The sequence below is a fragment of the Acipenser ruthenus genome, chromosome 19, assembly GCF_902713425.1.
Source record: "Acipenser ruthenus chromosome 19, fAciRut3.2 maternal haplotype, whole genome shotgun sequence".
Lineage (NCBI taxonomy): Eukaryota > Metazoa > Chordata > Actinopteri > Acipenseriformes > Acipenseridae > Acipenser > Acipenser ruthenus.
Genome location: NC_081207.1, coordinates 3,431,195 through 3,550,435, shown reverse-complemented (window position 1 = coordinate 3,550,435; position 119,241 = coordinate 3,431,195). Strand labels below are relative to the sequence as shown.

At 41.0% G+C, this 119,241-nt stretch overlaps 9 protein-coding genes across 18 annotated transcripts; 2 read left to right on the top strand and 7 right to left on the bottom strand.

The window, feature by feature from the left end:
- Positions 1 to 6,623: 6,623 nt before the first annotated feature.
- Positions 6,624 to 22,335, bottom strand: st6galnac (ST6 (alpha-N-acetyl-neuraminyl-2,3-beta-galactosyl-1,3)-N-acetylgalactosaminide alpha-2,6-sialyltransferase). Its single transcript, XM_034040188.3, has 9 exons — positions 21,952 to 22,335; positions 20,263 to 20,433; positions 17,690 to 17,972; positions 14,438 to 14,606; positions 13,244 to 13,557; positions 9,141 to 9,244; positions 8,821 to 8,904; positions 8,582 to 8,681; positions 6,624 to 8,090 (listed from the first exon to the last, which is right to left on the bottom strand). The coding sequence occupies exons 2-9, from the start codon at positions 20,382 to 20,384 to the stop codon at positions 7,920 to 7,922; spliced, it is 1,347 nt and encodes a 448-aa protein (XP_033896079.1). The 5' UTR covers positions 20,385 to 20,433; positions 21,952 to 22,335; the 3' UTR covers positions 6,624 to 7,919.
- Positions 22,336 to 22,923: 588 nt separating this feature from the next.
- Positions 22,924 to 41,525, bottom strand: LOC117424730 (centrosomal protein of 131 kDa). Of its 4 annotated transcripts, none has more exons than XM_034041400.3 (27): positions 40,753 to 41,525; positions 39,082 to 39,282; positions 38,301 to 38,395; positions 36,962 to 37,070; positions 36,194 to 36,321; positions 35,867 to 35,974; positions 35,471 to 35,626; positions 34,797 to 34,917; positions 34,140 to 34,256; positions 33,877 to 34,048; positions 33,586 to 33,683; positions 33,157 to 33,336; positions 32,563 to 32,754; positions 32,063 to 32,200; positions 31,724 to 31,849; positions 31,248 to 31,364; positions 30,722 to 30,751; positions 29,676 to 29,778; positions 29,082 to 29,283; positions 28,130 to 28,237; positions 27,661 to 27,778; positions 27,350 to 27,424; positions 26,506 to 26,648; positions 25,780 to 25,957; positions 25,077 to 25,273; positions 24,595 to 24,655; positions 22,924 to 24,316 (listed from the first exon to the last, which is right to left on the bottom strand). In XM_034041400.3, the coding sequence occupies exons 2-27, from the start codon at positions 39,268 to 39,270 to the stop codon at positions 24,245 to 24,247; spliced, it is 3,333 nt and encodes a 1,110-aa protein (XP_033897291.2). In that variant the 5' UTR covers positions 39,271 to 39,282; positions 40,753 to 41,525; the 3' UTR covers positions 22,924 to 24,244. The 4 variants fall into 4 exon arrangements, with proteins under 4 accessions (XP_033897291.2, XP_033897292.2, XP_033897293.2 ...); XM_034041401.3 differs by having other exon boundaries at positions 34,797 to 34,914; XM_034041402.3 differs by lacking the exon at positions 30,722 to 30,751.
- Positions 41,526 to 48,491: 6,966 nt separating this feature from the next.
- Positions 48,492 to 61,431, bottom strand: LOC117424083 (nuclear protein localization protein 4 homolog). The gene is made up of 17 exons (XM_058992365.1): positions 61,299 to 61,431; positions 59,535 to 59,615; positions 58,470 to 58,579; positions 58,106 to 58,333; positions 57,824 to 57,872; positions 57,469 to 57,563; positions 57,145 to 57,268; positions 56,611 to 56,790; positions 56,197 to 56,283; positions 55,531 to 55,602; positions 54,959 to 55,085; positions 54,580 to 54,740; positions 53,852 to 53,923; positions 52,758 to 52,850; positions 51,476 to 51,592; positions 50,707 to 50,809; positions 48,492 to 50,239 (listed from the first exon to the last, which is right to left on the bottom strand). The coding sequence occupies exons 1-17, from the start codon at positions 61,341 to 61,343 to the stop codon at positions 50,079 to 50,081; spliced, it is 1,905 nt and encodes a 634-aa protein (XP_058848348.1). The 5' UTR covers positions 61,344 to 61,431; the 3' UTR covers positions 48,492 to 50,078.
- A 90-nt stretch (positions 61,432 to 61,521) lies between these two features.
- On the top strand, positions 61,522 to 65,843 carry tspan10 (tetraspanin 10). Of its 2 annotated transcripts, none has more exons than XM_034041517.3 (4): positions 61,522 to 61,691; positions 61,837 to 62,050; positions 62,348 to 63,099; positions 64,025 to 65,843. In XM_034041517.3, exons 2-4 carry the CDS (start codon positions 61,958 to 61,960, stop codon positions 64,338 to 64,340), a joined length of 1,161 nt encoding a protein of 386 aa, XP_033897408.1. In that variant the 5' UTR covers positions 61,522 to 61,691; positions 61,837 to 61,957; the 3' UTR covers positions 64,341 to 65,843. The 2 variants fall into 2 exon arrangements, with proteins under 2 accessions (XP_033897408.1, XP_058848349.1); XM_058992366.1 differs by having other exon boundaries at positions 61,834 to 62,050.
- A 1,200-nt stretch (positions 65,844 to 67,043) lies between these two features.
- Positions 67,044 to 71,841, bottom strand: LOC117424442 (retinal rod rhodopsin-sensitive cGMP 3',5'-cyclic phosphodiesterase subunit gamma-like). 2 transcript variants are annotated; one of them, XM_034040775.3, is made up of 4 exons: positions 71,694 to 71,841; positions 68,340 to 68,604; positions 67,738 to 67,778; positions 67,044 to 67,233 (listed from the first exon to the last, which is right to left on the bottom strand). In XM_034040775.3, exons 2-4 carry the CDS (start codon positions 68,483 to 68,485, stop codon positions 67,157 to 67,159), a joined length of 264 nt encoding a protein of 87 aa, XP_033896666.1. In that variant the 5' UTR covers positions 68,486 to 68,604; positions 71,694 to 71,841; the 3' UTR covers positions 67,044 to 67,156. The 2 variants fall into 2 exon arrangements, with proteins under 2 accessions (XP_033896666.1, XP_033896667.1); XM_034040776.3 differs by lacking the exon at positions 71,694 to 71,841 and adding an exon at positions 70,683 to 70,848.
- Positions 71,842 to 73,953: 2,112 nt separating this feature from the next.
- Positions 73,954 to 75,624, bottom strand: LOC117424361 (oxidoreductase-like domain-containing protein 1). The gene is made up of 2 exons (XM_034040618.3): positions 75,386 to 75,624; positions 73,954 to 74,761 (listed from the first exon to the last, which is right to left on the bottom strand). The coding sequence occupies exons 1-2, from the start codon at positions 75,446 to 75,448 to the stop codon at positions 74,327 to 74,329; spliced, it is 498 nt and encodes a 165-aa protein (XP_033896509.3). The 5' UTR covers positions 75,449 to 75,624; the 3' UTR covers positions 73,954 to 74,326.
- A 26-nt stretch (positions 75,625 to 75,650) lies between these two features.
- LOC131698736 (coiled-coil domain-containing protein 137-like) lies at positions 75,651 to 77,183 on the top strand. Of its 4 annotated transcripts, none has more exons than XM_058992364.1 (3): positions 75,679 to 75,858; positions 76,419 to 76,512; positions 76,616 to 77,183. In XM_058992364.1, exons 2-3 carry the CDS (start codon positions 76,464 to 76,466, stop codon positions 76,822 to 76,824), a joined length of 258 nt encoding a protein of 85 aa, XP_058848347.1. In that variant the 5' UTR covers positions 75,679 to 75,858; positions 76,419 to 76,463; the 3' UTR covers positions 76,825 to 77,183. The 4 variants fall into 4 exon arrangements, 3 of the variants coding, with proteins under 3 accessions (XP_058848345.1, XP_058848347.1, XP_058848346.1); XM_058992363.1 differs by having other exon boundaries at positions 75,679 to 75,863; XM_058992362.1 differs by lacking the exon at positions 76,419 to 76,512 and having other exon boundaries at positions 75,651 to 75,863.
- Positions 77,184 to 94,202: 17,019 nt separating this feature from the next.
- LOC117424221 (G-protein coupled receptor family C group 5 member C-like) lies at positions 94,203 to 105,057 on the bottom strand. 2 transcript variants are annotated; one of them, XM_034040391.3, is made up of 5 exons: positions 104,552 to 105,051; positions 98,512 to 99,573; positions 97,375 to 97,475; positions 96,754 to 96,882; positions 94,203 to 96,028 (listed from the first exon to the last, which is right to left on the bottom strand). In XM_034040391.3, exons 2-5 carry the CDS (start codon positions 99,554 to 99,556, stop codon positions 95,996 to 95,998), a joined length of 1,308 nt encoding a protein of 435 aa, XP_033896282.1. In that variant the 5' UTR covers positions 99,557 to 99,573; positions 104,552 to 105,051; the 3' UTR covers positions 94,203 to 95,995. The 2 variants fall into 2 exon arrangements, with proteins under 2 accessions (XP_033896282.1, XP_033896283.1); XM_034040392.3 differs by lacking the exon at positions 96,754 to 96,882 and having other exon boundaries at positions 104,552 to 105,057.
- A 2,555-nt stretch (positions 105,058 to 107,612) lies between these two features.
- Positions 107,613 to 115,712, bottom strand: LOC117424328 (probable G-protein coupled receptor 142). Its single transcript, XM_034040563.3, has 3 exons — positions 115,506 to 115,712; positions 111,366 to 111,520; positions 107,613 to 110,591 (listed from the first exon to the last, which is right to left on the bottom strand). The coding sequence occupies exons 2-3, from the start codon at positions 111,502 to 111,504 to the stop codon at positions 109,669 to 109,671; spliced, it is 1,062 nt and encodes a 353-aa protein (XP_033896454.3). The 5' UTR covers positions 111,505 to 111,520; positions 115,506 to 115,712; the 3' UTR covers positions 107,613 to 109,668.
- Positions 115,713 to 119,241: the final 3,529 nt, after the last annotated feature.

The window sequence follows — 119,241 nt, the reverse complement described above, 5'->3', positions numbered from 1 at the left end:
GCACCGTTAAATAAACAGGCATGTGCCAAGTGAATGTAAATGAAAAGAGTGTTCATGTTTCCACAGTTTATCAATCAATCAATCAATCAATCAATCAATCCTTACTTTATATAGTGCCTTTCATAGTGGATCACCATCACAAAGTGCTTTACAAGATGCAGTAACAAGAAAATCCATAATACTTTATATACCGAGACATGCATAATACATGATATACATTAAAAAAAACAATACATAATACAATACAGTGAAAAATGCATAATACATTAAATACAGTGAAATGCATAATACATGATATAGTAGCATAATACATGAAATAGTAGCAACAACACGGCAGCTAATAGCAGATATTAGGCTTAAAGAGCATGGAAAGCAAGAGAGAACAAGTGGGTCTTGAGAGTTGATTTAAAGCGAGTGACGGTGGGAGCATCACGCACCAAAGCTGGGAGAGAGTTCCAGAGTGTTGGAGCCATGAAGCTAAATGAGCGTTCTCCAAGTGTGGGGCAATTTTGCTTGGGGATAACAAGCAGGCCAGAGTCAGAGGATATAGCTGGTCAGCAGGTTGAGGAGGTAATCGGGACCTGTGTGATGAAGGACATTGTAGGTGAGCAGGAGAGTTTTGAAAATAATCCTAAACTTTACAGGTACCAGTTCAGCTGGGCAAGACGGGGGGTGATGTGTTCACGTTTTTTACATCTGGTAAGGATCCTGGCATTCTAAACTAGCTGCAGTCGGTTTATGGTGTGTGCTGGGAGACCACCATAGAGAGACTTGCAGTAGTCGAGTCGAGAAGAGACAAATGCATGACAGAGTATCTCTGCATCCAGGAGGGAAAGGTAGGGACGGACTTTGGAGATGTTTTGAAGATGGTAGAAGGAAGATTTGACCACGGAGGAGATGTGGGCATCAAAGGAGAGGTTGCTGTCAAGAAGTACACCAAGGCTTCGTACTGTGGGGGAAGGCAGCAGCAGACAGTTTCCAAGGTTCAGGGCAGCTATATTGAGATTCTTAAGTTGAGTTTTAGATCCTACTAGAAGGAGTTCAGATTTGCTAGTGTTGAGTTGAAGAATATTGGCAGACATCCAGGCCTCGATCTCTTCAATGCAAGCCGAGAGCAGGACCATGGCAGAGGGGCTTCCAGGGTCAAGTTTTATACTGTAGAAACCAGACACTGTTAGCTTACCAGTTTGTGTACATTACCATCTAAGTAGAATTTTTCCTCTCTGGAGCTTTTTTTTGTCATTCTGTCACTTTCAGTTTAAAAGCTATACTTCACTGCTAAACTACTCCCTGTGGCAGATTCAAATAAAGGGATGATGAAACTGTCAACTATATGATGCACAACACATTTAGTATTATGGGATTCAAGCCATTTGTTGCATATACTTGTCTATATTGTATAGAGTATAGTAGTGTCGCACAATGCATACAGAGTCAGGTACATACTGCACATGTGCTGTTTCTTGCATATCTATCTGGGTGGCCTCCTCTTACTTGAATTATTACTATAATGCTGTAACTTAGTTCCAGGCAGTGTGTTGTAGGAGGGGCCGGGAGCGATGCAGTATGAATGGAGAGATTGTCTTAGTCCAGTTAATACTCAGGCTTCTGTCTTTATCAAATCCAGCCCAGAGGCTGATCTCATCGCTCAGTGCTGCTTTCAGTTTTCACCCAGTGTCAGAGGAACGCCAGTAACTGGATTTCCGGTCGGCTTGTTTGTTTACAAATTGCCAGAAGGACGTTGTGATTTACAAATACCCGAATGTGTTGGGTTCTGACATCACTGCCCACTGCAAGTAGCAGTGAAACAGACTCAATAGATGTGAACACTTGCACAGAGCTGGTCTCCCAAGCACCCTTCCCGTCTCTGATCCTCATTGTTAATACTGCTTGTCATGCTTTTATTGCAGCTGGCTCCCAGCCTAGGGTTAATGATACAGATCAGAGCTCCTTAATTACAAGAACTATGGATTGTATTTGAGGCAACATTGTTATCATATTGTGACTGGCACTGACTTTTCTATTAATTTTGCTCAGTTGGGGGGAAATCTATCTATCTATCTATCTATCTATCTATCTATCTATCTATCTATCTATCTATCTATCTATCTATATATATATATATATATATATATATATATATATATATATATATAGCAAGCTATTATGTTTATTATATACATTTAAAGTGTGTGTTTTAGCCAACATAGGATGGTTATTGTTGACATGTAAGTCCAAGATGCCTCTTGCATATAATTCCAGGAGCACACTATATTTAACCTCACTACACTCAAGTGTGCGGCTCAGATCTCAAGTCACTTGTCTAAGTGCTATTCCACTGTTTTGGTCTGTCAATAATTATACCTTGATATAACCACGCCCCCATAACAGATGCACCTCCCACACAAGTTCTTGGTCTTAAAGGCAGTAGGGTACAGTCCTAAACAGTTCATGTACTTGGAATCATCCAAGGCAAATATGAGCATTTTCACATCTTTTCTTCTCCAAAGCATAGTATTCGTTAGTTACGTTCATGAAACCAAATGTTACATGTAGCAAGACTTGTCAGTGATTTTCTCTTTCAAGAATGGACTCTTTTATGGTATGTCTAAGTGGTGTAACATCTATGGAGTAAACTCAAAATACCTACATTTCTTTGATTTATCGATTGTTTCCAGTGCATTTGGGTGAAAATAAGAGAGCCCAGTCCTGGGGTTACAGCGTTTGGGTTACTCTTAAGCAAGTGGGTAATATTTACAGTTACCAATGCAAAATAACTTTTTTTGGGGGGGGGGGGATGAAGACAATATACAGCTATCTGCTGCTTTTCATATGAAATAATATATTTGAATAGACATATAGTACTCTATAGAACGTCATACAAATAATATTTATATATTTGATTATCCACACACACACACACACACACACACACACACACACATATATATATATATATATATATATATATATATATATATATATATATATATATATATATAGATAGATAGATAGATAGATAGATAGATAGATATCTGTATGCTTAGTCAGGAATGTCTCAGAAATGTTTGCAGCTGCAGCTGCTAAAACAGGAGATCAGGTGACCAAATGCAAACTTGCATAATTCTGCTGGCTGTATATTCAGAATGCCCTTTAAACAAAGGGTTGTGTGTAATTAGGGACAGCGCGTTCTAGTACTCCACGAGTTCGCTTAGCTCCATTGGTGTTTTATTGCGATACGGGCTCCGTGTCTAACTTGCAATTGTTCTCGGGAGAACATAGATCCGTCCTCTCAGTGCAGCTGCGGTCCAGAGACCAGTGTCGCATGAAGCAAACCGCGTCTACCCAGCCAACAGTGTGTAACGTTCCTGTCAACAATCCTGTATCACTCAGCCAGACAACAGTGCAACATTATTTATATCATGGGTCATTGTTTTCTGTTCTAAATAAACGGGTTTGTTTCCTAATAAAGCCTTCACTCCACCAGCAGTACCTGCACTCATTTATTTTAAAAGCTGTGTACTACACAACGACGTCAAGTAGTTCCAGCATGCCTCAATCAATGCAATCAATCAATCAATTACAGTAATGTACGTTTGTTTTTTAAACTGTTTTCTGCTCGTACTTGTTCTGCTTTTATTTTTTTTTACTTGGCTATCTCTCTAGGCGTTATTCCAGTGGTATTAATCTACAATATATCACTACCAAACACCCCATCATCAATTCAGCTGATCTAAACCCTTTTCCTGTTCAGTCTGTAGCTCCAAAATCCTACATTAAAAAAAGAAACTAAGAGCTGACTGATTAAAAACATACACATGTAATTTTCCCATGATAAATGTGAAATATATATGATATATCAAACATAAAAAAACATAGAAAACTAGAAAGTCCTTTAAGTTGGTGAAAGTCAAAGTATGCGTGGAGTTAGCCTGTAGTTACATTGTAAAAGTACTGTTAATTGGTCTAAAGTTAATTGCTTGTAGACTTAAACTGCACAGTAATAGCGATTGTATCCCTCCACCTCCTGCTACTGCTTCTTTAGCAGCATGATGGGAACACGGTGACGGCAATCTAAAATGACTGCACAGAATTTTAGAATTATTTTTTATCGTTTGCATTGTGTGGATGTGTTGCTGTGTGTGGTGAAACCAAATAATAATAATAATAATAATAATAATAATAATAATAATAATAATAATAATAATAATAATCTTGTTTTCAGTAAAAACAAAAAAAAGATATTGTTGAAAATACAGTAACGGAAATATGTTGAAACGCCAGGCTTGTTTTCCTAAGCTGCGTTGAAGTTGCTATAGAAACCCTTTTTATTTTGAGGTTCAACCTTCAGAAATAATAAGTCTACCCTGAAGAGAGAGATCTACTGTTTTTCTTTTTTTAATGCAGTGTGCTGAACACAGGCCAAAAAAAAGTCCCTGGTCCTTCAACACTGTTTGTTTCGTTAAGTATAATAATACATCATCTTTGCAGACTCATGTTGGCACTGTTTCCATGTGGGAATATGTTCCTTACGAATTATCCTGTCGGTGAGACGAGGTGAGGTTAAAAGCTGTAAAGCCACGAATGCATTGCAGTTGCATGGCTTTTTTGCATCAGCCCTCACATAACGTAGTTAACAGTTCCATTCTGTAACATAAGATGTTGCAGAGTCAGGGAGAGGGGTATTGCTGCAGAACGAAGCCTCCCACAGGGTAGCTCTCACAGGGTAGTGCTGCGTGCGCAACTCTTAATAGACGTCATCATTATACGCTACAGCCCCATCACCCGATAAGGGTGATAAATGTAGGTACTAAAATTAAGTTTATTTCATAACAATAACCTAACCCTAACCCTGAGGTTCGTGGGGTATTATGGTCACGTGGTAGGGGTGTTGAGGGTCAATGAAGCGTGCGCACGCAGCACACTGGTCAGATTAGGCTCCTGTTATGGATTTCAGGTGGTTAATATGGGCCAAGATAAAATAAATAAATAAATAAATAAATAAATAAATAAATAAATAATTAAGCATCGGTGAAGAAAGACGGGCCACGCTCTTTACCTGGTGCCCGAATTACTAGTACAACAGCGATGTGTTCGTGAATTAAAAACCACAGACAGGGACACACCACACTCAAGTGTGATTTTAAAATAATCCTGCGCCGTCTATTTCATATGTATCGCTACCTTGTTATTTAACGATCTGACTTGCAGTCCTAAAACGCCAGAGTGACATGTATAAAAGGGGTCACTTTAATACAGGTTCACTTCAACACGCACGCTGTGTTTTATATTGGCTGTATATTTTTTTTCCAAACACTTCTTCAGTATTTAGACTGCAAGAGTGAGTTAACCACTGGCTTACTATCTCTGTGCTTGAAACTGGTTTATAAGACTGGCCACAGCAAGGAAACCAGCACCCTCTAATGGTAAAACTATAAACTACCAGTGATATATACAGCAGAAAGAGGCAACAAATACATCATAATAATTGGCTTATGTTACATTTTAATTTCACTTTAAGGCCCTATTTGAAACGTTGTTTTGGTGAAGAATGATGGGCATTATTTTATGACAAAGAGGATAAAACGTTCACCAAAACTTATGTTACATTTAAAAGAATAGGCAGTTTAATGAGGTTGATGGGATTAGCTGTTATAATTTGCTACAATGGACACAAGGTGTTTGTCTTCTATTGGTATTTTTTGTATTTGAAAAGCTCCAGTAGTCTAGCCCTAAAAACTGTTTAGAAATTGTAAGCTAAAAATGTAGCTGTCCCATTGCTTGAGACTTTCTCAAGGGGGGTATTGGTATGTGTGTACTTTTGCATGCACATTTTAAACAATGCAGATATCACATCATTCAACACCTTCAAGTTTAACACTAAATATTACAATACATGTCATTTTGGCTTACTTATTATTATAGCTTTTGTTCATTAGATTTCTTTTAATTTTAAATATCTTACATTTTATTTAAGCTTGATTTCAAAACACATGCAAATCTATGGGATAATTCTGAGGTAATTTCTGTAATTGATATTTAAACTTGACAGCAAAACCACTCGAGTAAACTCTGTGTGGAGCGGTCTCCTTTGACCAAGAACACATACATTTTCACAGTTGCTTTAATGTTTGGAAAAGACCATCCGTTTCATTCAGCAGTTACTGACGTTTATTATCAAGCATTACCAAATTCTCCAGAGAAACAAAGCACAAACCACATGTGATAGCGCGATGATTGGCATTGTAAAATGCATTTACTTAATTATTTAATTATCACGTGTATAATTGATCTTGCATTAAATTCTTGTTTTTTTTTTATATACTTCAATTCAATTCGGAATTGTCCAATGCAACTCAAGATAATTCAACATGGCGTTTCTGCACAGGTACTTAATCAATTCCTGTCCAATGGTCTAATAGCAATTACACCAAGTGACCAACAGCAGTACACAGGAAGTAACAATTATACCCCAACTGTATAATTGTATGTAAAATAATAATGTGATATCTGTAGAATGTGAAATAATGTATAATGTGTATAATGTGAAATAATGTGATATCTTTTAACAATTGTAAGTCGCCCTGGATAAGAAAATAAATAAAATAATAATATACAAGTGATCAGGAAGCAACATACCATTTATTAATCTCAATTTAAAGTAAATAAAAGCAATCAAACTACCCACACATTTTTATAACAGTGGAAAGGGGGCAGGAATTAGTCTGTTTGTGCAAATCAGAAGCCTTTAAAGCCTTGGTCATCATCTCTAAATACTAGAACAAGAACGAGTTGTTTGGTATGGAAACACCAAAATGAAATTAGGTATACACACACACACACACACACACACACACACACACACACACACACACACACACACACACACATATACACACACATATACAGGCACAAATGGTTTGAGGTCTGGTTTGCGAAGGATGTTGTCTTGTGTATAACCATTGATTACACAGGGCAGAGATTTAACATATATACAAACCGGAACATCCACAATTTAACATATGTTTAGGAATATACCATATAAATATATATATATATCGAGACCCAAGAGCCACTTTTTTCTGCAATGTTAAATTTGCTTTAAAATACATTACGCAAATAAAATAAAATAAAATCACACAGATGTTTCATTACAATACAAAAATATATTGACCACAATATTATACGACTGTATTAACATATTCCTGAGGGTGTGGAATTTAGCCAGATGAAAGTGGTCATTATTGTTACCGTATATTTGCTTCCCTTTATGGTTAATTTTGGGAGTCTCCATATCTTATCAGAGTAACACAACCTCCTCATATGGTTCACAACACTCACCTGGTGTTCTCCCTAAAAGCAGTTGTCACCAGTCCTTGTTGTCACGTTATCATTTGAAAGCTCAGAGACATGTATTAAAGACACACATCATCAAGTTAGAGGCACCATGCAGGCTCTTGTACCTCATCCAATGGCCAGACAAACTATTAAAAATCCAGATAGGAGAGGACAGTGATATCAGCAGTTTCTGGGTAGTGGGATAAACTGTCTATCCACAGCCAGTGTCACCCAGTTTGCCACCCAGAGTAATTCATTTCAATGAATAGGAATGAGTTGTAATTTGTTGAATGTGCAGAAGGTAGTAGTGGCATATAGTGCAGGCTGTAGTATCCAGTATATTCCCTGCAGAATGGTGAAATGTGACGCATCAGGGAACCCTGGGAAGCTACATCCCAGCAGTTACCACAAATGGAGTATAGAGGGCGCCACCAATGCAACACATGATCATGACAGGCTGTCAGGATGCCATCTTACAAGAACCAAAATGCATTGGTGGTGCCCTATGCTGCTTTACATAACTATAACCAGACAGCTCTAAATGCCAGGCTGGTAGGGTTTAGGCACCAGACAGACCACACTCATTCCCTCATGTATAACTGAATGATGCCAGCCTCGTGGAGTTGCTGCCACAGTCTCATTTCCATCTTAAGGTCGTGGTTGATGTAGAAGATTACTTTACGGTAGATGTTGTCATAGTAATGGTCTGAGAATTTGGCGTAGTTGGAAGTCATGAAGCCATAGGCACTCACCTGAAAGAGGTGGGTTGTATATCAGTTAGAGCGAGACAGAAAGTTCATGAAGTAATACCTCATGGACCACCACATGACTCTGACACATGCTTTTAATTCTACTGTATGTTTTCATTTGCCAGGGGAAAGCATTGATATCCCCAGCAATGTGCTTCGCTTCAAGGTTAGAAACACACACCAATGTGGCACACAATAGGGTGCCAACACATTGCATAGCAGTTTCACCCATTCCAGGAATGGATCAAACAGCTATGCAAAGAGAGTCTTATTTCGATCCCTGCTTTTTAAAAAAATAAATCTATATTCTATATCTCAGTAGGAATTGGTTCCTCTGACATCATGCGGCACCAACCAAACTACAGCCAATCCTGGTTGAATGCTAACACCACCCTAGCCCTCCAAAAGTAATACCCACAGTGCATTCTGTCAACAGCCCAGTCCTGTCTGACCCCACCCACTAGCTAGCCACACCCAGTACTGCTCCCTCTCACCTGGTCACATGTGTGCACTGCAGCCAGTAACATGATAGCCCCTGTGGAGGGGCGGTAAAAATCTCTGTTTCCTGTTGATACAATACTGGCACGCAAGAACCTGCAGAACAAAAACAATAGAAATGGAATCAGTACATTTAGTAGATTTACAGTTTGGGATCATGGTTAGGGTTAGTGGTTAGGGTTAGTGGTTAGGGATAGGGTTAGGGTTAGACCCATGTTGTTCCTATCATTTTTACCTGTTCCTAATGTAACGGATAAAGTCTGGATGATACATTTTGAATTTTTCCGCTCTTACATCTTTTCCAAACTGTGTTGGTGGACTGAAGAAAGAAGACAGAAAACAAAAGTTAGAAAAGTTACACATTTACATGTGGCCACCTTAACAAGCTAGTTTGTCAATGGTAGCTGTGAGTTTGGAAATCTGATTATATTTCCTTGCCAAGGTATCATTGCTCAGGAGGTGCCTATCGCTTGCAGGAAATATATCTTAAAGCTTTAATCTCCCTGTTTTCATTCATCTGAAACAGACCATGTTTGAATATCTAAAACTCCTTACAACTTGGATTGCTCTGGCCCCTTCTCGACGGGAGTGTGTGTCACCGCTGCCTTCAGGAGGAGGTAGTCTCGATCATGGTCTGGCAGGAAGATGAATCGGGTCTCCTGTTGGGACAGTTTTATATATATATATATATATATATATATATATATATATATATATATATACAGTACTGTGCAAAAGTTTTACGCAGGTGTGAAAAAATGCTGTAAAGTAAGAATACTTTCAAAAATAGACATGTTAATAGATTATATTTATCAATTAACTAAATGCAAAGTGAGTGAACAGAAGAAAAATCTACATCAAATCAATATTTGGTGTGACCACCCTTTGCCTTCAAAACAGCATCAATTCTTCTAGGTACACTTGCACACAGTTTTTGAAGGAACTCGGCAGGTAGGTTGGCCCAAACATCTTGGAGAACTAACCACAGTTCTTCTGTGGATTTAGGCAGCCTCAGTTGCTTCTCTCTCTTCATGTAATCCCAGACAGACTCGATGATGTTGAGGTCAGGGCTCTGTGGGGGCCATACCATCACTTCCAGGTCTCCTTGTTCTTCTTTATGCTGAAGATAGTTCTTAATGACTTTCACTGTATGTTTGGGGTCGTTGTCATGCTGCAGAATAAATTTGGGGCCAATCAGATGCCTCCCTGATGGTATTGCATGATGGATAAGTATCTGCCTGTACTTCTCAGCATTGAGGAGACCATTAATTCTGACCAAATCCCCAACTCCATTTGTAGAAATGCAGCCCCAAACTTGCAAGGAACCTCCACCATGCTTCACTGTTGCCTGCAGACACTCATTTGTGTACCGCTCTCCAGCCCTTCGGCGAACAAACTGCCTTCTGCTACAGCCAAATATTTCAAATTTTGACTCATCAGTCCAGAGCACCTGCTGCCATTTTTCTGCACCCCAGTTCTTGTGTTTTCGTGCATAGTTGAGTCGCTTGGCCTTGTTTCCACGTCGGAGGTATGGCTTTTTGGCCGCAAGTCTTCCATGAAGGCCACTTCTGACCAGACTTCTCCGGACAGTAGATGGGTGTACCAGGGTCCCACTGTTTTCTGCCAATTCTGAGCTGATGGCACTGCTGGACATCTTCCGATTGCGAAGGGAACTAAGCATGATGTGTCTTTCATCTGCTGCAGTAAGTTTCCTTGGCCGACCACTGCGTCTACGGTCCTCAACGTTGCCCGTTTCTTTGTGCTTCTTCAAAAGAGCTTGGACAGCACATCTGGAAACCCCTGTCTGCCTTGAAATTTCTGCCTGGGAGAGACCTTGTTGATGCAGTATAAATACCTTGAGTCTTGTTGCTGTGCTCAGTCTTGCCATGGTGTATGACTTTTGACAGTAAACTGTCTTCAGCAACCTCACCTTGTTAGCTGAGTTTGGCTGTTCCTCACCCAGTTTTATTCCTCCTACACAGCTGTTTCTGTTTCAGTTAATGATTGTGTTTCAACCTACCTTAAGAACTATCTTCAGCATAAAGAAGAACAAGGAGACCTGGAAGTGATGGTATGGCCCCCACAGAGCCCTGACCTCAACATCATCGAGTCTGTCTGGGATTACATGAAGAGAGAGAAGCAACTGAGGCTGCCTAAATCCACAGAAGAACTGTGGTTAGTTCTCCAAGATGTTTGGGCCAACCTACCTGCCGAGTTCCTTCAAAAACTGTGTGCAAGTGTACCTAGAAGAATTGATGCTGTTTTGAAGGCAAAGGGTGGTCACACCAAATATGGATTTGATTTAGATTTTTCTTCTGTTCACTCACTTTGCATTTAGTTAATTGATAAATCTAATCTATTAACATGTCTATTTTTGAAAGCATTCTTACTTTACAGCATTTTTTCACACCTGCCTAAAACTTTTGCACAGTACTGTGTATGTATATATATATATATATATATATATATATATATATATATATATATATATATATCACGGTTTGTTATCCACAAGTTGAAAGAATATCCAAACACTCCATACTACACAGCAAAGTCATCTTCTGCTCGAATGCCAGAAGCGAGCAGAAAGGCACCTTTGCTTGGTGGCTCACCCACAGGAAGAATACAAATATAGAATTCTCTAAGTCACAAAACTACTTCTAAATTGGCACTTACTAAGTAGTGCCTACAGTGTTATAAAGTTAACACCTGGAAATGTTGCTTGTTTTACTAGATAGAAAAAATGGTGTATCAGTCACCCGTGGACATGCTGCTTTATGTCTGAAATTCAGCTGCAGTATCATTGCATGGTAATTAAAACTCAAGATCACTGTGATAGTGGCAGCAGTGTGGCATAGTGGTTCAATCCCAGGCGGGGGACACTGCTGCTGTACCCTTTAGCAAGGTATTTTACCTAGATTGCTCCAGTAAAAACCCAACTGTATAAATGGGTAATTGTATGTAAAAATAATGTGATATCTTGTAACAATTGTAAGTCGCCCTGGATAAAGGCGTCTGCGAAGAAATTAATAATAATAACTATTCACAAGTTTAAATAATTTTAGCATAACAGAGGCAGAAGCGTTAAAGGGACTAGGAGCTCTTAAAATAAACAAATCCCCTGGGCCGGATGAGATCCTCCCAATAGTACTCAAAGAAATGAAAGAAGTTATTTACAAACCGCTAACCAAGATCATGCAACAGTCTCTTGACACAGGGGTTGTACCGACAGACTGGAGAATTGCAAATGTAATACCGATCCACAAAAAGGGAGACAGAACCGAACTAGGTAACTACAGACCAATAAGCCTGACTCCTATTATATGTACACTTATGGAAACTATAATAAGTTCCAAAATGGAAAATTACCTATATGGTAACAGTATCCTGGGAGACAGTCACCATGGTTTTAGAAAGGGAGATCATGTCTAACTAAACTGCTTGATTTTTTTGAGGATGCAACATCGACAATGGATAATTGCAAAGCATATGACATGGTTTATTTAGATTTCCAGAAAGCTTTTGACAAAGTCCCGCATAAAAGATAAATTCTCAAACTGAACGCAGTAGGGATTCAAGGAAATGCATGCACATGGATTAGGGAGCGGTTAACATGTAGAAAACAGAAAGTACTGATTAGAGGAGAAACCTCAAAATGGAGCGAGGTAACCAGTGGAGTACCACAGGGACCATAGGTCCTCTGCTATTCCTAATCTACATTAATGATTTCGATTTTGGTATAGTAAGCAAACTTGTTAAATTTGCAGATGACACAAAAATAGGAGGAGTGGCAAACACTGTTGCAGCAGCAAAGGTCATTCAAAATATTCTAGACAGCATTCAGAACTGGGTAGACACATGGCAAATTACATTTAATAGAGAAAAGTGTAAGGTAATGCATGCAGGCAATAAAAATGTGCATTATAAATATCATATGGGAGATACTGAAATTGAAGAAGGAATCTATGAAAAAGACCTAGGAGTTTATGTTGACTCAGAAATGTCTTCATCTAGACAATGTGGGGAAGCTATAAAAAAGGCCAACAAGATGTTCAGATATATTGTGAAAAGTGTTGAATTTAAATCAAGAGAAGTAATGTTAAAACTTTACAATGCATTAGTAAGACCTCATCTAGAATATTGTGTTCAGTTATCGTCACCTCATTACAAAAAGAATATTGCTGCTCTAGAAAGAGTGCAAAGAAGAGCGACCAGAATTATCCCGGGTTTAAAAGGCATGTCGTATGCAGACAGGCTAAAAGAATTGAATCTATTCAGTCCTGAACAAAGAAGACTACGCGGTGATCTGATTCAAGCATTCAAAATTCTAAAAGGTATTGACAATGTCGACCCAGGGGACTTTTTCGACCTGAAAAAAGAAACAAGGACCAGGGGTCACAAATGGAGATTAGATAAAGGGGCATTCAGAATGTTGTTGAAGCTGACACCCTGGGATCCTTCAAGAAGCTCCTTGATGAGATTCTGGGATCAATAAGATCAACAACCAAACGAGCAAGATGGGCCGAATGGCCTCCTCTCGTTTGTAAACTTTCTTATGTTCTTAACTACGATTACAAAGTAGTTAGGAGCTGGTTTTGGGGCTCTGTCTGCCTCTCTGTGGCTGGGAATTTAGAAAAGTGCTGCTTCCATCTGCATACCTCAGACCTGGGGGGTCCCCTGAAACCCACTGATAAATAGGCCAGCATGGAGTTCCGCAGGGTGTTGGCGGAGAAGGTGTAAAACGAGGTCCTGCTCCCGACGTCCTTCTCGAACCCCTCAATCACAGCCCCATTTGTTCTGAAGACATAGTCATGCCGGTCGATCTCCTTTCCTTTCTGGGAGCCCTTTAGTATCCCCCCATTCCCAACCACGGCACAGCGGACACAGGCCGACCTGTTAGCCCTGCTGCCCCAGTCATCAAGCATTTCCTGGTTAGCTGTGGTGTTCAAAAGGTCCAAAGACTCCTTCAGGACTAAGGAGAGAGAGAGAGGAGAGAGATCACAGAGGGGAAAAAAGACAAAATCCTCTTGTCCTCTTGTAGTAACAACTATAGGCTGCATTGTAGCCCACCCCCGAGTCCCTTACCACAGATCCAGTCACTCAACTCTAACCACTAGGCCACACTGCCTCCTTCCCACCCCTCAGCTCTAACCACTAGGCCACAATGCCTTTCTCCAAGTATCTCAACTCTAACTTGAATTCCACACAGTCTCCCAGTACCTCAGCGCTAACCACTAGAGCACACAGCCTCCCCAGTACCTCAGCGCTAACTACTAGAGCACACAGCCTCCCCAGTACCTCAGCGCTAACCACTAGAGCACACAGCCTCCCCAGTATCTCAGCACTAACCACTAGAGCACACAGCCTCTCCAGTACCTCAGCGCTAACTACTAGAGCACACAGCCTCTCCAGTACCTCAGCGTTAACCACTAGAGCACACAGCCTCCCCAGTATCTCAGCTCTAACCACTAGAGCACACAGCCTCCCCAGTATCTCAACGCTAACCACTAGAGCACAGAGCATTCCCAGTATCTCAGCGCTAACCACTAGAGCACACAGCCTCCCCAGTATCTCAGCTCTAACCACTAGAGCACAGAGCGTTCCCAGTACCTCAGCGCTAACCACTAGAGCACACAGCCTCTCCAGTACCTCAGCTCTAACCACTAGAGCACACAGCCTCCCCAGTATCTCAGCTCTAACCACTAGAGCACACACCCTCCCCAGTATCTCAGCTCTAACCACTAGAGCACACAGCCTCCCCAGTACCTCAGCGCTAACCACTAGAGCACACAGCCTCCCCAGTATCTCAGCTCTAACCACTAGTTACTGAACCCCTGCAGCAATGCTCTTGCCATCAAAGGGGACCACACTCCATCCGTGAGCCCCGTTGTATTGTTTCAGACGGCTGTACTCCTTCTCTGTGGCATGCTTCTTCCACTGCAGGATGGGAACGGTCTCTAGGAACTTGTCTTTGAACAACGTGGATTTCAAAACCTTCTTGGGAATGTTGTCAGGGCAGTCCTAAGAAAGACAGTGAAAGAGTAAACCATTAGTGAATCAGGTTTGCCGCCCTTACACTTGTGCAGGTCACTTCAGCATTGTCTTCAGGGTCATAGCATGTCGCTTTGTCAGGTTTGCATGTACTCTTTTTATATATATATATATATATATATATATATATATATATATATATATATATATATATACTCTAAGCACACTCTTAAACTCAGGGGAGATGTTCAGGAGGGCATAAATATGTTTTGAACTCCAGTAAGTGGATCATTCGGTTTATTAAATGCTAAAAAATGGATTGAGTAGTTACAGTGGCAACTTTACAAGAGCTACAGGCTTTTATGGCCAAAACTGGTCAAAGTGTGCATGTGACAACAATATCCCAAGCACTCCACAAATCTGACCTGTATGGTAGGGTGGCAAGAAGGAAGCCATTACTCAAGAAAGCCCACCTTGAGTCCTGTTTGAAGTATGCAAAAAACACTCATTCTGTAGCCATGTGGCAAAAAGTTTTGTGGTCTGACGAAACTAAAATGGAACTTTTTGGCCTAAATGCAAAGCATGGTGTTTGACGCAAACCCAACACAGCACATCTCCCAAAGAACACTTGACTAGGATTTTACCTTGGTTTTTATAGAGTTTTTGCCTCGCTTCTTACGTCAGAAGTTTCAATTAAGTCTTAAACATTAATCAGCCTTAACAGCTCCTGTCTCTCAAGTCAACAACATTCTCAAAACACTCGGCAACTCCCTCCATAAAATTAATTAGCCATCATCCCCTAGTCCACCTCTCCTACATCTCCAAAATATGTAAGTGAACTTTTCAACTGATATTATTCTTTCTTGGTACCAGGGAGTTCCTGAACACAGCATGCATGTGAATACAGTACAGGTATACAAGATACATAGAAAGATGTGTTTAATATATAACACCTACTTTGGTGTAATTAATATATATATAATATAAAACTTGGACTCCAAAACTCCCAAACATTAAAACTTGCATGAGTTGCCAAAAAGTTATTTCCTTTAATTACCCTCCGTCTGGTACTGCAAACAAGCAAGTGTTACCAAGATTAATTATCTTCTTTTTGGCAAGCCTACTATATGCTTGACACAGACTGGTACCATTCTGCCTTGACTAAAGTTTTTACTTTAAGTACATTTTTGCACTATATTCTCTTAGTTCCAATTTCTTATAAACCTTCTGCTAACACACTTAAAAAATCACAAACCACTATTTCCTTAAATTCAATTCTAACTGTCCCTACACTTTTTGCTATTTTTATAGAGTTTGCTCTCCTTTGCTCCACATTATGTTTATTTTAGAGATCCTACCTCTTGATAAGAGAGAGGTTGCAAGCTTTCACCATGCTAGCATGATTTTCCAGTAATGAACCTTCTACACAGATTCCATCCAATTCCACTAATAACATTGTTACTGGTTACAAAGAATATTTTAAACAATAATACAGTAGACTAATAACAAGGTACATCATAGTATATTATTATAAACTAACACAAAGCATATAGTATAATACATTTATAAGAAGGGTACTTCAACATCTTAGATTCTCCCATTGATGTCAAGCAAGTCAGCCCTGCTCCAGCAGGATTCAACTTCTCTCTCTGGCTCAGCTCTGAGTGGTTCTGTGAAGGCCACAACAGGTTAAGGTAGCCATCTTTTCACATCACAGGTATGAGGGACAATAGCCTCCACTTGATTCCTGCAAAATATCTGGATACGTCTAGCAGGAATACCTTCTTCGCATTCCAGTTTACCCAAATGTGCCCATCTTACAGTATGATCAGTTTCTGCTCTCAGTGAGTTTGTCAAAGCCACCACAGGTGTGTCTTTAAAAGCCTGATACCTGCAAAAACTTAAATCTTGTTAGCAGAGCTTCCATCTCTACATTCCCATTCCCACCATTAGTGGGCAAAAACATTTTAACTGAATCTGGGTCCATCAAAGAACCGCACACCCTTGCAACCGAGGCCTTCCATGCAAAAGGATTTAATGACTTATAGCACAAAAGGGACGTGCCAGAACCGTCTGTGACAGCTTGCTGCAAAACAGCCATTAGAGCAGGATTTCACCATCCTGGTCCTGGGGACCCACTGTGTCTGCTGGTTTTCATTCCAACTGAGCTATCAGTTACTTAACTAGACCCTTAATTGAACTGGTACTTTGCTTAATTAGAACTTTTAAATTGTTTTCAGCTCTTAAAAAGTTGCAGAGTTAGGGGCTCCTGAGTGGCGTATCCGGTAAAGGTGCTCTGCGTGGAGTGCAGGATGCGCCCTATAGCCTGGACGTCGCCGGTTCGAGTCCAGGCTATTCCACTGCCAACGGTGCACAATTGGCCAAGTACCGCTTTCTCGCTGCTCCCGAGTTAGCGCAGGGTTGGTAGCGGTGAGTTGAGCATAAATACAAATTGGACATTTCAAACTGGGAGAAAAACGGGGTAAAAATTAATTGCCGACTACTAAATTATATATATATAAAAAAAGTTGCAGTTACTTATAAAATATTATAGCTAACTTGACCTCTGCAACTGTTAAGAGCTGAAAAAAAGTTAAAAGGTCTAATTAAGCAAATTATCAGTTCAATTAAGGGTTTAATTAAGTAACTGAGAACTAATTTGGAATGAAAACCAGCAGACACAATAGGACTCCAGGACCAGGATTGAGAAACCCTGCATTAGATGAAGCAGATGTTCGGCTAACAGGAAAGAAACGGAATGGTGAATTATTCAAACCAGCCTGTGAGACATGCAAGCTTTCTGTAAACTACAGGGATGGAAATAAGACCACTATTGCATAGCAGTTTCACCCAGTCCAGGTTTTACAATGAGCTTGATTAGCCACAGTGTATAGTGCATAGGTAGTAACTCAGTTAGCTCAGGTGTGTTATGTGATGGGAGCCTTATTGCCATCCCTGCACTAGTATGGTATGGAATACTCTTTAGAATGAAAACAGAACACATGCTTTTTTGCAAAACTGTAAATGTGAGATCTACATAATTAATAAAAGTTTGAGACAGATTAATAATAAACCCATTGCAAAGTATCTGCTGAATATGACGAGAGCCCTACCGATGAACGGATGTCCTCTTGTGAATACTTGTCCCCGATGAATGGCGGTTTGGTCGGTGCTGGCTTTGCCTGGGCTCTAGTAGTTAAGGGCTCAGGTTGCACATTGCTTGCAGATTTGCTTTTATCAGGATGTATGCCATTGTTTGCAAGCGGTCTGTTTGTTAAAGATTTGTCAGTGGATCTAAAAGCATACTCCCTATTTTCTCTTCCTGCCTGTGTTGTACTGCTGTGTTCCGCTTCTGGGTTTGACAAACTGCCATGTACAAACCCCACATAAATTGTCCTGAAAAGAAAAAAAAAGACTGGATTTTATCCAGGATGACTGCATGACTTTAAATAAGATAGCAGTTTAATAAAACCGCAGGTGGTAAAACAGCGAAGCAGCAAGATTAAAAGTAGGTTTTGGTTATTGTCAGGGCTGCTGAGAGCCGTCATGGGTCCTGGGGAAGGATTGGTATTTGAGCCCCATACCTTGCAATCTTAGCAGTGTCTGAGGAAGATCTTTTCCGTATTTTGATAATGGTTTTGAAGGAAACTGTCAACAATGCGTAGAGGTTTCAATATCTCAATTAAAATCTGCAGCAGGATCGTTTACTTTGTCTCAAAGTAGTTATGTTTAAGTTATTTACATTATTCACTTTTTTTTAGGTAAACATCAAATATAAGAAAGTACTTTATTTATTTCACAAAATATAATTTTTCTAACAAACTGCTGCACCATGTTGTTTTGAGCAAACTATAGATCTTAATAACAGAATAATTCATACTGTGGTATATATTGTGCAACTTTAGGGTTCTTTGAATTTTTTAAAATTCTGATTGTCTTGTCAAAGGTCTTGTGCAGGGCTAGTTGTTGTAAAACATTGTATATATTTTTTTTTAAAAATCCCCCTTCACCAGGGCCCCCCTTTGGGGCGTTAGACCCCAGGGAAATTCCCCTGTTATGGGCCTGGTTATTGTGATCACGCACCAAATCACCAAATCTAAAGAACTCAATTGTATAACTTCTTTATTATTATTTCTAGAATGAGATCTTGTAAAAGTATACTATTCTCTGCTACTCATATTGTCAACACAGGGCAACGGCTAAGTTAATTTTACACCTTTCTTCAGTCAAAATGCAGCAACACCCTAACCAGGTGATCTAAACATTAACTCTCTCGTTAAACCTTGTCAACCCTCTCTAAGTGGGAAAGTACAAACAAAATAAAAAGCAGACTCTCTTCAGTTCAAACAGTGTACACAAAACCTAACTTAGTTCATACAAATTAAAATATGTAAAATGACAATAGTTATAGTTTTTCCACAATACTGTTACAACTAATTTAAAAAAGCAGAGTGGTTACATTGGGCAAGCCAAACCCCTGTGATGATCTTGGTGGTATCACTGGGACACCATAAAACAGGGTAGGGCAAACATTTCTTTTTTACACTGCAGGCTTTCCAAGTTACATAAAGTAAAGGCTGTTGTTCAACAAAGTGGCTTCAGTGGAACGGTCAAGGTCTCTGTCGAACCTGTCCGAGAAGCCGTGCTTACTTATCAATTACAGCAAGAACTCCAACAGCATTTTACTCAGTTTTTTTTTTAAAAAAAGTAGGACTTATCAGTTACTTGCACTAATGGCTTTAAATGCATTTGCATTTAAATACTCGCAAAATTCTAAAAAACGAAGCTGTCAGTTGTAATTTCTATATAACAAAGCAAAACTGTGACAAATTAAGGACTGTCGATTTTATGAACACCTAAAGCCACTTTTCCAGTTGGCCGAATGAAGAAGAGTTTTATTAAAAACACATTCCCTGCTTTGATGTCGCAGTGTTGCCAGGCTGCGGGAGGTGCAGGGGTGAAAGGAGGTTGTTTACAAGTTGATCCGGACAGGGTCCTTCCTTCACAGGCCAGTCTCCAGGATGTGCTGCTGAATTAGGAGCCTGGAGACGGGGTAAAGTACTGTGCACATACATCACCCCACTTCTCTCTCTCTTTTGTAATGGATCTATAGTGCAACGCATGGCCCAGAGTACAGCAGGAGAAGATTACCCCCCAAACCCCGAAACAAACATTTCATGGTATTAGATAAAAGCACCATACTTTATTTTACTCATGACATATTTTGTGAGATCAAATTAAAATCCACAACAAGTAACGCAAATGCTTCGGTGATTTAATAAATTAATACATCGTTTTGCATTTTATCATGTAACTTTGTATTCAGTTATTGGTAGACAGTAGCTCACTTATGAAATGACATCTCAGAAACAGCATGCAATTTCCAAAACCATTCAACATGATAATGTATTTAAATAGGAAAAGTGTCTATTTATGAATGAGTGACTTATGAGTATCGACCACTTCATTACTATTGAACAACACATTTCAACATTTATAATAAAGCTTTCCAGAACCATTCTTCAAACAGTTCTACAAAGTCACTGAACATTCAATCCATAAAACTTGATTCACTTTTTTGTTCCAGCTTGACACTGCTTTGACAGTGTCACTGGTTTTCTAACTGCCTCAAAACACACCAAGGAAGAAAATAAATAAAATGTAAAAAAAAAAGACTAGACTGTACCTTACACTGGGTACACCCCACCGGACAGTGAACGTGAGAATGGAGTAGAAGAGAAGTGCCAGACACACCAGACACAGCAGAAAAACCCATAGCAGCTTCTTAGATAAAAAGCCCTGCTTCATCTTCTCTTCCCTCCAGAGGTAATGGTTGTTAGCAGGCAGACAGGCTGGCCTGGGGGAGGGAAGGATGTGATAGAGACAGAGAGAAGAAGATAAAACCAGTTCCTCAAACCAGAGTCCAGAGCCGTTCCCCTTCTGACAGCAATCAGATTGATCCTGATAATCAACTGATCAATGTTGCAAGGGTGTGTGCGCTGCCTGGAACTGGGTTCCCCCAGTGTGAGACAGACACTCATTTATTCATTGCCTGCGTTTTTCTTGATTGCCTTGCAATTATTAAAAAAGAACTTTGGACAGGCATCCTTATAATATCTGACCTTGTTAAGTTAACACTTGGGGGGGGGGGGGGGGAGTGCAGCTGACAATACCAGTCTAGGATCTTCTTCCAGCAATGTCTTTTATTATACAATTGAACAGTGCAGCACTGTTGCAATAGTGGAGGTGTTCAATGAAGTCACCAGGACCTGGTTTGGAATGGATGTATTCCCTATCTACATAATGTGTGAATGTTGATTGTGCATTACAATATATACTGTATAGGTTCTGTAGTGTGAATAGGGATACCCCATCTACACTACCTATATAATGCACACTCAACATGCTTTTAAGTGTGGGCTTGCCATTCACAATTACATTTTCTGATTGTATATATCTACACCTGATTGAAGGCTTTATTTGACAGTGCTGCATCAGCCAATCATACAAATGTAGGATTTCTGAACTACCTTGTTTAGGTATAGTGGTGTAATGACCAGGTGTCATCAATCAGGCCCCTGCTAGAGCTACTCTTAACTGATTGCACTGTTCATCACAGCATGAGTAAGTCGCACCTGAGGCTGTAGGTTTACTTGAAGGAGTTCTTCACACAGCTATAGTGGAGCAGCAACTTATTCAAGGCTCTGATTCCCCAAAACATTTTAAATAATAAGCTTCATCTAGGGTAGTTCTCTAATCTGATCAGGACTACTGTGTGCTTCTAACCCTGATATCTAAGCCAGGGTTTCCCAATCCTGGTCCTGGGGACCCCGTGTCTGCTGGTTTTCATTCCAACTGAGTCATCAATTACTTAATTGAACCCATAATTGAACTATTAATTAACTTAAGACATTTAATTGTTTTCAGCTTTTAAACAGTTGGGAGATTTCAAATTAACTATACGATTTTATAAGCAACTTGAAATCAGCAACTTTTTAGGAGCTGAGAATAATTAAAAAGGTCTAATTAACCACATTATTAGTTCAAGTAAGGGTTTAATTAAGTAACCGAGAACTCAGTTGGAATAAAAAACCAGAAGACACAGTGGGTCCCTGAACCAGGATTGGGAAACCCCGGTCTGAACTGTTTGAATTAATTAGAGGAAGCAAGTTTAAGTGCCGACACCTGTCATTAATTGGGCTAATTCCACATTGAAGTTGAATTAATCAAGTCTTTGTATTTTAGTTGATTATGAAAAGCTGTACAAGCTCACATTTTAGCCTGATTTTTAACTTCACACAAAAGTTCCTTGAGTGGATGCAAACTGAATAAAGATTGCAGAAGTTGAAAAGAACAGGAACACAAAACCACTTACCCGTTGTCTTTTAACACTCCACTGAAACCCTCATATGTTCCAACAATGCCAATCCATTCCCTTCCTTGGGAAAGCAGTTCTAACAGTCCGGCAGCTCATTCCATGTCATGTTCTGGGAAGAGTTTCAGGCGGCTCATACAAGTGTTATAGGCTGCCCCTCCCTTGCACATTTACAAGCCAAGTTGGAAATGTTTCAAACCATAGCATTCAGACAAAATGTATTACACTTTAGAGGGCAGTATTCTTTTGGCATCGGCTTCAAAAGTTCAAGATTTAAAGTATAATTAATTTTCCCAGTTAGAGATTAACAGATTGTGGGTTTAACTGCAGATGCTTATTTGCAGATGTTCATTTGCCTTTCTGCTTCTCTTACTTTTGCGATAACAGCGGTTGGTGACATCACTTCCTTCCAAGGCCACTGCCCGATATATTATCTTTCCCTCACAGGAAGCAACTGATGTGAAAAAGCTCTAGCATGAGAAATGAAATACTTTCAGTTTGAATAACTGAACGTATTGGTGCCCTGTTTAAAAAAATAAAATAAAAAAAAGCAGCTGTTAAACCCAGAATTAACATTTAATTGCAGGCACCAAATTACTTTTTAGTTTAAAAAACTGAAGGGTGATTGAGAATCCTTGAAAAAATGTAAGTAAACCTGAATGTCGTAGGATGTGAGATAAACATAGGCAACATGTGATCATCCTAGAGAGGGGTACAGATTGAGAGACAGTAGGGGGCTCTGTTGCAGTACAGAGGGGTACAGATTGAGGGAGAGCAGGGGGTTCTGTTGCAGTACAGAGGGGTACAGATTGAGGGAGAGCAGGGGGCTCTGTTGCAGTACAGAGGGGTACAGATTGAGGGAGAGCAGAGGGCTCTGTTGCAGTACAGAGGGGTACAGATTGAGAGAGAGTTGGGACAACAGTGAATTAAAGATATTAAAACCATATATCTGCATAAATAAAAGTACACAGCTTAAATGCATACAACTCAACTCTTTATAGATCTGCATGGGAGCTAAAAGTTACATTGAGACGCACACAGTACAAAACACACTGGTTAAATTCATGTAAAAAACAAAGTTACAAATTAAAATAAAAAAGTACAATAATAATAATAATAATAATAATAATAATAATAATAACAATAGGGTGTGTTTCGGGGACAAAAGCACTTGATGTTGATGACAGCAACTAAACACAGAGTCTGCATAGCAGTTTTCAGAAGATTCTTTGTTGTACAAAACCATCAGGAAGCTGCCCCACATACCACACCAGCAGACTCACAACCATGCGCCTTGGCATTTGTTAACCCGCAACGTCTAGTTAAATCAGGTACGCATAAGATTGGGCAGAATAAAATATAACACACACATAACATATTATGAAGTATGTTTAGTACCGGTTCAATGGCGTGCATTACTAGAGTCCTATATAGGAAAAAGACGTTCATGATAAATGCAACATAACTTTTTGGTTGTACAGTATTTAAGGGTAGTGTGTATGTGCAGTCTACATGTCTTGGATCAATAAGGAACATCTACAAGATTACAGGTTATACAGTAAAGCAGGGGGTTGTTTTGTTGAGCCATCATAAACAGCTAATATGGACTGGTTACAAGCTAGGCAGTCAGTGCTGTGGGAGGTTTCTCCTGTATTGTCACTGCTTATTAAAATAAAGCCTCCCTTCTCTTTCCTTGCCTTAATCTTTCAGAAATAATCACTTCTTTTTTCAAACCATTTTCTGTCAATTTTCTTCCTTCTATTTCCTTCTACATTCTGTTTTTACTGCACTGAACTATAAGAAGTGTGGCCTCACTTTTATGGCACTTCCTATTTTTCTACTCTCTCTCTCTCTCTCTCTCTGTCTCTCAATTCTCTTACCTTCTAGCAACATTCTACTCATCATTCTAAACTTCTCAATCTATATCTCACTCCACATTGGCTAGTCAGGCCAGGCCCTACTTCCAGAGATTCATCTGATCTGAGATGAATTCTTACTGACAAGGAGTTCATTTTATCAGATATTCTTGATCATCAGAACCTCTGGTACACTGATCTCTCTAGCAGCCCAAACATACAGCTTCTGATGGCTCTCGACCCCATGACCAGTTTCCTTTCCTGCTGTTTTAAAGGGGCTGATAATGACGGAATGGGTGCCTTGTCTTTGGGAAGTGGCTCCTGGTTTGGCATGTGGGTTCGGGGACCCCAGCCTGAGTGTCCGGTTGAGGAATGATGCCATGCCCCCCTCCTCCAGCAGGACGGTTGCTATGGAGATGCAGGCTGACTCTGTCGCCTCACTTCCCCAGCAGCTGCTTGCGCTGTTGCTCCAGTAATGCTTCCAGGTGATCTGCTCTCTTTAAGGCTGCCTGTGGGGAGAAACAGCAGGAAAATATCAGAAATTAAAGAAGTCAGTGAAGGTGCTTTAGTGGCACAATTAGACAGCAAATAATAAAAACACATTCATTAAAAATGTGCAATATTATAAAGATCCTGCATCATTAGTTTTTTCCACATTAACAAATATAGATGTCTTATTTACTCTATTCTTTGTCCTCTGTATGCTGCTGATTGTGTTTTTTGTACTAAATATGAAAGAGAAGTGAAAATCAATGTTGTGTTCCATGAGGAAGCTCAGGGTTCTCACCTCGTGTTGCTTTCGCAAGTTATTTACAGTCTCTTCTTTTTTCACTATAGCAGTTTTCACCCTGCAGGAGAAGAAGAGGGAGAGTGTTGGCAGACTAACCACACCGACACAGCACAGCAGAGCTCAGACATTGCAAGATTCAGAGGCATGACCTTATGCTTGAGCAAAATTAAAATGCTTAAAGATTAAACCATAGTTCAATATTCAACTCAGTGATTATATTTAGATTGCTGTACTCAATTCCACTTGAACTGTTTATAAAACATCCTGCCCCGTTTTTACAAGCTATTTTTTTTTTTTTTTTTTTAAAGGAGTTTCCGTTGCATTTAAATGTATTTTTCAGACACTGAAACTAATACATTAGTTATACTATGTTAGTCTTTTTAAGTGCAGATACTGCAGAACAGGTCAAACTTGACTTTTCTGCCCCGCCCCTTGTGACCTCACACCTCCTTCTCCTCTGCGATTGGCCCCGTCCTCACCTCTTGTGCACCTCAGCCAGCTCCTCCTCCTTCTCGCGGGTCACTCTCTCCAGCTCCAGTCTCTGCCGTGCTCTCGTCTCTGACATCTCCGTCTTCATGCGCCTGTTCTCCTCCTCTGTGGTTACCAGCCGGTCGGCAAACTCCTGCCGGATCACCTCTGCCAGGCTGCGTCGTTCCTCTGTCAGCCGGTCCTGAATCTGTGACAAAAACATCAGTTAGGAGTGGGACAGGGAGGGAGGCAGAGTCACAGCACTGAGTTACCGCACTGTCACAGAACTGAGTTCTCAGTACTTCACTGTATTGAATTAGCTGCCTGTCACAACCCCAGGACTGAATTCTCTATAAAATACTGGATTTCATTTTCTTGCTCTTAGATTCCCAGCCCAGTTTTCAATAATGTCTGGAATGTGCTCTCCCTCTGACTGTCCTAACCCATTCATGCATGAAATATTGAAAATAGCTGAAAAAAGTAGTTTTGGACACATAATAAATATATTATTTTTCCATTGTTTTATACGGGGGGAAAATTGCATCCCCAATGACGTCATCATTCATTTGCATCTTCCACATGTCCACATATAAAAAGACTAGATTTATTTATCCATCCCCATATGAGATTACCATGCATGAAAGGGTTAAACACCTTCAGGACAGCCAGCCCAACCCCTCATGCAATCAGACAGCGCCTCCCCCTGGTCAGTACCTGTGTCATGTCCTGCACCTCCTGCTCTTTCTGCCTGAGGAGCCCCTGCAGTCGGACGGCCTCCCCCTCTGCCTGGCTGAGCCGGCCCTTCAGCTCGCTGTGTCTCTCCTGCAGGCTCCTCTCCGAGCGCTCCATTTCCCGCAGCTCTGTCTCGTACTTCTCCCGCACGCGCTTCACCCTGGGACCAGAGAACAGCGCCAGTCTCTAACTAGAGGTGTCACCTGCTCTGTACTGTAGTATTGAATAACTTTGACCACACAATCATTAGATATTTCCATTTCCAAATTTTAAAATCAATTCTCAATTCCAATTCCTTCGAAGGAATTGGAATTGAAATTGATATTTTAGACATAATTATTGTTGCGATAGTTCAGCTCCTTTCATTTGAAGCCAATTTAATTGACTAACAGTTACTTCAATTTAAGTAATTTGTTGCCACTGTGAGAAGCTCATTTTAACAGAATACTGCTAATGGCAATTTTGTGTGATGGAATGATTAAAAAAGAATTGGAATTGAAAAATAGGAATTGACTACAGGGCAGGCAGAGCCAACACTGTTGAAATGTCACAGCATCACATTACTTTCTGAGAAGAGGACATACAGGACAACAATGCCAGGGTGGCTAAAATGGCGAGGATAGCAACTCATTAAAATGGCATGGACTCCAGAGTTAGATCACGGAATAGCAGCTGGATCACAGATTACTAATCCTGCCCCCCTCAGACCTGTTCTCGGAGGCTCTCTCGCACTCATCCCTGGCTCTGCTGGTCTCCTCCTCCAGCCTCTGAATCACCAGCTCGATCTCCTTGTCCCTCCCTCTGCGTAACTCCTCCTTCAGCTCCCGTTCCCTGCTCAGCAGCCAGGCCTCCTGAACACACACAGACAAGCCACGTCAGCCCTGGGCAGGGGCACAGCAGGGTTACAGGTGGGGTACGGGCTAGAACACCCAGCTTCCACCTCCGGGACCCAGGTTCGATTCTGACCTGGGACACCCAAGTGAATAAGATTGTGGGCATAGGTGTAGAAAGACGGGCCAGGCTTTTCAACGACAGGGCATCTGAGAGAATCTGAATGCTGCTCTTACGGATTTAAAATCAGCCCTAACTCTAGCCCAAACCCAAATCCAAATCTTAAAGCAATGGCTCATAAAGAATGTTTCATGTGTTCAAAAGAATTCAGTACAGTTTTACATTGGCCTGTCTTTCTCCGCTAAGAGAACAGCGTGGAACATCTTTCTGCAGCTAAGGACCCCCATCTACTTTACGGATTAACAACGATTAATAAAATGCTACAGAGCCACAGTCTGTCAACACACATTTGGTATATAAAAGGGTGATGGGTCGTACTTTGTCCAGCAGGTTTAAACATTGTGATGTGGGAGCAGCAATGAGTTACAGTAATCCATTTAGTAGATGATATTGCACTCTACACACATATTGAATCTTGGCTTGCTCTTGGTAGCGGTGTGTGCTTGTTACAGGATATGTTTTTAATTGTGGGTTGTGCAGCACAGGCACACCCAGCTATTGAAATACAGCAACACTGCCACCTGCTGTCAGTCAGTCATACCTCTTTCTTCATGTAGTTTTCCTCCCACGCTTGCTTCTCAATGTCTAGCCTCTCTTTCAGGGCTTTAACCTCTGCCTGGACAGAAAGTCAGACAGACAAAGGGTAACGTACTGTAACCCAGGGTACATTTTTTACAATTTTGCATATTGTCATTCCCAAGACTAACTACGACACAATTGGTCTTCTTAGAATGAATATTAAATGCCGTGGCTTTAAAATTCCTGGATACAGAGTAATCACAATGCAGGATGAAACCTGATATTATATCACCCATCAAGCAGACACACGTTTCCCACGCCAGCATGTCTTACCTGGTGCCTCCTCTCCTGCTCCTCTCTCGTCCTCTCGAACTCCTCTCTCAGCGCACGCCCCGCCACCAAGCTGTTGTCCTCAAGGTGCTTTCTCAGCTCGTCCAGTTCCATCCTCTGCCTGTGGGGGGTGATAGAGGACAATGAGCACCACCAAACTCTGGATTTCATTTTCTTACTCTCAGATCTCAAACTCACTTTCAATAATCTTGTTGTCCCTCTGCCTGTCTTAAACACACTGTCAGGACATCCAGCCCAAGCCGCCACCTCATTCAGTGCAATCAGCGGCTCCCCTGGTCAGTACCTGTGTGATGTCCTTCACCTGCTCTTTCTGCCTCAGAAGCCCCTGTTGGACGGCCTTCCCCTCTGCCTCGCTGAGCTGGCCCTTCAGCTCGTTGTGCAGCCCCTCAGACTTCACGGCTGACCAGCTCCTTCCACCACCACCCAATCTTACCACGACCTCCCTCCTCACCTGGCAGCCAGCTGGGACTCCCTCTCCTTCTCTTCAGCCACCTCGCTGTACAGTCTCCTCCTCTGCTGCTGTAGCGCCTGCTCCTCCTCCTGCAGCTGCTTCTCGTACCTGCAGGGGGCGCACCGGGGTGATAATTAACATACTGCGTGTATAGAACAGGAGATTAGATACTTTTTTGTATTCTCAACCACTTTGTGACCCCATTTGTTTGAAAAAAATAAGTTATACAGGATGTTTCTGTATTTGAACCTGTGATTACTGCTGTGTTATTTAGAACAAACAAAGGAAACACGTTAATGTGCGTAGTTGTTTAGTATAATTGTAACTATAATTGTAATTACTGCAGCATAATTGTAACTGCAATTGCAATTTAATAAAATAGCATTGCAATTGTAACTGTAATTGTAATTTAACCCTTTGCAGCCCATTTATTCAGCACGTCAGGCCAATTTATTTTCACACGCGCACCAGTTCGCTGTATTTTTCACATACCTCTTCATAGTGCATACTGATAAATAATCTCTTGATCACTCGTTTCATCACCAAACTCCTCAATAATGTGATCCAAGTCATTATTTTATTACTATAAAAAGCTCTGCAAATGTCTGTGATATTCTTTGAGCGCTGGATGCAGAAGCAGCTATCTTGTTTGTTTATGTCCGTGTTATCTTTGTGGTGCCGGGGCTGTGTGTATTGCTCAGATCCGCCCCCCCCCCCCCCTTTTTTTCCGAGATTCTCTCGGCTCCTATCGGCCTCACTCGGTCATTGAATGGTTTTCTCGGCTTTTTCCGGAGAAAAAACGACAAGAGACCTGTGTTTTATGTCTTTTGATGATGTCAGACAGGGTCCGATGTCGGACCCAAAAGGGAAAATTGTAATATAGGACCGCAAAGGGTTAATAAAATAGCATTGTAATTGTAACTAATTGTAATTGGTGTGGGTGTGGCGGTACCTCTGCCTGGCGAGCTCCCTCTCTCTCTGGCACTGCTCCTCCTTCTCTCTCTCCAGCTGCTCCCTCATCTCCTCGCTCTGCCTCACGTATCTCTGAGCCGCCCTCTCGTCTGCCTGCATCAGCTCCGCCTCGTGCACGGCTCGCAACTTCTTCAGCTCCTGCTTGTGTTTGGAGATCAGCTTCTGGATCTCCGGCTCCAGCCCTAACAGGGACACACAGTCAGTGTGGAGCGTGGGCAGACATCTGTACCTTAAACACTCAACCACCCGACAAAGAAATGTCTTTCTGAGGCTTGCTGAAAATGTCTACTAGTATAAAAAGTTCCTTTAGTTGTATTCAAGTGTGCAGGACATTGTACCTTTTCTCAGATTTTAGCAGGACATAGTGCCCACAGTGACATATAGTGGCTGTACACTGTTATTGCAGTATTAAGCATGCATGTATGTATGAATGGGCTATTTATTGCTCTCTGTTGAACTCTCTCTGTCCTCCTGCTAAAGCACAGTCTTTTTTTGCTCCAGGGCAATAGCTGCACTACTTGTACTCCCCTCTCAACTCTTCAACAGTGTGTCTTTTTCAATGTTGCTGACTAACCTTTCACTGTGATCTCTTTGATTTTCTTGGTTTTCTCGTCAATCCATTTCTCCCTGCGGATCTTCTCTGTGGCACTCATCAGCTCCTTCAGCTTCTTAATCTCCTGGTAGTGGTGGGGGCAGCAATCGGGGACACAACACATCAATACAACCAAACAGACAAACACCGAACACCGAACTTCAATCTCAGTCTGGTTAATGACGAAAATGTGGGTCATCACGAATGCGATAGAAATGGATGCAATGCTTCACAGCTGATGGGATGACAAGGCATTGACAAGCAATACAATCAGAGTCAAGATACCTATCTGAGGAATCGATTTCCAAATCCTCTATACTGTATATTGTGCATACCAGTTTCAAGCTGGAATCGGGCTGGGAGTTTAACTGGTTCAGAAGAATGTTTTTTAACAAACCTGAGTTGAGCATAATAACTCTGTAGTCTTGTTTTCAGATGTTAAAAAAAAAAAAAAAAAAAAAAAAACACTATTACAAAATGTCAGATTCCTTGTTCATATAACGGTAGTATATGATCTTAATCTCGCTGCTGTATTGGAGTTGCTATAAGGAGCTTTGAGCAGCCCTGGCCAGTCCTTTGAGTTCTGCTGCTCCGCTCTGTACAGAGACGTGTGGGATTAGCGGTCTAACTGAGAGGCCAGTCTAAATTAGGACAGGGGAAAGGAGATTAGTGCCCAAGTCAGGACGTCAAACCTCAGGAACCTTTTCTTCATTTGCAGATGCATGTGAGGACCACAGATTATTTAAAGGTGGGGTTATGGGGTTAGAAGACCCCAGAGTAAATTGTAAAATGTGGTCCCGCAAAAATAAATATTAACTTATAAGTGTTTATAAAGCATTTGTAAATGCTATGATCTAAGCAGAGCCATTTGACCACATTGCTTCTTTTGTATCATGTCCAGGTATCTTGTGTTACAATCTCAAAATGTATGGTTTACAAGACCTCCAGGTTTGACATCCCAGATTTAGCTGAAGGCTAACTCGGGAGAAGAGAGAAAGAAAGAGAAAGAGATGAAAAGAAAGAGTTACCTCACACAAGGGACCCAGAATGTGCCACACCTAGTCAGAGAGGAAACGGAGAGAAAAAACAAACAGAAATAAAAGGGAGATGAAACGAAAATGATTGGAAAGCACCACTGAGACTAGTTTTGAAAACAGACACTGCACAGTGATTATACCAGCCAGGAAACTACAGCAAAAGAAGCCAGAGAAAATGAAGCCCTCTGAATCACTCTAATGGGACGATAATTTCAAGTGTCCTCTGACTGCATGAAGAGCGTTTACTGGTGCTTAAACATTCACTTGACCCATTGATTGAGAGGAATGTATAAAGCAGTGCTTGTTTTATATGAACAAAATATGGACTAAAAAATAAAAAAAAAACATGCAAAAAGATTTGAAATACAACATGTTTTGTTTTCATGAAGTAATGCAGCCCTTTGGGCATCTTAAAACAACTGGACGTGTGTTACAGACGACAATCATTCAATGCCTGTATCCTCATGCCCGGTCTACTCTCTGCAGCATATCTTTACCCTCGATTCAAGGATCTCACCAGGTCGTGCTGCTCCTGCATGTGTGCTATCTTCTTAGTGTATTTCTGGTCGACCTGCTTTAGCTCGGACACTACCCGCTCGCAGCGGTCGCTCAGGGCCTTCTTGTCATCGATGAGCTGGGGAAAGGAACAGGGGACACATCAGCCTTCATAAGACACACTGCTGACCTCCTGGAACAGAGGGAGGTTAAACCACAACTACTGGGTCAGATCCGAGAGCTGCAGTCAGCACAGAACACAGCAACGTATTACAATGCACCCGGTAAGTGCAAAAAAATGGACCTCTCTATTAAAACATTTTTTAAATGGGATTTTAACTCTGCACACAGTGGTCCAGATCTCAAATAGCAAGTCTGGAAAAGTGGGTTCCTGACCAATGAAGGAGAGGATGGGAAGTGAGTGAGAGGGAGGAGGGGAGTATGTAACTCAGAAGTGGAGAAAGTACCTGTATGTGACTAAGGGAGTGGAGAGAGTACCTGATCTATGAAGGCCAGGTGTCTCTGGATGGTGGCCTCGTACTGATCCTTCTGCAGCTGGAAGTTGCGGTTCAGCTCCTTCTCCGTCTCCTTGATGTGGCGCACTGTCAGCTCCCGTTGCTGAGCCTGGGGAGGGGGGAGGGAGGAGGGAGGCAGGGAAGGAAGGAAGGTGTGGTTAGGACGGGTAACCAGGCAGGGCAAACTGGAGCTTCGACAGATTATTTCTCTTACAGCTGAACCTGATGTCTGTCATACGGAAGAGTAAAAACCTACTAAGCACCAAGTAAACAACGGGATGGAGCAAACCCATTCCAATTCTATCTGATTTATTCTCCTCACCAGTGCAGTCTGCAGCATGTTGATGGTGCGTCGCTTCTCCTCCAGCTCCAGTTTCATCCGCATCATGGAGCCGGTCACCTCGGCTGCCGTGGCTGAAGCCTGGTCCACCTGAGCTAGGTCCTCTTCTGACAGCAGGGCCTGGGGTGCAGACACAGGGGGAGAGGGAGCAAGGGGGAGAATGGAAGTGAGAAACAGCTTCACCCTCAACGAAACTCCCAATCCTCATCATGCTACCCCCTCCCACAGTAAACCGACCACCTACTCCTTCTCAACATGACTGAAACACCACCATGGTAAAGGTATAAAGTTGCATTGGCTCAACTCTCAAAGAGGTACAGTCACCTGATTAAAAACCACCACAAAGTGGTACCGTCCCCCCACGGTTACACTGACTAACCTAACAAACTCCCCACCACCTCCACTCAGCTGTTCCCCTCTCAGCCTGTATGGAGTGCTCTTCCCCAGCCTTCAGTAACCCCTGTACCCTGTAACTGCCTAACCTCTCTGTGTGAACCCGAGGTGACAGAGCGCGGCCTCTCCTGCTCAGACTTCTCCATCTCGTCCAGGAAGCTCATGATGCTCTGCAGCTTGGCCTCAGAGAGCAGGGCGCCCCCATCTGGCAGGGCAGGAGGCTGGTTCATCTTGCCCAGCAGCTCCAGGTTATCAGCTGTCAGGGAGTTGGAGTCCCCGTCCTGGAAGAGCAGTAGGGAGGTCAGCACAGAGCTTCAGGGAAGACAACCTCGTCCTTCAAGCTAAGCACATGGGTTGGGGAGTGTGGGATAGATCATGTTGGGCTTGATCTTTAAATAAGATTAAGCTTAGTCACCTTTTAGAGTCAGGTAATAATGTTTATTCAACAGATCTTCTCCGAATCTGTAGCTTTAGTAACAGAAAACACGCTGCCTTATAATTTTGAAATATTTTACGCAGCTGTAATTTGATGCTATATGTAAAAAAAAAAAAAATGTATTGAATGTAAAATTTTAAACATATCCAAAAGTAAAAAGTAAAATACATGTGTGACGTACTACATACAGTAAACCTCCTTTTCTTAATCTTCACAATGGCAGCCCCCAGCCTGTGCTGTGCCTCACCTCGTCGATCCAGGAGTACTTCTCTTTGCGGTAGCTCTGGGGCTCGGGCAGTCTCTCTGGATCCTCCTCTAGCAGCTTCAGGGTGTCCAGCAGCTCGTTCAGCGTGGTCTTGGACTGGGCTCTGCTCGACGGAGCTCTCTGCAGCTGCTCCTCCACACTCACGCCTCTCTGCAGCACCTCCTACACAAAACAGAGGAAGATGGGGGGTACAGGGTCAGCCACCACTCCCTCCTCAAAACAAATCCCAGCTCAGACACTGATTCACCCCAGTCACCTGAACCTCTTTCATCTTTACCCCTGCACTGTCTTTAGAACATTACATTAAGAGACAGAAGATCCATCTAAGCCAGTGACCAGTCCCTTGTCCAAATCCCGTTTTAGCCACTGAAGCACACATGACCCCTTTGTGAAGCAGGCAAGCAGTGTTACCTGGGAGCCTTGGGAGCCTCTCCCAGGGGAGTCAGTGGGGGAGCCAGACCTCAGGTTTGATATGTCGTCCAGATCAGCCGTTACATTCACACTCGAGTCTGCAAAATGAAAAACACAAAACAAAATTAAAAATAAGAACTCAAGTTTGTGTGCACAGGAAAACACCATGAGACACGAACAGGATACCAACAACTAGGAACAAAGCAAATATTTGTTGACTAGCTCTACAGTCAAGTGTGCTTACTAGAACGATCAAGCTATCAATGCACCAAACCACACCGCTGCATTCACCTGTATTCCTCCCCTTGCCTGTGTCCCTGCCTGCCGTGCTGCCCTTGCTGCTGGGAGAGGGCCTGGCAGGTTTCCTCCGGCCCACCTTGCCGCTCTGCTTCAGTGCCTCAATCTCTTGCTCTGCCATGCGCTGCGTCTCGGCTGCCCGCTGTGCCCGCTTCTGCTGGAGCTCCTGTGGACGGGGGAATGTGCCGTCAGTGCCGGGCAGCCTCTTGATTAAATCACATTTTGTTCCTGGCTATCAGAGCCTGGTCACACTGTACCTGAATAGCAGCTCTTCTGGCCTGCTGGGCTTTCTCCTCGCGTATCCTCTTCCTATCCTCCTCCTTCCTCTTCTGACCTTCCTGTGTCTTCCCCTCCTCTGCTCTCTGCTCCCTCTCCTGCACACAACACAAACAACTGCAGTGTCACTTAAGTATACAGTGTAAGAAAATGGATTATTATTATTATTATTATTATTTATTTCTTAGCAGACGCCCTTATCCAGGGCGACTTACATACAATTACCCATTTATACAGTTAGGTTTTTACTGGAGCAATCTAGGTAAAGTACCTTGCTCAAGGGTACAGCAGCAGTGTCCCCCACCTGGGATTGAACTCACAACCCTCCGGTCAAGAGTCCAGAGCCCTAACCACTACTCCACACTGCTGCCCCAATACTTCCTACCATCTTTTCCATATACAATTAAATGTACACATACAGTCTTATACACAAATACACATTGCAGTCATTTTTAACAAGCGACAGGGGGCTCACAATCCTAGCGTTTAAACATTTAAGAAATGAAACGGACTACCACCCCTACTATACATGCATTCAAAGATGAACAGAAAAGACTGAATGTCTTCATTGACATGATAAATCCAAGGATGTATCAGTCTTCTTCACTGAGGGGGCTCTGCTCGATCAGGAGTCCTACCTGTTTCTTGGTGGAGAGGAGGCGTTGGAGCGCTGCCTCGCTGGTGTGCCGTCTGTGGGCATGGCGTCTGTACCAGCGCTGGATTGTCACAGCTGCGTGGTTCACCTGCTGGATAAACCTGCTGACACACGGGGACAGACATAGAGTCAGAAACCGTCAGTACAGCATCAGCGTGGGACAGGACGAAACTGACAAACCATTGTGTGGGTAGACAGGCCAAAATGCTTCTCTACTTGAATTATTATGAGTGAGTGTTCAGGTACATCTGAATTACCCACGCAATACTGAACTAGGTCACAGCTAGAAATAGGACTCCCTAAAAATATGTACTCAGTGACACAAGACAGCTTAGACAGAATTAGACTGTACAGAACAGGTGTGGTTAATCAGGCTCATGCAATGGGAGTCCTCTTTCCATATACTCTTATATATGTGTATTACATTACAACAGGCCAAGCTGCTAAAACCAAACATTTTTTCAACCAAGTGCTCATAATAAAGTAATTAGATAAGTTTAAATAAAGTAGATGTCAAAAATCAGTTGACCATTTTAGAATTTCTCCAGTTTGCATGCATTTCTGATGGCGATAGCTGCCATCATCATCGCTGTGGGTATCTGAAATTCAATATGCTGTAAAGTGTACTGGTTCTGTTTTACACAAGCATGGCATCACCTTTCAGCCTCCTCCTCAGTCACCTCCTGCCTCCGGAGCAGGGCAGGGCTGCTGCGCGCAGCGTTGTTATTGGGAGACGAGAAGTTTTTCTGGGATTTGGTCAGGGAGCTGTTCTCCAGACTGCCCTCGTCGTTCACTGTGGCCTTCATGATGTTACTGCAGTCCGGGAGAGAGATGAGGGTTACACACAAGACACAGGGACAACAAGCTAGGTTAGTGGAAATGAGGCCAGGGTCTTATATTAATGGCAATTATTTTAAAAGCAAGTCTTTAGTTGATATGCATGTAATATTAAAAGCAGAAACAAACAAGAGTTGCGATGAATTGCATGCAGTGTATGACGGCTCATATTACAATTTACAGAGTTCTATTCACTGTGCCTGCCGTTTAACTTACTTGAGAGACGCTGGTTTCTGGTTGGAGCTCTTTGGTGTCAGAGGCTTGTCTGGACAGTTATTGTGCAGGATGGTGGTGACTGAATTTCCCACAGCTCCCTTGTTACTCCTGGGGCAGAGTAGAAAAGAATCGGATAACATTTTCTTCCACAACACTTGCCGACCCTAATAAAAGAGCACTGAACATGTGTCATATTACAGGCATGTAGTAAGAACTGTGAGGTCAGAATGCATACATCTTCCGACAGGCATCGAATTGATATACAATTCACACTCAGCTGCTGCCTTATTCATGACAAGGTTTCTAGGAGTTGGGTGGCTGACTGACCTGTTGTTGGCAGTGAAGTTGGCAGCCAGCGCTATGCCAGCCTCTCTCTTCTTCATGCCGATGGGCGAGTCGGCAGTGCGGGCAGTGCGGGCACTGCCAGGGATCAGGAAGGTCCGGGGTTGGTCATCCTGGCACAAGGGAAGCCAAACAGACAAGGTCAGTACAAGGGTCTAAGATCCAGCCAGTGCCACCTTATCAGGAAAGGGCTTATCTCATGAATATATTTCCTACCTACATTATCTAGTAAAGCATACATATTTGTAGGCAAGAGAAACTGATTCCTAAGATAAGAATCTTGGACTCACACATTCTTATCTCCGGTTGAATCGAGCCCTGAGGAACCATTAACTAGCTGGGTGAGATGAGCTGGTAATTGTATTCACAGATAAACCTCCATTACTGCAGTGCTTTGTTTCAACACAAGTTATTATTATTATTATTATTATTATTATTATTATTATTATTATTTAGCAGACGCCTTTATCCAAGGCGACTTACAGAGACTAGGGTGTGTGAACTATGCATCAGCACAATTACGTCTCACCCGAAAGACGGAGCACAAGGAGATTAAGTGACTTGCTCAGGGTCACACAAGGAGTCAGTGGCTGAGGTGGGATTTGAACCGGGGACCTCCTGGTTACAAGCCCTTTTCTTTAACCACTGGACCACACAGCCTCCACGTCAGGTGGAAACGAGACATAGCCCCCCTCCCCCCTGACCTCGGAGGTCAGGGGGGGGAGGAAATGCTCCCCGAGGGGAGCTGCTTACCAGGATGTTCCAGGAGAGGTCCGGAGAGGTCTTGCTGAGGCTGGCCAGCTTCCTCCTCCCATCCGAGCTGCTGTCAAACAAGGCCAGGAAGTCCTCGGACTGCTCCTCACTGCACCAGGACAGAGGGATGGGAAGATCAGAAAGAGCAGACTACAAAACATCACCAGACATTACAACAATGCATCATATTTGAGCCCATGGCTGTGCTTTTTCTCAACAAATCTTGTGACTTAGTACATGGTAGAAATGTGATGCCCAGAGCTGTAGCTGAGAGGGTGCAGTATGTAACTGGACTCGATTAAAATCCCAAGTTGTTCCTGTCTGACTGGGATACAAATGAAGGACTAGAATTAGGTTCATAAAGAGGTAGGCAGGTCCTTCATATAAAAAAGTGAGTGGGTGCTGACAATGCAGAATTCCTTTCTGAATATCAGCATGTGCTATCTATTCAGAGAGACTGAGGAATTACACTGTAAATCACAGCAAACACGCATACAGGCCAGCTTTACGTCTCTCAATCTAAACGAATGCAGATGCATGCTCAGTTTAATTCCTCCTACAGCATCTGGGCTGGCTACCACACTAAAAATGCCAGCTGGCCTTCTGAAAAGGAATTCACAGACACCGCTTGAATAGGCACCTTCCTCAGAGCTGAACTTTGCAAGAGAAAAATAACTTTCCCTTTTTTTTTGTCACGTGTCCTGTCCCCAAGGGGTTTGGCCCAGTGGTAACAGCTGGACAAGAAGACCCCAGCACACACTTATCTATTCAGCCTGCCTCCTTTCACAAAGTTGAACTCTAACCTCCCTCTCCAGTATTGCACAAAGGGGCTGCAGCCCAGGGCTTGCTCCCAGACAATAGCCCCCAATGAGTCTTTTATTACAGGATCACTTCACAATAGCTATTGTCCCGGGAGAGAAGCCTGCCTGAAAAACAGAGGTCTATCCTGGACCAGCTATTGCTTTTAGAAGACAACTCCAGCCTCTGGAGCCACCACATAAGTGTTACAGACTTCAGGCAACACAATAATCCTATGTCCTCTCCAATTATTTAATATGCCAAAAATAATATGCAAAACTATTCCAGAAAATAAATAAGAGTATCATTAAATCTAGCACCTACAGCAATAGTTTCATGATTTTACATGAAAACCTACAGATGCTAAAATACCAGGCAACTTTCTATGCAGGTTGCACCAAGCTAGTCAATTCTAATTCCCTGGATAATGTCTCCTACATACTGTATGACTACTAGTCTCTTGATAGTTGAAAAGCGTTTCGGAGTTAAGGTAAAAGCAGACAGGTGGACACAGAGGGGCGGAGAGGGACAGTGAATGTACCTGAAGCAGGAGTTGACTCTCTGGTTGACCTGGGTGGTGCTGTTGGATCTCCTCAGGTTCTTGATGGACCGGGAGCTGCCCAGCCCAGCTTCGCCCTGCAGAGAGACAGTGAGAACGGGTTGAGGACAAAGCACAGAGCCAACCCCTATCCTCATAGCACTATAACACACTATTCACGTTAAACAGTGTAACCTCAAATAACGTCACAAATCAAAAAATGTACACATTCTTTGTCAAAATGTATCTCTTTGACTTCAAGTTTATTACAGTTGTAGCAAGATTGAATATATTTAACCAGAGCCAAACAAATGGCTTTCAAATTGTACTTGATAAAGAATTTGAAAACGGGCTGATTTTCAAAAGGTTGTGGAAACAAAGCATTAGTGTCAGGGACACCTGGGGGAGTAGCTTGCCTATGAACTGGAGGAGGGGCCAAGGCCACATTCTGTGACTCTACTCATTTCCACTTTGTGTGCATGCTCTAACTGTGCATTCCATCACTGTGTATTGACTTGCAAACCAGACAGATTCACAACCAGGCTCTGAATTATATCCAGTCCCGAAGCTGCTTACTGTTCCCTGCTCACCGAAACTATTCCTGATGGATTTTAAGAGACTCCATTTTGCTGAACATGGGATATAAAAACGAATCAATTGTTGCTGGGGTTTGCTTTTCAACAGAGTCTCCACAAGGAGAAGCTTTGCTCTCACTCTGTTTGCTGCTTCTGAATAAAGTCCCATTTCAATACAGAATGAGGCCGTGCTTTCTTTGTCCTCTTACCAGGGTGTTGCGCTTGCTCTTGTTGTCCGCGGTGACAGAGACAGAGCGGGAGAAGTGCTTGGCAGGGGAGGCGCTGCTGGGCCGACGGGAGACAGAGAGCTGAGAGCCGGTCAAGCTGAGCTCCAGGGAGTCACCGGCACCCACTGAGGCACTGCTAGGCAGAGAGGTGGGGCTGCGGGCCATGTGCATGGTGACAGGGGCCTGGAGAGGTGGGCAACAATAAAACTATGGTCATTTGTACAGAACATTACAGGAACAAAAGCAAGAACAAGCAGTAAATCAATACTCAGCTATTCATGGTATGGAGTTGAACTATTTTAGTTTCGCCTCTTTCTGAATATTCTACTACTGTTATCCAGCATGAAATCTTTGATGCATTTTTGCATCAATTTATAAACAACCCCATCTATTTTCCTTTCTGGCTCAAGGACGTGTGCTGCTGCAACATGTGGGTTTTAAAACTAAACAGACTCCCTTCGTGCTGTGCTGCTGGAGCACAGAAGGCGGCTACACATTTTTAACTGCCTCTCTCTTCACTTCTTTAAACCAGGGAAAACTTCTACATTATTGAGAGAATGTGTTTGTCCAAGAACATGATTATGTCAAATATTATTTCAATCTCTTATTTTTTGTAAAACAAAAACGCTCCTTGAGGGGCTAATTGTCAGCTTTGCTACTAACCCTCATCGAAAAGGACGCTGCACTATGCTTACCCAATGCATTTCCTCTTTAGTTACCTAGCAACCAACACTCTCTCTCTCAGGCCTGTAAACCACAAGAACCCTCACAACACTAACAGAGTGAAACCTAAACCCAGCTCTACAACAGCTTAACAACATGCCAAGTGATGTATGGGGCAATTGACAAACAAATACAATTCCAGCTTTGGACAGAAGATAAAAAGCTTGCACAACTAGGCTCTTTAAAACAGTCTGTTTATATACTTTGGTTATGTTCAGCAGTCTGAGGTATTTGACCATGTGTGGCATTGATTTTAAAATCCCCTGATATGGGGTAGGGAGTTACGCACGACTACTACTCTGTACAGTGGATTCCAATAATCTCTGACACAATTACTACATGTTATATGAATATCTACAGTTTATGGGAGTGGGAATGGTGTCATTGACAAAGGTGTGTGGTCAGGTATCACTGCTTACACTGTGTGGTGGAAAGTGGGAACAGAGTCAGATCCACACCACATTAATATCTTAGATTAACCTGCTGGGATGGAAACAAGACTCCAATTGCATAGCAGTTAGATCCATTCCTGGTTTTGCTACGAGTTTAATAAAACACACCTGAGCTTGTTACCTATACACTGTGCTAATAAAGCTCGTGGTAAAACCTGGAATGGGTGAAACTGCTGTGCAACAGGCGTCTTATTCCCCATCCCAGAACCTGGGTACCATTCTGTACTTTGTTTTAACAGCTGTTTCTTCTTACAGAGTCTTAGTCACACCTCATTTTTCTAACTGAAGGGATTATAAGCGGCGTGCTAATAATAATAATAAATTAACCCATACTGTATCAAACACTGCATTGCCTGTGATAGTAACCCATTACAAAAGCAACCGCTTTATGGTGGGGTGGTACAGACACGATCGCATTCACATGTTTTCATTAAAGTAGATTTATAGATGTATAGACAGATAATGTAGTTCCTCTTACCTGTTGTGGAGTCTTCTTTAGATCGAACGTGGTCTGAATCTTGAAATTATTACGCAGCCTTTATATTCGTTTAAAAATACCGATTCAGGGCACAGGATGGGTTATTGATTTCAGAGTTTAACTGTACTATGAATCTTGCTCTGGCGTCTCAACTCTTAACAGTACAGTAAACAACGGGTCCTCTTTCTCCACTCGGAGGAATGGATACGCATCAAAATGTTTTTTTTTTTTTTTTTAATAATCTGCCTCACGAAAAATTACATTTACAAAAAATAAATAAATAAGGCGAAATGCAGTTTTTATTCTCCCAAAAAGCAATTTGCACAAAAACGTTATCATTTATGCTTTTTGTTCAGTTAGTATATAAAAAAAAATAAATCAACCATCCTCCTAAAATGTCCGGGCCCCACTAAGAAAACAGAAGGCACGATTTAATATAAATGTATATAAAAAATATACAATATTTTTCAAAAGTACTTACAGATTAGCACTAAATGAGACATCGAGTTACCTCATTGGAAAAGCACAAAACAGTTATGCTAAGACGACTCGCAGTACATTGACAAATGACGATTATAATGATCGATATACTTTTTTAACATATTGATCACAAATTACCATTAATCAGTCGACTTTTTCAATGCAGAACACACCTATAAACGTTTAGCAAATCCCATTCCTATCCTTTCCAGTCAGAACTGTTGAAACTGACACTATAAAGCACAACGGCTTCACTCTCTGTAGCAACCAACACAGCCCCGCCCACAGGAGATCCCCATTGGCAGCGAGAGTTACTAACACATTGTATTTCTCAGCTCGGATTGGTCAAAGCAAGAAGTTCGTTCCCAGCGGATAGGTTACATGGGCGTGGTCGGTCTAAAAGGTTGGTTGACTTGACAGAAGAGGCGGGACTACATCAGCAGCAGCATTAGCAGCACATTTAACTCAATCGGCGCTGGAGAAATACATTTTAACACACGGATTTTATCCTAAAATATATGCACTGAAAAAAACAATGGAAAACTTTACAGCTACCGTGGAAAATACTGTAGTGTATTATAGTGCTTGCTAATTTTGAAGACGTATGCATTATGTAGTCTCCCGCTTCAGCAGTATTCTTTTTATGAGAGGTAGCATCTCAAAGAGCAGAGGGAAAAGAAAAATCCTGAAGGTCTAAACTATAAAATATGTGAGCAACGCATGCCCCACAGCCAGTGTGGATTTCTCTCACAGGGCTCTAAAGAAATGTGTTGGTTCTTGCTACTTTTTCTACAGGACTGCATTCTTCAGCTGGTATTGATCAAAGCAGACCTCATGATGCAGTCTGTACATATTAATATAGGACATAATGTGCACAGCAGGGTTTGGATATCAGCTCAATTTATACCCTCATTGAGTGCCTCCAAAGCAGAGCTCTGGCAATGGGAACATTTAATAGGAAAATAGGACTATATCTGTGCTGGTACCTTACATATTTCGTTGATTATGGATTCATTTGCCAGTACTTATAAGGGCAGCTATATTTAACTGGGTATGTCTCCAAAGTAGGCGGGGCTGTAGGGTACAAACACGTCATAGCAGAATGAAGAGCCCCTCATTAAATTGGTCCATGAGTGACCCCACAAAACACATGCAATTGTAAAACAATGTAGTTGCTGAATTCTTTCTATTTTTTACATTGTCTTTTAACAAAACTTCTGTTGTTCTATGAGAGTAAGTACAATTCTTATACAGTAAAAGAAAAATATGTATGTCTGCACTTGAAAAATAAAATTGCAGATGACATTTTTGTATTGATTTTTTTATTATTACAATTATTAGCTAAGGAATGGATTGATTCTGTGTGTATGATTATTTGAAAACAGTTGTGCAAAACATATCTTAGCAAATTCAATTTGTTTTTCATTCTCCATAAAACCTCTATTGCTTCTATTCAATATTAAAACCACATTTCACTTTTGCTCACATTGTTGGAAAGGGAGTTTAATAAGTGGGGTTACAATATATTTATATTTACAATATATTTTTCAGATTGACTGACATATACTTATTATATTGATATCGGTGATGGCCATGGAACCCGTGCAGCTCCTTCTTCTCAACCTCCGATAGACCCTCCCTGTATGGGACGTGGAGCCTCTCAAAGGGGTCCAGGGGAGTCAGAGGAGGGAACAGGTTAGAGGTGTCACTTTTAAACATCTACACACTTCAGTTTCGTTTACTACAATTGTTCACTAATGTATATATAATTACATTCATTCAGGGCATTGTCTGGTTACTGTTATCATACATGTGCAGTTTACTTTGGTAAATTCTGAATTGCTTATGTAACAGGGTGGAGGCTGGGTGCGAACCGGCGATCTTGCTCACTGCAAGCGAGTGTCTTAACCACAATGCAAAAGAGTCAGGCTTGTCTGCATGCGTGGTTTAAGAGCTTTTAACCTCATCTCATTTCACCCACAGGGGACAGAATCCGTGATGGCATTGTATCACACAACACTGCCCTTCCACTTACTAAATGATTTAGACATTATGAAATCTCAAGGGTCAATAGTTTTATTACCCCTTGAACCCTCTTCCCTAGCCTTCAGTGCTGTTGTCTAGTTTTCATACTGGAATATGCAATGCAGGGAATTGGTTATATGACAAAAGCTTTCAATAATCACGTTTCCTTTCCTCAGCATAAGCTCTGACTTCCAAGCGGTGAACAGCTGCCAGACTGATGTGCTGTTCTCCAGCCTTTCACTCATTCAGAGCCTGTTACACTATAAAGGGGTATAGATTGATGGAAAGTTGGGGGCTCTGTTACAGTACAGAGGGGTACAGATTGAGGGAGAGTTGGGGGCTTTGTTACACTATAGAGGGGTACAGATTGAGGGGGAGTAGGGGGAGATGTTACACTATAGAGAGGTACAGATTGAGGGAGAGTTGGGGGCTCTGTTACAGTATAGAGGGGTAGAGATTGAGGGAGAGTAGGGGGAGATGTTACAGTACAGATTGAGGGAGAGTTGGGGACTCTGTTACAGTATAGAGGGGTAGAGATTGAGGGAGAGTAGGGGGAGATGTTACAGTACAGATTGAGGGAGAGTTGGGGGCTCTGTTACACTATAGAGGGGTAGAGATTGAGGGAGAGTAGGGGGGGACGTTACAGTGAGGTATAGTATGGGACACAGACTCAGGGGGTTGATCACCTTGCCACAGAGCTGGAGATCTTCCCATTCTCAGAGTGTCCATGAGAAGTCACTGTGGGAGCTCCTGGGATTGCACACACCTCCAGTTTATCCCTGGAGGGGATTTCCAGGTCAGGAGCAAGAAATCAAACTCCTTCAGCTCCTCCCTCCCCACACAAAAATATTACCCAGTTATAAAAGGGGGTTATGCTGCCATCTAGTGACACAATATTGTAAATGTAGCCAAAAGCTGAGGCTATGAAAAACATTATGTAAGCCTAGGTCATTACAATTTTTTTTCCAGCAGTCAGGCATAAAACATTTGGTTAAGTTAAGTTCTTGTACTGACATGGAGGAGCAATACATATGTGCGAACAAGTTAACACATTCTAATCTAGATTGACCAGCTAGTAAAGTCACGGTTTATAATAACCAGACAGTTCCTGGTTATATATGTTAATAATTATTTATAATAAGGTTAGGGTGGTCGTTTAAGTTGGGGTAATGAAATGAAAGAATGCAAATTGCCTTGGTAGTTTCTTATAACAGTTGCAATTGAAGCTAATTTATGTCTGTTTAACATAAAGTATTACAGAAAGTCTTTCTGCCACCCAGGGAAGGTCGGTCCTTTCCAGCTTGTATCCAGAGTTACATTATGTCCTCACTCAAAGTCAGGAAAGTCAGCTGTGAGAGTGTAAACGGATAAGGGGGAGCACCCCGTTCAGGCCTCTGTTTTCTTGACAGGCTTCTTCAGTCTCTGCACCACCACCCTTTTCCTGATCGTGGGGCCCTTGGGCTGTGGGTGGCGCTCCTGTCTGGGGGGCGAGGAGCCCCTCCCTGCCCTCATGTCGTCCACAAAGCCCTCGATCCCGTTGAACTTGGTGGTGAGCTCTCCCAGCCGCTCCTTAAGCGTGTTGAACTCCTTGAAGAGGTCGCCCAGGGCCTCAGACAGGGGCTGGATCCTGGGGAAACACACAGCCAGAGGAAAAACAGCTGTTCAGTGGCTAATGTGTAGCTTATGAGATGGTCTACCAAAGCAGAAACATGTTTGTGTGTAATCAACACACACAAGTACTGTATATATACTTAATATTAAAATTGTGCCTACAATACACAAGTATATACACAAGTATATACATATACTCTATATGTAGATTGCTGGATGCACGCTGGTGTCACTAGCAATCTGAAAGGAGGAGGCTTTGTGCCCCTGCACCCACACACCCAGGCAGGCAGACAGAGCGACTCACCTCCCATAGTCCGGCAGCACGGTGTGATGGTCATGAAGCAGCAAGTCTTTCACCTGCGTCATGATGGCAAACTTCCAGTTATCCAGCACCGTGGTGAGATTAGCACAGCCCTTCAGACTCAACTTGTCCGCTGCGGGGAAGCAAGCAACCATTATCCAATTCATAATGAATTATACAAATAATAATAGTAATAACAGATACTAATTAAGCCCTACCATCGACTCTGTAGTCCCATTCGGATTGCTGTCTCCTTTGTTTCACTGCGGCACACAGAGTGGCCAGGAGCAACAATGCCACAGCAGCCTTCATCTTACCACTGCAAACACACACACGGTCAGTAAGGACGGTCAGTAAGGTGAGGAGCAACAGCTTTCAAAGTGTTGCTACAACTGCTTACGTAAGGTGTGTGTATTGTTTTAATTATTGTTTTTTTTACATTTTGACCACTTTTTTAAATTTTTAAATTGCATTCCCTGCCTCAAGATGGCTACCCATGTATCCGCTTGGACCTCTCAGAACTACATTTGCCCTCATCCTCCTGCTCAGTGGTAAAACCATCTCAGTTACATATGTGAGCAGGAGGATGATGGGAATTGTAGTTCTGAGCAGTCCATGCAGGCACATGTTGAGCCATCTTGAGGTAGGGAACGCAATTAAAAGTTTAAAAAAGTGGTCAAAATGTAAAAATATTAATAATAATAATAATAATAATAATAATAATAATAATAATAATACAATACATACACCTTACGTAAACAGTTGTAGCAACACATGGGAACATGTAACACAATAAAATAAACAGGTCCCCATGTACCCTTTAAGAATAATGCACTATAATAAAGGCTATTCGAGTATAGTTTTGCAACAGTTTTGGACAGTTTTAAAGTTTTAATTTTGATGCAACACTTTAGGTAACTTAGCTGATTTCCTTGTAAGAACCCAAAGCAGTTTGACTAACTAGACCTATGTTTAACTGTAACTTTACTGCACAGTAACTAATACCAAACATGTAAAAAACATAGGCAAGCACAGTAAGGCACACGTATGGTAACATTTAAAAGGTTCTTTGAGCTGTGTATTGCACACATTTGAAAATATTTTAACTAGTGCTACGACAAATATTCTAATCTTTGACGGAAACTGCTTGAAATGTATTCAGTGGCAAAAAAGGACCATATTCATATTTGTTCAGAAAAGATTGTAACAAAAATATATCATTCAAAGCAAACCAATGCATAAATTATATCTGAAAAAATGACATTTAATGACTGTGTTTCTCTCCTTTCTTTAATCAGTAATTTGATGGGGTACCAGGGTTATTTTACTCCTGTGAGACTTTTATTGCAATATGAAAACCTTTTTTTTATCTCCAGCGAATTCAAAATTTAAAAGATTTGTTTCAATTTTGAAATTATAATCAAACATTCCTAATTTGATCGCACCTGCACTGAAAAATTGTCCACATGGGTATTCATAAAGACATAATGCTTCCAGGATATCCTGAACACATACATACATACATACATACATACATACATTACTGCTTACCTATTGAGAACACAGCGCTGAACAGAATTCCAGTTGCAGACTGCTATTCCCACTGAAGCCAAGTCTATATTGCTTTAGTTCTGGGATCTCAAACTGAGTACAAAAGCATCAGTTAGCTCCCTTATATCCACTCCCACACTGCGCTGTGCAGGAGGCACGGTGGGGGGGGGGGGGGGGGGGGGGGGGGGGGGGGGTCTGCCGGGCTTGCTCCCAACCCTGCAGCTGTCTCCACCCACACTACCCCTTCTCCTACCACCGACAGACACGAACCCGGGGGAAAATTAGAAGTTGTCATCTACAAATCAATATGAGGTGCTATTCATTTACAGTGCTACAGTATAAAAGATCTCCTATTTGCATACCAGCCTTGAATACTGTATATTGTGTGCTGAATTGTTCCCTGGGACTAAGTTAATTTAAGAATTTTTACATATGTTCCTTCAACTGGGATATTTAACCTAAATGAAAGGGAGGTGGAATATTCAGCCCCCTGTGTCAGGGGCCCTCACCAACAGTAAATTACTGCTGGACATTTGGGTGTTAGTCTACCAAGATACATTGCTCTGGAGATACAGGGCTCTTGGGGAGTCAATAAATTAACAGTACTTGTTATTTATTTTTTTTAAGGGCTCCGCTCCAGTATAACTGTTTGATGTGGCTGTGTGCCTCTGAACCAGCATTCTTTTGCACAGCTGTAATAACCTGCAGCACATCTGGGATCCACCAGCCACAGCTATTGTTGTTACCCTAGAAGCCCATATTGGAAACACCAGCTCTATATGTGTTGCTTTGAGAAACATTGTTAGGATAACAACAGATGTACCAAGAGCTGTTCCTTTTTAAATGAGTTGCTGGAAAAAATACTTTGGCGCCTGTGAGGACAGCTTCTCCAGAAAAATTTTCCATTTTGTTTGCGTGGAACTTTCCTCTGTTTGGTGTTATTATTATTTATTTCTTAGCAGACGCCCTTATCCAGGACGACTTACAATTATTACAAGATATCACATTATTTTTACATACAATTACCCATTTATACAGTTGGGTTTTTACTGGAGCAATCTAGGTAAAGTACCTTGCTCAAGGGTACAGCAGCAGTGTCCCCCACCTGGGATTGAACCCACGACCCTCTGGTCAAGAGTCCAGAGCCCTAACCACTACTCCACACTGGTGTCTATGTAACCACTGGTTGCATTCTATGCAAGGGTGATATTCTGGAAAAGGCTTGTATTGTGTTGTTAGGAACACTGTGCCAGTGCAGATTCTCAGCCTGTTTGGAACAGAACTGTTCTGGATGTGCTTAGGGAGCAATTCGGCTGGGGGCAGAAGAGGGAGATATTGGATATTGGAACTAGTGCTGTTTGTACAAGGAAACGTGGATTATAAGATTGTGTTGGAAGGTTTTGTAATAAATACTACTTAAACCCAGAACATGTTCACACGGTCTCCTTGGTTAAATCACTAGGAGACACATGGATAACAAACTCCAGTCAGAAATAAACTAAATGCATGGTTGATTTTTTCTTTCTTCCTATAATTAATTTTTTTTCACTCATTTTCCAAGAACCACATTACATTAACTAAAATAATTATGCATTGCAGTTCCAATTTTTTTTTTTTAGGGGCACTTTATAAGTGTGACTTACCAAAGTTTTGTCTACTTCAAATAATATCTGCTGCCAACATGAGCAGTTCAGACTTAACAGAGGATTTCATCAACATTCATATCTTTGTTTATAAGAACAAATGAAGCAGGGCTAACAACACATACAAATGACCGTTTCTTTGATTTTTATTATATTTGAATGGCAGGGCTGTAATTAGAATAACCCAACAACACACATCTGCAAGCCAGAGGGTAAGAAAGAGTGTCACAGAAACAAGAGATACATTTTAAGTATAGGCTGTGATCATCACGACTTGAAACCTGCTTAGTGATAAGAGCCTCACACACAACTACTGCCTCCTGGTAGCTGCTATTCAAAGCATGTTTTTAACGCCTCCAAAGGGTGTATTTATTAATTGTTAGGAATGGTGCAAACACACTTCACATGCACTGCAAATAAATTAATTTGTATCCCCACTAGCAAACCCATGGTATCAAGCTTCTTATCCTGGCCCTTTTGAAGAGATATAGGGGGAAATCTGTGTGGCATTAAACCTTTTAAATTCAAGCCAAGCTCCAGGTCATCAGAACCACAATTAGATCAGTGTAAGCAGCCAGTACAGCGGAGACATTGCGCAGCTCGAAAGAAAACATACTTTTGCTGGGAAAACCTTCAGAAAAAAACGACCATAAAGGAGGAGTTTACTTGAGCGGTGTTGATTAGTGCTATATTTCAGTGTGGGCTGAACAGAATTTACACAGCATAACTGGAGATCCAGAGAGCTATATTGGGATACAATGTCAGTAAAAACCAGTACCAGCACCACAGCCAATGATTTCAGTTTTACTGGTTTAGCACTAAACCAGAAAGAGAAACAGAGGGGGATCCTGAGAATCGAATCTAGGATAGTGCCAAATCAATAATCCATGCCGGGTGTAATAGATTATAAAAGAATCTGGGACACTGGGGATTACTAAACAGTGTCAATAATAAACAATCCCATTCCAAAAGAAATTAGCAGAGGGTCAAGGAGGAAGAGCATTCACAGGCCATTGATTTTACTAGTGAGTTGACAGTCCAGCCCAGCCCTTGTTATTTATTTTTTTTGTTGCTGGTAAGTTTCTCCACAAAGCATCACCTCTCTCTGTACTGTGTGTTCAAAGGAAATAGTACAAAGTGTATGTTTAAAATTCCATAAATAGTACTACTACAAAAAAAGCAATCTGGTTGCATTTAAATAACAGCATCATTCCTTTTACACCAAGAATGTCAGGGTTACTTTTGACTGAAGTGGCGGAGACAGGTGAGTGAGCTTGCGTCAGCAGAACAAGTTTGTTTGATCTCTGGTTTTACAGCTGCCATCCTGCAGCACAGGAGCGATCAGTCTGGGCTCCAGAGACGAGCTCTACCACAGGAGAAAGTGCTTCACTGAATTTTAGAGAAGCAATTCTTTGCCAAGCACTTTCCAATCTGACTGCCTTAATTAAGGGGATCCTCACAAACTGATATTTGGATAGTTTTTATTTGTAGTTCTATGGAGCCTCTTGCTGCTCAGTGGTAAAACTGCACAGTGACATCATTTAGAAAAAGAGAATGGGTACCAGGTGTGTGTTTTGAGATCGGTCAGGGGGTGTGAAAGTAAAAGACAGATAGGAGACACTAGTTCCTGTAACTGGTCCCAGTGCCCAGTCCAATGATGTTGCTTGTGGTCTCTTCACCCCCCTTCCCCATTCCTCCCCGTGGGGGTGTCAGGTCTAGCTGTGGGGCAGACTGCACATCTCACATTGCTCCGTGCCGGGCTGGTTCATGAAGGTGCAGTGGCGGCAGGACCACATCGAAGAGGAGGAGGTGGGGTTAGGGGGCCCTCCCATGGCACCGTAATCAGGTAACCCTGATGACTGCCCGCCAACTGTGCCTGCAATACAAGAGACAGAGACGGTGGTCAGAAACACAGCAATTAATCGCTTTCGCAAATCACTGTCTGAATATCCAGAACAAGTCATGAAGCAGTATTTCACCATGACCTACATGCAAAATATGTGGAATATATCAAAATCAGATGAGTGGTTTAATAGACAGATTGTGGTGTTGTGGTAGAGAACTATCGAACAGCTGTCCTATTCACAATTTTATCAGTTAATGGTTCGACAGCTTGAGAACACATCACACTGCAGTGTTGAAAGCTATTAAGAGAACAGTCATCATGACCTCATCATTGGGAATTGTATTAGCCAGGACAGTGTTTAAAACCTGCGGCAGTAAAAAGGCGTCCTTGTTTTCCAGCTGCAATTCCTCCCGATTTGATTATAAAACCATATCCCTAAATTCTTCTCTCTCTCCATACATAAGAGAAGTGGTAAACATGAGTTCCCTAGTACTCACTGCACAGCTGTTCGATTGTTGCCCATTGTTCTGATTTCCTCCAGGTCTGTGCTAGTTCCTCATTGGATGTCTTCACTGCATCCAGCAGGAGGCCGATACTGTCCTGAGTGCAAACAGGCAAAATGTGCGTTAGACAGACAGTCGCTTGGAGGGGTAATTAAGGAAGTTTAAAAGGTGCAGGGAAGTTGATAATCAAAGTATATTTATGCTCATTTTTAAAGGTGCAGGGTAACAGTGCTGGAGAGCGTAGAATTGGGCTTTTAGTGCAAGTTAATGAGTGTTGTTCATTTTAGTGCTCATTATGCAACACCCACCTATGAACTACCCAAAGTAAGAGAGGCTTGTCAAAGAGCCCTGTTCTCCAGACAGGCACTGGCAGCCTGGCATGTCTGCACATGCTCCATGCTGTGCTTTGCTCTCCAACATACTTAAACCAGTCGTATACACTGACAGTTTGCCAGTTAGCAGTGACGTTTAATCAGTTCCAGAGCCTGGGAGTCGGACAGATCTCACAAACCCAATCCTGACTACGTTTACACACTTTGTGCATGCAAACTCTCTCATGTTTTTAGGAAATCAAATCGTACTGTTTGTTGAGGAAAATTTTCAAAAGCAGTCGATTACTAGAATTTACTAGAACTTGTTTGCCCAATGCTAACACTTTTACAAGGTAGCCACTACTAGTGAATTTGTATAGTGTCAAAGCTATTATTGTACAGTCAGCCTACGAGCACTCTGCATCACTAAGCTGCAGGTTGTCTATACTCACTCCGAGAGGCATGACCTCGTTGGTTACCAGGAAGAGGAGGAGGTGGAAATCAGACACGATGTTGAGGAACACAGTAGATGTGTTCTGGGAAAGATACGTGGCGAGGCTGTGAAAATCCTGGGGGAAAAAAAAAACAAAAGCAGAAAAAATAGCTGGTTAAAAATATATACAAACAAGTCTAGCCTTTTAGAGCAAGAAAAAGCTGCATAACTCACAAGGGAATAAAGCCATGGGACTTAACCCTTTGCAGTCCATTTATTAAATGTGCGTCAGGCGCGTCAGGTCCAATTTATTTTCACACGCGCAGTTAATTTTAGACGCGCTGTTTAAAAGTATTTTTTTTTCACAGTCAAACAGGTTTAAAAGGCCCTGCATATCAACAAAGCACTCACTAGGCATCTCCAGCCCCGCCCTACCCGTTCGTTCGCTATTGCCTTCACATATGCTAAGAAATAAATAATAATAATAATAATAATAATAATAATAATAGTCGTACATACCGATCAATCATCTCCTGATCACTCGTTTTATCACCAAACTCCTCAATAATGCAATCCAAGTCATTATTTTATTACTATAACATCTCAAAAAAGTTCTGCAAATGTCCGTGATAGTCTCTGTGCGCTGATGCAGTATCAGACAGCTTGTTTCCTTATGACCGCCTATATGGGATGCCAGGGGCAGGTATGACTATTCATGAGATAGGCTTTTTTTTCCGGCTTGTCTCGGCTCCTGTCGCTCCCACTTGGCCATTGAATGGTTTTCTCGGCTTTTTCCGGAGAAAAAACGACTAGAAACCTGTTTTTTGCGTTTTTTTGATGATGTCGGACAGGGTCCGACAATGGACCGGATAGGAATAATTGCAATGTCGGACCAGGTCCGACAATGGACCGCAAAGGGTTAAAGGCTGTTCTCATGACTCGCATATCCTGTGCATCATATCCAGCTTCATTTAGTTGTTTTTCTATTTTTTTCCTTTTATTCACAGGTTTTTCTGTGTTGTTCTTTGGATTACAGTAAAAACACCATATGTAGATGGCTGGAGCTACCGAGTGTGGAAATATTAAAAAATAGCTCTGCAGTGAAAATACTAGTATGGATAATAATTTCCACTGCACTGACGTCATCTAATGTGTGACAAAACAGAACATGCATGTATGTATGTATGTATGTATGTATATATGTATGTATGTATGCATGCATACATACAGACACAGTAGCAAACCCATCACTAGCAATCACCCAGTTTATTTTGGCTGATTTAGTTTGCGAGATTCCCTACCTGTGTCTCTCCCAGGACGTCTCGATTCTCAATGGAGAAGCGCTGCGTGGATGTGAATGTGTAAGCTGGGTCCTTCGGGAAAGTGGTGGTTATCTGTGGGAGAGTGAGATGATAATAAGCACTGAATAGGCTCAGTTTTTTTTTTGGTCACAACACATGTAAGGTCTAGGGTTTATTACACTGTACAGGTTCTGTATAGTGTATCTCAGTTGAGGAACACAATAACAGCTGACTTGAATCAATTCTGTTTTACAGCACAATCCTACTTAAGAGAAAGGTAGCTATAAATATTGCATATGTTCTTCAATTCTGCACCAGGAGGGAAGTTATAAGTATCAGAGTTCAAAAGTATAAGCAAACATATCTGGAATCACACCCTGTGTAAAAGAGGGACTGTATATCAAATTAAATCGTCTCGATCTGGAATGAGAGGCTTCTTAAGTACCCCTTACTTTGGTTGGTCGGTCTTGTTCCAATTTTTGTTGATTTGAAACGGCGCCCTGAAGCACAATGCCTTGGACTGGTTTTGGGGCTTGATGCCAAGTTGGCAGGCAGTTAATCCCAGGCTGCCAATCCCTACAGGGAGTCTTGGGTGGTTGCTGGATGCATGTGCATGCATTTCAGCTTGCAGCCCAGGGGCACCAGCACCCCTCAGGCAGTACCCAATGAGAGGAGGGAGAGTAAACTGTCCCCTCTTTCATACAGGCACAAGGGAGAGAGAGTGGTGTGGTGTAGAGAAAGTAGTTACTGGAAAAATCACAACCAGATCTCAGACAAATTAAAACGCAGCTTCAAGTTGCTGAAATAAATCAGAATACATGTACCCTCTTATGCCTCAGCTTGGCACCGTGTTGGGTTTTGATTGTCAAAATTCTACTCCCGAAGGCATAATTTTTCAAAGGCACACTTGAATTGCACCTGGGGAACCTCAGATGATCCAAGCGAGCCAAACGTCTTTCACATGTACATGGAACTGACAGGCTTTGAAACTTCCTATACCATACCCCTGAGGTGGGAGATTCCTCACTCTTATACAATACATGAGGAGTGCTTTATCACTCCATGTCAAAATCAACACCCATGTGGATACTCACATCTATGATCAGGTATTCCACAGGCAGTGGCCGTGCTAAATAGGTGATGTCATTTCCAAATTTGTCTTTGTCCTGTTGAAAGAAGATAATGTTAATTGTGTTATCAAAAGCAATGGTTAAAATAGGGACATCAGTGCTGGCCCACCTATATCTACTCAGAAACCCAAACAATGTTTAGGATAATACCCTTTCATTTGCCTTGTGTTTGATCTGCTGAACACATAATCATAGTGTCTTAATTTCTGTCTGCTGCTGCTCTGAAGTCGTGTTTGTGTAAAAACATTGGTGGCCTACTAGCTTTCACTCCAATACTTATCCTGTGATCCTACATCAAACAAAATACTTGAATAATTTGCCATCAAAAAACTCATAACCAAGTTATCATTTATTATGTTGTTTATTACAAAGAAAACACAAATGTCATTGTGTTGAGAAATAGAACATTTGATTGCTAACATGTGCATTTTTTGTATTTATTTTATTTTTTTAACATTTTAAAAGGCCCTTGTTACAATGCCAACCTGGCCGGTCCTTGACTTGTAGTAGATGTCTGCAGGTGTTGTTACATGAACCACATCACTCAGGCACCATCTGAATTAGGGTTTCATTTAGATTAAAAAACAGCAGAATGCAGCATTTTCACAGACACGCCTCCTGTCCCAAAACTTGGGTGTTGTAAACAGCGTTTGTACATTCCTAGCTTACAGCAGACTCCCCACAGCTCGTACCTTGTAGAAGACGTCCGGTACGTACTGCTCAGTGCTGGACTCCTTGGCGTAGCCGAGCTCGGGCACGTCACGGCAGGGCAGTAGACACTCGTCCCGCACCAGCGCCATGCACTGATTCGACACCTGGTACCCCTCGAAGTGAACCTGATTATCAGGGCCCCCTGCAGGCAAAAACAGGGGCATTACAAACACATTTTATCAGTTTGGGTGTCTAAATAGCTACTGGCACTAAATAGAAAATAAAATAATAAATCTACCACTGTAGAAAGACCAAAGCTCAGAGAAAGAAAAAGTGAATAGAAGCAGTCACAAGGAAGACAGACAGAAAAGACCAAAAACTGCTCTCCAATAATAAACTCTTCTCTCTTTCTGGTTGTACCTGTTGCCACCACAGTGACGAACTTCGATCCAAAGTCTCCGTCGGGAGAGAGGCGGCAGGTGTTGGGGTGTTTGTTCTGGAAATCGCCAGCTGTGATGCATTCCTCTGCACTCAAAAAATAGGAGTCCTGGTGGGGGGTGGGAGACAGTCATGAACACCACTTCACTTCAGAAGCCCTATTCCACTCCCCAAAGCTAAAGTACAACTGAGTCATAAAACTTCTGTCCAGTGGAGTCACATTTTGGCTTTCTTCCTTCATTGGTGTCGTATGTAAAAAAAACGTCTACTTGACTAAGAGTAGAAGTTTCTTTAGTTATATTCAAGGACCTGTATAAGGAATTTCTTTAAGAAACTTTCAGTTCAGAAACTGGATGCCAGATGAGTGCTTTGCACACCTGTTAGGTAGATGTTTTGCTCCATTAGGTTAGTGCTGTTTCAATGTAATTAAGATTATATAAACACTAAAAAACAGAAGTGCTTCTAAATTGTCCATACTGCATGATCAACAGCTGAAGCGGAGTCTGAAAATCAGCAAACAGTACACAGTTCCTGAAGGACTTGTTGAGTCTCACCTTGTTTCTGCTGTACCGGACTGTACCTATCCTGGTGTCTTCAGAGAGCAGATCTGTAAATATCCAACCCACCTAAGATATAGAACAGAAAAAAGTAACCTGTGAAAGAAAGGCAATGATTCACTGCCAGCCTTTCCAGGAAAACTCAGATGAATTTCCCTCTTAGGATACATGTAACGTTATTATCACATCACAAAGTATTGTCATCTTTTTAAATATAGAAACCTAAAACAAAAAGCCCCCTTGCATTTTATCCACTTTATTAATGTTATGTATTTTATTTTCCTTATTAAATGGTAGAGTTTCAGCCTAAATTATTTTGTTCATTGCAGTGGTTTCTTGACCCAATCTAAAAGTTCACCACTGAGTAACCCTTTCATTCTTTGATGGGCCAACTCATATTAACCCCCACCTTGAAGCAATCAACATGCCATATGGAAGCTGTCTGACCTTTTTAAACAAGCAGCACAACACTCTGACAGTCTGACATAATGGCATTCTTAGAAGTGTCAGTTGTGATTAGTTCCAAATGGCATTCCACATTTTTGGTGGTGATGCATGCCTGGAAATACCAGGAGCTGTAATTTAGAGGTCATGTCATACAGTTACTGAGATATATTGTATTCATTATTTTAACTGCAGCTGTGCATGGACAGGAGGTGTTACCTTTCGGAGGCCCAGTTTAGCTGCAATTTCCTCCACAGCTCCAGCTTTGGGATCGTCCACGAGCTCCAAGCTGTTCTGGGTCGCGATCTGTAAAACAATAGACAGGGAATCATTTAGGGGGCGAGTTTCCCCAATACCACAGAAGTCTGTGCCTTGAGCTTCAATATGTAAGTGCAATTGTTTGAAATGAATCACTCCTGCATGGAGAGTTAGGTACGCTGCACATTTTCTAAGACAATAAATAGGGAGCACAGCTATACTGGATGACTAGGCAACAGCTGAGGCTGTAATCAGTGTCTTAAATAGTTGATGATACACTGCCACCTTGTGGCAGAGATATTACACTCGGTGCTCCCTGTAAATTTGTCAGAAGTCAATCCATACCCCTCCCACTGTAGGAGCTCTGATGCTTACTTGGGGAGGCTCATAGATGGCTGCCACTTCAGCTCTGATGCCCAGAGGGATGTCCTTGTGCTCTGTGTAGCGTCCATACAGGTAGCCCATTCGCTGGTTCCCAGTCTTTCTCCAGAAGTCAAGGAAGCGGTCAGCGATGGTGTGATTCTCAAACATGATATTATCCACATGTCTGTATTTCTGAACGAGGGGCAGATGAACAGAAACCTTATGGCATTGAACATTGCTTTAAAAATTGTCTCGTGTGAGAATCTAGGGTGTCCACACTGTGATAATTGTCTCATTAGACACAACCTGGCTAAAGTTCCATACATTGTGAGATGCCTCAGTAAAAAATAGAGAATGGTCAATTTTGAAAATACATCTTGTGGGGTTTAAAATCTAATCCCAGTACACACAACAGAATGTGTTTCAAACTCAAAAGCACATACTCAAAAGCATGTGCTCAACAGTGGGCAGAAGTAACAGTGGTTTGACACAATCAACAATGAAAAGTGTCTAATTTACTGAGTTTTTGTGACAGCCAGCCCTTACCTGTCTGTTGAGGGTGATTGCGCTGGGCTGACACTTGGTACAGATCCCCTCTGGCCAAGGTGGGTGTCCCTCGCAGCCCGACTTAATCTTACAGCTAATGTTCTCCAGGGCTGCAAACTTCCCCCTTCGAAGGACAAAAATAGAAGGAAAGAAGTTACAGAACCCTACCTCCATTTTATAGAACTATGATGTGTGCATGTGTTTACTTATGCATAGGAACTCAACCATGTGATGAAAGCAACATTCTATCCAGACTTTCCTGGTACCTTCCATTTAGGGACACTATGCAACTGCACAAGTGCCTCTAGAGAGAGGAAGACTCACTTGTCAGCGCCTCCTGTCAGTTTGCGGATGTACGCATGGAATGACATGTGTTTGACCGGTGGGTCCAGGTGATTGAGGTAATCCTCGTCAAAAGGCTGTCAAAGAAAACACATATTATGTCTGTAAACTCACACAGAACATGCAAGCAAAACCTGGGACGAAAGTAAGACGAAAGTAAGAACCATTCTATGTTTTACCACCATCCTTATTTGGGACAGATCGTTTCACTATACAAAGTGGCTAACTAATCTCACTGTAATTCATTTATATATATAAAAAAAAAAACTACTGTTGCTGATTTTCTCCTAAACCAAAAGGCTCACATTATCTTTTTTCCCCCCACATATATTCTTACCTCTAAGGGTACACAGTGCACGCATTTCCCCATTGAACCGTGTCGGCACCTAGATAAGAGGGGAAAGAAAGAAATTTAAGGAACATTTAGATACTATATAAATTCATCTTAGCGGTTTTTTTTAAGTTTATATGCAATAACCAGTGAATTTTATTCAGAGAAAAAAATCACATGTACTGATGCAAAGGGGGGGGGGGGGGGGGGGGGAATGGGGGGGGAGAGAGAGAGAGAGAGAGAGAGAGAGAGATTGTGAGGCTGTCCTCATAAAAGATAGATGCTTACAGTTGGGGATCTTGGTTTCTGTAAATCTTCCCATCTTGTTTGGCCAGATACTGGTCAATCTCATCCTCTGTGATTTGAGTTGCGGTCTGAGGTCGTGATAACGAAGACTGGGGTCGTGAGAGCGATGATGACGATGTCGATGATGTTGAAGGAGGCGTTGCTACATCCATGATCTCACCAGAGGGTCCTGGGGCGGCCAAGGGGAACAGATACAGCATGTCTCCATGTCTGCATGAGATAAGAGGTTACAACTTCAAGGCCACGAAGGCAGGAACATATTGCAATTCTGGGGGTTAAAGAAAGGAACCAACAGCACAATATTTATAAAACACCAAACTGAGTATAGGTAGGTGTATCTGCTCACTTGATCTTGAGAAGACTCAGCGATTTGCTCTGCGACGTAATTTCTCCAGTCTTGTTTCTATTCTGGTAAACAGAGAAGCCATTGGTGCTGAACCCAAACTCCTTAGCGACCTGGTGAGGGGACAGAACACCAACATCAGGTTACAACAACAAACTCTTACACTGTATTTACTATGCAGCCTTAAGCATGTAGCACTTAGTAAATGATTTGCAATAAATAAGTGTTTTTAACATTATAAAATATGTAAAAGCACAGCACTGGTTTATTCTCAGGAACAACAGTTCTGGCAGGGAGGTGTGTGGCACCATGCCATTACAGAATAGCTGCAATGCACCTAAATTCCACATTCGTATTAATGTTCTTTTTGGGTTCGGCTCACTCCATTTTCCTTTGTAACTGTTGTACCTTCTGTAGACAGATGTTCTATTAGAAATTACATATCGAATTGCATTTGATTCCAACTGCATACAACTAATAAAAAAATCAGTCCATCAGTATGTAGTTATATCTAAAGTATATTGGCAGCAATGTCTTTACAACTAGCAACACTTGGTCTGAAAGCACGCGGGGACATTGATCCTGCTTAGATGCTGAGTGACTATACTTATTTTTTATTGCAAGATTAGTGGCTCACCTACACCCACGCAACCCCCTCCTCCTCCTCCCCCCCCCCAACCAAACCATCTGATCAGCAGCATTGATCTCCTTGCCTGCAGACTATGCTGCACGGCCCAGCCTTGGCAGTGCAGTCTTTCCCTGCTGAGCAGTTTGCAAGACCTGAATGAATTGTTTACAGAAAGCACAGTGTTGAAATATTTGTATACCACTGCGCTGGAGAGTTTCTTAATACAGTCTGCTGGTACGAATGCTTAGCAGATGTACTGGAGAATATCTATGCAACATTTGCCAAGATAATACCTGTAATACAGCACTTTTTAGCAGTATGCTGAGCTAACCACACTATCTACCCTGTCATCTGTCTTTTAGACACATACAAACAGAGATTCAGTTCTCATTTCTGCTCCCCGCCCTTTTTTTTTTTTTTTTTTTTTTTTTTTTTTTTACCTTTCTTAAAAACGCAGCAGCTGTGTCTCGCTTGGTTGCTGAAACTTTTTTCATCCCATCAGGGGACTGGACTCGTATAGTCTGAGAAAAGAAAATGAGAATGGTGAAAAAAAGATTGAGACGATATGAACTGCCCTTGAAAAGCCAATTGTTTACTGTGCATTACAGAACACGCAATAACCCGGCATTACCATACATGGTTAATGGGGTATTCAGCATCACCTGATTTGTAATAGAGATGCATTTAATAAAACTTGTTACTTGGCTGACAATGACTGCCTAGATACAGCAGAAGGGCAGTCACTACTAAGTAGTATCATTTTTTTTTTGTTCACCCTTTTTTGGGTGCTCTAGGTTCTAGGCAAATGTCCCAGTCTTCAGCTGACTGTCAGCTGTTAGTTTTTGCCACTGTGCCACTTTTAGTCTAGGTGCCAACAACCAGATTGGATCTTACTGCACTGCAGATTTGAATCACAATACACCATGTTTTAGTGCCAATGAATACATCCTACAGGTGGGCTGAAGGTATATGAGATATTACAGTGATCAGGTCTATCCACTAGACTGGACCACATGTTCCCTTTAAAACAACTAGGCCACATTACTTCCTAGTCTCTCTGCTATAAACCACTGGGCTACACTTAGTACCTGTGTTACAGCTTCTAGAGTCAATGCTTTCCATTACTTCCACTCAAATCATTTATAGAGCTGTACAGTACAACTGTTTAGGGTATAAATAATAGTGATTTAATGATTCTCTGTCACTTGTAGGCAGTTCATATATTTAAAAAAAGAAATTGGTAAAACAAACGTTTCCTTTTCAAGAAACTCATCAGGTACACCCTGAGGCAGAACACAGGTCTGAATGGGAGGCGGGTGAAGCAACTGTACATGCAAATACAGAGTACCTGAACACTCCCTTCTCGTAACTCCATTGTGACGAAACAGATTTTTTTTTTTAAAGCCGTCATCAGCAGCAGGTGTATGTCACAGCCCGTGACTACACAAAAATGTGAAGTTTTTGTCTGTTTCTTTGGTTCTCTACGTCACCGAATCACCTACTCTAATCTAGCCTCGCAATATATTGTCAGGGATTTATTTTAGAAGATATATTTTGTAGGGATTAAAAAACAAAACAAAAACAAAAACTATTAACTAGGGCCTGTCAAATAAAGTTGTCAAAAGTAATCCCATTGCAGTTTTCTTGGATAATAAAATACTGTAATACGTGTTAAAATTATGAGTCAGCACAATGAAAGAAAGAAAATGTATTGTTAATTTACTCGCAGAAATGTAGTATTATGTTGATTCTCTATTTTTACGGTTACGTCAAAAGCCGGTTACACCTTACACTGTAAGTTAAAGCTGTAGCAGTAAAATAAGACGCATGCAAAACTTATGAAAAAGACAACAGAGAAAATAAAAATTCGATATATAGGAGAAATATAATACATTCAAAACACACACAATCTCTTATTACGCGTTACAAAAATAAGTTAAAATGGGTTTGAAAAGTGCAAAGTCTAACAAATACAAACAAATCACTTTAACTCCCCGGACCCCACAGCCCCAGTTCACTGGCAGTGGTCTGGAGCGACACGGCTGAGTTTGGGGGATTTTTTCCTCGGTTTCATCCAGTCTCTCTGACTGCCACAGGCCCGGAGTTGTTTCTTGTTTAATTCTGCTGCCTCATCACTCCAGACAGCCTCTCCGACACCCTAAACCAGCCGCCCAAGCCTGTCATCCCCGTACCGTGGTACTTACAATACTCTCTGCCACACTGCTCAGAGCCGGCCTGCCTGTCGCCATGTTTCTCGTTTGAATTATTCTAGGTTTTGTCGTCTTTATTTTTGTGATTATCTGAGTCACTGAAACTCCATTCTGTAGCTCGGGAGGCGGGTGTCACACTCTAAGCGCTCCGCCCCGAACCCCCCCTCTGTCACCAGCTGCAACACGAGCAGCAAGCGGTCGGTTCCTGTAACTACATTGGTTCCGCCTTATTGAGAACGGCTTTAGCTACCAAAGCAGAGAACAAAATGAACAGCGCTATAACTATGTAGTGTTGGTAGTAAACCATTACAAACTTCCCGATACAAAGTGTTTTATTCTATATTATTTGATTTATGCTGTCTGTATGGATTGCTAACATTTATTGAGGTAAGTGATTATAATTGCTTATGCTGGAGAACATTTTAAACACATGTGTCATGTATAAGATCCTTATACATACACGCACAAGCACAATGAGACCATTTAATCTCTTCACCGTGACTCTCACATGATTCTGACATTCCTACAGCAGAAGCCGAGGGGCTATAAGCACACAGCGCCTCCTTCCCATTCCAGCAGGATCACAGCCATTACCACAGTGCCTTCACCGACCTCCACGCTGTCAGAGAGGGGCAGATCACAGTATATACAGGATGAGGAGACACCTAGCTAGGAGAAGCTTTCCGTTTTTCTGGCTGAAGGAAAAAGACACGCAGAATGATGAGAGAAGCCTTCTGATACCAAAGGTAAAAAGGAGTGTACAGTGCACACGGGGTCGTGCACTGCATATATAACACTGCGCACATATGTGAAAGGCCGGTGGCTGTGTGGCTTAGTAGTTACAGCTGAGGGACTGGAAGGCACTGAGGCTTAATGATTAGAGATGAGGGACTGGGAGGCAGTGAGGCTTAATGCTTAGAACTGAGAGACTGGGAGGCAGTGTGGCCTAGTAGTTAAAGCTGAGAGACTGGGAGGCAGTGTGGTCTTGTGGTTAGAGCTTAGAGACTGGGAGGCACAGTGGCTTAGTTTTTTTTCTTTGATAGGATAACGGCATGGATGAGGCGGTGGCTTTCGGCTTTCAGAACAGGAATATTCTGCACACTGACTCTGAAGAGAGACGCACAGGCCCCACTGTGGAGGGGCAGATCCATCAGGAGCGACCAAACCACATCGCCTCACCCAGGGACGAGGTCAGAACAACCGTCTCCTCGCTTCGTCCTGGCACCAGTTGGGACGGGTCTGTCTTTCTTGACGAGGCTGTTTTAAAATGCAAAGCTGAGGAGCGGCTCTCCCTTCTCCCACCACAGAAATGGGACCAGAAGCCTGCCAGCTTGACCAACTCCTGCGTCAAGTACCTGATGTTCCTCAGCAACCTATTATTTGCTGTCTTCGGCTTGCTGGCCCTGGCCATCGGTCTGTGGGGTCTCGTGGATAAGGAGTCCTTTGCACAGGAGAGGATCGGGCACATTGGCTCAGACCCCATGCTGGTTCTCGCTGGGCTGGGGCTGCTGCTCAGCCTGCTGTGCTTCACAGGGTGTGTGGGAGCCCTGCGGGAGAACGCGCCCCTCCTCAAGGGCTTCACTGCGGCAGTGCTGGTGCTGCTGTCCATCCAGGTGCTGACCGGGCTTGTGATGTACACGCTCAGAGACCAGATTGAGGGGCTTCTGCGCAGCAGCATGCTGACCGCTGTGAGCCGCTACCAGGATGACCTAGACCTGAGGTTTATCATGGATGAGATGCAGATCGGGCTGCAGTGTTGCGGGGCGGACACTTACCATGACTGGGAGCTGAACATGTGAGTAGATACTGTGATGTTCCAGTGTTATGAGGAGGATTGATTGCTTGTCTGTAATTTCTTATAGTTTTTGAACAGAATTATTTTACTGCACCATTGATGGGTCGAATGAGCTAATAAGACTCACACATTCAATATCTCCTATTACCTTCACCTTGTTTGGAGCTGTCAGACAACAGGTGGAAACACATGCAGCAGTGCAGTAATAAGGAGTATTATAAAAAATACTTTTGGTTTAATCTTGCTTGACTTCTTGTAAGATTTTTACATGACAAACCCAAGAGCCACATGCTGTAATTTTGGTTTCGTTGAATCAGTTTGTTTTTTTCATAGCACACAGCCTGGTGATCTAATGTTGTAGTTACAAACGCTATGACTTTGTTCACCAGTGCAGCGTACTGCAGCAAAGAAGACACAAAACAGAAATCATGGAAGTTTCTTTAAGAGTCTTTATGAATACAGATCCTGATAGTAGAACATAAGGAATGCTGGGAATGAGAAAAGTCCGTTCAGCACATCATTGCTTGGCCAGTGTACGTTTTAATGTTCCTAGTGTGTTAGTGAGGTCAATTACAAATTACAAATTTGCATTCGTAGTTGAACCTGGGCACACCTGCGGAATTGTAATTGTAATTATACCATATAATTGATCGATTGCAGGTCAATTCCTTATCTATTTGTCATTATTCTGGTATTTTCAGTCCATTCACTTTTGGTGACCTCACTTGTTTGAAAAAAAGTTCTATACAGTATTATGTTTCTGTATGTGTACCTGTGGTTATTTACAATAAATAGAGTAAACATGTTCATGTGTGTATGTTACTTTATAGTGACATTTGAATTATAATTGTAATTGAACAAACAAGCCTTGTAATTGCAATTGTAATTGATCCCAGGTGTGCCCCTGTCACGGTTTCCTCCCCAGGTACTTTAACTGCTCTGCCCCTGGTATCCAGGCCTGCGGAGTCCCTGCCTCCTGCTGTATCGACCCCCTGGAGAACGGCACCGTGTGGAACTCGCAGTGTGGGCTGGGCACGCAGGGGCTGGACGAGTTCACCGCACAGAGCCTCATCTACCTGGGCGGCTGTCTGGGAGGGCTCTCCCGCTGGCTGAGCAATCACACAGGCAGCCTGGCCACTGCTGCCAGCCTGCTCCTGGGAGCACAAGTGCTGAGCCTGTTCATCGCAACAAGGATCCTGGGAGACATCGACAGGGTCGAAGCTGGCTGGCAACCCAAGTGACATCAGATTGCAATAAGTGACCGTGACGGGACATATAGGACTCTTTGTATTCTTAAACACTGCACTGGCACTGACGTCACACTGCCAAATCAATGACATCTTGGGTGCACGCTATCACAATCGACAGCTGGCCCATATCACTACTCTATGTCTATACATACAGGTTTATATCCCAGGTTGACAATATGTCTTGTCCCACTCATTCAACAAACAAAGGCACAGTTAAGGTTCGAAGTAGGTTAATTCTAACATTCTGGGATTCTTAGATTCTTAGATTTCTGACCTAAACAGCATGTATAGTGTTTAGCCACTAGAGTGAGACATGTTACCAGTGTTTAGCCACTAGAGGGAGACATGTTACCAGCCTCAAGATGAGAGAATATTGGGTTTACAGATTCTTTTGCTCTTGTGATGTGTGAAGTTGGAAGCTGATTTAGGTTGCAACTTTGTATTTGGAGTTTTGAAATGTCTCCCCTAACGTCTTTCGAAACAGTACCATCTTGTGAGGATAATTTGATAAAGATAACCAATTATGAACCAAAGAAAAAGCAAAGTATCTCATTTACAATTCTGCTGTGTGTTCAGGTCACGTCGTCACTAACTATAACTAGATACATTTTTTTTACTATATTTATTTATATGGTGAAAGGTAATGGAACTGAAGCTTTTGGTTGATTTGTTAATAAATACTGTGCTGCATATGTCTTTATGTTTACTGAATGTATGTTATGTATTACATAAATAAAGTTATACAGCAGTGGTCATTATATCATTTTACCTGTTAAGCCTGGAGTGGAATGGCCCTCCAGGGCCGTGATTGGACAGCCCTGTTACACACTATTATAATAAGAAATGTAAACTGTGATGTCATCCCATGTTTCATTCCATATGAAAACTTTATTTGCATGTATTTCAAGTACAGTAGTTAGAAGCTAACAGCTGCTCTTGATGTGGTATATGGAGCTCCTCCCAGTGGAACTTTAGGGGAATTACCAGGTATAATAAGGCACACATGTACCAAATGCATTAGTAGTAGTTAGTATTAGTAGTTTGTATTTTCTAAGTTATTAACGCCTCTTTATTTTATCTATACAAAAAAGACAACAACGCACAATTTTGTTCAATTTTTATCAAGCTTTTTATTATTTTTTTTAAATGTTATTCTGTAGAGGGGACATTCACTGTAATTGCTGATGGCATAAAAATATAACATTTTCCTTTTCATAAACTCTGTGTGGCACTGCTGAAAGGTCGCTGTTACTAACCTCCCAGCACGCCTCCAGTCATAACGATTAAACACAAGAACACATCTGGAACAGAAATCACTACTGCAGCTTGCCAGAACTGCTATTATAGATCATAGAGGAGGAATGGGAAAGGAAAGAAAAGATTCTGAAATTGAAAGAAATCAAGAGTAAAAATAATGATATATATTATATTAAATAATAATATTATATATAATACTTTATATTATTTATATATATATATATATATATATATATATATATATATATATATATATAAATAAGAAAAAGAGGGTGGTGGGAAGCAGAAAGAAAATAGTGCAAATCAGTGCCTTGTTTTTGCAAAGTTTAGGAAAGTTTTAACCAACAGTTACAGAGGAGCTTAGTACAGGACTAATATCTTACTGTAATTAATATAGATATAATGGGAGAGAGAGGGGTGCAACTAGGAAGAGATTTCACACAAATGATTGATGTTTTACAGCAAACACAATGCATGCAAAGAGGTGTAATTGACAGAGCAATGCCACTCAGTGAGAGTGCAACATGCACAAACGTGCATTAAGAAATGAGATATGCGCTAAAATTAAATGGAAACATGCAGAAAGATCTAAATGAAACATGCAATGCAGCGTGCAATGGGATGGAAACATGCAATGAGGTATAAAGAGGCAATGAAAAAAAGCGTGCAATAACACCAAAACATGCATTAAGATGTTAAATAAAAAGAATCTGCAACACCAACATGCTGTATTGTATGTATTGGGTACATATAACGCCCCTTGAAGTGTGCGACAGTACAAGTAAGGCAGAGTAAGAAAGCTGCTTTATTCCAAAGACTAAGAAGACAGGCCAGAGACTAGAGCAGGGGGGTTCTACTGTGACAATTGCCCTTAGCAACAGTCAACACAAAAAAGCAGTAATCCCTGAGTGTTTCCTTAATTAAAAAGAAAAAAGAACACAATAATTAAAGAGAAAGGAGAGAAATGGATAGAAAAAAAGGAACATTTAGGGAAGATACAGTAGGGATTGAGTCCAGCTCTTGTCACTTTGCTCAGTAAATGTCCCAGACCTCGGTTCCATCTCTACTACAGAGTGTTTTCTGGTGTTGCTGAAAACAGGGGCGGCTAGTGAATCACTTGTGGTTACGCTTCACGGGTGTGTTTCATTATTTACTCATTCGAGGCGGATTTGCTTGTGTAAGTTTCATGTTTCGTTTCAACAGAAAAAAGAGACAGGAAAAAGAGACAGAAATAAAACTGCAGAAAGGACAGAAAGGTAGCAGAAAGTTTCAGCGTTTGCAGAATAGTGTGCACAAGAGCTCTGAGGATTCTAAACGTCAACAGTTCATTTTATAATCTTTGACTGCAGCAGGATAAAGAAAGTGGTGAAAAGTCATTACATTATAGATTTTTTTTTTTTGTTAGAATTTTCTTTTTTACAGATTTTTTTTTGCCCATTTTTGTTGTTGTTGTTCTTATTCCTTTTGCATTTCTTTTCCCCATCCGGTCCCAAAGAGAACCATGATGGAGTGTTTGCAATTCCCAGTGGATTGTGGGACAGCCGGAGGTCTCAGATGATACCGTACTGGGCCAGTTCGTGCAGCTCCAGGTGATTGAAGGCCTCCCAGGGGCAGATGACAGTGATGTCTACAAAGTGAACAAATAGTGGGTCAGAATTTGACCCTGTGCTCAAACGGGTTAAATCAGTTCTAGAACAATGTATAAAACATGTGGTATGTGTCAAGTAACCGCAATGGCTTGGAACAGTAGCTCAGCACCCAGTTCCAGGTTTCAGAACTACCGTCAATTAAGAATAGTATTTAAATGATCAGGAGCCTATGCTGGCACCTCAAGGACAATGGAAAAAAATTAAACAGAAATGTGCTATGTCGAGATGATCTCATCATCCTGACATTTCAAACCGTTATATCGAGATCACAAGATAAAAGATCTCAGGATCTAGATCTTTTTTTTTCTGTCATCAATGAGCCACTGAAGGAGCCAGATGTTAAATACATTGTTCCTCCCTTGTAGCTGTATGTTGTAACTCACTCCTATTAGGAGGGTCATTTCAGTAATACACCTAAACATGGGAATTTCCAAAACCCATGGTAAACTTTCCACTATAAATATATGATAACTGTAACTCACCTGTGCCTAACCCTTCCATCCCAGGGATGTCATCACCAAACCTGAAAAAAAACAGACAACAGAGACTTACTTCCATAATTTGCTTTGCTTTGTCACATCATATGTAGTTTTTTCCCCTCTGTATCATTCTGTTAGTTGATGTATTATTTCTATTATCTCTGTTCTGCACCACACCCCCCTTTAAGGGGATTTCAAAAAGGCAGAATACAATGTATAGTAGTAACACCGAATTCTCTCTTTGTCTTGGTGAGAATAGGACTCTTCTAGCTTGTTCATTACAATTCACTTACAGGGAAACACATTGAGAAACAATAGCACAATCACATACATCTAATGTACCACGGGCAGCACATTGCAATGCAATTACACTTAAATCTGAAGTGAAGTGTTATTCGAAATGCATATGAAGTAGCCATTCATTCATACTGTGGAATGTTTATATGGAGTGAAATACTACCACTGAAAAAATACTGGTACAAAAGGTTATGAAAATCAAACACTTTACAGTGCAGATGAATCTCAATAGTGCATTTCTGTCTGTAAAAAATGTGTAAAATGCCAGAAAAGGTCTGAGTGTTTTAAACGGCAGACCGCACACATACCCCTGTATTCCTTTCTTCGGTGGCTTGCTTTTGAACTGGCGGGTCTGCCTCTGTTTGAATTTGGGGGGTCCCTTGCGGGGGGTGGCGGGGCCGCCGGTCACTCTTGTGGCCGACTTGACATCGGATTTGGGGAGCTCCAGGTTCATGGCTGGGAGTAAAGGTCGCTGTGGGGTCACTCAAGGTTGTTATTCAGTTGCGTTCTGTGGTCGTTTTGAAGATGCTGTTGTTTCTGAAAAACTGTTGTTGTCTCTTCTGATGGAAGGAACTGGAAAAAGAGATTGAAATAGAGGTTGGGGGCAGAGATGGGTGGTATTAAACATTTATCAAAACCATGGAATGATCCGTCACAACACCCCTTTCGGATCTTCAGAATTGTCTGGCTATTACTTGAGTTTAGAAGCTTCTTGGAGCTGTGTTGGTGAATAGAGACCAGACTTGCTTCCCTCTGGGCTGAAAGTCAACTAGTACTCTTGAACGGTGTTAGAGGGCTTTTAGGTGTAAGTGTGGCCCTTCGACTCTTTGAACATTAAAGTAAAAGATGTTGTTGAGAAGAGAAGACCTCTAAACCTGGTGTCAATGCAAATTTACTGCATGAAGTTATTATCAGATTCCTTGATTTGTTGTTTCAATTATTCAAATACAAAGACGATTTAGAAACTAGAGCTCTTCACAGCACTGACACACGGAGGATGGTTTCCGTGTATTGAAATGATTCACTGAATTTAGGATGATTGTTCTGTGCCTTCAATGTTCGGTGCTTGTATAGTAGAGAGTTAAACGCTTTGAAAATGAATTTGAATCTTGTTTAAAAACTGTTTAAATTGGAATATCTTATCAAATTATAATATTTATAAAAAATGTGTATTATTTCTCACTGGTAATCGGAATTAGTTTTTCAAAAAACGACATTGTTCAAATACTTCCAGAAAACAACTTCCCTTCACCAACCTTTAGGGTCTGATAGTCACTCAAACTCAAAGGATGATGCTGATGGAAATATTATAGAGTAAATAAAACGATTAAAATAATAATACTAGTAATAATAATAATAATAATTGGGGACTGATAATTCTCTAGTGGTGTGACTTCCATGCTGATGACCTGAATTCCTCTAATCCTCTCCAATAGCCTTGCTTGATTTAGTTAGACTCCTTAACATTACCACTGAGCAGGGCTAAACTCCAATCCCATTAGAGCAAGGGCACTCTGGAATATGCTGAGCAAACAATATGGTTTAAATCTCATTGAAATGCATAGACCAATATGAGAGTGGGTTTGGGGTTTGGGGGGAGTCCAAAGGCCCACAACAGAATGTTGAACCCTGGGGTAAATGTGCTCAAATGCTCAAAAGCAATGTTATTTTTCTAAACAATTCCAAAGATCATTATTGGATTATTTTTTTTTTACACAAATTTAGTGGTCGCCAATTTATTTATTTATTTTTTAGCACTTTGTCCCAATTTAGAATGTCCAATTATTTTTAAGCTCAGCTCACCGCTACCACCCCTGTGGTGACTGGGGAGCGGCGAAGACGAACACACACTGTCCTCCGAAACGTGTGCCGTCAGCCGACCGCTTCTTTTTCACACTGCAGGCCCACCGTGCACCATTATTGTATTTTTTATGTATTTATTTCTTTAGTTTGAAGCAGCGCAGTGTGACTGAACTGTTCAGGAAACCGTTTCATAAGGAAATAAAATGATAACTAACAATAAATAACAATGACTGCAAATTTGCACGACTCCCAAAAGCATTTCCGAGGAGTGACATAAAATTTAAGACAAAAAGACGCAGATTCAAGTGAATCACCAGAGGAAGAACAACTATTCCACATGCTTCAAACACAACGGTGCGTATTAACAAGGCTTCAGCCCCGAGTTAGTCTTAATGGGTTAAATAAAATGTTTTAGTCATTACACTTTTTCCAGGCTGGTGTTTAAGATGCCCACAGCAATTGAGAACAGTTTAGTATCTATCTATCTATCTATCTATCTATCTATCTATCTATCTATCTATCTATCTGTCTATCTATCTATATATATATATATATATATATATATATATATATATATATATATATATATATATATATATACAGATCAAACATTACATAGTTATTTCAAACTCAAAAGCTAAAGCTTTGTGAACTGTGCCCAACATCACTTGATTTGATCTATAGGCTGCTCTTGGAATGAAATCATTACACTTATTCAAAGCTAAATAACACTGGTTTACACAGATCAAGAAATTGAGAATGAAATGCAAATCCAAAAACCATTAGTTTCTAGAATAGATTATTATTATTATTATTATTATTATTATTATTATTATTATTAGGCTTACCTCATGTATGTAGCTCTGGCGGTCGCAGTCTCTCACTATTAATAATAGGTAGGAAGATGCGCTGATGCATCAAAAAGGACCGTTCTGAATCAGCTTAGACATCCACGGGATGCTGACTCGCACAGTAATCAGGATGCTACGCCCATCACTGCACTAACCTGGGCCACATAACTCCTGTAGTGCAGGGTCTCTGCAGCTCCAATCCAATTACAAACTGCTGTATCCAAATTAACCACCAGCCTTCCAGTTACTGAACACTACCCGACCCCCCCCCCCCCCCCCCCCAATCACTTAGAGCATTAGACTACTTTACTGGGCCTCAAGGAGAAACCCAGAGAATTCAGTACTGGGGATCTGAAAGCCAGAGGAGGTAATACAGCTTAGACAACAGTACTGGGAGTCGGAAAATTCATTTCAGTATAGATAACTCTGGGGATGTGCGAGCCATCAAATTCAATAGAGTGCAGACAACTAGGTACTGGTGATCTGAGAGCCATCAAATTTAATCCAGCATGAGAAATTAACACATTATAGAGAACTACACTAGGCATGTCACCAGGGTTGCCCAGCAGGTGGCCTCAGCGTATATACCATAGAGATCCATGTCAGGAAACTGTAATTTGCACCCCCTGGTTTAAAGCCATGGGATTTAGAAAACAACAAAAAAACTAAATATAAACAAGTATGGATCCATCTTATCTCACCAGCGGTAAACCTTTGCTTGTCCTTTTTGCTCAATAAGTCACTCACAATAGATATATTTTGCGAGACGCAAAGGTTCTTGACACAGCAGAGTCTTTCTTATTGTCAGTCCAGTCACTTATTTTCCTGAACTCTGAAGAAGTCAAAACCACTCCCATTTTCTGTTAAGCAACCCTTGTAGCATAGACCCTCCTTCCTCCGTTAACCACCCCACCCCCCAACTTAGACAAGACATACATATACACATTCATCCTCACCCATCAACCACCCCATTGTAACAGTCTCAATGAACACCCTGCTGTTTCTTACCGCTTATGAGGTGGGAACCATTCACCAGTCACAGGCGAGAGCCCTACACAGCTCTCGAGGGCAGTGGCTTGTCTCTCTAACCTAGGGTTGCTTTGAGCTCTGTCTGGCCTGTGTGCCTCTTATACCAATAGCCATGGCTAAAGGGATTAGCAGGTCATTGGCCTCCTGGGCTCATCTGCTGAAGGACACTGTCTCAGAAGGGGGCCAGAGCCTGCGTCACCCTCCTCCTCGCCTCCCTGAAATAGGTCTCCGATGATGAATGCATTTCTACCGCACAGAGTTGTGCATTGGAACCATCAAAACCACAAAACTAGTAAAAGGGAGACAAACTGGTGCGCTAGTGGTACTAGGTTTGGACCTTTAATATTAAATCCTTAATAAAAAAATAACAAAAACAGGGGCGGTAGTTTTTTTTTGTTTTTTTTTAAACTTCACAATCACAAAAAGGTGTAGCGCTCATCAACAATGATGAGGTGTGTAGTCAAAAACAACGGATACATTCACAAAATACAGGTATGTGATCATTTCAGCTTTAGAACACAAGACAATGATGTTTCTACCTCTAGGTCTTGATCAGATACAAATACAGGTTCTATGTATCATTAATTGAGGTTCCTTGTGGCTTTGTTCTGCTATTTTTTTATGATTATTCTTTACTCTCTTACTTTGTTAATTTGGGCCCTGTGTTTTTGTACGGTGCTGCTATTTAATTTGTTTGCCAGTGATCTACAATAATGATTTTATTTATCACAAGGTAATCTGTGGTCTGGACAGCAGCCCTGAGATATAAACCTCCTTTCAACAGTGAGATTACCCTGTGTAAATAATCCGCAAATCTCAAAGCTATGCTGTTGAAACCGATGCCTTAACCTAATTAAAAAATAATACACTCTTAGGAGACAGACACAAATTGAGTTCAGTTTTCGATTAGTCTTGGTAGAGCAATTGCAATCGGGGATGCGGTGGGAGACAGGATTATCTTGCTTCAATAAGTAATATGGTCAGCTGTTTTTCTTCCAGAGGTCAAATAAACCCCTACAATAGCAACTCCGTACTGCCAACCAGCGTACTGAACACACCACAGTTCCACTTCTATTAAAAACGAAACTGTAAGACATGAACAGTTCATTTAGTGTATTTATACATATCGACATACTAATGAGAATCACTCACTGGTATATTGCACTGCAATATTTCTGCAAACATGTTTAAATATATAAAAGTATTAAGTAATGGATGGTAAATACCAATAAGAGTTTGCATGTATTTTTAAGTCAGTAATGAGCACGGTATAGGAAAATCAGGAAGAAGGATAGAATCAATCAATCAATTCCTTTATTTAACCAGGTAAAAAAAAAAAAAAAACCTGTTAAGAACAAGTTATCTTTTACATTGAAATCTCAGAAACTTGGGTGATTTTAATAATGAACATCCAGTATTGATGTAACAGCAAGAAGAACCATTACGTTTCTCTGTTTATTGTCACAGATTAAGCAGGGCTTCCTAGCACTGTCTGGACTATCTAGGTGGAACAGCAGAAGGTGTCAATCAATGCCTCCACTGAGAACAATGGATAATTAAAATGAGATAAACCCACATGATTATTAAGTGTTGGTTTAGTGCTGTGCATGCGAGCGTGGCAGCTGTTTACTTTGCAGATTGTTTTGAAGGGAGCAGCAGCAGTGTAAACCGCCCTTCTGGTGACTCTTATTGCTGGGGTGAGGTAGGTTGTGGGGAGGAAGGTTAGGGGCTTTGTAAAGTGCTGAGACCCGCTGATTATTACTTCAGCTGAAAACCTCTTTGGAGTTGTATAAATTGGCCAGCTTCTTGCATCAGTGCGAATAAAGATTTCCAGACTGCCCAAGTTACTGACTTCATAGGTACAGCACTGTACAAATTCCCTGTATCCAAGATCGCTGGAATCCCCAGGACGCTTGAGACACTGAACTGGAAGGAACCTGTTAGTCCCACTGAGAATTCTTTGAATTGATTCATAGCAGGAGACTATTTAACCTAAAGTTAAAGAATTTCAAGAACAGAAAACTCACCTCAGCCAGACCCAACCCCAAAACACTCTGTAATGAGACTCCAGTCTGTGTAAGGGGCTTAATGACCGCAAGGAGGCTGTTACACTTTAGTTTGTAATATATTAGGACATTTCATTTAATTGAAAGTTGAGACGCACTGATAGTTCAATAATATACATTTCACAATAACTGGGTCATGATCGGAAGACAAAATGGAAGTCCTACAAAGAGGCTGGAATAAAATATTGATTTCAGTAGTGTACACACATGATATATTTTTTAATGTATGGTTCCAGTGGAAGCCAGCAAAAAAGTCACAGTAATTTAACACAGCATTCATATAAATAGTACAGGAACATAGACCTGAATATTCAGAAGTACCCAGTGTTGTCCTAATCCGTTTGGGTCCAATGTCCAATGCTATTTCAAGTCTAATTTTAAAAGTTTCAGGTAGACCGACTTTTATAAATGGAACAGCAATTGTACAAATGACTCTCTCTGATTATCATCTTGCAAAACATCATTTTTTCGGTCCCTGCTGTAATTTGACTTAGGATTTTTGTTGTTTCACAAGCTGGAGACAGCGACTTGATCCTTGCTGCTGTTTTATTTTACACTCATCATTCTAATCTCCATTTTTAAAAACGCTTTGATGTTTTCGTCCCTGACGTGTTCCTCTATTGCTGCCAGAGCCTTCTCTCCGCCGTCTCGGTAATATTTCATGAGCTCCTCTGTGTAGGGAATCCACACGCAGTTCGTGCAGCCACTCATACAGCAGTGCATGGGAGGAGGTGGAGGGGGGCCCAGGGGTGCGCTGTTGTGTTTTGGGTCTCCCTCAGTTCTAGAATCCCCCTCCACATGAGTCCTTCCCTGGCTGGTTGCACAGTTAGAAGGGTCCTGTGAATCAGAGGTGGTGGACAGGCTTCTGCAGCCCACGTAATGGAGTGACCGTGCTGCTCCACAGAGCTTCCCAGCTTGGATCGGAGTGAAAAAAGACACAAGCTGCTTCTGACTGAGGTCATAACGAGGGGCATTCCAAAGCTGGGAGAGGCACAGAAACAGCATTATTTATTTAATACTTACTTCTGTGCGTAACAGAGCGGAGGCTGGGCATGAACCGGCGACCCCGCACATCGCAAGCAAGCGTGTTAACCACAATGCAAAAGAGCCAGTCTCGTCTTCAATCCTAAATCAAATAATCTCTCTTTTTGTTCCAACCACGTCCTCTGGTTACATACAGTTTGGTAATGACAATAAAATACATATTTTAGGTTACATTTTAATTAAATGTTTTAATCTGTGTAGTCGTACCGTACAAGCCCCCTCTCCCCCATGCTTTTGTCATGGAGACACCTCTGTAACAAACGTCATCACAACTGTGTTACTTTACCAATTTGAACGTACTGTATACACATAATAACAATACAGACGCGTCTATCTTTCTGTAATCATTTAGTACAGCAAAGGCTTTATGCCAAGGTCAGGATGACACTTCACTTGTCTACGAGACTAGTGGCTTGTTGATTGGAGACATACTGAAATTCTGATCGCTAAAACTGTTATGATTCATAAACGGGGGGAAAAAAAAGACTTCAACCCAATATAGCGTAATTCTCAGTGAAAAGTGAGAAGACTGCTATACTGTGTTTATTATTATTAACTCACCTTATAAAACTCAGATACTCGACCCATACTCCTTTTAGTTAACAGCAGCAATAAATGTGACATTACTGCACTGTCAACTGCACTTCCTGGTTAGTACAAGACGACATTAATAATAATAATAATAATAATAATAATAATAATAATAATAATAATAATAATAATAATAATAATAATAATACTACTGAGCTATATATTATTATTGTTGTCAAGTTACGTCTTCTCCGTGTTCGTCTGTACCCGTGACTCAGCCAATAGGGGCGTAGATTAAGAGGCAAGGCGGAGCTGCTTCGGGGTTAGAGTTGAGAGTGCAAAGTGTATGTGCAGCACTGCGCTGCCATGTGTTTTGTTGCTGCGCTGTTGTCAGAATGTGAAGTCGTCCCGTTTTACAATACGAATAAACAGATAAGCATAGGAAAATCAAAGCGGTCGATGCGTTTTACCACGGTCCCAGGAAAGATCAACTGCAGGGCTGTGTATGGTTTGTATTATTTGTTTTTGCAATACTGTACTTGCACAGTACTGTGAGAAACGTTTTGTTAAATAACATGCTGAACAGTAGTCTTTACTGCTTTTCTGAAAAGACATTTTATTACAGAAAAAAAATAATTCCCGAGCGGTACTGAACTCTATTAATAATATACCCCGCGTAGTTGAAGCAGTGTCATTCTTATGCACATATGTCGAAATAAAGTTAAGTGAAATTACCTTTACAGCTAGTGAACTATTGTGGGAAAGGAAAAGGTGTAGCATTTATATCCTGTATAAAGTTTGGAAATAAAACTACCATTGCATAGCATTGTGTGCCAATGTGTTTTTCTATGTTCTCTTAAGTTTGCACCAATTTTGTTATTCTTGAAGCAAAAACAAAACGCGAATACTACATTTGATACACTACTGGGCATGTTTATAAACGGATTCCTGCATACAGCTTTTTTCTAGGTCTGAATCCAGAAGCGTATTTGTTTTTTTTTTCATTTGGAGCTGGTGAATGGTGGCCAGTTGGTTTCTTGTAGTTGAGTCTTGTGTCTTCTAGACCGATAGCAAAGGGAAGAGTGACGTGAAGTTTGGGGAGGTTGCTATGGCGCCCCCAACACTCAGTGAAGCCAAGGAAAGCCCAGACCAGGGTGGTAGGTTTGTTTGTTTGTTTGTTTGTTTTTGTGCGACGGGGACATGCAGAGATGGTGCAGCGGGCTGTGAAGGAGTGTGTAACTGTCTTTCTCTGTGTTTCAGGGGGTGTGAAGGGGCTGCACCTGACCTCCTTGATGGACATGCCCCTGGCCGCGGGTGCTGGCTCAGTAAAACCCTCAATGGTCAGGCACAAAATGATGCTGGAGGAGAGGGAGCGTGTGGTCAAGGCTTACCGGGACCTCAAGAAAATCAAACATGAGCTTCTCCACTCTAACACAGCCAGCCTGAAGTGGCTGCAGAACCTCAAGTAAACCAGCGATGCCCCAGGAACAGCAGGGTCTTTCATGGGATTATAAATGGACACAGTGACGCCGCTGGGCTAATATATAAACCCTGAGTATATCCTAAAATGTTGAATTACGGGCCCAAGTCTCTTGGAATGAAAGCTGAGGCAAGCATAATTTTGTATTGACTGAAGAAAAATGGACTGTGAACCTGGTCAGCTGTCTTTGGGAAGCTTTTCTCAGCCGAGCCACTAGGTGGCAGTAGAGACTTGAACTAAAAAATAAGTCCCTGATTAGGATCATCTATCTCCAATAACTTGCAATACAGAGCCATAAACAATACATATATGTATATATTTTTACTAACTGATTAAATGTGGACTGTATTTTCTTCTTTAAGATTTAATAATTATGTTTTATACTGGAAATATTGTTGAAGTAAATCACTGGTTGGGTTTTAACAACACAACAGAAGTGTTTGCATGTATTTGCCAGCCCAATCAGCACATTTTGTTCCGCTGAAATTGGGAACTCAAATTAACAGTATGTTACAGGTGTCTTTCAAACTCACACCATGAACAGCTGTAAGTTCCAAAATGAAATCTTCACATCATTAATTTTTTTAATTCATTCACGATTGCTGTCTTGCAACATCTTGACTCATTATAAGCTTTCCCTTCACTGTAATGGCTGATTTCTCAGACCTCGGTTAGCACTAATCTTGAACTACCTAATGTTACCTTAACTAACACACAAGCAGAGATTCAGGACTAGGAAACCATCCAAAAATGACCATACCCAGACCCAATCTCAGCTGAGCTCCAGCACAATGGCTCAGTTTAAATTGGCATTATTCTGATTGGGTCTCAACGATTTAAAAAAAAAAAATCAAGTGGATATGATGACTGAGACAAACAATACAAAGTGCATCTAAATCACAAGAAGAATATGTTGCACATGTTACATAAAATACACACGCAATGAATAACTTCAACTGAATAGAAAGCAGTTCCAGCCACCCACTAGATTTTATATAGAGTTGCATTCTTGCTACTTCGTTTGTGGATTGCTCAAGTCAGTGATGTCATTGATTTTCACAGACTCCTCTTCAGCAGCATGCCAGTGGTGCTTCGGAGAGGAAAAATCATATGATGAAACACGATGGTCCTTCTATTGTTAATGCTCACACTTCCCTTCCTGGAGCACTACACCAGGACTGCGTGTCGCCTGCATTAACATACTATTTGGTTATGGCTTTGCATTCATGTTTAGTTAAGAATTCAGATGCTGTCAGATGTACTTTCATCTATCAGAGAAACATTCACAACAATTCAAATGTTCCATTACCCAGGTAGCACACGCCTGCTGACTGCACAGGTTGGTGGTAAGTACAGTAGATAGCCACAGATTCACCCTGAGATAGCAGTAGGGCTGTATATTTGGCTTATGTCATGATTTTAAATACAGTATAGTATTTATGAAAGCAAAAAAAATAGCATTATAACATTCATAATTTGACTTTTTTTTCTAGCGTTATTGTTCAGCAAAATATTTAAATGCTTACCTGAGAAATCCCTAAATCTGCTTTGTGCTCATATATATGTAAAGGCCGGCCTGGTCCTGGATTGCAGGCTCTGGGCCTCATCGAAACGGCAGCCTAAATCTGGGCAGGCCCTGAGGCCGCCTCAAATCGCAAGTGTGAACGGGGTCCAAGACATTTAAAACTGAGGGGATTTAACATGGAACCGTATCTGGTACAATTTACACATAAATCCTCTTTCAAGATCTTTGACCATTCTTAGACCTGGTTATTCAGAAGGTTTATGATACCCTGCCATATAACCCTCCTGACTCTGTCCTTGCGCCTGCCCTGAATATATATATATATATATATATATATAAAAAAGTATATATGTACAGGTTATTGAATTCCACTTGCATGTAAAGGGGTCTGGGCAGGTGTGTGCATAGAGGCTGCAGAGCTGGTATGGGTGTGTTCACAGCATTGATAAATCTGGCCTGGTGAGTGGAAGGGGGAGGGGGTGGTTGCTATGGAGATGTGCGTGTTGCCAGGTACCTGCTGGAGAGCCTCCTATGTGTCCTCACCCACCCTGGCACTCGCGCAGGCTGAGGGATCTGGTTCATGTTCAACAGACAAGAAGAGCAGCTTTGGCTTTGGCAGTCACCCTGGGGCTTGGGTTTCCAGCGCTAAATACAGCCAAAAAGAAAGTTCACTGTGCAAAGTGAGTGTTTGTACATCTGTGTGTGTGTGTGTGTGTGGATGAAATTAGACAAAATGTCCCTGTAAAGACAGCCACTCCTGAAATACTTGTATCTGAACTGCGATTTGGCTTTTTCTAACGTCAATGTATTTATTCAGGTTATGGTTGGTAGGTAAATCACTTCCCAAAGCATGTGCCTGTTTACAACAGCCACAAAACTGCAGCCTTCAAAAGTCATTTTCATATCCTGCATTGGGTTGAGAAATACTGCAGGACACTTTACTTAAAATTGATTACAGGGCATTAGTAGCTAAGTAATTACATTTTAGTGATTGGGTAATTACCAATACTCTCTGCTCTTACATGGCGAGGACAATATGACACGTTTCCACCATTTAAGAGCAGAGACAACAAGTAGTGACCTTGCTATTACATGTTTATATATGCCCCCGAATCTGAAGGACCACAGGCATCTTAAACCATTACTTCAAAACCCCTCAATTATAGATCAAAAAATACAATGTATAAGAGACTACTGTTTCGGCTGACGCCTTCACCAATGACTGAGGTGTTAGGAAACTGGCTGTTTCTTATATGTTAATTACCTGGCAACAAAATACTGTGTCCACACCTATAGAGGGGTAAAAAGGGTGCACAGGACAGCAATGAAACGTGGCACTAGCATCTTTCCTCATAGATAGAATTTAATATAGCTCAGACAACATGTGAAGGAACTTTTCAAAGTGCATGATAATCAGGGGTGCAGTGAAAGTGGTGCAGGAGCTAATTCACTTTGCTGTTGTTGCTGAGGTAGTTACATTATTAAACACAGACTAACCTGGAATGATCTCTGCATAGTCCTATCATAAGTCTGGTGGGGCGCTAGCAAGTGGAAAAGTAAGGAATAACTTTTCCATGCTACGCCTTTATAGTAAATAGATTAAAGATTAAGGGTATTTGAATAGCTGTGATACAAAATAAGATAATGTAATTACAAGCACATCAAAGATGGATCCATATTCGGAAGTCAGTTTGTGTGTTCGTGAAATTGGTGCCAAAATAATTGACATTTCCGGGAAGCAAAATATGAAAATGATCAGGAATGAATGTTAAATGAATGCATAGTTATAGGATACTGCCTTCCCTAAAATGACCACATTATGAAAACATGTAACAAAACTCATAGCTAAAATAAAAATAATAATAATAATAATAATAATAATAATAATAATAATAATAATAAATACTTTCGTGAATTGGTTGGTGTCTTGATTGCAATTTAAAGGGTTAACTAGTATCTTGCTCTCCGGTGTACTGCTGAAGATGACTGTGATAAGAGTTTAACAATGTTCTCTAAGTCCATGCTGTGCCTATTTGTTTGTACCATTTACTGCATATGCAAATAGGTAACATTTATCTGTAGAAGGCAACAATGAATGACTTTACAAAAAAACAGAGGCCTTTTAAAGGTCAATTGCAGAAACTTACTTTTTGTATTGTTTATTTTATTCAGACTTATGACAGACTGTCTTTATAGACATATGAAGATGCAGTTCATACGGTATAAAAATGATTCAGACAAGTTATCACTGCTTTTAATAGCCATGTGATATCCACAATAAAGCTAAGACCAACCTGTACCAAGCTGGGGTAAGACACATAAGACAAGAAAGTTAAACATTTAATAGTACTGAGGCAAAGAAAGGGCAGGAAGAAGGTGCAGAAAGAAGGGCCGATGTAAAACTGTACTACATTCTTTCGAACACATCAAACATTCTCTTTGATTCGTTGCCCTAACCCTAACACTAATTAAGAACTGATTTAATAGGTCAGTATTTGAATTCTCTCAGCTAGCCCTTTGCTGAAAAGTCTGGCCTGCTGTATCTACACCTAGGTCCCTTTTTGCTCTCTTGAATAGCAGTAAGAGGGTTTAACACAACACAAGAGAACAGAGACCACAAGTAGCAAAATAACACAACACACCTGAAGAGGATGACATCATAAAGCAAATACACTGCTTGGACTTTCGCTAAATACCAATAATGCTTTAGCAATTCCGTGTGATGGTAAATGTGAACGTTACCTCTTTATTGAACTTAGGTGGGGAGTGCCATCCGGTGAAACTGGCTTTATGATGCTAAACCTCATGGTCCAGGAATGGGTCTGTGAATCACTGGCCTGACACACAAGACTGGTCTTATCAATCAGGGAAGGGCTTCACAGTTCCTTGTGGTAGTTTTTATAGCTGTTTGCAGATTCCAATGCCATATAGTCAAGAAGGAGTGTCTTGCATTTTTTGTATATATTTACAAAGTAGGAACAGAAAAATAAGTAAAGCAATACCCTGCTCATAGTTCATTTCTAATGCATGGTGATTGTACTTTATTACCATCGCGCTTTCAGCAGACCATTTAGGTAGTGTAAACAGGGTTAATTGAACTTCCAACCATGTCCATAATTATTCATTTGAACCAATTAAACCCAAAGACCAGAGCTGCCTGCCTCTGCTCTCCATGATCTCCCAGTCAGTGGAATCAGCAGGCTGGACTGTAGAGAATGATGCTAGCATTCCCTTTGAAGTCATGGGGATTTGCAGCCTTTATCGTCATACCTGACCATATATTTAATTTTTTTTAATTGTACAGTATGCCTATCAAATCAGACTGTAGCATGTAAAATGCTGAGTGATGCATTGCCCAATACTCCCGAAAGGTTGCGCTAAAATGAAATCAGGTAATATGCCTGTATAAAGAATGTGTCCTTTGTTTTGTTCGATGGAAACTATAATGAACAAACTACACTAAAAGGATCATTAAGTAGTAATGCCTTGCATTTTTAGCTATGCTATGATATTGCTAGTAACTACTGACATGGCCTCTTTGTACAATCATGTGTGTAACAGTAGTTTCTTACATGAGGAAATTGTGGGGTGTCATTGAAATATCCCAAGAATGTATCAAGTGTTGGTGAATTTCGTATGCTGTATATGTAATTTACAGTTTTAATGTTGTACTTAAATATGTTCCATATTACCACATTTTATAAGCTCAGGGATAGGGAAATGTATTTGAAAACCACAGATAAACTGCTTTCGTTGTGCACATATTTTAGGACTCACAAACACGACAAGGCTGGTGAACTTTCCACATTGTGGCCTTATGATATAATAATGAACAAGGTTTGTGATTAATAAACTGTTTAACTGTTAACATGGTGAGTCCACAAAGGATTAATTATACCCCAAGTTCAACGTCCCGTAAACCTGTATTAGTAATACAGTTTTATAAAAAATAAATGTTTTGTGGCTCAGTTGTGCCCTGCTGGGGATACAGTAAGCGACATTATGGATTGTCAGAGTAGCTTAATAACTTCTAAAAAATAATACTACTTACCGCTGCCCTTGGATTACTGTCAGAGGTCTCAGGTTTCACTCTTCTTTGGGCCTGGATGGTTTCCATGGTAACTAATGCAGCAATTTATTTTTCTTCTCGTCACAGATATTTCCAAAAGATAGCCATTTCTTTTTAACCTTTTTTTTTCTGTTAATGATACCATGACCATGTCTATATAAAAAGGTCAGACTTACAACTGACATGTTTTACAGGGGTGGCTGGGAATGCCTTGACTCTAAAGATCGATGTTATTAATTAAGTTTTTCTGCAGATTTTGACATTTCTTCTTTAAGTGTGTAAATACCAGGCAGACTTGTAGGTCAGATTACTTTTTTTTCAGAATCCGTGCACAATCTGAAATATATTTCAGATATGTAAAGAAAAAAAAAATAGACATGGTGGATTTAACTCTTTCGTGGAGAAAAATAACTGGACAAAAAGGCAATTTATTTCCATTGCTTTAAAATGTATTTTGTTATCTTTATGCAAACAAGTTGCTCTCGGAATGTTTAAATTAAGTTTGCTTGTTTCCTTCACAAACAAACCCTTGTCCTTCAAGCAAATGGCATACAAGGGTTATGATTGTGCAAATATTAAGGTTAGGTGTCTAAGCTTGTCTGACAGCAGCTCTTGTATTTCCTGAATCTTTTTTCCGGGGGTGTGGAAGCATTTTCATAAGTGCCTGAAGCACATTTTTTGATTATTTTACTTTCCAAAGTTTTCTGTCCAGTGTTTGGGGTGCATTGAGGGCTGACAATGCTTTTCCCAGTACTCTGTTAAGGCCAGTCAAGGAACCAACAAAATACGATCTTAATTGTGGGGTGGTCTTAATATTGAAGGTCTGTTAACAGTGAAGTCAATGGAATCTGTAAAAACATGGTCTTAACTCGAGCTTTGTGGTGAGGTGGTCGTAAAGCAAGCTTTCACTGTATATCCTCCATAGATCACAATGTCAAATGTATTTGTTAAAAAGGGATGCACTTTTTTATTGTATTGTTTTCTAGTTTATAATAGACGTGTTGCTGTCTTCTGTGGGTCCTACACTTGTTGAAATGAACTTCACTGAAATCGATTTGTTTTGTTTCATGTATAATGCAGTCCTACACAGGACCAAACCTTGTCCCATTGATCCGCGGGGTTCAGTTTATACTCCTCACAGATTCAAATGTTAACCACACACCTGTTTGATTTGAGCTTGGGCCGGTTATATTTGTGTGTATGTTTCCACGGTATCAGCAAACTGTTGACAACACAGCAGCTCCATGGCAACATGTCCACAACATCACTCATGTGTTACGGAGGTAAAAGACCATGTGATATTGTTAGGCTGGGCATTCTATTTCGGAGAGTAAGATTGGACTGTACCCTGACCTAATAAGTCACGTAGGTGAAATCAACCAATCATGAAACGCTCCAATGCATCTTATCCTTTTTATAGAGGTCATCACATGCAGTGAATATACCACATCGTTCTTAAATTAATATGTCCTATGCAGGATGTCTCTTATCATAACTGAAATTATTTTCAAGAGTTTGAGCAGCCAGCTTTGCTTAGCGGTCCTTTCTCCCAATGCCTCACAATGTATTGTAGAGTATACCATCTCTTTTAATATTTTTAAAATCATATTTAAAGATTAAACTGACTTTCTAATTTTAGTATAGCATAGCATAGTATTGTATATTATAGCACTAAGGCCATACCAATGTAAAAAAACTGAAACAGTAAGAAATGTTGATCTGAACCAGGATAAAGTTTTTCTTACCAGCAAGAAATATAATATAGTTTAATACTGTCACAATAAAAAAAAAGTCTCTATATACAGTTTTGTTCATTAGAATCCTGGATGAGCCTCCAAAATGCCATTAAGCACTTGTACCTTAGGCAATGTCAAAAAAGGAAAATACCAAAATGAAAATTTGATCGTAGCACAGATGAGAGGACGTCACTGAATTTAACAATAAGACTGCTCAACACAGACAAAATACAATCCCCCTATTGCCATTGGTCACATGGATTGGAAGTCTGCCCATCCAAACTTGCTGGACTAATAGGTTATTTGCATACATAAAAGATTGTTCATTGCAATATATTTTCATGTGTTCTTTTTTTGCAATGCCAGTCTTGTGTGTCACATGAAATGCTGCAGATTATCAGTGTATGGAATTTGCCAGCATGCAGCCTTTTCCTGAGGAGTTGTCATGCTTAAGTACCAAAAGTGTTTGTCAATGTTCCAGGGGAAAACTGCCAGGCTGTGATATTACACATGAAATATAACAAAAACACTATGACATCATAAGCGAGATAAATTGAGCTTTAAAAATAAAAATACAAAATACAATATACAAAATACAAAATTACAAAATATTTAATACATCCGTTATGTTTGGATTTGCTTATTATGAAATGTAAAAAAAAATGCGGTACCTAAGTCTATTATCTTGTAACCTCAGGCACAGAAGTTATATATATATATATGTAAATATCAATCAATCAGATATCAGTTTGCATGTGGTCTATTCCGGGTGCAGTTTTTCATATACAGAAGTTGTTTTGAATTGTAATGGAATTCACAACTCCAGTTTATTTTAGAAATCATGGGTGCAGGTTCTGTGTACATTGCGTGGCTGCTCCTGCTGCTGCTCCCTCTTTGCCTGGCTGCCAATACGAGGACCACAAAACTGAGGTTGATTCCCAGTGGTTCTGCACCACCTGTATAAACAGGCATACAGACTGAATACATACACGCAGCCCCAGCTATTAAACACTTTGGTAACTGTATACCAGGGCGTGTTCCTTATAAATATGCTCTTTAACTGCCAGTAAATGGCTTATATTTTCTTTCCTTGTATACATTTGTACACATAGCTTTAGTTAATTACCTTTGACGAAACACGGTTATACTTCATGATAGTTTTTGGTATAATTGATAGGACAGACATGGAAACCTTTCAAAAGCCATTTTAAAAGACACACCTGTGCACTGATGCTGTACTGTTTGGGAGAATCTATTTAGCAGATTGGTAGGCAATACAGAAAGTCACATAGATGTAGATAGCGCTCTGTGCTTACTGTACGGCAGCATTATTTTCCTATCAGGCATTGTTTCCTCACAGAAGCGTGTGATATGTGGCACACTGTGTGCTCTGCTCTCTGGACAAACTTAGCCTCTAGCATAGAGATAGGGGATGCTGTTCTGTACGGCCCTCTTCTCTCCATTAGATTTTAAACCATGAGCCCCCTCTGTAAACTCCTGGTGACCTGCTAAAGGGTCCTGGATTAAATCTAAATGATAGGGCAGTGCCTAAATGTTTTATTTAATTCAGGCCAATCAATATATATATATATATATATATATATATATATATATATATATATATATATATATATATATAAGTGTGTCTATTTCAGTCAGGAAACTCATGCCATATATTATTTATTAAAACATAATAAACAACACAACTGCATTATACATATTTTACACTATATTCCTTGGTCTAGCCTTTCGAGGTACCCCTGCACCTAAATTAGCTTGCAGATAGGCCGTGGAAAAGCCATGGGCATGGGGGCAGGATCACTGCCCTCCCCTGTTACACAAAGCCAAAAAAACAGGCAGAGGCTGGAGAGGAGGAGGCGAACTCTGGAGCACAGCGGGGACATAATGGATTGAGGTAGATATAAATCCTTTCCTTGCCGATCATTGGACGTATTGTTTATTGGAGGAAAAATAAGATACTAGCTATCGGATTGACAATTTGATCTGGAATTGGAAGCGCCTAAAATATGCTTGATGTTTACGTGATTTGATCTGAGGCTAAAGCGAGTTCCCTGCAGGACCACCGCTTTGCTTAATTTTGTACCTTACTTTGAAGTTATGTCTGTGTCTCCCTCACTGACCAGAAGGGAGAGAGGTCCAGTCTGTGTCTTCCTCACTGACCAGAAGGGAGAGAGGTCCAGTCTGTGTCTCCCTCACTGACCAGAAGGGAGAGAGGTCCAGTCTGTGTCTCCCTCACTGACCAGAAGGGAGAGAGGTCCAGTCTGTGTCTTCCTCACTGACCCTAAGGGAGAGAGGTCCAGTCTGTGTCTTCCTCACTGACCAGAAGGGAGAGAGGTCCAGTCTGTGTCTCCCTCACTGACCAGAAGGGAGAGAGGTCCAGTCTGTGTCTCCCTCACTGACCAGAAGGGATAGAGGTCCAGTCTGTGTCTCCCTCACTGACCAGAAAGGAGAGAGGTCCAATCTGTGTCTCCCTCACTCATCAGAAGGGAGAGAGGACCACTGTGTCTCCCTCACTCATCAGAAGGGAGAGAGGTCCAGTCTGTGTGCCTTTCAAAGTACGGTTTGTTCCTTCATTTCAAAGTGCTGTTATCTACAGGAAAGACAAAGACACCTTGTTAGTGCCATTTCCTGTTAAACCTTTCTAAAAAAGCCTTGACACCTTGGTGACACTTCTACTCTGCAAGTGATAACAAACAGCGGCCCCTCAAGGAGTCTCAAGGACTAATTGACTCGCACACTCGCTCTGGGGTGAGCTCTAATGGGCTGAGGGAGGCCCAGAGCAGGGAGAGATTCGCCCAGCAGGGATAGCAAGCCTTCATTAAAATGGGCACCATGGCAAACCACATAGCTAATTTCAGCAAAAACAACAAGCTATTAATTTCAAACATTATGTACAAATGAAACCAAAGACATTGAAAACGCTTGTCTACCAGACTATAGTTCCAGTGTTTTAAGTTGAAGTGTTGTGTTTTTAACAATTGTTTTAATAATTACATCAAACAACGTGATAATACCCAGGTAACTACCAATGGTCCCTGCCCTTACATGAAAACAACTGGGGTAATAAGTGTATAATTATATGGAAATAGTTGCCAAGGTGTTACCACGCAATTACATAAGGTAACACATTGTTTTTCACATGGCCATTCCCATACACAGAAGCTGACGTGCATGAGCAGGAACCATTGGACATTACCCAGTCATTCTGATGTATTACAATGTAATTACATGGCTATTCATAGTAATATAAAGACATGGATCCCAGGACTGGCACATGCCTTCCCAGTAGTCGTCACGTTTAGTCGAATGTTACTTGGATTCTGTGAATTATCTACAGACATTGGTATCTTCTGCAAAACTGAATATGCAGCTTATTGACTTTTACATGTGATTAAACAGTTTGAATCAGTCAATAAACTGCTGTTGCTCTTCCCTGTACAGTAGTTATAAAATAAATAACTTGTATAGGAATGGCTCTGTAAATGAGAGTCAAACAGTTGTTTTTTGTTCTAGAGAATACTGTCGGCTCTCCAGCTATCCTATAAGGACTTGCATCTTTTTAATTGGATCTGTGTGAATTACCTTTGTTTGCACTGATGTTCGTTATGGAGGTCAACAGAGGCTTTGTTTCTTGTACGCAAGCATTTATTTTTACGCACAACAGTGCTGTTTACATTAATCACCAAGCAATTAGGATATTGTTGCTATCCGTTAAAGTGATTCATCCGCTCCCACGCGAAACAACATGTGTCGTGCTGTGCAGCAAAGCAGGTCTGCTGATACGTCATTATTAAAATATACTTTAAAAAATCTCAGTTATATTACATACACCCTGGATTACCACAGCTCTTTAGTATGGGTGTGCTGATACTCTTAATCATAATTGCTATATATATATATATATATATATATATATATATATATACTTTTTTTCTTTTTTTAATATTTTTTAGTGGTCGCCAATTATTTTTATTGTTTTCTCCCCAATTTATTAGTGTCCAATTATTTTTAGGCTCAACTCATCGCTACCACCCATGCACTGACTCGAGAGGGGCGAAGAAAAACACAAGCTGTCCCCAGAAGCATGTGCCGTTAGCTGCCCCGCTTTTTTACACACTGTAGACTCCCAGAGCTATAGCAGCCCTAGGCAGCTTACAGGCAAGCCCGCAGGTGCCCGGCCAGACCACAGGGGTCGCTGGTGTGCGGTGAGCCGAGGACACCCTGGCCGACCTAGCCCTCCCTCCCCTGGTATTAAATAAATTAATTGACAAGAAACTCTATCCTTCCCTCACCTTTACAACTGAGTACCAATCAAGTTAATTGCCATTGGTTGGTATTCAATTGAAAAGGTGAGGGAAGGACAGCTTTTCTTGTTTTAAAATCAACATTTTTTAATACCTGCCGATAAATACTTCTTACAAGTATAAATAGGAGAGCTTTAGCACACCCTTACTCCTCAGAGACCCAGTTAAACAACATCCAAGTTCAGATTTAGCACTTGGTCAACTTCAAAAGTACCCCTGCATCTCGATAATGGGCACAAGGTATGTTCAAAAACAGGATGCTAAATCTCTGTGGATACACGATCCAAATATAAGCAGCTGGTGTTTTTCAAGGGTGTGGCAGCATTTCCTAGTGAATGTTGAAGTGTGTGAGGCAGAAGGTTTAAAATATACAGATAAATAAACATTCCACCAGGCATCTAATCTTAAATGTGCGGAGCACTGAAATCTGACTGATGTCATCACCCGGGCTGTTTTAGATGTGGGGTTATGATGTCAACAGCTTTCACAGTAAAATGTAGGTTTGGTCAAATGCCCCAACGAAAATAAAATTAAAGTATGTTTAACTGTTGTTGCTACAATTCACAGCTTTATTAATTTTCCATAGTCAATTATTAGGTATAAAAAAGGAATTATTTTATATATGTGTCAACATTCATGAATGTTTCAACTCAAATGTTGATTACCGTGATCTCTTTCACGACAATGAGCAATAAAGTGTGTAGCCTACATTATAAAATATAATATACTGTAATTAAATACAAAAAAAACTATAGGCAGTCAGTGTCCTTTCCCACCTTTTCTTAAATTGCTTCTGGTCATGCAATACTCCCCTTATTGATTAATCAATGGATGAATCAGCAGAATGCAGAGGCTGTGATGTGATCTGATGCACAGACACAGATGGTGGGAGGGGCTAGTTTATTTTTGAACGGAAATACAGAGAGAAAGTGAATGAGACTCCAAAGTCATTTTGAAAATTTGATCCAGCTGCAGAAACAAACAAAAAAAAAACTTTCACCGCAGAGCAGAGAAACCAGAGATAGGTGGAATCGGACAAGTTGATGACAACTCCATAACTTCTCCAGTCCCATCAGCTATTTCCTGAGTTCTCAGTTTGATCAGCGTAGGCTATTAGTAACCTGCTGTGCAAAGCATGTTTTAAGTGCAGGCTCTTTTTTATATTTGCATCCTCTTTGTGTTCTAAATAAACAGAGATACGATTGTGCAGAGATTGTGAGGGGGAAGAGAGTGGGAGCTGAAGTGTTTGGAGTGGAGTTCTGTCTCCTGGCACGACAAGTGAGAAAAAAAAACCCTTATAATTCTGAAACTGACGCCTAAAGTTTCTTTTGACACTAGAGAGCAACGATGTGATGCTGTGGCAAAGTGGTTTGCAGTGCGCAGGTGTAGAGGTGATGCAGTGCTCAGGAATAACAGACACAAGACAGTTCACAGTGAAATCAGCTCTTTATTTGGCTGGGTTGTGTGCTTGTAACTCTTAAATAATAATAACTGGCTCTACACACCAATGTGTATCGCTCAGTTAAACCACCGGGTTCAGTCCCGAAATAATAAGACACTAAACAAGACATACACAAACACAACACGGTCACAAGTCCAGAGTGAGTGCTCTTAGTGAAAGTGCTGATTTACAGGTTTATACGTGCACAATGGTTATACAGCGCCCTCCCAGGTCGGGAGGGAGATTGTTGACCAGGATTCATTCGCTCTCTGTCACAGATGCCTATATATTATAGCGTTAAAGTAGTTGTATCTGAAATGGGCATTTGATTAAACAGTAACTATAGGGCCATCAAGTCTACAAGGAAATAATGGCCTTCTGGGAAGATAATATCTGAAATCAGGTTTTTATACTAATAGTAATACCTGGGTAACTACCAATGGTCCTTGTGCAGGGTTTTATATTGGCAAGGGAGGAGGTTGTTTTCATGTACACTTTCAATTATTGAGGTGCCAAACCGTTTTTTATCGAGTTTTTGATTGTGATTTTGTTTATCAAAACTATACTGCTCCCTGTTGTTGCTGGATAACATGATTTGGAATCCCAATGAAACTGAAAGGCAGAGGGATTCCACTTGCTAGTTTCTTTTTATCCAGTTTTTACTAAACCCTGAAACAAGGACAGATTTTCATTACAACTTGCAATGGTGTATAACGGAGGGAATTCTGAGTTTTTATCATTAAATAGAGGGTGTGCCCTTTAAGTGTATGCATGTGTGTATGTGTGCTGGGTATCTGCCATTGTCCATTGTGCTAGGCAGGGTGACTCAGGGATTTCAGCAGCCCCTAATTATAGACGCACTCCGGAAATCAAAGGGATAATCGGGAGCAGATTCCATTTTCACTAGGGAGACTGTCAGCCACACTCCGCCTCCTGTCTGACTGGGAAGCTGGGGCTGGTATGAAATTTGAACAGGGGCTGCTGATTTATATACTGCACAGGAAGACTAAGTTTCTGCAAGATGACAGTGCATCAGTACGTGTGGTGACTTGAGTTTCCAAACAAAACTCAAAACTTTTTAACAGTTGTTATTTTGTTGACTACAATAACTTTGCTGCTGAATGCAGACACGGACTTGCCATCTCATTTTAACATGTCTCAAAGTCAATCCCTGCTGACAAATGGTACTCACTGTGTGAGTAATCCACATTTAGCAGTTTAAATTCTTCATGATGAAATAAAACAGTATTCACCAGAGCTGCCATGTAACAAGTTCCCCAAAAGCAAATGTTTTTTGCTTTGTTTTTAGTTCCTCCTGTATTGTTTAAATGTCAATAGTCAAACTGTTTATTTAAAAGGAGTTTGGTCTCGATCCAAAAACCAGATAAGGTCATATGAGCTTCTTCTCATTAGATTGGCTTACCTGATGCTTATAATAAAGTGCTTTATCATATATAAAGATTTTTTTACTAGGCTTTTCCATTCTTATCAAACTTTCGCTATCTTATTTCCTTTTAGCAATTCAAAAACATTCTCCCATTTTCCTGTTAATGGAATATAATGCTATTCTTATGAAGTGTTGCGTTGATCTGGCAGTCCAGCAGATGAAACCAGAAATATTCATTTGTGCACTCTAGTTTTAATATAACTTAATAATATATCTTCAGCTTGGCAAAGGGTGCAAGACAAACCCAACTCTGTTCATACTGGCTCCAGCACGGACTCATCAAAGGTGCTAACGTGCCTTACTTCAATCTTTTTCAGTATTGGAGGCCAAATTACCAGGAGGTTTGACTTTTTATTTCCATTTTAGAACAGCCTTCACTGTGTTTCACTGTGCAAGTTTGTACTGGAGCTGGGGGAAGGTATACCACAGAACAGAAACAGCAGCAGCAGCGCCACTTGACTAAACAAAAGTGACGTCAAAGTACGAGCGGCACTCAGAGTCAAAATCACCTAGAGACAGAAAGAACAAACAGAAAGCCAGTACTGATCTCTGTGGGGCTCCTGAACCTGAAAGACTGATACCTGCAGTGTGCACCAGGAATCAGCTGATACTGTTATTAACCCCTACACACACACACACACTGCAGAAACCAATGCTGAGTACAAAATCACAGCGAGGGGAAAGATGATCTTCCAGGAAAAAAATACATCCCTTGTTTGTCCTTCACTCACCTGTCTCTCTAGCACTCGGAGAGTGGCAGCACTTTATATAGACACTTCCCATTGGACATCTTTTACAGTAATATTGCAGTTTATCATGCTTTAAATCAGTACAAAAAAATTGAGTCATTAATTCTGCTTTTTGGTTCTTCGCATTTGTTTTCTGTAGGACACTTCCCATTGGACATCTTTTACAGTAATATTGCAGTTTATCATGCTTTAAATCAGTACAAAAAAATTGAGTCATTAATTCTGCTTTTTGGTTCTTCGCATTTGTTTTCTGTAGGTCACATTGTCTAATTGCAGCCATTATAGTTTTACGTACTGGGAACCTTTCATCAATAGCATTGTCTTAGAAATAAGCATGACAATGCATTGCAGGTCTCGGTCTCACTCTTATGCACATCGCAATACCAGCTGCACTGCTGGCACCTTCCTTCAAGAGTATTGTTGCTGTTACAGTCGCACCATGTGCAATGCCTAAGAGAAGTTCATATAAAAACTGACTTGCTGTTAGAGGGAGAGGGTCAAAGAAGTACAAAAAGAAAAAAAAAATCTGCTTTTTTTGTGTGTGTTGACTGTACACATTCTTTTTGGAATACATGAAACAGTCTCTTGAAGGTGCGTGGCGTGATGTCATCTAATACTGGGTCCTTCTCTAACCCAAGGCCATTCATATTTCTTTCTGTGTCTAAGCTAGATAGCGCCCTCACCGAGATCTTTAAAGCTGAGCTTCCCTTCTCAAAGCATTTTACTCCTATTATTTCAAAAGGGGGCAACTTTTCAAAATGAAAGGGAAAAAAAACACTTGATTTGAGTTTCGTAAAATATACATGTACTATATATATATATATATATATGCTGTATATTAGTCTCTCATAGATGTTTCCTTCATACTGAATATCAAGCTCTCCGAGTTGCCTCTTCACACAGAGTTGCCTTTTCAAAATGCTCTGTAGGAGGCCATGTGAATCCAATAGGAATGTTTGTGTTAGTTCAAGAGTGCATCATAATTACATTTGAATAACCAGCTTGTTTTGGTGCAACAAGTCCTTTTCAATCACAGATCTGTGTTGACTCTCAAAGCCGGCGAGTCGAACAACATGTTGAAGTGCAGTCCGGGATTTGGAATCCATGAAACCCGACACCTTGTTGATTTGTACTCTGCTGCTCTCAGTAAAGCCCGGAGTTCAGGCCATGAATAGCTGACTGTGCAGCAAGCAGATAGGAGAGCCGGGAGCAGCAGGCTCAGTGCTGCTGCGGTTTGATTTTCAGAGTCAGGCATCACTGAGATCCCTCTCTGCAGCTCCTCTTTAATAATTCAAATGACCATTGTGTAACAGGGGTCACTGATCAGTGCCTAACTGGCAGCACCTATCTCACTTACACTTGTTTCCACGGGATATTCTCAAGATCACAAAGCGCGCAATCTCTGGAACCTGACATTTGAAGGTGTTCTAATTCTATCAAGCATCCACCCGCACATGCATGCACGCCCAAGGAAAATTCAAGAAAGACAGACTGTACTGGCACGGGTAACGGGTAGTGTTGTGTGATACACTGCCGTTACGGATTCTTTTGCATTGTGGTTAAGACGCTTGCTTGCGATGCAGTGGGTGGCAGGTTCGTGCCCAGCCTATGCCCTGTTACAGATGCATGAATCAAGCACATGGAGATGAACAACTTCACTAATGCTCAGTAGGAATTAATAATGCATGGAAAAATGAAAAACAATTAGGCAGATGGCAAATTCTCTGTTACTATTTGAACTTAAACAAAAGCTCTATATAGAAAAGGGGGATTGATAGATAACAGGGGTCATATTAAAATAATAAATGCATGCAGTACTTTGCAGCAGCTGTGCCTTGTACAGGTGGGCTTGTGTCTCTCAACAAAAGCCGTTCTACTACAGAAATAAAATAAATCGCATGAAAATAACTGCAGTCAAAGTAAGCATACCAGGGTTATCAAATCAAGACCAGAGATTATATATTAGATTGCACAGTTTAATTGCAGTTAAAGCTGTTTGCAAACTGTGGGTAGATTACAGGTGTGTTCTGTGGCTGTAGAAGGGAGAAGTTTAGGAATAAAAACAACACAATGGATGTTGTATCACGGGCATATTTATTTTCCGTAATTAACTCCTGCCCAGGTTTTATGACATCTTCACAATAAACAATAAACTGAGCAGAAGAGACATTTTGTAGTTTTATATAACCTTGGGACAACAATCAGTGATTTAACCTTTCCAATTTAGATTAAAAAATAATTGTAACATATCAATGCACATTTGTCATATTTAGATATAGGTCAGTATTATTTGAAAGGAGTGTAGCCTACTGGTACTGGTCATATATTTAAATAAGTAATACAATTTCCATTACACTTTAATTCTTCATTCATGACAGCTTTTGGGCCCAATTCAATTAACTTTTCAGCAGGGGAGTTAATGCAAAAAACTATGCGTCAGTGTTGAGACACCTGATTTAAGGTGGTATTGCAAGGTTATATTGATTGTCTGGGAATACCGTCTTTAGCAATAATATACTAATACCACCTTAAAAAGTATCTGTGTCTGATACCACTATGCAAATGTACTATTGGATATATATATATATATATATATATATATATATATATATATATATATATATATATGGGACACGTTTCTGGTTTATTTCCTGCTAAAACGATTTTGAAAAGATTTTTAACAAAGCTGAAAAGATTCAATTGACATCCCCCACTATCTTGCAAACACTGCATTGAAGCAAGAGCCTAGTTAACATAACAGAAAATTATATTAAACAAAACAAAAACAGAAATTCAGTCAACTGAAATGCAAGGCACTCCCCCTCTGGGGCACAGCTGGAGAGGCTGAAGACTGCACTCGCTAGCAAACTCTCAAGCACATCATACTGCAAAAGGTGCGTTTCAGATCAAAGGTCCCATGGATTGTTTGTGACTGCTGCTGAAGTGACAGCCATATTCTGGGCATCTGGAGAGCAATGAGGACTTTGTGTTTTTCAGCTGGACAGGCATTTTAGCAGTGCTGGTTAGGCGTTATTTGAACCCTGTGTATGTTCACGGAGCACTAAAGTGTGCTTGCATTATTGATGCACCCAACTTGAATTTCTGAATATGCTGGGTTTTGTCTTGGTTCTGTAATGGTGGTTTCAGGGTTTCAGGGAACCTTTACTGCTGCACGTGGTTGCGGATCACATCTAGAATGGCAAGCTGCTTCCAGTCCTAGTTATTGAAACCCTGGATCTCCTCCTCCTTGTCTGGCTGTCCGCGTCACACTTTCGGCACAGTCCAAACCAGCAGCAAAAAAACAAACAAAAAAAACACTCAACGGTCAGGAAGGAGAGAAGGGGTTAAAAGAAAGGGGGTGGGGGTTTGTTTTTACCCATTGACCCCCTCCCTCTCACTAGCTGACTGCCATATCAGTTCTTTTTTCACAAAAGATAAATCCCAGTCGAAATACCATTGTCTCTGTTCTGGAAGCAGAAGCTTTTTTTTTTTTGTCACATTAGAATTAACATTTTGATAATAAAAAAGCGCCTTTGTCCGTGGGGTTTGTTATAGCCGTTCACACCGATGCCAGGCTGGTACGAGGCTGACAGAGAGCATCCCTGGAGAGGCACTGTCTTTGAGATGATCCCCAAGGACCCCCTGCCTCCTCCTGTGTGAGGCTGTAGCGAGAGAGTGAGGATCTAGGATATTGTGCTCTCGCTCCCTCTCTGTATCGGTAGATGAATCTGCCAACCCCAGTGCACCAAGCCCCGAGGCTGGGCCAGCAGGCGAAGGGAACAACCCAAAAAAGAAAAAAAAAAAAACCTTATGGGGTCAGCTGGGAGTTTTTGCATCACTGGATAAGGTTGAGAAGTCTGAGGGATGTTTACCAAAGGGATTTGGGATAAAAGCTGTTTCCCTAAAAAAAAAAAAAAAAAAAAAAAAAAGCAATTGTGAGTTTTAGTGGCATACCATTTTTTAAATTGTAATGGTTTAATGGTAATCCCTGATTAATACATAAATACATGAATACATAAAACAAAGGCGTACATAAAGATTTAATAGGTGCTTGACCAAGTGAAAAGGTTTGACCATTTAAAAGTTTTGCACTGTAATAGAAGCTTATTCGTCTGGTCCTGAACTAGACGGTGACCGGAAGCAATGAAGTCCCATGTGACAGGAAGTAAAAGGGTGAAGTCCCATGTAACAAGAAGTGAAGTGATAAGAAAAGCCTTGCTTAGACAGACAACACAGGATTCGTGTGGCTCAAGACACGATTCCTCTTTACAAGAGAATGTTGAAAAAAAACATAAATGTCTTTCAAGAATGTAGCCTTATCTATTACACCTATGCAACATGTTGTTTTGCACACTGGTATCAGATAACTATTGATCTATTAATGTAAAATAGATCAAAGAATATCCAGAAATTGTACTGTATAAGTACATGCCCAAAAGACATTTACGTTCTTTGTGCAAGTGAACAGGAATGACGTCAATAGCTTTTGGCCAATATTTTGTGGGGTCTGGGTAAGCGAGAGAGAGAGAGAGAGAGAGAGAGAGAGAGAGAGAGAGAGAGAGAGAGAGGCGACGGTCAGGTGACACTGAAGCAATGGAGAGGCGAGTGTTCGTTCAGTTCACGTACGCTTCCGTTCCTCTGCTGTCCTGCTGTGGAGGCAGAGTCTTCGGCTCGGACTGTAGAGTTGTTGCTGCTCGCCGGCTGGGAGATTACACTCGCCCGAGGAATAACCACTTCATACTGCATGTCCGAGTGCTTTACACACACAGCATGCACCAAACCACACGCGCAAACACAGACGCACAACAGGAAGGAAAAAGGGCAGCGTTAAAATCCAAATGCGACAATCACAGCCCGTTTTGATTATATATATATATATATATATATATATATATATATATATATATATTTTTTATAAAAATGTGTGGATTTGCAAATATCCCTTCAAAAACAGCATAGGGAAATTATAATCCGCTGTTCCGGAATTGTGTTCAGGAAAAGATGGACTGTATTGAATTGATCTAAACAGCAGTGGATCTATATACTAAATGGGTAGCCTAATTTGAGGGAATTTTTCATGGACAAGAGATTTAAGCCAGTTGAGCTGTATGAATTACACATGGCTTGCATGTTACGTTGAAAAGCTGACTGTACGCACAGGTTAGGAATCCTCTGTATCAATGGGTTAGGGTGGATAAATCAACATTTATAAAAACAAAAAGTTCAGTTTGTCTATCAGTAACTTACATGTCCAGGCCCTTGACTGATCAGTGCGAGCTCTGTGGGTTGGTACACACAGCTGCGATTCTGTCCATTGTAACCACAGTACGGGGACACAGGCTTGTTAGCTGAAAAGGGGAAAAAAAAAAAAAAAATGATTACACGTGGAGAAGGTAAAACACATCGGAATACATCAAACCCTGTCTTTGCAGTTCCCTGCTCTTAGCAGCCAGTGAAATTGTGCTTTTCAAGTGACTGTGGGGGCACCTTGAACAAGCAGCCACCTGTATTAAGAAGCCACCCATGTGTATTGTCTTTGGCGACCAGTTAATTCAGGTTTCTCCCAGCTGTGCTCTGTACTCATCACACTTCGGGCTGGATTTACTCCAAACAATTGTTTTGTCTCAATTTATTTTAAACAGTGGGGTGCACTGGAGCAACACTATATCTCACCATTCAGTTTTATTATTTGTGGCACAGAGCTCCTGTTTTTTATTTTTCTTTTCATACGGTTACAGTTGTAAATGTCCAGGTTCAGGACATAAATAATAGGCAATGAAACAGGAGCAGGCTCGATATCTGTGTCTAGTTGGAAGTGAAAAGAGTTTAATTCTGGCTTGATCTCAAATGACAGAAAAAACATGTTTGTATTTCTGGATTTTGCCAGTGTCCTCTGTAGATTATGTTATCATAGCAGTTATTAAAGCATAGTAGTCTTATCAGTTTTAAACATCATGCATGTAGAGACTGTCCTTGTCATATTGGTGTTTTAATGATTTTTTGTTATATTGTTAGCATTCCATTTAAATGAACTGATGAAGTACATCAGCAGTTGATATCTGTAACGGTCAACATCCACAGTCCTACACATAGCATGCAACTAGTAGAATGTTTGGAAATGTAGCATGTTCCGTTGCGGAATGCAGCAGGTTGTACGCTGCATCACTGGATGAGCACATCATAACTACAAAACTTTGTAAGTCAGTCTATGAATTCAAGATCTCAAAATTATGATTTTGTTAATCACCAGTCCAAAAAACACCTACGGGACTAGAGGACAGTAGATCCTGGGTTTCAATCCTAGCTCCAAATATTTACATTCTACAAGCCCAACAGTTACCACCAACTGATTGATTATAAATTGGGAAAATGAATGTAGAGTACCTGTGCTTGGTTCATCCATGGAGAAAGCTTTGTTTTCCATGAACATGCTCTGGGATGTCTGTTCCTTGAGGATGGTCTCGTAGCCCACCCCTCTGGTGGGGTACAGGTCGTCTCCGTAGCTTGGCTGCGCCTCCGAGTCCTTGGTGAGCAGGCACAGCTCGGGGATGATGTACAAGATAAGGAAGGTCCAGGCATTGGAAACCAGAGCGATGGCCAGCGTGGGGTCATTCCAGAGGGAGCTCCCCACCCTGCTGTTCCCAAAAACGTACATCACGATCCACGCCACCCAGATGCCTATAGAGACGAGGGCCGTCAGCAGGATGAAGATGCCGTGCTTCCTCCAGCGCTTGTGCTTGCCCATCTGGGTGGAAACGCTGGACACTAGGGTGGCCAACAAGAGGACCATCACGTAGATGAGCGCCATGACGAAATCCATGTTGGCAATGGAGCACGGGTCCCCCACAACGGTGGAGTTTGGGGCGTTGCGGACTATGGTTATGATCAGCCACTCCGTGTTGATTATGACTTCCACCAGCCAGAGAGCCAGGGCGCCCAGGCACAACATCCATCCCCGTGGACCATTGTCCTTCCGCACGAGCAGGTTCAGACGGATGCTGTGCACCAGTAGGCAGGAGAAGCAGCCGGCAAACAAGACGCCAAAGAGGAAGCGCCTGGAGGCACAGGTGGAGAAGTTCGGCTTGACGATGAAGTCGAACGTGAGGGCGAACAGCCCCAGCGTGCACAGCAGGAATCCCACCTGCAGCCCCACCACACTCTTCTTCTTCCCATCCGTGATGAAGGGCACGCTCGCCACAAGCACGATAGTTACCATGAAGGTGCCCACCATACCCGCCCCGGCGAACGCCTCCAGCACCACCCCCCAGGTCGCAGACAGGTCACACAGGTTGTAGTAGAGGGAGTTCAGGTTTTGGCCGCAGCCAGATGGAGGGGATGGGCTGGTCTGAGCCTTGACCACCGGTGCAGACCACAGGCAGAGGAACAGCAGCGCTACCAGGCGGAAGTGCTGGGGTAGTGCAGGAGCCATGTTGATGCTCCCAATGTCTGCAATTACAAAATACGACACACAGTGGGTGATAAGAAGGATCTAGGAAGGGGATATGTTCCATTGCGTATCAATGGATGAATCAAGTGCATAAATGATACTTTTCCTTGACATTATGGAGGTGTGTATCGTGATAAATTACTAAAGGTTCAACAGACTTTATATTAAAACCGAGAAATTGCAGTCATCGTTATCTATACCTGAAGAACATCACTCTGGCCCTACATTTGAGTGCCAAAAGGCAGGTCTACTATTTTCTAACATTACTGAACAAAATATAAGCCTGTACTGTTCACGCAACTGGATTATTTGTACTGCATTGTATTGTACTTATTTTAAAATACATTTCAAAATGTACATTTTATTATTATTATTTATTTCTTAGCAGACGCCCTTATCCAGGGCGACTTACAATTGTTACAAGATATCACATTGTCTAGGTAAAGTATCTTGCTCAAGGGTACAGCAGCAGTGTCCCCCACCTGGGATTGAACCCACAACCCTCCGGTCAAGAGTCCAGAGCCCTAACCACGACTCCACACTGCTGCCCATTTCTTTTACTGGATCAAAGGCAAAGCTTTGAGAAACTCCAGCTGGCAGGAGAACTGTTTAGTTAGTAGGTTTTTTTTTCTGCTATAAATCACTGATAAGCTTTTAAAACAAACACTGATTTGTCGAGGAGCTCTTTTTCCAGTAGCGAGGGGAAAGTTGGATTTGCATTTTCACAGGGCAGTGAAGTGTGTGTATGTCGATAGATTTATCACACAGAACAGCTAAGAGAAGCCATCCTGTATGTAAATACAGATGGAGGGTGATTGAATGGGATGGGAGGGGTTCTTAAAACAAGACTATGGGGGTGGAAATGCTGGACTATGGAGAGCTAGACCCATTAACCCCAGGCTACGCTACTAAAACCAGATTCATCTTGGTCTCAGAAGTTCATTGTTTGCTTGGCATTTCAGCTCAGTTCATTTGATAATTTTTAACTAAATTAACTTAACTCAATACTTAAGACACAGTGCTCAGAAAACAATGCAATTTACATTTACAAAAGGAGCTCGAAGTGACATCTATTTGCAAATTTAATAAAGGTTCAAATAACTAAACCAAATTTAAAAAAAAAATTGGTTTCTGGCAGAGTCCAAAATTCCCTAGATTCCGTATGGTTCTGCATTTGGATTTCGGCTTCCTGGAGCTCATTCAAATGTTTTATTTAAAAGGGTCTTTATATATTCAAGAAGGCTGTGCCCAATACCCTCAGCTCTATTGTGTTTCCTGTAATTTTTCTTCCTGATACTGAAGAGGTCATTTCTAACCTCCTACTGCTCCAAACAGTAGTGTGTTTCATGTTCTCAACTATGGAGCGATGTAGTAACCAATAGTGTAAACAAGCAGTGTTGTGCAGCACTGCAGTTCAATATGTTCAGGTAAGTTTCAAGGAGATCTGAACACTGTTTGGATAAGTGTCTGGGGGGTCTGCAAACAAACAATGGCCTCCTACAAACATTCGACAGCATGAATACAATGCATTCTAACACAGACTGGTCAAACAGACAAACAAAAAAACCCAGAGTACTGACGCTAACTGTAGAAGTGTCATCCATTCTTCTATTACACTGTGAACAACATGAAAGCACTTTGCAAGGAATAATGATCAATAGGTCAAACCTACACATCTGGTTAAATTGTAATATCGAGTTTCATTAAGGGTGGTTAAAATCTATGAACGGCTTTTATTTAGTAAGAGGTACTATAGCCTTGTGTATTTTGGCTAGCTTTTCAACTCCTGTTACTGACAGCTACTGAACCTGGTTAAATAAAGCCTGATAATTACAACGAACAAACAGAATTGATCAATACGAATGTGGAGGATATGAAATCGCTTGTTTCCAGGCCTCGGGATGCTAGGCTGTGCCCTTCCCCTGTAGGAGGATGTCCTTCACATTCAAAGAGGCGCAGTGTAATAGGATGAATGGAAAAAAAGAGTACTGTTGCTTTAAATCCTGACCCTTCCAGTCTCGTACTTTATTTTTTTTAACAAAGAAAAAGTTTTGGATTCTACCACTAACTTCGATAGGGGTGTAACCGTTATTACGATCAGTGTCAGCCTGCAAAATTTCTGTATAATATTTTACTATGCACTATTTCTGTAGTAATGTGTTTTTGTAAAAAGGGTAACATCTTCAATAGGTCAAAATGCAAAGGTCTGCTCTGCAATGAATCAAGCCATTCCGGGCTTAATTTTTGCAGGGAAGGTGTTTTTGATTTGTTCTTGTATGCATTTTGTGCTTATTTAATATTATATTAACATTAACATAGGGGTTGTTATTTTTGACAAATACATGTACTGTGCATGAATCAATGCAGGGTGTATATTTTCATTGTGCAAAAGCATCTAAAATATTTGTACTTGCATAAATTATATTTTGATTAAAACTTTGCCACATGGAATGAAAATAAAATCTGTATTGTGCAGCACAGAGAATGTGACATGAAAGTGCTGCAGCCTTGTGCTCGTCAGTTTTATTTTTACAGATGGATTCCAGGGCTTGATTTTTGCACATTTGCAGACGCACAATGTAATAAAAATAATACAAAAGACCTTTGCAACAACACTATTGTCTGCTTATGTGTGACTGAAGGAGGCCTGGAATGGGAGGTAAACAGGGACTGGGTTACATCAGCAAAGGCTCTCAATGGAAAAACAGAGGCACATGGAACCTGCAGTATCCCCCTTGGAAATGAGGTATCAAAGATGCAAACCCAGCTGTGCTCTTGCGGTTCACGAACCCCTTGATGCATTTTTTCTTTTTGCTTGCAATTCACTGTAACCCTTACCTATTTCTAAATATAGAAAGGCATGTAATAGTATCACTGTGCATGTACTGTAAAGTCATTATCAGTAGTCTGTGCAAGTGAAATGTTCCACTGGAGCAGGACAAACTCAGTAAAGTAAAAACACCTTGGTGGAAATAGAAAATGTACAATCGCTGGAGACTGAAGGGAACAGGCTGATGCTTACTGGAAAGTGCTCCCTGTCACATGGGGTAACTTTACAAGCAAAGCATTGCATCTGGCTTAAACTGGAGCTTTCTTCCTTCTACCTCCCCACACAGCTGTGAGCCAGCACCCAGGCACGGCAACACAAACCAGCCCTCAAGGACAAACAGGGGGCACGGACATCAGATATGGAACACTAATTGTAATTCATTTATTTCTGTGAATTTTTATTTACCCAGAACAGTCCAGGCAGAGAGAGACATGTTATTGCTCTACCTATGTCAACAGCAAGACCGTTTAATGGTTAACACTGCTTTACCAAGGCTGACCACGGTTTTTACAGCACTGTAACACAACGCTATGCCATTTACCATGCATTCACTGTGCTTTCACTTTAACCATGGTATACCGCAGTAACTTTGAGAAGGACTAGAGGCTCGGGCTGAAAAATGAATGTGGGTAAATGGCCTCAAGGTCAAAGTGTTTTGCAGATTATTTGCAGCTGTCTTAATGTGCAAACCTGCAGCGGTTAAACATTAAGCAGCAGGACCGAGCTCAATCACTGAGCCAAAGCTAGAGGCGTGGGTGGTGTGTCTGTCTGTCTGTGTCTCCCCCCAGTCCCCCCAGTTTGTTCAAAGGCTTACCTTTTATTACTGTATTAGTACAACCTATTAATTCACGAAGGAGCCCTTTTAAACACTGAACTTCCTTCCTTGCAGGTTTTCGATGAAACACTACTTTAACTGTATCACACAAATGTGTGTAAACTCTTTATAAGACATCAAATACAACTTGTGTTTCTAAATGCAATAATTCTGAAAGAAACTTTCAGAATTCTATTGCCAACGTTTAGACCAGAAGTGTCTCTCAATGTCCTCGTTCTCGTTTCTGACTCAGGAATCAGCACGGCTTGGGAAGCCCTTGAACCAGTCTGTGGTTCTGCCACCGTTATATATTTTTGAATGTGAATGAAGATATTGAAAAAGACTTCCAAACGCTTGTCATCTTACAAGCTTATTTTTTGTATTACAGTATCATTAAAAAGTCTAATGTCTCACTAATTTGACAGAACTTAAGAGTTTATGTAGGAGGATAAATAAAGAATTGTTTTAAGGGACATTTGTTCAGATTGTTTTGTTAAGCACATTTTGATCAATCAGAATTGCAGTTCTTAAACCATTTTCACCTTGTTTTAGAGGGTTTGCTAATCTATTCTCATTTTACAAACCACCGTTTAGAAGAGAAAGTTTTCAAACACTTTTCAGAAAAACTATCCTAAAACAACAAAAAATCGTTCCTTAAGGTTTTGTGCATAGGGCCCATCAAGTCCCCCTGTGTATTCCCTAGTGTGGAATAGGACTAGCAAATCAGAAGTGCTGCAAGCTCTATCGGACCAATCAAATTAGTCTGCAGGCGGGACCACAGATCCCTGTTCTTTACTACTAAGAAACACCTGAGCAGATATACAATTGTTCAAAAATAAATATTTTGATAAACTTAGAAACTCTATTCACAATATATATATTTTTTGGCATTTAAAAATAAAATGAACCTCACCGATTTCTTTGATATGTTTACGATGTTAAAAGACGTTAATTTTTATTTTTAAATAAATCAAAATCAAAACGAGTGTCTTTACATAAAGAAGTAAAGGGAAATAAACTGTATCTTAACACAAATACGTAGGTATGACCCTTTGAAAAAGTTACAAAGTCAAAAGTTAAACGTGATTTGTGTTTTAAGCTTATTATTATTACTAGCCACAATATAACAAATAACAGTGAATAACAAAAAACAAACAAACACAAAATAATTTAATAACGAACGGAAGAGTGTATATTTGTCTAATATAATACAACACTATGGACATAATCCATGAAGGATTTAAAGACTATCAAACAAGCGTGCCCTTAAAAGGTCAAAACTTTACGCTCACGGGTGTTATCAAAATACACACCGAGTTAATAGTTCACTTACCTGCGCAGTTTTGGGTTGGAATAGGTTTAAAAGGTGGGGTGATTTCTTTTTTTTCTCGACTGCGATGCCCGCTTGGCGACCGAACACCTCATATGAAGGTAAACCTCAGCGTACACCAAACCTACTGCAAGTTATTACCCGCACCAATAGAGAGAGTCTGTCCGCGGTGTCCGGTATCCTCCGGGCCTGCCTATACCTCGGAGGGGTACTTGTTTAAAATGGAAAACGTTGCACTGGCCAACTAATCAGAGGTACTTATCGAGGTTGTTTTTTTTTGTTTGTTTGTTTTTTTTGTATCAGTCGCTCCTCTGTTACGCAGGTAGGTACTTTCCAACTCTGTTTATTGTCAACCCGTCTCTCCCTCTCTTTTAAAAGCCCAGTTTAGTATTGGTGCCTCACTCCCCGTCCTGCTCCCTTTGTACTCTTTAGTGAATTTATTGTACCATCTCTCCCTCCCTAGTCTCTATCCCTCTCTCGCCCCCTCCCTTTTTCTGGCAGCTACCTACCCACGCGCAGCCCTCCCACCACAGCACACGACTAGCGGTGGTTCACACCTGCAGAATGATCATACATTTTCTATTGATATTTTTCTTATACTGAATATAGATCACATTTTTATCACAGACTTAAAAGGTAACACATGTGATATATGGATGGAAATAACACTCCAATGGCATTGCAGTTAGATCCATTCCTGGTTTTACTGTAAGTTTAATAAGACACACCTGAGCTTGTTACCTATACACTGGCGCCCATATTAAGCACATATTAAAACTTGGAGTGGGTGAAACTGCTATGCAATAGGAGTCATATTTCCATCCCTGTAAATACTCTATACACATGAGGCACTACACCTCTAACATTGCTATATCTTTTCATTCAGTTTTCAGAGCAGAGCAAGTTATAAAGCTTCAGTGCCATCTAGTGGATTATCTGTGTTACTTCACTGCCTGGTACTTGCCTGCAGGGTTGGATGTAGTGTCAAATGACCCGAAGCAGTACATGTTACCACCCCAAATTCTCTATCAGAGTAACCAATTTGCACTGTAATAAACAGTGGGTGACAGACCCAATTAATTAATTAGTGATCCCCATTGTTTTAGGTACCCCCGTGATATTAATGCAGGGATCTGATAAACATGGTACCCTAAATTGAAGCCCTCAGTCTCACATTTAATTTACTCAATGTGGTTTTTGGGGTACTCTGCAGTTTCAATATGGTTATAGTGTTATAACAACCATGGGTGATCTCCCCTCATCTGTGAACGGGCCATTGTCCTGCCACTGTTATAAATTACAGTCTGACAAGAAGGAGATAGCGGTACTTCCCACCATGTATAGGCTCTTACCTGGGTAATTGTCCCTTTTTGTAGGCTCTGTAGACTTTATGTTGTATATATTGTCTATGTGGGTGGAGTAAAAGAGCTCACATTACTACCTCCCTTATGATCAATGACTACGGTAGAGGCATACTGTAGTACAGCAAAGAACAGTTCAATCACATCAAAACTTGTTCAGTCAAATGTTATATACAGTGTAACTCCACGTACTGCGGGTTTTCTGTCTAATTGACTTAATTAAGTTTCCTTGGTCATCTGTAAATGTTGGTTATAAAAATTGATTATCTCACTGGGCAGTGTTCACAGACGGGTTAATAAAACCTCCCATCTGATTAATTGATTACTGGCTCCTTGATCTTCAATCCCAAGCTGTTGTCTTTCTTGCTGGCTTGGCTATTGTTAGCCAGAGGAAAGCCGGCTGTGAACTCCCCTCTCAGCACCACCGGTCCTGGTAGCATCTTACCAGAGGTAGTCAGGAACAGGAATCATAACTGGCTGTTCAGAAGATAAATAAGAACAAATGAACGCTTGTGTAAAACCTGGGGGGTTGGCAATGACACCAATTCAACTGTGAACTGTACAGCCTGCTTTTCAAAGGGCTTGTGTCTTTTTATAAATAGCAGGCATAAGTCATTGTTTGGTCAGAATGATTATTTCAGCCTCTGGGAAATTACTTTTTTTCTGTCCCAGGACCACTAAGTCAAATGAGTTCTGCTGGTCTTAGCCTACATACCGGGGTATAGATTTACACTCAGAAACACTCCAGGAAAAAAGAAAAGCTGTTTTGTAGCTGCTCAGTGATTGATCCTGTATGAATAAGAAACTGTATATCATTTTGTTTTACTACCCATAATAAAAAAATTATATATACCACTAAAGATCTATATAAAAATGTAATCTCTATATACATAACCACTGATGAAGTTTTAATATATAATAAACATCAACTATGGTTGAAATATAATATCATTGGTAAAATGTGATCTGATATATAGCCTTAGTTTTTCAGAATATGCTATATTCCTGTCTTGCAGATGCCTCTGAATTATAAAGGACAGTTATTTATTCCTAGTTCCACAACATAAATTTAATTTTCATCGGGGGAAAAATGCAGCATTGGTCAAGCTGTTGCTTTGTCAGAGCTTCATTAGGAAGCTGTCAATTTTTAAAAGTGTTAAAAAGGCTCTTGACGGTTAACAAATGTGCTTGGTGTAGATAAAGCCAGGATCTCTGGGTCAGCCTCCATGTGGCTGCTCTTGAGAGAGCTCTGAATAGCAATCTGAATAGCGAACTGCACCAGAGGACTCTGGATATTCAGTTCACTCCATCCACTTGGCTGCAGGTGGTGTTGGCATCAATGCACCCAGTCTTTATTAAAGTGGTAATGAGAGGCCAGAATCACATTTGAAATGACTTCGCAGTCAAGGAGTTTGCATAGGAGTGTGAAGCTCTGAAGCAGCAGTCAGGCCAGCCATTGTATGAAGATACTGCAGTGAAACAGCATGCACCTGCTGTACGCTCCATTTTTATAAAGACATGCTTTTCCACAATTTAACACAATATGTGCCCTCCTATCACTTACTCTCTAACAAATATGAACAGTAATTTATCAACCGAAAAATAAGAGTTAATTAAACAAAATGCTGTGGTATGTGGTGAGTATTTGAATGGATGTGAGCCCTTTAACTAGACAACGACAGACGCTCAATTCAGAAGATTTATTGAGTGAGTTTATTCATTTTTTTTACTTACAACCACAGCCCCTTTCAGGGACCCCAGCGCTGGCTGCAGTTTGCTTTGTGTCCACCAGGTGTTGTAATTCAGTTTGCATGCTTGAATCTGCCAGGATTGATTCCAGCTCAGTTTGTGCTTTGTGGTCCAGACAGGTCACTTATCCTAGCATGACTGGATTTATTGTGCTCCTTTAGACCTAATCTGAAAATGAAGGAAATTGCAACTGGCATGCATGTAACGCATGCAAAAGAGGAGAGATATGTATAACAACTGTAGGTAGTGTGGCTCTTACCCTTTAAGGTGGTATTGTTGACCTTGCTAAATAAATTGTGCTCTTAAAGAGAAAATCACATCGGAATTGTCCACACATCATTACATCAGGTTATTGAAATCCAAGGTTGGTGGTTTTTCTTTTTCTAACCTGGTTGTATAGGAGGCCAGTAACCAATAGAGAATGTTCTATGGTACATACAGCATACAGTACTAGTTTTGCTAACAGTAGTACTTTTGCAATAAACAATATCAATAGGCAATTAAAAACAAAAAAATGTGGCTAGATAAGGACTTTCACATCACAATGAACACAATATAAAGGTCATTTTAGAGCTCTTAAACTAAGTTCCCAGTTTGTTGTAATGATGGTTGGTTGTGTGTTTCATGACGAGTGTTTAAAAAGCCTGTTTCACAAGTAAAGAGAAATCTATCCCTTCTCATTCCAGAGTGTGCGGGCCCAGTCTGTTACTGCTTATAAGCCAGTGTCTTCTATCGGGAAGGTGCTGTTCCAAAAATAACTTCATTTAAAAAAGAAATACCCATCTTTTTTGACGTGGTTGCTTTTATAAACCCATTTCCTCTTTAGGACCAATCGTCAGGGCAGCCTTTGTAGAATTCACACTTCTGAAACATGTTATGAAAATGAATCTGCACAACAGTTCTGCTGTGTTCAACCCACAATCCAGCCTTGTCCAGCTCTGCTCTAATGTAAAAGGACGATTCCAATTCATGCTTTCTATTTAAACTGGGTCCTAAATACTATACGCATCTGGAATATGCATTGTTTTTGTTTTTTCCGGTGAACTTTAAATACTTAAATATATTTCTCAATAGGGGCTCCAGAGTGGCGCATCCAGTAAAGGAGCGCCACGTGAAGTGCAGGATGCGCCCTATAGTCTAGACGTCGCCGGTTCAAGTCCAGGTTATTCCTTTGCCGATCGAGGACGGGAGCTCCCAGGGGGCGGCGCTCAATTGGCCGAGTGCCGCCCGGAGGGAGGGAGGGCTAGGTCAGCCAGAGTGTTCTCGGCTCACCTCGCACTAGCGACCCCTGTGGTCTGGCTGGGCACATGCGGACTTGCCTGTAAGCTGCTTAGGGCTGCGTTGTCCTCCGACGCTGTAGCTCTGGGTGGCTGCATGGTGAGTCTGCAGTGTGTAAAAAAGCGGGTTGCTAATGGCACATGCTTCGGAGGACAGCGTGTGTTCGCCTTCGCCCCTCCCGAGTCAGCGCAGGGGTGGTAGCGATGACCTAAAATAATTGGACATTACTAAATTGGGGAGAAAACAATAAAAATAATTGCCAACTACTAAAATATTTATATATATATATAACTCAATCATTTAAATGTTCCCTGGACCAGTAAAAATTGAACCGTTCTCAAACTCTGACCATGTATGCCAATTAGGAATGTCCCCAATTGTTTATAACTAACCCTACCCCTAACCCCAAATGCTGAGTAGTAATTAATCTCTCCTCATTTTTTTTTTATTTACAGCAATGGAGGAACAATAACAAGTGTAAATGTAAATACTAGAACGGTCCCTTTATGATTCATTGATTGGGTGAAGTTGCATTATTCCTTGATTCCCTCATAGAACACCTTCAGCAAATAAGAGATCCATCTCTGTAGGAATATTAACAAGAAACTAATAGAAAATGATTTGCCAAACATTTTGATGAGAAGTCTTTATCAATATCTTTCTTCCCATTCTTTAAAGCCCACAGAATGGTTGGAGGACTGCCAAAGCCGTGTCTATGTGGTAATTCCTGGGTCAGAAATGGGAAGGGGTGACGTCAGGGGCGCTGAGTCTCTTGCCATCACAGGAGGAGTGCAGGGAACTGGAAAGTGGTTTGAGGGTCAGGGGATGATGGGGAGCTGGCAGGGCCCCTCCACACAGCAGGAGCACGTCTCGGACGCCCGAGCGGAAACGCTTGCTGACGAAGCAGTACAGGAAGAAATTGACAGCGGTGTTGAGCATGGCAAGCATGTTGGCAAGGTCGTAGGCCAGGTGAACGAGCCAGTTGCGGTTCACCGTGGACACGTAGAGGTGGTAGATGATGACGAAAGTGCGTGGCGCCCACAGGATTGAGAAGGCGGTGGTAAGTGCCAGCAGGATGGCCGTGGTTTTGCCGCAGCGCCTCGGGGCTGGCTGTTGGCACTGCTCACGGCATTGCTTCCTGTGCCGAATCTTCAGCCTGTAGATGATAATAGAGTTGAGCACCAGGAAGATACTGCAGGGCAGGAAATATATAATGGTGCAGTGGGTCCAGATTAGCACCTTGTCCATTGCTGTTGGTGGGCGGGTGACCCTCCAGACGTCCGACCACCAGTAGAAGGGGGCACCAGAAGCAAGTGCTAAAACAAAGACCAGGGCTATGACCTTTTGCGTTCGTTCCGGGTAGCTGAACTGCCGGTGGCGCAGGGGGTGGCACAGCGCTAGGTAGCGATCCACCGTCAGTGATACGGCAGACCAGATGGAGGCGTGGTTCGCGGCGAACTCCAGCACGCTGATGCTGTGGAGAAGCAGCTCCGGGACCTCTCGATGGAAAACAGCAGTCTCCAGCAAGAAGCCCACGAAGACGATGAAGAGCTGGGTCAGGATATCGGAGCCTGTCAGGGCTAGCAGGTAGAAGTATGAGGACTTCTGGGTGCGGGCTGCGAGTCGGGAGAGGACCACTGCCGTCAGAATGTTCACTGAAAAGGGAGAAAAAGAGAGCGCGTACAACTAAGGTTAAAAAAACAGGTACTTCTAATAGAGGTCAGGCACTCGAGTTCATTTAAGTTTAGATTTAAATCAACAGTCTTGGATTTGAACCTGGATTTGGACTTGAATCACCACGTTTTGGACTTCAGTCATCCAGAATTGGCTTGAATGCATCTCTCCTGGGTATACAGGTATAGCATGGCATTAAAAAGTGTGTGTTTGTGTTTGAGGCAATGCATAACCTAGAGTGGAGTTGAAATCCTTTTTATTACCGGCATGCATCATTGATCCACGAATGGCAATCATCCCAAGGGCAGCAGTACAAATCTAAAAATATTCTCTCTGGGCATTACCTCATAGTTGATTAGGGAGCCTTGCTCCCTCCCAGAACAGAAGACCGATTTTTGAGAACCTTGGCTTGAAAATATCAATGGCTGCCAACATTACAATATTACAACTCAGAAAGCAGGCAGAACACCCACTGTGCCAATCAACCCACACAAACAATGACATGTTTATTAATTATCTATCAAAAATTTTATTACCCCAGGTTGATAACATACAAAAAATATTCGGGGTGGTCTAGCGTTTATAGCCAGGGGCCTGGGAGTCAGTGTGGTCTAGTGGTTAGAGTTGAGTGGCAGATTAATAAATGCAGGTGCTTTCGTGGAAACTGAATTTAGCAAAAAATATAACTGCTGGGATACATCTATGTAAGGCATTCCGATGGGACACATAGAGTAATTTGTGTAGCCTGGTTGTACCTGGCACTCCGATGCAGAGGAGGGCGCTGTAGTAAATGACAGGGATGAATCCCAGGACACAGACAGACCTTTGCAGCTGCCCTGACCCCTGGGTCCCGCCCGTGGGGCTGGACGAAGTAGCGTTGAGCAAAGCGATCATCGCCCTCCGGCGTACCCTGCAACACAGAGAAGGAGGGAGAAAGATGGAAGGGTGAACTAACTAGTTCTAAAGTGCACTTTAATCAGCAAATAAATGGATTGTGTAATGGCTCTTGCGTACTACTTTAAAAGTAGTGAATTTTTTTTTTTTTAATTTATGTTGTCTTCTACATTAATAGGTAAAGTGTTACCAGAATATCTTTGATGACAATGCACTGGTTGTGTACACAGCACTATCACAAGGGTTGCTGAGATAGTATTTTGACATACAGTACCAATCATGGCTTCACATGGTTTGATTGAATGCCCATTGGTAATCCATTGCAGTACCATTTCATTATACCAGAACCAGTGTTCAAATAAATCAACTCTGCAATATGAGATCCAAATCGGTTGTGTTGCCATTGCTTTTAATTCTGATATCTACTAAAGGAGCCAATGCTTGCTGGAGGATAGTGGAGATGTCATATTCTCCCACTCCTTTCCAGCATGACCAATACAGAGTGATAGCCCTCAAAGTACAAAGGGAAAGCAAGTGAAAAGTCAGCCACTGCTGTTTTCTTAAGTATTACAGCACAATACCTACAGAACGTATTATTCTGTATTGCTTTATTAGAAAATAAATTAAACAAAGTGTTGCTTATTACTGTAAGTACATGGCACAGACTGGCTCTCAGTCATTGGGCTGCATCGATAAAGCAATTGTTTACATTTCAATTTATTAACCTGCATTGATTTGCTTCAAAGTAGTGCAATCAATGTCTTCATTTGTGAATGTAAGAGGCTCATTTGCTGGCTTCATGTTGAAATTACACATGGTGATTTGATTATATAGTTAGGGTTGAGTTCTGTGTGGGGATGATGACTGAAAGCTGTCATGAATGTGTGATGATTCAACGCAAGAGTAAGGGCTAGGAACACATTAACCTATGGTGAGTCATTGAGGACGTGGAAAAAAATCTAAATCTAAATGTGTTATGTGTTAGCGGTTCAAAATGTCGAGATCCTGAGACTCGTGATCTCGACGTGTCCAGATAATCTCAACATAACACATTTCTATCATTCCTTTCCCCACTGTCCTTATAATGAGTTACTGTATAAACCTAATCCAAACCTTAAAGTCATTATCAGATTGCACAATTCCTCATTGAATTTCCAATTGAAATACTGTTCTCTGTGCAACATCCTTGCTATACACCCCATGGATTCTCCTGGAGCATTTCAGTAATGGACAAATCAACAAAACTGCTGAACCTCTGTATGATTGCCTCACTGTGGATATAGTGTGCCTCAGAGGTCTCCAAACAGCAGATGGGGTCTATTGTGAGAGCAGAAGGGGGAGAACGGGTTAAGTACTATCAGGGATAAGAGCATTGCTGGCCATTAGAGAACTGCTTACAGCAATGGAAGAGTGAACACAAATGATCTCTTATCAGCCTTCCTGTCCCTTATCACTCCATCAAGTCACTCTGCCACCCTTCATCTTTATGTCTGGCTTCCTGTTTTTCACTTGTTCTCTACAAATAGTGCCTGTACTGGTGTAATTATCATAAAACATTTATATTTAAATATAAAACAACGACAATTGTTCTGTTTGTACAACAATAATACACTGAATTATTGCAAATGTAGCCTTATGTTTATCAGCTTAGTGGTTCCATAAAGCGCCTTTATGCCTTTATTGCTTCCATCTAAACTGGGAAACATAAATATACTCAAAATACTGTCATTTATAAATGTAAATAATGTGCATGTGCATATATATATATATATATATATATATATATATATATATATATATATATATATATATATATCTAAATATATATATATATATATAAATATATATATATATACTGTATATATATATATATATATATATATATATATATATATATATATATATATATATATATATGTGCGTGTGTGTGTGTGTGTGTTTTATTGAACCTAAATGGAAGAAAACTAATTTAAAAACTAAAATCAAAGAATGAAAGATAAAGAATGAGACTAGTAAAAATAAAATAATTAATGCCCACCTAATTATAAACAGTTTAAAAGCTTTAACCGAGCTAATGTATGCCACCTGGAGCACCTATTATTTTTTTTATGCAATCCACGATAGGGTTAAGCATCCTTTTTATTATCAACCGAGATAATATAGTAACATTTCCACCACAAAGCTAATGGGGACAGTGCTAATCACATTTCTTTTTTTTTTTTTTTTTTTTTATAAGCCCAACAGCAATTTGGACAGATGTCATGATCATAGCCTCACTAATGTTGCTTCTCAATTGAATTCAGAATTTGTCTGTGAGACACAAACGCATCACAAATAAGATTATTTCCCTACCTCAGTCGTTTATGTGTTGCACTGTGGTAAAAGCATAATGTCAAAGTGTAATGATAAAGGATTGTGAAAGCTAGGTAAAGCACAGGCAAGTTTACATGCACGTGTAACCTGCCTGTCTGCTTGGCTGCTTACATGCCATGGTGTCTGTCTGTATGCCTGTTCAGCTTTCTTTACACTCATCTTTAAAAGCCCAGATGCATCCTAAACTGCTGACTGTGGTCTGGATTAAATCAAAATGATGGTACCACAACCAGTACTTGCCCGAAGATATATATATATTTTTTTTTAAATATTTATAATTATTATGCTTATGCTTTGAAATGCTTAAAATCTCAATGCTCTTTCCCCATGGATGATTAATCATGGTTTATCAATTAAAAAAAAAAAAAAAAAGTCTAAACAAACTGAACCAGAGCGGTTATTTTCTCACTGTCCCCTGAGAAATCAACAAGCTTATCACCATCGATCTGATCCCGGAGAGATTTCTCTGACACTAATTATCGTAAACTCTATTTCAGCGCACAACTCCAGCGCTCCAGTGCTGTTAAATGCTCTCAGTTGTGAATTGTCTCAATCCTCCTTTGTTTCTCATTACGGACTTGCTGGCATTGAGTGTCAATATTTCAGTTACTGCTGCAGCAGCAGTTTTGAATTATTCAGTGGTCAACATTGAAACAGTTGGTAGGGAAGGTACACTGGGTGCTTTTTCAAGGTCAGTTTGTGAAAAGGTCCCAATGATTTTCAATGAGTGCAGTTAACTGTAAGATTATTTCTTGTAATAGCATTTATTTAGCCATGCTGCGCTATGGAATTCCATCTGTTTAAACAGATGTAATCAAAATGTATTTTTCAAAGGATTTTTATCAAGGCACCCATGTCTGTTCAAATTAACTCACCAATACACGTTGAATGTATATTGAAAATATGGTTTGACTGTGTAAGCATATCAATAGAAAGTCAATATAGATTGAGCAAGCAAATAGATACGTTTTTTTTTCTTTTCCCATTTTCTTTAAATTGTGGCATCTGCTGTATTCCTGTGTAAGATTGTGGTTGCGCTTATGTTATATACAATGTATGTCTCTAAATATATAATTGTATGTGCTGCTATATTATTATTTTTTTCATTTATTAAATTGCATAGATTGTGGTGTATCTGTTAAATTCTGGAGACAGGATTTATCTGCTACATGACTTACACAACCAATAATCAATACATAACCATGCAATAATGTATGCAAGTAAATTGCAATGGTTTTTATACAGATATATGATCTACTTGATTTTATAAAATAGACTTCAATTCAATGCATCTCAAACCCTAATCCCCTACATATCAAACATGCATTTATCATGAAAGGTAAACAATAATTAAATGCTCTATAAAGTTAAATCTAATATTTTTTAAAGGAAATTACAGTAGGTTTGAGTAAAAGAGATACAATTCAACTTATTGATGGCATTGCAGTTTTTAGATGAGTTAGTATTCCAGTAAATGAATCCACAAACACATGTCAGTGTACTTCTGTTGATTTACTAGTTAATATCACACTATGCTTAGTTCTGTGCATTACAACTGCTAAATTAAGTTCCTGATGCACCTTCAAGTAATTGACCCTCTCCCCATACTACAGAAACCTGGTTCTTACCTCTACCTCTGGGAGTGTCTGTCTGTCCGTCCAGTAGCCAGTGGATCTGTCTGTCCTGCTGCATGGTCTGCACAGCTTGGGACCGTGTGAGGAGATAGCACAGGGTCTAGAGAGAAAAAACAGGCTGCTAACTGCAGACTCATTACTGCAGTGAGTGAGAGAGAGCAGAGAGAGGAGGGAGTGAGAGCAGGAGGGGGAGAGAGATGATGGGAGGGGGTGGGAGTTAGAGGGATGAGAGAGGGAGACAGGTGAAGTACAGAAAGAATAAGAAGGAAAGGAAGAAGATGGGGAGGGGAAGGAGGTATTGTAAGGGAGGCAACGTGGGATGAGAGAGAAGAAAGGACACAGGTATTGATATGCATTCAGTGAAGATGTGGAAAAGCCAATTTGTTTGTAAAATCTTGGCTATTTAGTCCTACTAAATCCAGGCGATTCACCACCAACCCCCACCTCCTTGCTACACCAGTGTTATTAACCATCATCAAAAAAATCTCCATCCATCCGTGCACAGTTCCTGTATGCATATTTGGGACAATGGAAACAGGGTGTTGTTGCGTATGAACCCTGCTTTCCTCCCTAAGGTGATTACAGCTTTTCACTTGAATCAGTCAGTGGAACTAGAGGCTTTCCATCCCCCTCCCTTTGCGGAGGAGATGGATAGGAGATTAAATTCCCTCTGCCCAGTTCTGGCATTGAGATGCTATGTGAATAGAATGAGAGCGCTGCGTCAGTCTGACCAGCTCTTCGTCTGTCATGGTGAACGGACCCGAGGTCAAGCCCTCTCTAAGCAGTGACTGTCCCATTGGGTTGTGGACATGGTTTCGACTGCAAAGAGAGGACTGACCTCTAACGATCATACTACCCTGATAACGGCAGTCTGGCCAATCACAGTGCAGGGAGCACACCGCTCAGGACATTCAAAAGGAGAGAGAAGAAATTGCCAGCCGCATCTGAAACAGAAATATGCATGACCCGTAATGACCCTGAGTAATCATAACATATGATGTGGGGTGGTAGTAGTTTCCTTTATTTAACATATTTGAATTGAAATTGCATATATCTTTGATATATGATCCATAACTATTAAACACTCAACAGCGCTGCATTTAGAAATACTAAAAGAAACGTGATAAATTCAACGACATCGTTTTGAGTTTTGAAGACATCGCGAAAGACCTTTAGTCAAAACACTTGCCGTTGAATTTGTTACGCTTTGTTTATTATTTCTAATATATGTTTTTGATACAAATAATGCCCAAATGCGTACATTATTATCTGCAAATATATATTATGAATGATCATATACTGTATATTTATAATTATAAAATAAATGTGGATACATTTGGATAAAACATTTGCTAGAAGAACGATATTTGAATAGAGCTATCTATGGCTGCATCGACGTGATTTAATGACTGCAAGATGGTTTTATCTGGGTTTACATCAAAGTGACTCACAATTAACTTCAGCAGGTTAAGAACACTTCCTAACACACTGCTCTGATGCTGTTTTTTCAAACTGGTCCCCCATCTCCACAACTGCAGCTGTGTTTTTAGTATTGGTGAAAGTGTCTGCCAATTGAGAAATAAATAAACTGCACAAGAAAAATGTCTCCTCCCAAGGCCAGCACTGACAGTACCAGTAATTCTGTTTCAGGCTTCGTTGCTATGTTCTGTATTCTCCCCCCTCACTCTTTTCTGGTGTGCTTTCGTGTATTTTCTGATTTGCTGGAAATGTCCAGATTCTTCTAGAAATCAGCTATACTGGGTCAAGCTCCACATAATACATGAACAGGCAGTGCAGGAATAAAAAAGCAGGGAAATTAAAAGAAAATCTGAGCAAAATGAATACATTTAACTCACAAGCACTGAAATTGTGTTAAATGCAAGGTCTTTTTTTTTTTTTAACGCTGAGGGTGCAAATGAAATGCCTTTTCATAGGCTATGAAAACAAGCTCCAGCTATTATTGATCAGTTCCTATTTATATTGTAGAGTGCTGTGTCACCTGTGGTGTTACCTGTTGTATTGTATCCCCATGTGAAAATAATACTCTAGAATACTATAATTCTGCATAATGCCAGCAGTCATTCAACACTACATTACATAATACTGTGGTGTTGAAATTTCTATAATTAATTTGTATACGTGGCGGAGAGCAGATGCAAAAAGATTATGACAGCATCACTTACAAGGTAACAGAAAACCACGTTTTATGTTACCAAGTATAACACAACAAAGGTCCCCTGGACCTGAGTCTATAATTTCATAATAAATGCAATACTTCATTTCATCAGAACCCGTGGTTCTCATGATACAGATTTTAATACAGGGTGGCCAAAATTGGCCCTTCCACACCTGGTCTTTGTTCCAGCGCTGATCTAAATTGAACTATATTAAACCTGTTTTACATGTTAAACCGGGAGTGAAATCGCACTCCAGGACTGTGATTGGACACCCCTGCTTTAGTAGCTCAGCCAATCAAGTGCCAGTACATTGACAGGACTTTGAAAGATATGTTGACCAAATTTGGATGAAAGCTTCAGAGCATAATTTATCTCAACCAATCAGAGTCAAGAAGTGACACAAAAGTGGGTCACGGTGTGATAGATTACAATACCCTTGTAACCTAAGTGGTATCATTACCAGGTTTCACATATCCTGGTCACCAGGGATGTCAGAACACTTTTAAACAATACTGTAACTCTATACATTTATCTCTTTTATGTCTGGGTTTCACTTGCAGCTTTTAACCTACATGTACTCACGCGATGTTTACCCATCAATTACCAGCCTGTTAAATATATAAAATAGATTGATAAATATAGATGATCAGCAGAGAAAATGAAAAACATACGATGGCTAAAGTCCACATGCTAATAGTTTGGTGAGGAACACTTCCTGTTGTACTATTGTTGTGGATGAGACATATGTCCTTTGTGTTCTCCTTGTTCTTTTAAATCCCAGCAGAATTGAAGGTACCTAGCTACTCCAGCAAGGGTCCCCACTACTCTGCCCTGAACACCACTGTACCTTCATCCCCAGTGCTATAACTCATAATAATCCTTGCAACAGACACAAGAGCCTGAGAATAATCTCCATAGTCACAGCAATCCCATCCATGCTAAACTTGTTCCAGGGAGAAGAAGAAGAAGAAGAAGAAGAAGAAGAAGAAGAAGAAGAAGTCAAGGTTGCTCTTACAAACAACTTATCCAATACAGAAGCACCCATACATATTTATTATATTTTAACAAAGCCCTCATTTACATTTCATTTTAGTTAGGCACAAACCAGTGAATCACTCCCCCTGGGACCTGACCACACTGGCTTGTGTACAGTCAGTTGTGTGCCTCAGTATTCTCAATTTCCTCGCATCACTTTTCATTAAGTTGTGTGTGGACCCCCTGGGCTGAATGCAGGATCTAGCATTACAGCTGTGCAACTTCAGTGTAACACCCCAGCAGGTGGGAATGCACTGCGCTCTCAGGAAAGTAAAACAGTCGAGGGAACAGTGACCTTTTCATTTTCGGTTGAACAAGGTTGCCATGGCACCAACGCATACAGCAGAGATGAGTCAAACACCCCTCCAGATCTATACCCTTATCAAATACGCACTGGTTTATTTGAAACTAATGTATTAATTGACCATTTGCTTTAGTAACTTATTAGCACTTTATAAGAGTTGCAGATATTACTGTAACCACTATACATGATGACCCCTCCGCCCAACACAATGCTG

Excerpts from the sequence above, each read along its gene's own strand:
- st6galnac (XM_034040188.3), bottom strand. The coding sequence starts at position 20,384 with ATGAAGCAGGGCTTTTTATCTAAGAAGCTGCTATGGGTTTTTCTGCTG. Across the intron at positions 8,905-9,140 it reads GGGCCAGAGCAATCCAAGTT|TCCACCAACACAGTTTGGAA; the intron begins GTAAGGAGTTTT and ends TTCTTTCTTCAG. Across the intron at positions 8,682-8,820 it reads ATCCGTTACATTAGGAACAG|GTTCTTGCGTGCCAGTATTG; the intron begins GTAAAAATGATA and ends TTTGTTCTGCAG.
- LOC131698736 (XM_058992362.1), top strand. The coding sequence starts at position 75,722 with ATGTGTTTTGTTGCTGCGCTGTTGTCAGAATGTGAAGTCGTCCCGTTT. Across the intron at positions 75,864-76,615 it reads CAACTGCAGGGCTGTGTATG|GGGGTGTGAAGGGGCTGCAC; the intron begins GTTTGTATTATT and ends TCTGTGTTTCAG.
- LOC117424361 (XM_034040618.3), bottom strand. The coding sequence starts at position 75,448 with ATGTCACATTTATTGCTGCTGTTAACTAAAAGGAGTATGGGTCGAGTA. Across the intron at positions 74,762-75,385 it reads GAGTATCTGAGTTTTATAAG|CTTTGGAATGCCCCTCGTTA; the intron begins GTGAGTTAATAA and ends TGCCTCTCCCAG.
- LOC117424442 (XM_034040775.3), bottom strand. The coding sequence starts at position 68,485 with ATGAACCTGGAGCTCCCCAAATCCGATGTCAAGTCGGCCACAAGAGTG. Across the intron at positions 67,779-68,339 it reads CCGAAGAAAGGAATACAGGG|GTTTGGTGATGACATCCCTG; the intron begins GTATGTGTGCGG and ends GTTTTTTTTCAG. Across the intron at positions 67,234-67,737 it reads GATGGAAGGGTTAGGCACAG|ACATCACTGTCATCTGCCCC; the intron begins GTGAGTTACAGT and ends TTCACTTTGTAG.
- LOC117424730 (XM_034041400.3), bottom strand. The coding sequence starts at position 39,270 with ATGCACATGGCCCGCAGCCCCACCTCTCTGCCTAGCAGTGCCTCAGTG. Across the intron at positions 34,049-34,139 it reads CCAGAAGAGCTGCTATTCAG|GAGCTCCAGCAGAAGCGGGC; the intron begins GTACAGTGTGAC and ends CCCCGTCCACAG. Across the intron at positions 25,274-25,779 it reads AGGTGCAGGACATGACACAG|ATTCAGGACCGGCTGACAGA; the intron begins GTACTGACCAGG and ends TTTTTGTCACAG.
- LOC117424328 (XM_034040563.3), bottom strand. The coding sequence starts at position 111,504 with ATGATCGCTTTGCTCAACGCTACTTCGTCCAGCCCCACGGGCGGGACC. Across the intron at positions 110,592-111,365 it reads CCTCTGCATCGGAGTGCCAG|TGAACATTCTGACGGCAGTG; the intron begins GTACAACCAGGC and ends CTCCCTTTTCAG.
- LOC117424083 (XM_058992365.1), bottom strand. The coding sequence starts at position 61,343 with ATGGCGACAGGCAGGCCGGCTCTGAGCAGTGTGGCAGAGAGTATT. Across the intron at positions 58,334-58,469 it reads CTGAGTCTTCTCAAGATCAA|ACATGGAGACATGCTGTATC; the intron begins GTGAGCAGATAC and ends TATCTCATGCAG. Across the intron at positions 50,810-51,475 it reads ACGAGGTCATGCCTCTCGGA|GACAGTATCGGCCTCCTGCT; the intron begins GTGAGTATAGAC and ends GTTTGCACTCAG.
- LOC117424221 (XM_034040391.3), bottom strand. The coding sequence starts at position 99,556 with ATGGCTCCTGCACTACCCCAGCACTTCCGCCTGGTAGCGCTGCTGTTC. Across the intron at positions 97,476-98,511 it reads CATGGATGAACCAAGCACAG|CTAACAAGCCTGTGTCCCCG; the intron begins GTACTCTACATT and ends TCCCCTTTTCAG. Across the intron at positions 96,883-97,374 it reads TCAGTCAAGGGCCTGGACAT|CACTCGGACATGCAGTATGA; the intron begins GTAAGTTACTGA and ends GTGTGTGTAAAG.
- tspan10 (XM_034041517.3), top strand. The coding sequence starts at position 61,958 with ATGAGGAGACACCTAGCTAGGAGAAGCTTTCCGTTTTTCTGGCTGAAG. Across the intron at positions 62,051-62,347 it reads GAAGCCTTCTGATACCAAAG|GATAACGGCATGGATGAGGC; the intron begins GTAAAAAGGAGT and ends TTTCTTTGATAG. Across the intron at positions 63,100-64,024 it reads CATGACTGGGAGCTGAACAT|GTACTTTAACTGCTCTGCCC; the intron begins GTGAGTAGATAC and ends TTTCCTCCCCAG.